Source organism: Falco cherrug, chromosome 1 (genome assembly GCF_023634085.1).
Source record: "Falco cherrug isolate bFalChe1 chromosome 1, bFalChe1.pri, whole genome shotgun sequence".
In the NCBI taxonomy this organism is placed as follows: Eukaryota; Metazoa; Chordata; class Aves; order Falconiformes; family Falconidae; genus Falco; species Falco cherrug.
The window spans coordinates 95,382,198-95,492,458 of NC_073697.1; the positions used below are offsets into that span (position 1 = coordinate 95,382,198).

The following is a 110,261-nucleotide window of genomic DNA, read 5'->3' on the forward strand; positions in this document are numbered from 1 at the left end:
CGAGTGTCCCCAGGGGCAGCCCCGGCTCAGAGCTTATCCCCGGCTGCCGCCATCCCCCTCTCCATGTCCTGGGCACACAGGTGACCCCCGAGGACACGCGGCAGAGGTGCAGACTCCCCATCCCCACGAGGTGCCGGTGGCTTTGCTGGGCCGGGCCCTGGGGGGGTTCAGCTGCCAGGGCTGCGGCGGTGCCCCAGCGCCAGCCCGGCACCTTCCCACTGGCCTCCATCCCGCATCCCGCTGCGCCTCGGGCGTGCTCCAGCTGCTGGCCAAGGAGGCTGGCCTCCCGCAAGCGGGGGGCTCTGGACACCCCTCTGCGGCACGCGGCTCTGGGGGGCCTCACTCTGCTCGAGACTGAGTGGCACAAGGGGCTCAAAGCTCAGGGGGTCAGAAATGCTGCGTCAGGGGGTATCGCAAAGAGCCAGCACAGAAACACAGCCCAGGGGGGTTTCAGGGTCACGGGGGGGGCCGCTGGCGTGGGGTGCTACTGGTATAGATCATAGGAGTGAAAACCTGTCGCATACTTGAACACCCTAAAAGTACCTGTATATATCGTGATCACTGCCTGTAGCCGCCTATGCCTATAGCCAGCTGTAACTATAACTGCCTATAAGGATCTGAATTTGTAGAAACTCAATGACATGGCAATAGAGGAATTCTCTTACGCTAAAATAAATAACTTATTTATTTGTAAATAAAAATACAGAAACTTAACGACATGACAATATAGGAATGTTCTTATGCTAAAAGAAATAACTTCTACTTCATGGAATTGGTCCACAGAGGGCCGAACATTGCTTATTGGTTGCTGGGTCTGTCCCCCTGTGGCTGTGAAGCTGCCTGGCTCCTGGTCATCAGCTAAAGGGAAAGGGAGAAAGAACAAGTGAAAATGCTGTTTGCAAAGAGTCCCTGAGCAGAAGCGACTGATAAGAGCCTCGCTGGTGCAGGAAGGGCTGTAACATCAGCTCATGCTCCTGGCCCAAGCACCAAGAGGAGCAGCAGGGCAGGCGCTGCCCTCTCTTCCCAGCCAGCCCCGCTCAGGATGAGCCCAGCGTGCAGCGAGCCCACAGTGTGTCAGCCCTCAGCGCTTCATGCCGCCCGTGCGCCGGCAGAGCCCAGCGCTGCCTGCCAAGCGCTCCGCAATGGAGGCGTCCCGTTGTGCACCCGATGCGGGAGCGACGCCACGCGCTCTGCTCTGCCTGGCTGCCTCACCTCTGGCTCCAGCGCCTCCAGCCATATGGAGCAGCCCGTGTTTTCTCCTTCGCTGCTGGTGCTGTCAAGGATGGAGAGGGATGCTTTCAGAGGAAGCCAGCCCACCCACGTCAGCGCTCTCACTGCTAACTGAGCACAGGTCCTTCACACCAGGGAGACTTTGCGGGGGCTGGGAGGAAGCTTCTCCTGAGCCCTGACCCACTTCTTTTGGAGCAGAACCACCAGATTGTACTCAAAGAGCAGAGAGGAAAGCTCAGGTGAGAGCGCTGCCTTGGACAGGGACCAAGGCGCTCTGCGACACTGTCTCCCAGGGACCCTTTTGCCCGTTCTACTTGGCTATAAAAGTCTATGTTTGCTGTTTGACACGCGGATAAGCACCAGCCACGTTACATGGAGTGACACCCTTTCAGCTGCAGGCACACATGAGGGCACCCAGGTTTGCAGCGCAAGGGGACAAGGCGGAGGACTGAAATGCATTTGTCACTGCCGCCGCTGCTGGGTCGCTGCCGCCTGAAGACGCGAGTGCGCCAGGCTGAGGCTGCGCCCCTGCTCCCAGCAGAGCAAAACTTGTTCCTGCAGCGCCGCCGGCCCCTCACCCTTCGGGGCAGCCCCGGCGCGGCTGCCTGGAACGGAAGGCAGAGGTGTTACCTTGGCTGGCTCGGAGAGTATCTCAACGGGCTGGATGTGAGGGGTTCTGAGCGGGAGCGCTTGGCAGGCCTCTGAGGGGATGGTGAGGCACCTTCACGTCCACACGCCCCTCTCTTCCTTGCTCTGCCCCTCTTGCCAGCCGCCTTCTTTCTGGCCTTGCCTCTGGAGGTGGGAGCGGGCAGCCGTCTCTTTGGCACCTGGGCCTCTTCAGCAGGAGGTCCAGGCTCCTGCTTCATGCAGCGACCTGTGCACCAAGGAGAAACATCTCCTGAGATGACACAAACACAGCGCTTCACAGGAACAGTCAATGCAGCCGGAGAGATTCAAGACCATTCAGGTAACAAAAGTAGAGCCAACTGCCATTCCAGCAGCGTACAGCTTTGTAACCAAGATCTTTGAGGATACTGAGTTCTAAGGATTTCATCTTTCTTGCATAAAACTAGACCAATGGTGGAGGATTGAAGATTTTAAAATTCTGGAGACAGAACAGGGTAACAACTTCTACTCAGCTTGGAACGCCCAGTGTTCCTGCAACGTAAAGGAAAACCGTGTGTGTGTCAGTCTGTGTTTTGCCCATACCTTGACACTTGCTTCGTGTCCAGGGCAGCTCTGGTGATTCTTCTCTCTGCCTTTTGGCTTCAGGAGGCATCGAGTCCCCAGCAGCAGGGTGCACCACACAGTCGAGCTAAAGCAAAACAGACGTTTGACTGTTTCCATGACAGTTCATTCAGACTTATTCCCATAAAAGCACTGCAGAGCGTCCCCCCTCAGCAAGGTGAAGGTTAGTAGGGAACTGTTTGTTCGGAAGAGGTAGGTATCGTTTGCTGACATGTGCATTTGCTCTTACCCAGAGCTTGGGAAGAATGACTGGCTATCACAGGACCTGAGCAAAACTGGACCTGAACCTGTCCTGCTGAACAGAACCACCCCGTAGCTGGGGCCTTGCCGCCAGCCAGCCAACAACCCTACCTGCTCCTGTTCATGCTTGTGCCTCTCACACCTACACATGACCCTGCAAAGCCAGTGCCAAGCATGGGGAAAGCAGCCCTAGAGTCCTGTCAGGGTAGTTCTGATCAGGTTCCTGCTAGCCGCCTGGTACAAGTGGCATCTTAAAAACCAAATCTAAAGAAAAAAATCAGGTTAAAAGTAATTTCCAAGTCATGCTGCCCACAGAAGTGCCCCTCTTGGCTATCCTTGTTGTAACGTCATGTTTTCCTGCCGGTTAATTATGTCGAGGAATAACAAGACGAGACAACAGAAACCCACAAAACAAAAATAGGAACCAGAAAGGAAAGCATCTGTTATCTTTGTGAGATAAAGTCGTCCTCCACCAGCCAGCTGTCATAGGAGGTGGATGGGACTTCTTCGTGACAGCACAACTATTTAACAGGTGATAAGCTATAAAATTTTATCAGATCTCATTTCTATTCATACTGACTTTACTATCACCTAGGACAGGAAAGGCCCAGAAGAACCAACCAGCAAAATACAACGTCACTAGTTAGGACTGTAAGAATGCAAAAGAGCCGTGAAAGAGAAAATGAGCGAGCGTAGCGTTTTCCTAGCTTCTCTGTCCTAGCAGCGAAGCCCAGAGGACTGCCTCTTCCGCGGGCACCCCCCTCCCCGACTCTGCTCTTTAGGTGTACGGAAGCATTAAAGCACCAAGCGGTCTAGTTGGTACCTGTCCAGTGTTCTTGAACAGCAGTAACAGCTTCAGCAGCACCAAGACCTGGTGTTCTTTCCATAGCAGAAATACCAGGCAGCAATATCGAGAAGCGTCTGAATCCCCTGCTGAGCGCTGTGCGGCACTCAGCACTTCATAAACCCACCGCTCCTCACTTAGGCTGAGCTCCCGATAGAGTCACGTCCTTAACCTTTCTCTCTCTCTCTTCACGTCTACCCTGCGAGACATTCCTCCATCTCCTAGATGGACAGCCTGCGTTGTCTCCTTCCCCTCTTACCTACACAGGTTACACGCCTCTGCTCCTCTCCCACCTGAGCTGTGAGCCATACATCCTGGTTTCAACATCACTCGGATGTGCAAGGCAAACATTTCTGTTGTGCAATTCCAGGGCCTTTTGTTTAGTTTGCATTACGAGAGCTTTCAAAATCATTACTTGTCAGTAGGTAATACAAGGAGATACTAAACCTCATGATCCATCCGCTCACAGATGGGGTACTGCAAGTCACAACATGGGCAGGGCAGGGTGACGGGCTCATCATCTGCAAAGCAAAGCAGAGTTACATCCCCTACCAGAGAGAAGTCTGGCGCAGTTGGATCCCTACGCAACAGGCTGCTGTTCTGTGTCACAGGACGGCAACCTGAGCTCACACTAAGGCAACAGTTACTCTAGTCACACTTGCTGAATTCATTCCACATCAGCAAATCCACGCCATCCAGCGTGAGAGCAGTGTTTTGGGATCCAAGTTAAAGGCAGTGGTCTGCTAAAAAAGCCCACGACTGCCTTCAATAAATCCTTTAGCACCATTTCTCCTTTCACAACCAGCTGACGCTTCATGTCTGCCCCACTGATAATAGTCTCAGCGATGTCCGGGACGTCACTGCAGAGATGCGCAGTGCTACAGACGTGACCCCACATCCAGATCTTACCTACCCTGCTGCTTAACCGAGGAGGAGCGCAGCTGCCGCACAACCCCAGGCAGAATGTGCCGCGAGCAAACAACTCCCGCTTTCATTGCGAAGCTCGATACTTTGAGACAAAAGAACCGGCAGTGGCCTGGGCTCTCACCCCAGGGACCTCAGCAGTCCTCTGTGTAGCTGGCTTATACCTTTGCAGTTCTGTTCCACGGGAAAATCAGCCCACTCCCAGTGGCTCTGGAGCTGTCATTACCCAGTGTTTTCCCAGAAAGAATTAAAAACCCTTGCGCTTGGATCGGCTGCCAAATGTCCAATATGAAGCTGGTTATTACTCATCTCTGCACCTCACCTCGCCTCTAATTTCTTTGTGCTGCTGAAACATTGCTTCTGCTAATGTCCTTAAGGGGTGTCCCCTACACAGCTGCTATAAATCTGCTTTTCTAGCCCCTTGGGCATTCCCCACAAAGGCCCAGCATAGTTACCTGTTCCTGATTCGCTTGCACTGTACCAAAGGTCTTGCCAATATGCATCCTCATCTTCATCCGTGAAGTCAGATGGTGCACTTCCTTGGGTTTGTATCCCTTCTAGCCCACAGACCTGAGGATGTTCTTTCAGGTCTCTCACCAATATGTAGCGGTGGCAGTTCTCACACTTCTCTGTCCGTGTTCCACAGTAAAGCTCATGGTTAACCATGGCTTTCAAAGGTAGTTGTATTTCACAATAAGGGCATAGGACGAGTCGGAGAAGGCACACGAACGCCTGGAAAAAGAACAAGGGATTATTCTTCACATATGGAAGGATGAGGCAAAGGTGGAGGGAGGTTCTCCATTTGCTGAAGAGCTGAGCGGTCCATTGTTTCTTTAGCCAGTTCCAAAGCTACGCTAAAGGATAGCCTGGAATAAGATAGTATGTGAGAAATGTGAAGACCAGCAGGCTATGTAACCTGTGTAGTCATAAACACGCCAGCTGAAGCACTCCGAAGACTCAGGACATTACTTTAATATCTGTCATACTTGGACAGCAGATTCCTTCCCACTGCGCTTCTTGAAGATAGCTTTCAGGGACAGTCTCAAAACCCAGTCCTGATCCCATTGCACTGAGCACTGCTAAAAAACATCTCCGTGTGTGTTCTGCGAGGGAACAGATTTACAGCTCACTTACTACTCGGCAAGAATTGCTTGCCTATGTCCTTCACCCGCGACTGCGCGACTGAATGACGGTAAGTTGCCCTTCCAGAGGGGTTACAGAGAGATGAAAGCCCTGTTAGAATAGCAGATGCTGCAAGAATATGTCATCATTTGCTTTACAGGCAAAACTAGAACCACTACACACAAACGTGCAGGATGAAGTGCTTCCAGGGTTTTGAACTGGTCATTTCTTCACCGTTTGAAAATCCTTTGTTTGTCAGCAATAAGCAGGCTTAGGTGGCACTTGCAGAGCTGTCTGCAAGGGGGGGCCATAGGAAGGGAAGGGGCTGACATTGATTACAAGATTGCCTGTGACGGCAGCCAACTGGAGTCAGAAATTAAAAAAATCCCCGTTGATTTTACAAACTATTTTCAAAGTCTGTTGGACATTATGACTTATTAAAACTCACATAACGACTGCAGCAGTCAGAAATGCATCATGTGAAAGGAATTGAAGAAGTGGAGTTCATCATATTCTGTGTTTCTGAAACAGTGCACCATTTTTCATCTTAATCACTAACAAGGACAAAATCATCAATTACTGCAGATAACCCTTGGATATGAAGACTTGAGCAGGCTCCACTGCTTGAAGGCAGTTTCCAACCCCCTTCTCTCAGAGGGTATGAATTTAGAGAGCACGGTTCAATAAAAAAGGTGCATCAATCACAGTTTGGAGTCCAGCTCCTGGCTGACAGAAAGGCTCTGGAATCAGTGCTTAGAAGTACCATAGTGTAGCTTCAAAACATCTAACATCAATTGATGTTCACCAACCTTGTGGTCCTCCAAGTGTCGGTTTTCCATCTTCATCTGACACTTGCAGGTAACCTACAATAAACAGACCTCATTAGATTAATTGCCACAGAGGACAGCAGTTTTAGAGGAGAAGTGCGTTTCTCACCTCCATGTGCTCAGATGCAAAATGGTTCTTCATTTCCGACTTCGGGATGTATTCCTTGCAGTACTGGCACGCTGCAAGAAACCTGCTGCAGTGGACTTCATGAATTGTGAAGTTAGAGGCAGGGATATCCTTGTTGCTATAAGAAACATCACAGAGGTTACTTTGCAGAAAATACACTGACCACAGTTGCAAGCAGTTTTTCACAACACAAAAATCCTAAGAAAGCTTTTGATGAATTCATGGTTTAGAGAACCGAGGAACTAAAGAGCAAGGCAAGCCCAGCCAGGCCTCCACATTCCTTCATAGGTGGGATATTAACGCCTATAGCATGCAAAGGTCACAATGTTCACACTACTTGGAGATAAAATCAAGGTGGATGGATTTCATTATGAGAAAAGCAAATTTTGCAGCATAAGTTATCACCAGGTTCAAGGTGATGAACTAATTAATAAACTCATCTGAGAAGATCACAGTTTCTTCCTGAAACTAACCGGGCTATGAGAGGTCGAACAGTGCTCTGCTCGGAAAAACTACAGAACAGACCCTCTTGGGCCAGATTTGCTCAGTGAATGATAGCAGTAGCCATCTTACTCTGGAGCCAAAACTTCTCCGTCCACCCCCTTCCCAAAAGACTCATTTTCCTATCTGGAGGACAAGGCAAGGCTTACAAACAGAGAAGATCCAAAAAGAACTGAGGCACTCTGAGCTTCGCCCTTGTTCCTGCCTCAGGCAGGTAGCATCCTTTCTAGACGATGCTCCCCAGACTAAAGCACAACTCAGAACACCAACATTAGTTCTATAACCTATTGTGCCTTCCCATGTCACCAAGGAGAAAACCAGCAGAGCCGTTCAGTTTTCTCCTTGGCCAGATCCCGAGCAGGCAACAGCCTGGCAAAGCAGCAAAGTCCAACAGCAGCATCTCAACTGCACGTACTCAGCTGCTTGCAAACCAGCCGGGCTGATGCTGCCAGAAACTGCTTGGAGTCCCACGTCCCTTTGGGAAAAAAAAGGGAATGTCTTTAGTTGCTTGTACTCAGGAGGTAACTTCTGAGCTGGCATCGCTGTCGGTGGATGTATTACCGACACCGGTGTGGCTGGGAAAAGGGAACTGTCATCAGAGAGAAACAGGAGGTGCCTCCTGGTTCTGTTTTCACATCCCGCCTTCTGCCACATGGCTGCTGAATGGGAACTTGGGACCACGGAGTTCACGTGTGCCTTGCTGAAAACCAAGTCTTTATTTCTACCAAATACTTTGGTTCCTGCCTACGTGCTCAAGTCAGAAACTTGAGTCAAGGGTGAGCAGGTTGTCAGGCCCTGACACGGCAGAACAACACGCCAACCGTTTGTAATGAAGGGGGCATGTTCGTTAGTGAGCTGTCCCTCCCAGCCCGTGGCACATGTCAAGGGGATACGTATGGATGTGTGTGCAGTGGTGGCTCCCGGAGACCCCTGGCAGCCTCCGCTGCGTCTCTTACCAGTGGCCGCACCGCAGCGTTGCCGCCTGGCTACCGGCAGCCGAGGGCATGGCTGTGTCCGGGGTCGGAGAGCCGGGTTCCTCCTGCTGCCTCGGCCCCGGGCCTCCCTGGCCGAGGGAGGGGGGGGATAGGGAGGAAGGTAGATGGGGAGGAAGGTAGATGGGGAGGGAGGGAGGGAGGTGGGGAGGGAGGAAGGAAGATGGGGAGGGAGGGAGGGAGGGAGGTGGGGAGGGAGGAAGGAAGATGGGGAGGGAGGAAGGTGGGGAAGGGTAAAGGAAGATGGGGAGAGAGGTGGGGGTGAGTGTGGGCAGGTGGCTAGGGACGTGGGTAGGTGAGCAGAGAGCTCAGGAGAGACGGCTGCGCTCTCAGCACTGCAGGGAAAGCGGCTGCGGCAGTGCGAGGGGCCCGGCGCGGCGCAGCGCGGGCAGAGCTGCTCCCCGCTCCCGGCTGCGGGCGCTCCCGGCTCTGCGGGGCTGGCGCCAGCCCAGCAACGCACCCGACAACGCACCCGCGCTCCCCGGCGCCGTGGCAACGGGACGCGGCGCGCGGCCAGGCCCCGCCCCTTTTCCCGACCGGGCTCCGCCCCCTTCCCTTCCCCGGCCAGGCCCCGCCCCGCCGCCGCGCTCGGCCCCGCCCCGCTGCTCCTGGCGGCCCTTCACCCCCGCCCCCGGGCCGGCCCGGCCGGCGGCTGCGCACTGCGGTTCTGCGCTCTCATCATGGCGGCGCGGGGCCATGTGCAGGACCCCAACGACCGCCGCCTGCGGCCCATTTACGGTACGGACCCCGCGGACCCCCGGCCGCGCTCCCCGGGCCCGGCGGGGTTGTTCCGGCCCGCCCGGCGGCGCCTGGGGCCGGCGCGGAGGGCCCCGCCGGGCGGCCCGGCCCGGCATAGCGCTGGGTAGCTCCTCCGGCGGGCCCCTCCGCCCGCCCGCCTCATCCCCGGCGGCGGGGGAGGCTCGGCTCGGCGGGCGGGCGCCGGGGTAGCCCGCGCTCTGCCGCCCCGGGACGGGCCCTCGGCCTCCCGCGATCCTGGCGGGCCCGTGGGGCACGCGTGCGTGTGTGCGCGGGGCTCTGCCGCGGGGGCTGGCGGAGCCCGGTCCCGGCTCCCGCCCGCGGCAGGAAGCGGGAGTGTTGCCGGGCCCGGGGGGGGCACCGCGCCCCGGCCCCCGCCGCGCGTCTCGCTGCCAGCAGCGCGGAGCCCCCCCCGTCCGGGCGCAGGCATGGGGCGGCGAGCGCAGCCGGCGGGGCTGCTGCGGCGGGGCCGGGAGCGAGGCCTGATCCGTGCCGGGGCGGGAGCGGTGGCGGGCACCGGGAAGGCGCTGTGCGGGAGCGGTGCGGCACGGGCTAAAGACGGCGTGAGGGAGATTAATTGGGAGGCGAGTGAAGTAGTGGGGGGACGGACTTGTTAAGAAACTCCTTGGATTAGGGTGCCCCCAGGTATTTCCCGGGGTGTTCGGTGCAGCTGGGGTTGCCCGAGAGAGCGCAGGCTTGGCTCTGCTTATGCAAATGCAGAGAAGGAGAAAAGAAAAACGCTTCCCCAGGCTACGGTGTCGCAGCTTCTCAAAAATGGAAGATGGGCCAGAGACTCTCAACTTCCAATGCCAGGAGAAAAATCTCTCTCCCCACAGCCGTGGGGAGCTGCTCTGGTTTGGGGCTGAGCACACTCCGGGAGCATCCTTTGCTGCCCAGGCAGTGAGGACGGTGGGATGCAGGCCTGCATCTACGATGGGCTCCACTGACATGGAGGAAGAGAGTTTCACTTGATTAAAAGTGTAAAGACACAGCTGGCTTGAAGTTGGTTGCATCATTATGAGCACTGCTGTGCAATTTGTCTTTATCTCACAATTTTGTAAATTTCTTCCTTAGTTTTCTGTCTGTGCTGTGATTGCCACTTGTATTAATGTGCAGTTATTTGTGTTATCACCTGGGCAGCACCTTAAATGTTCTTGAAAGAAAAAGCTCAGTAAATTCAACCGGCACGAAAGCAGCTGATGTTGAGATGGATTCATTTTGGTGAATAGCTGTTGGGGAGGGAGTGAATAGCGATATATTGGCTCTCTGGCTATTAGGGAGAGAGCTTTAAAATAGCTTTCTGCTAGTTCTAGAAAGGATTATCTGCAGCGTGAGATTTGAATTCTGGCTTTGGTGCTGCAGACCCAGAAATAAAGCGTACGTCCTGAAAGGGGTAAATACACGGCTTCACAAAAATCATAAACTGGAGACGTGCAGCATGAGGTCAAAGGGCTGATCTTGACTTAAACCAGTGCTTTCCACTTTGCACCACGTGCCTTGATTACTCAGGGTTCCTTGACAGCTATGTTTATCTTCCATCTGGGTTTATTCTCCCTTCACCTGAAGGTTCATGTGTTGCATTTCCAGCCACTGAACATCTCCACCTACAGCCCTTGCAAGCAGTGTAGGCTTCAGTTTATTTTCCTTGAGCTTGAATTCCTTTGGAAGTTGCCAGCTACTTTGGCTTCCAACACACTTATTTGTTGTTAGCAAAATACAGTCTTTTTATTCTGCTGCAGTTTAGAGAGGTTTGTGGTTTATTTGATTTACTTTAGGAGACCTAAAGCAGAGATCTTGTCAGCACAGCTGTTAAGCAATCCAAGACAGTGCAGCATGGCAGATAATTTGTGTGTAAGCAAACTATATTTAAGATCCTTAAATCAAGAAGTCTCTGCTGATATATGAAGAGTCCCTGGGATGTGCTGTTCCACAGTTTTGAAACCTCTTCACTGAGAAATCCCTGCTGAAGCTTTAATGTTAAAGGTGATGCACAGGTTATCACAAGTTAAAGCAGCCGTCTACCCCAAGTAAAGGCAATGTGTTACAGTTTCAAACTCTATTTCATGCAGTAACGTTTTGTTTTGGTTAGGTGGGCAGGCTGCTTCGTTTGAGGTTTTATCTGTACGGTCTCAGGAGCCCAATTAGCTCGACTTCAAATCTGCAGCACTTGGCCGTGGAAGCAAAAGTTAAAGCTGCCGAATAGAAATCTCATTAGTATAGGTGCATACTTCCTACCATATACCAAGGAATTACTAAAGGTCACCTCTCTACTGGGTAAAAGAGTTCTCTCTCGTAATGAGAATGACAGTCTTGACAAGAAAAAGATGTGTAATGTCCTGTCACTAAACTGGCATTAGTTCTGTTCACAGTTTGGTAGGGGAGAGGCCAGAACACAGTGAGCAGACCCTTCCCTCCTGGCACATCGGGTGCAGCTAAGTTTTTTTTCTGCTAGGTTTTGGTTCATATTAATTTTGGAGGGAGGGGAAGCATATAGGGGTCATGCTGTACAATTGGTTATATATAATTGTCTAGTAACATGGTGATGTGCTGTAAGTGAAGCTGCAAATCTTAATACTGAGCTGAAAAAAAGAAAATGGTCTGGAGACAGGGGTTTTCTACAGCTAAGTGTTACTAGATGGTGGGTTATCCCCCTAGGAGATAGTGAGGCGACCCCTGGGAGCTTCATTTTTTTTGTCTTTGAAACCCGTGTGGTGAAGGCATAGTGGTGCTCTATTATGGGACAGATTTGCTCTGTGTGAAGTATTGGTCATGCGGACAAGTAGGTCTTCTCGCTTAATGCTTTGGGAGAGTGTGGGTGCTTAGTTTCTACCCTGCTGCCTGTTCAAAGTCATTGAAAGTCTCCCAAAGGCACAGCAAATTAATTGCTCCTTTTACTGAAGCAAAGAGTCTTAAGCTCTGCTGCTAGCAGAGAGCTGTTGCTGCAGAACCCACTCTGTTCTGTGTCGCTTTTGTTGCTGTAATGATCTGTGTGGACTAATTACAAAAGCTTGTTTGTTTGAATGACTAAAACTAGTACAGTGAGGTGAATACTTTGTCTACGGAATGACTTGCTCCCTGAATGTTTGGGTTAATGTGAATTGTACAAGGAAAATGCTATTTGCGCTACTGGCCTAACAGCTCATACTTGACAGAAAATGTAGAGGTGGCTTTCCAGAGTGGATCTTGTGTTCTGGTGTAATGCTGTCCTTGTTGTTCTTATGCAGATTATCTTGATAATGGCAATAATAAAATGGCAATCCAACAAGCGGATAAACTGCTCAAAAAACACAAGGATCTTCACTGTGCAAAGGTAAGTGTGCGGTGCACTGAGTGTGTTTGGTGAGCGTCGCTCTGAGCCTGGGAGTGTGCCACTGTGCCTTTTGAGCTGTGTGCGTGATCTTTCAGAGACCACAGTGTCGGCTGAACCCCCTGGAACATCTTGGGCTGTTCTGATTTGCACAGTGCCTCGTTTGCCTGAAAAACTTGTGCAGATCCTCTTGGTGAGGTGCCTCTAATGACTAAAGTGTAACTGGTTGCACCCCAGCTAATTGTCTAGCTCCTTGTCAGAACCACTGCCAGCAGCCTTGGCACATGGCCAGTGCCTTCAAAATGCTTCTTTTAGACCTTAGCTTGGGATACCTATGTGTAGTAGTTTGGACCAAGACATTTCCTTGGGAGGTGTAGTCCTTAGTAAAACACCACAAGGTGATTTTGGAGGCATTTGCTCTTCTGCCTCTTGCTCGTTGCCCTCCCTGCTGAGCCTCTTGAAGGAAAGGGAGTTCCGTGCCTCAGTTTTCTGAACATGTTTCTGCTTTTCTCTTTTCCTTGTGGGTTTTCTTTTTTCACTTCCACATTTTTGAAAGCTTCCTAAGCTGGAGCGAGTGTCAATGACCTGAATCACATTTCTGTCACTTCTCTCTGGCCAGTTATTGAAAGAAAAAACTGACAATTGGCAGGACTGGTAGGGGTTCAGCCTGCAGCAGGGAAACTGAGTGGCAGCTGATGCCTTGGAGTGGCCTACATCTTTGTTAAGAATTGCAAAGCCATGCTATTTGGTGCAGCTTGCCTTTGGAGTGTTTCCTCTACAGCCATATGGATTAGAAGCTTAATCAAACCTGAAGATCTGTAGAAGTAATGAGGTGGCTGGGCAAAGCCTTTCCTCACCAGCAATGAGAGAGTTTTCACTGCCAACTGTATTTCTAACAGCTGCCTCTGTTGTGTCAATAGGTTCTAAAGGCAATTGGCTTGCAGAGAACTGGCAAACAAGATGAAGCGTATGCTCTGGCACAAGAAGTAGCAGCACTTGAACCCACAGATGATAATTCCTTGCAAGCACTAACTATTCTTTACCGGGAAATGCATAGACGTAAGCTTTTTCCTTTGCCTCTCTTAAAAATCCTAATTATTTATGTTCTTCAGAAGTATGTGAGACCCACAGTTCCAGGGGGAATAGTGCAAAGTCCAGGGTTTGTGTATAGGCGTGTTAAGAGACTCAGAGAATTTAAATGATGCCTGCTAAGATTGCCTCCAAGGCTCTAGTGATGCCCGTAAAGCCAAGAGCCTTGTTTAGGCTTCCCTTGTGAACGTTATTGTGTACACAGTTCCTAAACGAATGGCATGCTAATGATCATCCATCACAATCAAGCTTTGACTTCACTTTTTTTAATGAAAGCTACTGGAATTTGTTGTCAGTATATGTTGTAGAGATGACAAATCACCCGGTCTGTGGTTTGGAGAGTGTTTTCATGCTGTGAGACCCTAGATGAGGGGTTCAGGCCTCGGGAAGCTGTGTGACAAGCAGGAGGGAAATACTCACTTCTCAGTTTGACCACAGTAGCTTTTTCAGTATGGTTCCTTGCAGTGATACGGCATTACAAAAATACTAAATTTTGCATGTTTGATGGCGTCAGATTGCACATGCTGTTCTGAAAAAAGCCAGACCTTATATACTGCTTTTGTACAGCTCTAAGCAGTTGTTTCTGGCAGCTTCTTGTGGTTCTTGGTGGTGGTAGCAGTGTTTATTGTTGAATTGCTGGAGCAACGACAATGTGGTGAAACAACTTGTGTAGAAATGGGGTTTTGGTATCAGTCTGCAATGCAGTGATTGCTTGTGCTCTCCTAGTTTATTTCTTTCTACATGAGTGTGTATGTGGAGTTAAAGCATCATTTCTTGACTAACAAGCAATTTTTGTGTGTATGTGTGACTTCCGCATAAATGTCTGAAAATGTCAAAAGCCTTTCTGTGATTCCAAACAACTTGCATAAGCATTAAGCTCAGGATTCTAACTTTTAGGTCTCTTAAGTCAGAAACGAAATGGTGGGTGTTAGGCACTTCCACGTTTGGTCCTGCAAGAAAATGGTAATTGGTGGTTTTATGTATGTGTGTGTCGAGGATATGTAAACTATGTGAAAGGCAAATCAGTTTTCTAATATTACACTGAGGTATGATTTTATGTGTAAGGCAAAAAAATAATCTAGAAGGATGAAGATGTACAAAGTTCTGCGTATTGTAATATCCTAAGTATTTAGTCATAATAGGCCTATTAGTAAAAGGTATAGTGTGAAGGATTTTACTTGTTAAAAGTATTAAAATAGGTAATTGGGAAATAACAGGATATGACTAACCTAAGTAAACCTGTGATAAGAATAACTAATTTCACATGAGGCTCTAAAAATATTCTGTGTTTTGATCTATAATTCACATGGAGCAACCATTCTGCCAGGAATAGAAACCTTCATTCAGCTTAATGCTCCAAAATAAATAAACTTTCTTCAGAAAAACTGCTTCTGAGCAGTTCAGTTGTTGCTGTTCACTCTTATTTGGAAGTTGGTTTGTGTTTTTTAAGCCCTTTTTTGTCTTTTGCCTAATGTTTGCAGTGCTTGGGGTCTTTGGGGAGCAAGTACCATTTTTGTGGTTGATGAGTGTAATTAGATTACTGTTCAGAGTATCACTGATGCTGGCTTTAGGTAGCTGTGCTTTCAAATGATTCCCCAATTTGTCTTAACTGAAGCATCTGGTTTTGGTTTAGCGGAACTGGTAACTAAACTGTATGAGGCAGCTGTAAAGAAGGTTCCCAACAGTGAAGAGTATCACTCTCATCTCTTCATGGCCTATGCCAGGGTTGGAGAATACAAGAAGATGCAGCAGGTACGATCAACAAGTTTGTGTTCTGGTAGCTGTAAAGGCTTTTTTTTTCTGTCTATCTTGCTGTGAATGCCTTTTCATGTTATAAGTAATCTTCCAGAAAGCTAAGCCGGGTTAATGCAGAAGTTACGCTCTGTTAACAGAAAGGCTTGAAAGACCGTGATTTAGGGGGTGGGCTCTCTGAAGATAAATTCTTTTCCTTACATGGGATAGGACAACTGTGCCTTTTGTGTGCATATCTGGTCTGATAGAATATGTTGGTTATTTTGGGAGGGTTTTATCAATGTGTCTTGAACAGGATGGTGGTTACATGTGAGGCAGCGTATTATCGAAGAGTTCTGGAATAGACAGAAAAAGATGTAGCAAAATCTTGTGATCCATGTTTTCAGACTTAATTCGCTCCTTAGTTGGCTGCTATCTTTGGGAAGAGTAATCTTGCCCATGCTTTTACCTCTGGACTCTGACATATAGCTAGGCTTCTGTTGGTTGTAATTTGGTGAAGAAAAGCTAAAAAGCACTACCTTTAAGTACATCATCTCAGCTGGCAGAACAGTGTCATGCTGGTTAGTTTTGTTTTCATCCCTTCCAAATTAGGTGCCTGGAGAATGTCTATAAATGGAAGACTGTTTTCAAAGCATGCGTGCTCACTCTTCTGCGTAAAAAAGCACAGAGAGCCAAGTAAATAAGTCCTGAACTCCCTCTTGTTCCCACTGTCTTAAGGTGACTTGAATTTTTGTATAAGTTTAAATAACTAGAAGAATATATTGAGCAGAAGTGTTGTTCTCCATTGTAGCCCAAGTTGTATGCTGTTTGGGTTCAAGCTGTAGACAGGCTAAGTTATTAATGTACATGACATTACAATCTCATATGACATTCTGAACGTCAGAGATGTGGCTATGTGAATTGTACTCCTGTCTACAACTGTGAGTGGAAAAAATGAGGTCTTAGATAATATTATTTAACATTTGTGTGACCTTTTATATGTTTAAAGTGTCATACGAGCGTGTATCTGGTTAAGTTATCCAAACATTGTCAGATTCTTATATCGAGCATTGGCCTATGCGTTTGACCTAAGGACTTAGAGATGCAAAGAGTGCATGGATGCTGACTGGAGAGTGAAAATAAACCGCAGTGTCCTGTGTTCTGGAGTATTTCAGCTGAAAGTACTGGAAAATGCAAGCTGAGACTGAAGTTGGGAAATTGGCACAGAAGTCCATCTGTGGTAGTAGACTGTATTATGTGTAGCTTCTTAAAATTACAGATTTTGTATGGGTAAAAAGTGTTGTCCTTCGTTATATACAGGCACTGAAAATCTGTGAGAGAAATGTGTGAATAACTGTTTATGTGTTAGGCTAGAAAATCTTGAATACTTCAGCTCTGCTTTGATACAGCCAAGCTTTCAGCTCGACCGTTGCTTAACCACTGCTTTGCACGTATAGGTGACCTCATGTTTTGGGTATCTGAGTGTGTGTCTGTATGAAATAAGTGTTGAAGGGCAAATGCTTACATGAGGGAGGCGTGTGGTTTGATGTGCCTTTTACCGCTGAAAATCGGCACTGGAAATACCCCCTTCACTCCTAAAGAATAAGTCTTCTTCCTCATGGAGTTACCACTTCTAATTAAAGCTGTCATCTGTTTAGGCAATCATACATCCACATGCTCGTTGCTGTTCCTTGTCAGGCCTACACAAAGTACTTTGAAACATTTTCACCCTCTATTTTCTTCTTCTTTAGCGGTGTGTGTTGGGGTGGAAGGGCTCACAGGTTGATGGAAGTCCCATCTAGTTGCTAATTCTCCGTTTGCTGCCATTGTTGCTGCTTAGCTTGTGCTGTTTGTCATGAGACCTTATAAACAGATATGTTTCAGGAATGATGCAACTTTGTCTTATTTTTTTCAGGCTGGAATGGCACTTTATAAGATTGTACCCAAAAATCCTTACTATTTTTGGTCTGTGATGAGCCTGATTATGCAGGTGTGTACAGTGTTGCAAATGAGTTTGACTTTTGCTGCAGGAATAGTGCAAATATAGAAATGTTCTGAGTGAAAATGTTAAAGATTATTTTAAGTAAAATGTTTGAGCTGTTTACGTATGATTCTGGGAGAAGGACTGAGCCTCCCCTTAAGAAGCGCTGTTGCTGTGCTTCAAAATGAATGCTGTAGTGTTTTTATAATGCAGTGTAACTGGTCTGCCCTACCATGTTTATACAACTGAAATTATTCTCTCATCTGAACTAGTACCCTACTGTCTTTTTAGTTAGAGAGCTAATTAATAAAGCCTCGGATATCTGCAGCTCCTTGGTCAGAACTGTTCCTTTCTGTAACTAGGTTATAAAGGCTCAAGGAGGAAATAAAGGAGGGCTGTGGACTTGGCATGTCTTTAAGACTGCAGAAAGTCTGCAGGACTGGACGGCAGGTCAGCTGTGCTGCTGTTAGTTGAGATGGCAGATTCAGACACTAATCAGACAACCTGACAGAGTGTTGGCCAGACAAAAACTAAGCACAGGGGCGTTAATCACGTTTTGTTAAATACTGTGCCATGGAAAACACAAATGTGTTCTTGCTATGTGTTATTTGCCATTGGGTATTGCGTGCGTAGATGTGTGAGTCTGAACAGCGTAATCAAGAGTGAGCTTTTCTGTATATCGCTGGGTTTATTGCTGCCTTTTAACAGAGAGGTTGCTTTCTGTGTGTGACAGATGGAAGCTCTGAATGTGTGGTCTGGGGGGAGGAACTGAAGCACCTGGGGTTCTTCCCCCCCCCCTTCTAATGTGAAAAACGCAGTGGGTGGGACGACGCAAAAAGTTGATGAGCTGTTACGATAATTCTTCTCTTCCTTAGTCTATTTCAGCACAGGATGAAAACCTGTCAAAGACGATGTTTTTGCCACTAGCTGAGAGAATGGTGGAAAAAATGGTGAAAGAGGATAAGATTGAAGCTGAGGCTGAAGTAAGGCTTGCAGATACGTTCAGCTTGATTCGAACATTATTGAAACAAGGAATGCACTGTTAAAGGAAGTTGATTATTTTAACAGTTTTCCAAGATAATAATCAGTAGTGTTCTGGAAGTAAATGTGGATGTAGCAAGATAGAAGGAAAACTCAAGAGCAGTGTTGAGACTGATTTGGAATCGTGTGGGCAAGGAAATTTTTTTGCATTTGATTTGACTGATGAAGTACTTGGTTTTGCTCCCTGGGAGGCCCCAAGAGAAACTTCAGGACTGAGAATGGAAAAAAAGACCTAAATTCCTGAATGCTCCACCCTCTGGGATGCTAAAGATAGCTTTGCAGGCCTGGCTAGCTCCTATTTCTAATGACAGTGAAACAAGCCGCTTTATTTCTTGGCACACCTGTGAATTGTTTTACTAGCAAATTTCATTGCAGTTTAATCTTTCTTTTAAGGTCGAGCTGTACTACATGATTCTGGAACGTTTGGAGAAGTATAAGGAAGCCTTAGATGTTGTGAGAGGAAAACTAGGAGGTAACTTATTCAGTCAATTAATAATTACAGTTGTGTGGAGGACACAGCAGTTCTCCTTTGCTTCAGACTTGTCCACTAGTTAAAAAAAAAAAGGCTGTAAGAAGCCTGACTTAGCACCAGTTTCAAACGTTGGTGCAAACTCTGGAGGTGCTCTCTTGTGCAGGCTGTTTTTACCCACCTGTTTATGGTATTTAAAAGTACTCAATGATGAACTTCACAGCAGTATGCTTAGCAGTAGTAAATTGATAGCATGTTGGTTTGTTGTAGCTGCCATCTTAAAAGAAAAAAGCTCCTGATATCCTGCATTTTTGAGCAGTCTTTCTGGCGATTAAAATGCACTTGCAGTTTTAAGGCCTCCACAGGAAATCTGTCCCTTGAGGGCCACTCTTCTGTTCTCTTACATTTAGTGTTTTGCATCCTGGGATATAACAAGAAGCTTTATGCAGGAAGTAGAGAAGGAAATGCATTGATTAAATAAACTTGCCCTTCTGTTTTTAATTTAGAGAAGCTGACAAGTGAGCTCCAAAGCCGCGAGAACAAGTGTATGGCAATGTACAAGAAGCTGTGTAGGTGGCCAGAGTGCAATGCGCTGTCGAGAAGGCTGCTGCTGAAAAAGTGAGATTATATTTGTACAGTCCTACTAAAAAACTGAAGAAAAATTCCTGGCTGTTTGTGAATTGCCTTGTTTAGAGGCTTTTGTAAATGGTGGTTAAAATAGAAGAACATCAGAGGATCTCAAAGCATTTCCAAATGTTTGCGCTCCAAAGCCTGAGGAAAAGGGCAGCAGAATGGAATGTTAAAGGGACATGGTGAAGGTCACAGGGAAAGTCAGTGTCAGGACTGTAGTCACAGCTTTTTTGAAGGCTGATTTTAGCAACATGTTAATGCATTAAAATTGTGTTTACCTCCTTGTTCCTAAAGGCTGTGCTGATTGTCCAGCTCTAACCTTCATGTGGGAGAGGAGAACTGCATTTGCATATACTTTTCTGGAACTTCATTTCTCTCACTTGGCCAGACTTCACACTGGGAAATGCATGTAATGCTTTGAACAGATGCATCAGGAAAGAGCATACTAGTATGATCAAATCTGTCTCTTGGAACTGTCAGGAGAGATTTGTTGTTTGCTTTTTGTATTTAGCTCTGTGCCCTTATCTTAAAGATAGGTTAAATCAGAGGAGAAACTTCTGCCTTAGCATTTTCTGGGAATATTAATGAGCTCTGAGTGGAATGTAAATGTTAAGGGGAGAATCTGTAGCTTGCCTTGATTCTTTATTGAAATTGTTTCCTTTAACACGTTTCAAGAAATTCAGGATGATGGCATTCTTAAGATGTGAGACCTCAAGGAGAAATGATTCTTATTACAGTTGTTTTTTTTCTGTAATGTGCTATTCCTTAAATTCATCTTTTGCAAGGAATGCAGTTTTTGAAGTGAGTTACTGTTTTGGCAATTCCCTAAACTTTGTTCTGTGCCTGATTTTTGTTTCAGCTCAGATGATTGGCAGTTCTATATAACTTACTTTGATTCAGTCTTTAAACTCATTGATGAATCCTGGACACCTCCACCAGAAGAAGAGCAGTAAGTTAACAGTTTTGCTGTGGATTTATTTTTTCCTTTGTGCTGCAGTGAATTGTTTGTATTCAGTAGCTTAGCAGTAGTAAGCTCTTTGGGTGACCACTCTGTCTTTGGGTGACTTCTTGACATCAGACTGCAAATGATGTGTTCTCCCTGCTTTGTTTTGGAGGCTGACAATAGTTAATCGAAACAGCTGTTTAAATAGTGGTTTGTACACTATAGAACTCTTCCAGTTCATATTTTTCATGGTGACCGAGTTAAGAGAACCCATCATGCCAGATTCCTTTAAAAGTGTACTGGGAAGTAGGCTGAGCATGTGTTATCAGTGCCCTAGCAATGGGAAAAATCAAAGAACCTTTTGTCTCTTTAATTGCACAGCTCTTTGGAAGGAGAGGTACACTATTCTATAGAGCAAGCTGTGAAATTTATAGAAGAGAGGATAACAGAAGAATCTAAGAGCTCTCGGCCGCTTCGGGGACCATATTTAGCTAAACTGGAGCTGATTAGACGTTTGCGATACAGAGGTTGTAATGATGAATATAAACTGGGTAAGAGCCACTAACTGGATGATGAATTAATCTTGTGGAGAGAGAACACGAACTTGGAGCAAGCTCTTTGCTAAATCACTGTTTTGAAAATATACATGCTGTTATCTGTACATAAAGAATTTTGGAAGCATTAGAAGATGAGCCTTGAAGAAAGGCAGGTAGTTCCAGACTACTCCAGGGCTTGTAAAAGCAAGCAGAGAAACTTTCAAAAGCGCTTACAGGATCTAGGGGCATACAGTCGCTGACATAATGGAAAGTGCATTCCTGATGCACTGCTTTTGTAGAAAGTCCTGCTGTTATGCTGTAATCCCTGGGTGGTTTTTAATTTTAAGTTTTTTGGCAATAGTACCAGGTTTTGCCTTTTTAAAACTTGCATTTAAAAATCACATTTAGGGAATTGGTGAAGGAGAGAATGTGATTAGAGCAACATCTCTGCTACTTACTAGTTCCTTTTATGTTTCCATCCCAAAATAAGTTACTGTTAGATAAGCAGAGGTTGCATATGCATGCCTGTTATGCTGAGCTGTTATCTGCCAAAGTAGCTCAAATGAAGCTCTTGGGGTTTTTTTGTGTGTCCTTGGTTACCAAAGACATTGAGCCACTGCTAAAATCTGCAATAGTGCAGCTATCTGTTTTCTAAAACACTGTGTAATCTTGAAGGCAGCAGCAGTGGGGGGATGGAGGGGAGAGGAGCATCAACAAAGATTTCTCGTAGTGACTTTACAGGTTCATTTTTTAATGGAGCATATTAAAAAGATGAACTGGCCTTCTTCCTAGGTGATCCAGAAGAACTAATGTTCCAATACTTCAAAAAATTTGGGGACAAACCCTGCTGTTTTACTGATCTCAAAGTATTTGTAGATCTCCTCCCATCCAGCCAATACACAAAGGTAAGTAAGGGTAAAGAAACAGTGGCAGGAACTGCAGTGCTGGTTTGCACTCTGGTCCCTATACCTGTAGATCATATTAAAAGACTGCAAACGTCATCAGAAAACTGTTTGCACTGTAGAAAATACAATGAACATCTGAATACACTGAGCAATTCCTTTCAGAGGATCTTTACAGGAGACTAAAAACTTGTTTGGTCCTGCAGAGTCTCGTACCCAGATGTAGTATTCATTTGACTTTCACTGCTTCAAGGTCCTGGTTGAGTCTTTTATCAAAAATCTCATAATGTTGATAAGTTACAAGATACAAGCTTATATCTTGTAATGAAAAGCTCCCTAGAAATTGTAGTTTGATAAGCTGCCTGATTTGCTCATTTTTAAATGAGTAATCTCTCATTGCTTTTGGTTATAGATCGCAGTTTACAAAATGGAGTAATGTAATATTACAGACAGACCATGCTGTTCGTTCATTTACAGTTCTTATTGCTCTGTACTGTAACTTTTGTTTTGCAAAGACATCCTTCTCTTTCCTTTCCCACCCATCACTTGGTTTTCCCATTAAAGATGTATGCTTAATGAGAAATACCTGGTCCCTCATCTGATGCAGGTAGGGTGTCACACAGGCGTTGTGCTTGGCTCTGCTGCGGTATTAAAGAATTGACACACTGATACTGATCAAGGGGTGACCAAGAGACCTGTGGCAGCTTTTCCAGAATCCCTTTCTGAACCGAGCTCTCTTTAACTGAAAAGACTATTTGTGCAGAGTCATGAGCAGCTCGTTTAGTGACTTCAGCAGCTGGGAATCCTGTCACTCACCCCATTGTTTTTTCTAAGCCATTGTGTAAAATTACCAGAGCTGGGGAGGGCTAGACAGAGAATCCTGGATCAGCCAGGGGCTGTTGATAAAATGTTTATAAACAGAGCATAGATAGTGGTGGTGTTTTCTTTAGTTTATTAAAATATTTTTCGACTGCTAATGCAAGCTCTTCCCACAGCTTATCTACTAATGAGATTGATGGCCCTGGCACGTGTGGGTTGTTGCTGCTGTTGTTTTGTGTTAAAAGGTGTATTTTCACCCTGCTGGCAAGAGATGTGCTGAGAGTGGTATTTAATTTGTAGTTCTGGAAATGGCAATACCATTGCAAGGTAGCCCTGAAGTGCTGAACCGGTTTAATCCTAACTTTCCAGATTCTAAACCCAGAGTGGGAGGGAATGATCTTCAATAATAATCGTTCAGGCTGCATTTTTGTTGCAGTGCTTTTAAAACCATGACTTGGAATAAATTCTCTAAAAAATTCTGATTTAGTTTCTTAAAACTGCTGCTGATTTAGTGAATGTATTGTATTGTGTCATACTGACAGACTAGGTTTTACCCAGTGTATGACTGTCTTCTGGCTGCTGTGTCTCTGAAGCACGCATCTGCAGCAGTTTTAACTCTGTCAAGGACATATGTAGCTGAGGACGTTTAGTGGTGCTGAAGTGCTGACGAGTTTTTGAAATCTGAAAATTTTAAGTTACTTGAGATTTGTAGATTGTCTTAGATTTCTTCTTGTTTCACAGCAAAAGATGCTGAAGGTTGTTGCATCCTAGGTAAAGTAGCAGGGTCACAGTGAGGTTGGGGCAGGGGGAGCATCTTTTTTTTTTTAAATGTACAGTTCGGTAGCTGAGAATGTGGCAATCTTGCTGGGCCACTAGACACATGAAATATTCCAGAAATAATTATGGTGACATCAACCTTGACTTCTAGAGGCATAAATTGGAATATGCAGCCTGGTGATTTGGTTGACCTTGCTAAGCTTGGCAGAATCTCAAACTGAGAAGATCTGTCAACACAGTCTTCATCAAAGTCTGTGGGAAAAGTGTAATTTGTGTGCATGGTGCTGTGGTCCTCCTATCTAGCTGTCATGCCTTTTTCCTCAGGCATGCATTTGTTGCTGTCTGTGTTTCAAACCAAATGTAGTAAAGCTGAATTCATTGGCTTTAACTCAGTTTTAAGTTTGTAAACACTGTTGGATTTTAGGGCAACAAGAAACCACTGTTCAGGCCTGACTGTGTGTTGTGAGAAGTCTGCTGTCTCCCATTAAAACTGTAAACAATGAGAGGCTGCTTTTCTTACAACTTAATTCAAAAAATAAGTCATTAATCAAAGATGATGACCTTACTGAGTACAGCACATTACTTCAGAGTTGAGAGAAAATGTAATAGCTAGTACAAAACCACTATTTCCTGGAAGTGTGCTGTGAAGCCTTTCAGTAATTTTAATTGCATGTGTTATTACTGTGAGTGTTAACAGGTGCTTGAACTCCCTTGTGTGTCTGTGTATTGAACTTGCTTGTGATTTATTTTTTTTAATTTACTAAAAGCTATTGAGTGCAACCAGAATGGTGTGCTCGCCACCTTTTAAAAAAAAAATAATTTAAAAAATGTATTGAAGCCAGCTCTTTAACCACTGATTTCGGTGTAACATCATGTTGATACTGACTTTTCCACCTTGTGCTTTTTTCTTGATTTGAGGGAGGAAATGATGCTTTTCCATTTGTGCAGTCCCAGATGCCCTGCAGAATTTAACAGTAGTGTTTCTCTTTCAGTTCATCAGCCAATTGCTGGAAGTAATTCCTCTGTCAGCAACAGCAGAGAATGAAATTGCACTGCCAGCTGATATCAAAGCCCTGCAACAACACTTGTGTGTGGTGCAGCTCTCAAGATTGCTTGGTATCTATCACGCCATGGATAAGAAGCAAAAGCTGAGTGTGGTCAGGGAGTTGATGCTAAGATACCGCCATGGATTGGAGTTTGGTGAGAAAAATCTTGAAACTAACGTTGCGGTTCACTTGCATCTTTTTATGAGCAAAAGTTCAGAGCTTTTTCAGGGGATTGGAACAGCACAAATGCTGATGGCACCCATCACGCTGCTAGATAATACTTTTTCTTCTTTATGATTATATCCTTGGGCACACTTGATTTACCAGTTTCCTTTTAATTTTTTTGCCTTTCAGTTGTGTGTCTTTAAAGATAAATGAGACATTTGTGGGTACTTCAGGTGGTATATTTGTACCTTTGTGAAATTGCCTACGCCTTTCAGCAAAGCCAGGCTTTCACTGGTGTGCATAGGACAAATCCATAGGCAAGAATATTAATTTGTAGAGCTTGCAGTTGTAGGAGAGTGTTTTGTTCTTCCAGCAGATGTCAACGTATGAAGCAGCCTGAAGTCCACTCATGATGAGCAAATGCAGCATGTACACAGTTGTTACAGTTTTTAAGGCAACTCTGGATTTTATAAATTAAGCTGTGGTTATTGTCTGCTGGATAGCTGTGTGGTCTGACAATGCTGACAATGTCAGAAGCAGCTGACAGCACTGTTGGTACAAGAGTAACTTTTTTTTTCTTTTTTAGGGAAATCTTGTTTGAAAACTGAATTGCAGTTTTCAGATTATTACTGTCTGCTTGCGGTTCACCTGCTGCTTGATCTGTGGCTGGAAGGTATGTTCCTAAAATTGTCTTGCTTAATACTGCCCTGGATAATTGCAACAGGGAGACTGTGTCCCTGTGGCCAGTGTGTACCTGGCATGGCTTGTTAGGCCTGTAGCTTTCTGGTTGGGTTTTTTTTCCAATATGAGGTGTTTCAGGAGTCCCTCTGTTCAGTTGGTGTTTGATCTGAATCTCACTGACCTCTAAAGAGGTGTAATTTTTCTGATTAATTCTTGTAAGTCCTGCCAGAACTTTGCTAATGACTCTTGCAGCTCAATGCTGGCTGTCTTTAGAAGCTTGTTCTGAGTTTCCCATGTAGGTAATGTTTTCTCTCCCATCGCCTGAGTTCTGCTGACAATGCCTTTCTGATATCAGAGGTGGTTTTAAGCATTTCTTTCAGTCCCCGGCATACTCTTTTGTCTTTTGGATCCCTTGCTTCTAGAACATTCTTCTGAGGCCTGTTGCTCTTCTCAAGTAATTCTGTACTCCCCATCTGCTCTGCCTGTTAGTCTCCTAATTCCAGAGAGTCAGTCCCCAGTGGTGGCTGTCTGTGGGCGCTGTTTGTATTCCTGCCTTTCAGTGTAGTTAGTTATGCCTTTGTTTTTCCCGAGGAAGGTGTAGTTTTTAGCCTGAGTAAAATCAGTTGTCTGGTTCCTGGCAGGTCACTGGTGGAGCGTGGGCTCTTGAATTCCTGGCTCTGTGTTGCTGTCTTGCAGAATGCTTGGGAGTGCCTGTACGTATAAGCTAGAAACCCTGAACAGTCCAGGACTCAGCAGGGAAGGTTGCTTCTTCTGCAGTGGGTTAATGTGTGAGGGCTGTGCTCTGTACAGATGTGAGCTAGATATTCCCTGTGAAGAATTACTGCTTCACCTTGCACTCGGAGAGCAACTACAGTGCTGGCCTGGATGCTATAAGGGCAGCAGCATGGCTCACGATTGCCACCTGTGTGTTTAAATGCATGGAACCATTTTGAGAGGTGTGCAATGTGAGGAAGCTTAATGCCAAAGTAATTGTGCCTCTCTGTGATCACACCTGTCTGTCTTTTTGTCACCAGGTGAAGAGACAGCTGTGTGGCAGTGCCTAACTCTCTTAGAAGAAGGGTTATCTCATAGTCCTTCCAATGCTCAGTTTAAATTGCTGCTCATTCGAATCTACTGCAGGCTTGGTGCATTCGAACCTGTTGCAGAGCTCTATTCCAGCCTTGATGCGAAACACATACAGCACGACACCATCGGGTGGGTAGTATATACTGAGAATAATTGGTGATGGTGACCTTCCGGTAACCAGTCCTCAGATCTTCAGTTTCCTTTGCTAATGGAAGTTAGCAGATTGCCAGATTTTCGCATGGTGGTGTATTTCTCAAAATTCCAGATCACTTTTACACATCTACTGTAATATGCTCCCTTTGTGGAGTGTCTTTCCTGTGTGATTTTGATCTGGTTTGGGTTTTCAGAGTATTAACTAGGGGGAATCTGAAATAAATCTGTGAAACGTATCTTGATGCTAGTCATAGCTTGGTGTTCCAGCTCGGGTTATTGCTCAGCGAAGTTTGGGAGTACTAGTTGAAACAAACACAACAAGTGGCCTTGCCTTGGTTAGTGTGTTTGTGGGTATCTAAGTAAAGCTTAACAAAGTGGATAGAGGAACTCCAAGCTGCCACATACTGTTTTAAAAAAATTAAGAATTCCTTCCACTACTCTTAAAGCTTAAACTTTAATATGAATGCCCCCTGTTAAATCTCTAGGCTTCTCATTAAAGCTGGACTGTGCTGCAGCTCTCTGTTCAGCAGCTGCATTTGAAATTCAGGTTTCCCCGGAGTTCTGTGTTGATATTTGACTTGTGCCTTGTTATGTTGCAGCTATCTTCTGACACGCTATGCAGAGTCACTGGGCCATTATGCTGCTGCATCCCAATCCTGCAATTTTGCACTCAGGTTTTTCCACTCCAACCAGAAAGATGTAAGTTGAAAGAAACCTCTGTGTCCTTGTAACAGAGCAGTATGTCAAGGTGCCTTACAGGAGTCTGTACCCTACGTAAGGGCTTACGGAAGTGTAGTGGTTGATAAGATGGTAACAAAGAGGAATAGTACGTGCAACTGTGTGTATGTGGTAAAGGTTGCCTCAACCTGTGTTTCTCATTACAAGAATTTGTAACTTAACTGTTACATGGGATTTTGCTTTAGCTTTCTCTTCATAAAAGTCAGTTTTAATGCTCCTCAAGAAACAGGTATGATTACTTTTAAATTAATGGATTGTGATTTTATGAATAATTTAAGTGAAATGTCACGTGGCAACTAAGTCCTGGTGTCATATAACTTCTGGCATTTTGGAAAGTCATAGAGCAACCATGGATGGTGGGTCAAGGTGATGATGGCATACTTGGGAATCCTTTATATTAAAATCACTGAAGCAGCATGTTTTAGTGGTGGCAGTCCTGGGCATACAGGGATGGTGGGGAATGCACATCATTTTAAAAGGTAGGGAAAGCAGAAGGAACAAGGTGGGAAGATTTCAGAGGGGAGAAACTGAGTCTTGAAGTCTCAGCTTCACCAAAGGCAGAGCAGAGCCTGTGACTAACTACATTGTTTTGAAACGATAGGATCAAATTGTAAAACCTGGTGTTGTGCTAATAGGAACTACCTGTTTTATTCAGTTCACCCCTAAAAGCATTGTGAATGAACAGAAAGTTGTCTTGAATGAGATTCTTGGGACTGGAATGGAGGAGAAAGTGAGTGGAGAGTAACTAAGTCCTCCAAAGAGATGAGATGCTTCCTAAAATGCACGCCGTGCCCTAAGCATCTAGCCTGCTTGTAGCTTGCTGATTAGTAACTATACTTGTTAGTAATCTTACTTGGAAAGTGCTCTCTGGTGTAAATTCTGATACATTCATAGGGAAAAATACCAGTTCTTGTTTCAGAATTCCTACAGAATCCGTGAAAAACGAGCTAGGTAGAACAGTGGAACAACACATTTTTGAAGTCTTGGTGGAAATATATTGTGTAAATAGGAACAGAAATAGTCCAGAATTGTGACAGGGAAGTATATGCATGTCAGTCTGTCTCCCTAAAACCTGCAAGGCAGTCCTGTTCTGAGAAGTGAGGATATATCCTGTATATTTATATTTCACAGTTTGATCACTGTTGAGAGGTAGGGGAAGAAAATTACTTTTACTTTGCAAGAAACAAAGGTGCCATCCAGTTGTAACTCTTCCAGTCAGCCACTGGTTGGCTCTGAAGGCTCCACGGTCATACAGCTTGCTTTCCCACTATCCCAGCAATAGATAAAAACACAGGATTTGTCTGTACTGAATAGTGAAGATGCTCACACAGTAATCCCTTGGAAAAAAGTGTCCTTGCTCTGTTTGGCAGCCCAGGTTATTCCTATGTACAAGATACCAGTTACACTGCAACCTGTCTCTGACAGATTTTACAGTAGAGAGTGGGATGCACACAGGAGCACATGGATTGTATGATGGAAGCTTGTTCTGTCTGCTTCCCTCATTTGCTCATTGTTTGAGCACTGATTCTACTTGCTAAGAGTCTTTGGATTCTTGGGTGCAATGTTTTGTGCTTGAGTGAAGCCCTTGGTCCAGACAGCTTTCTCCTATGTGTCTATTGCTGGTAGTGACAGCTTGTTTTGTGTTTTTTTTAAACAATGAATAACTTGGTCAGTCTTGTTTAAAAGTCATTTGGTGGATGTTAATGGAAACCGTATCTGGATCCGATTATCTGAATAAAATGCATGATGCTAGGTGCCAGGTGAAAAAAGTGAACCGAAAAAACCTACCAGATGTGATTTGTCTGCTTGGGGACACTGCATTGTAAAGCATCAAGAAATCTCTTTCCCTGGAAAACGATCTGAAGTAACTGCAGGTGTGGTTATCTTGGAAGAAGGTTATTCTCTTCAGCATGAATGATAAAGGTGCTTGCCGTAGACAAGAGCTGATTGTCTCCAGTAGCTCAACAACTAATATGTGGATGAAGACAGCCACATTCCAAGTGCTGTTGCCAGGAAAACGCTACTCAGTTTGTGTTCCAGAAATCCTGAAAAGGTGGTGCCTGAATGGTTTGACCTGCCTTGCTACTACTACGCCTTAGAAGGTTGAAACTGCAAGAGGGACAAAAGTGGTGCAATGGTGTTATATAATTCTTCATGCTACAAGATAAGGATGTGACTCTGGAACCCACTCACATCATGTCTTGTCTTGGAGACAGAGTATTGCAACCAAAGGGCCGTGAGCCCTTGTTGATCTTGGGTAGCCACATCTCCTGCATGTTCTGGATGCTTCCAGTGGTTATCGCTTTAAAATCCTTTTAACTGGGAAATGCATCAAAAGCTGTGCGAATTTGCAAATAGCAAGCGTACTTTAAACCAACCGTAAGGTGCAAATTGCAGGAGATGAAGGCTCAATTCAACGTACTTCAGCCTAGGATGATGGCATGACAGAAGTGAAGACAAAAAAGGAATTCCTTACCATAAGACATATTTCAAGTATCACAAGGTCAGAATCTGGTACCAGTTTCTGTGCTGCTGGGATTGCCCCTTCATACTCGGGGTCCTGATACCAGCTCCCCTTTGAGTCCCGTAACAGTATCTAACTGCAGTGTTAAAGGAGGACTATCCTTCAAAAGTTACCTTTTTACATGATTTCAGACACTGCCTGCTCCTCTCTAGGTTGATGTTTAAGATAGCTGGAAAGTCTGTTACAGCACAGAGAACGTGTCCTATGGCACGTTGTGCGTGGGACTCTGCCTAGAACAGGAAGTGTGGGATATAAACCAAGTGGTCTGGCGTAAAAATACAGCTACTGATGGTTGCTTTGGATAAATACATTTTTCCTTCTGACTTGCTGAACTTAACAGCCTGAAGTGAATCCTGTTTAAGAGTGGGTCCCATGAGTAACAGCCATCTAGGATGCTGTACAGTCCTGACATAATATTTTCTGCTCTGGGAGAAGATGCCAAGGACAGGGAGGAGAGAGAAGGCAGTATTGCTATATTTGGCCAAAACTAAAAAGGCAACTTTATCCTTCTCAAGATAGTCCTCCTTTAAATATGCAGAATCACGAGTAATCTCTCTAATTTTCTTGTGTCCGTCCGTCTTTAATTTCTCCAGATACTGCAGGCAAACAGAACACCGTGTCCTATGGGGATTTAAAAACCACGTCGATGCAGTTGAATTAGCACCCATAGCGCAATCCCGCAGCCTGACAATGAACTCTGCAAGGCTGTTTATCAGAGGGTATGTTGTTGAATATTTGGCATATTTTTTTCATACAGTACAAATAACCAAATTTCTTAGGAAAAAAAAAAGGCACATCTACCTTGTGGACATTTCTTGCTTCAGAGGGGGAAAAAAAAAAAAAAGAGAGACTGTCATCTGTGCGTGCTAGCTTCTAGTCTCTTAGAGCCTTCCAGACAGGTTGAGTCTGTTACTACCATATAATGTTCAGTTAACCAGAGGCCTTTTTTGGTGTGTCTCATCTTCAGTGCATTTCATAATCTTGTTCAGAAGAAAATATTTGATTTGCCAGAATTCTCAATTGTAGGGTAATTCTGATGTAAAAAAATACAGCCATCTGTCTTGACTGGGAGCATAAATAGTTCACTCTGTCTCTACAGTTCGATATTTTCATTAAAATGTAGTGCTTGTTTGGGGCTCGTTCATCATATAAATCTCTTTCTGGAGATTGCTCGGACTGATGTGAAATATTAGTTGTGTGCCTTGTATTGCTGCATTTCATCAGAGGGGAAGCAAACTATACCGTGGACCCTGACAGTTTCCGTTGGTGTTTAGGTTGTATTGTAACGTGTATACACTGCGTGGTGCTATTTTGTGATACTGTATTCAAAAAATCTAATAAAAGAGAGAAACAAAAAAAAATGTGTGAGTAATTTTTTTTTTTTTAATTTATGTTGTGGTAACATGTGATGCATGTCCAAGTTAGTTCCAGAAGATCGGGGATATATTTATTTTGCCAGAAAGTACTTTTCACAATGAAACAATGATTTAATGATTTGAACAATGCATCTCAAAAAAAAAATTAAAAATAAGCTTTCAAAAATCATCTCTCCCCTCTAAGTATTTTTTGGTCTTAGTGGCAACAGCAATGTGATGTTTCTTAGTGTTAGTTTGGTTATTAGGTCATACTGCCCAGTGGAGCATCTGGGCATTTTCAAATTAAAGTAGCAAAATTGCTGGGGTGACTTGGACAAGCAAAAGTGCAGCTTTCTCCCAGGGATTATCTGCCAGATTCTGTACCTCTGGGTTAATGACAAGCACAGAAATGCAGTTTCTTGGCAGTGACCTTGTTAAACTGGTTATTCTGAATTTATGGAAGTAACTAATACAGAGAATGGTGTGTTTTCTTCCAGACCTCAGAATATATCATTCAAGCCTACAAGTATGGTGCATTTGAGAAGATCCCAGAATTCATTGCATTTAGAAACAGGCTGAACTCTTCCCTTCACTTTGCGCAAGTTCGGACAGAACGGATGTTGTTAGACCTCTTACTTGAAGCAAATATGTAAGTACAGCAGCAGTAATAAGTGCAGCACCTTGCACATGAAAAAAATGGAGATTTGTGCATAAGGCAGAACACTGGCCAAGTGAGACTGTGGTGAGTTGCACTTGGAGCTTTTCAGCAGAAACCTGTGAGCTGCGTGTCTCTGCTTCTGATTTGCTGTACCCTTCAACATCCTTGTCAGTACCTATGTGTAATGTTTCTGACATCAAAATAGTTGAATGGTGGAGAGAATGTGGTCTGCTAGTGAGCTGTGTTTTCAGTTTCCAGTTGATTTAATGTTGCTTGCTCTTACATACAGATCAACCAGTTTAGAAGAAAGTATAAAGTCCATGGGTCTGAGCCCAGAGGAGGATGACATTCCGTGGAAAGGTTTGCGTGACAACAGAGACCTGACAGTCTTATTTAACTGGGATCCAAAAGACAGGTGAGTAGAAATACTCTGAACTGTAGAGGCTCACCTTTTTCTTACAGCACACATGGCAAAGAAAATCCTTTCAGGGCAACTGCCAATTTTAAAGGTCCTCTAGGCTGGCTAACTGCAGGCTTAACAAGCATCATTCACCACTTCTAGCAGTGCTGTCTTTTTACATATTAATACAGTTTTCTGTATTTCTGAGCACTCCTCCTTCTTCATAGAGTATTCGGTAGCTTTGAGTAGGCTTTTGTACCCGAGTGAAGCTTGCTACTTTGCAAAATTGAAGCGTTTGCCTGAAAACATTTGGTGCCTTTCTCTAGGGACATTTCTGAAGAACACAGGAAACTCTCGCTGGAGGAAGAAACCATGTGGTTGCGAATCCGATCTTTAACTTTAAGGCTAGTAAGCGGACTCCCAACTCTTAGTCACACTATTCAACCAAAGAACTCTGAAAAGACTGCAGAGAACGGCGTCTCATCCAAGATTGATACAATTCGATCCCTGCTTCAGCATCTGGAAGCGGCAGTGGATTCAGGGAAGAAGTTTCTAGAACAAAAAATTCAGGTACCCGTTAAGGAAAAAGCTATCCCCAAATATTAAATGAACGTGAATGCAAGCAGAGAAACTGCATCTTGTAACGTCCAGCAGGCTGCAGAGTGCACTTAACTGACCCTGAGTTTGTAGTGTATGAATCTGACTGAGAGATGTGCCAGAGACAAACACTGTATTCTGGATAAGGAAAAGCTGCAACACCTTTTATCTTTTTCTTTGCTTCTTGCCTAGTATCCTGTCCTTGGCCCTCCTCCTACCCGAATGGCTGGCTTCTTCAGTAATGGCAGCTGTCAATGCCAGACTAGCTTGTTTTATCTTGTTAGTGATATTTATGAACTAGATACCAATGGCTTAGGTAAGTGTTCGAGGGGCAGGGGTTTAACCCGCTTGTCATGATGTGTGGTGGGAGGGAGTGAGATGTGCCTCCATATAGTTTGAAAACTGCTAGGCATTGGATGATGTTGACCCACACTGTTACTAGTGTGTTAACTTTGTGAATGACACTACGTTATCTGGGAGACGATGCTTTAATTTAATGTTTTACATGAGTCTTCATCTTTGTACAGTGTATGTTGATGCAATACTGGATCCTCTTTGAAAGCAGTTGCATTCACTTTTGACTGCTAAGTCTAAATTACATTTAAATGCCTCTTGGTTTTCTGGAAGCAGAAAATACAAAAACTTGTAGTTTATAACTTTTTTTTCTTTTTATTTCCAGAAGATTCAGCAGAAATCCAGGAGAGGATAGGGAATAGTTTCAAGTCTTTAGTAGAACGACTGACAGGTAAATGGTAACTCCAGAGTAAACACTGGTAGCTAGGGTAGTGCTTCATGGTGCTCTGAGGATGTGCTGCTGAGCATGCTGCCGTTATGGGGAATGTGTTAATGCATCTGCAGATTCCTTTGAAAGATACTTGAGAAAAAGGCTGAGATTCCCCTTGGCTTGTCTGATCATCAAGCTGTTGCATGCCACAGCATGTCTTTATGTCCTGTCCTTTTGCTACCTTGCACCTAGTTTTAGGAACTTGTCTCCCTGGTACTTGGTCCAGGTGTGCTAATAAATGGTGTGGAGATACTGTTCATAATGAAATACAATTCAGAGGAAAATTGAGAGCTGGACCTTCTCAAGAGGCTTTGGCCAGACTTACCATTAACTGTTTAGTGGTCAGTCCTCTGACAGCTTTGCACACTATGCTGAGACATATACTGTACAGAAAATATGCATTTAAGTTCATCTGTGTGTCTTGAATAAGGCTTTTATTTTTTCTTTTCAGAATTGTTCAGTAAATGTAAAGGTGATTTGATTGAAGTCAGAGATGGCACCTTGAAAACTCATCCAGACCTGTTAGAAAACCTAGTCTTCTTTGTTGAGGTATTTTTTTTTCTTTGGAAACTAGAATTTTTGGAGTACTTTAGGGTAGAAATGCTAGGACTAAAACACAATGGAAGTTCTTTGATCACAGTCGCTCGCAAAAGCAGAGATTTTTGTTGCATATTCTAACTAGTCTGAGTCTTATCAGTAGGAACACTGAAACAAGTTTAGAAGCCTCCTGTAAATGCAACTTGTAACGTACTTGTACCTTTTTTCCAGACGATCTCCATTGCCCTGTGGGTTTCAAGTTACTGTGACAGTGTCCTCCGACCTTTTAAATCCAACCTGCAAAAAAAGAAGAAGAAAAAAAAAGAAAGCAGTGTAGCTATGGTAGAGACAATATTCCTTTCTTTTCTCCCCCGCCCCCAATCCAATAGCATATTTATACTGAAAGAAAAATCAGAATAGGTAACATGTTTATAAACTGGTTTTGCATAAGCTTTGCCTTGTAGAGGCTGATACAGGGTAGAGATTACTCAGTGCTAATTTCTGAAACTCCTTTTCTGTTGAAAAATCAAATGATGTGCCACATTCTGATATCACATGACAGCTTTTTAATAGGAAACACAGTTTACAATATCACAGGCCTTCCTGCCTGGAACGCATTATGGTAAACTTGTTAACTGGTAGTGTTTATCTGGGTAGGTAGATTATAATGGTTTGAGGGGAAAGGACTAGAATGACAGTACAAAGTGAGTTGTCATATAGAATAGTCATCAATATGTGTTTATAAATTAAAGATATGTGTTTGTTTTTATAGCCGCCTGTATTTACACACTTTCTGGATTATGTTAATGAACTACAGACGTTAACTTCCAATGTAATAGATCACGTCAAAGGGCTTGAAATAATTCTGACTGCACTAAAACTTGAGGAGCTGTCCCTCAAGGACACTCTGCTTTTACAGGTAAGAGCTTGTGTTACTGCTTTTGTGCTCAGTACATTTCTGTGTGACCGATAACAACCTGTATGTACCTGCCTGTGGGATAATGTTGAAAGCTGCTTTTCACCAAAATGTTTTACTGGAAGCAAAAAAAAGACGAAAACAAACAAAAGCCACTGGTTATGATTGGCTTAATTGCTCTTAAGTAGAGGTTAGGGTCCAGACTGCTAGAAAGCTTAGTTTTGGAGTGGTGAGTTAGGTTGTGCTTTTTTTACGGTGACTTTGTCTCATCTGATCAGCTCCAGCTCACTATGCAAAATCTCAAAAAATGAGATCTAAACACGGGAATTTGAAAATATTTTCACTTTATGTAGTCTGTGATGTAACTTACTCTATTATCTGTTTTAGCATGATGGAGGCAAAATATGTATTTCAGAAAACATTTGAGATTCACCTACTGCTGCTTAGTCACTTCCCTGGAAACAGTTACTTGATCTTTATGGAAAAGCAAGTGGCAGCTCCCCCCTCCCCCCCAGCCCCTAACTATACAGGGAGAACTAAAGGGAGGAGTTATAGGTGCTATGCATGCCAAACCTCATGCCAGGTGTAGACATGTGAAGCATGGGTCTGCTGAGGAAAGTTAGCTTTCTAAGCCATGGCAATCAGTTAAGTTAAACTTTGAGATAGACAAGTTAACGATACTGTCCAAAGGGATCTTCTAACATTCAGTATGTATTCATTTAAAAACAGTGGTTGAGATCCTGAAAAATATCTTTAAAATAATGACAGTGTCTGGCTAAAAGCCTAGAAATGACTGAAAGCATAAAATTGGAACTTCCTTTATGGTGCTTCTGAAACACGGGGGGATAAAAGGTGCAAGGTACCAAAGGGCTGGAATAGGCATCATCTGATACACAGGGGAGAGGGTCTGGGGGAGTGGCGAGTCATTCTCCTTGTCAAAGGAAGACAGCAGATTCCAGGAGAAAGCTCTGAGAGGAGAGTTGTCTCCTCACCAGCATTAGGTTGCGGGGTGGGAGGAGGGAGTAGGAGAAAGGATGGGCAGATGTTCTGTTACCCAGGACCCACACAGATTCAACAAGGAATCAGCACTTAAGGCAAAAACAGGTCTCCAGGATATGTACCTAAAATGGGAAATTTGACCTACAGTGCATTTGCATTCAGAATTGTCAAGATGGGAGATCTGAAGGCTTTTGAATTGAGAAAGACTTAAAAGGTGCACCAGTCTTTCAGAGCTGCACTCCTGTCCACCTAAGCTGCTGTTAGCCAGCTTGTGTTGTTTTCAGTTACTGTCCTGTTTATTTCATAGCACATTATTTAAAATTACCCTTCTCTTGTTGCTGTTGTAGAAGTATCTCATATATACATATATATATATATAAAAAGAGAACTGCAAAAACTGATAGAAGGCAAGGAATTTCCTTAGACTGTTTTCAATTCAAATTTGAATAAAAACTAAAAAGTGTGTTTTCTTAATATCATCAAAGAATCTTCACTTTAAAGGGATAAGACACTTTCAGGTAATCATTGATCTCAATTTTTCTGGTTCCTCGCTGAGTCAGCAAATTCCTCTATGTTCCATTTGAAACAAGGCATCAAAATTACCACTGCACAAGGCAGATCTGGAAAAAATTACCATTAGCACACAGATTTGAGCAGAAGAGTCTATGGCAGTCAGCAGCTTTTCCTGTGTTCGCAATGTTTGCTATTCTGTTTGTTGTCTGCATTGTTGCAGTAAATCCAAATAAACGCAGACCATACAGCTTTACTCAGGGCTGTGTTTGCAGCTCTGTCTGTTTAGAGCTAAAAGGTGCTTTTGAAAAAGTCCTGGTGTTCGGGCATTAGTAAAAATTCCGGCGTGATTCAGGAATGGAGTGATACTGGTAATATATCGGCTGCACCTTGTCACTGATGTGAGATTTACCCACATCAGATTGGTTTACTCGGGCTGTGCCTCAGCCTTTTCTGCTCATTATCTGTGTTACATGATGCAAAAAGCATCCCAATAGCAAGTCACCTCTTGACAGAACAGTGGTTGTGGCTGCTGCTTTGGGTATCAGGATTTGCTCTTTCTGCGTACAGAAATACAGCATCAGTCAATGATTGGTCGGTGCTGATCTCGCTCTACCTGCAGGAGCAATGCCAACAATTCTGCATGATGCTGGTCCTCCTGAAAGCCTTTTAGCATGGGCATTTCTAAAAACTGTGCCTTAAAGGGCATCTAATCCCTTTGGGAAAGCTAGCTACCAGTGTTGCTGAATTAGTGACATCGGAACCTGTCCCCAGCACTGCGGCTCCCTGTGCTTTGGAATTTGCTCTAAGAGTCTCTTAGCTGGTCAGCATTCATTTGCTGTTTGACTTCACTTCTCTGTGTAAGAAATTGCCTACTTTAATAAATACTGACTAAAATAAAATGCTATATACCCTTGTGCAAAGTATTTGTGGCTGAGAGTACATTTCCAGAAGTTTTGAAGAAATGCTAACATGTTACCAGCCCTGTGTGGGCAGTACTGATATCTGCAGGTATTACTGCTGCTGAGCAGGTGCTGCTTGTTCTGTGCTGATGACATTTTCTTTGTAAACTTACACTGTGGTCCTCATGAGTTTATCAGTGTTTGAGATGGTGGGGGAAGTTTAAGGGGAGGATTTCAACTGTTGCTGTGGAGTGAATGATTTCTCTTTTGCATTTTGCAGGAAGAAACAAAGTTTACAAAGACTGTGCAAGGGAAGGTCCGGAGCAGTTACCATCACTCAATTCAGGAAATTGGAGAGCTGCTGAAAAAGAGACTTGATACCATTAAAAAACTAAAGATTTGAGGAATGCATCCTTGACAGACTCCACAAGGGAGTGACACCAGAGTCCCAGACAGAAGCAACATCCAATATACCATCACTTTAATCCAGAACTTCCTCATAATGCATGAAGGACTTAAATTCATAAAACGATTTTTTTAGGTATTACAGATGTATTGAGCGGATTTAAATTATTGTACATAAATGAGAAGCAGGGACCCTTATCGGGGTTTGACCACTTTTTATACATGTTCATAAGCATATTGCAACAGGAAAAAATAACTTTCTTCCCTTTTGATCTCTAGAAACAACTGGAGATGGTCTTTAGAAGCAGCAATAGAAATCCAGTGTAAAGCATATATCTCAAAGGAGTTGTATTTTCATCGCCATACAGTGTTTATAATTTTTGTATGGTCCTTGCCTTAGAAATGCAGAAGTTGTAGATGCCCACATTCAGCCACTTCCAATGAAGTGAGCCCATTTTGGAGCTGCCTATTTTGTCCACAAGCCACCGGATCCTGTCTAATCCAGTGTGTTGGTCCTTCAGGGAGAGGCGAGGCTGTGCTGGAGGAGCACCCTCTGCATACAGCCTTCCAGCAGAGCCCAGCCCTCCATCGAAGGGTGGGAGCAAGCCGTGCCTCGGGGTGAGGCAGGTTCCTCTGAGGACAGAACTGCTGGAGGGAGGAGGTGGTGTCACTGTATACACAGGTTGGTTTACATTCAGGAAAAATTGCAGACCTGCTGAGGAGCAGACTTGGACAAAGTTTTAGAGAGACAGAGAGACGGGAATCGGTGTTTCAGCAAAAAAGACAAAACCAGAAACCTTGTATATAATAGCTGCAGTGAAGTCTGACTCTGCGGGCTGATTTCATGTCAGTTTAACGTAAAGCAGCAATCATGACTTTTAAAAACTGTATTTAGATTACTGAAACTTGAAAGACTTAAATATTTTAATAGAAATTAAATCCTATTGGCTTTGGTTTTAAGTTGGCAGAGGTAACTTTTGCTTCCGCTGTGGTATGAGGCTGAGAATACTTTTTGTAACTGTATGCTTGCTTTTTGCAGTTGATCTTTGATTATTCGAGCACTAGCTCATTAGGCGTTCTGTTAGAAAGTGCAGTTGCATCATCTGTTCCCACTGAATCTGCATTTCTGCTCAGTTTTTTTGTTTGTTGTTGTTGGGTTTTTTTAAAGGAGTAATGCTACCTAAAATTGGTAGGCAGAAAAGTTACGTGTACCTGCAATACAAGGGACAGGTCAGACTTTACAGATTCCTCATCTTCGGATTTAAAGCAGCTAGTATCTGAAGTCTATATTTAAAGTTTTAAGAGAGTTGACAATCCTACCTCTGTCATCTCTTCTGAATATGTTTTGTTAGTAATGCTAGAATGTTGATGAGAGTATTTTTTTAAAATAAATCCCCTGTATATAAAAAAAAAATGTTACATAGCTGCTCTTGCTGGATTTAGTTTTGCTTTGCCCCATCCTGAAAGGGAAAGAATGTCTGCAGGTTGTCTAAATTATGGATGTCCTGATGGTTTAATTGCAATGTCTGGTAAGTGCTCTGGGCTGGAGGAATACCAAAATGTGTTAATTCTGTTTTATAGTAACAGTTTTCCTTGGGGGGAAGGAAAAAAAAAAACAAAAAAACAACTCTTTATGTTGTATACAAATACCTTTTTTGGAAAGAAGGATGTGCTTCTTAAATTAAAGCAAGACTGATGACTCAAGTTGATGCTTTCAAATGTGTAGGGTAAGTGAACAGTCCCATTGCTGAGATAATGCGATTTGTAGATAAGTACTGAGCCAGAAACCTACGCTGCCCCTTTTCATTCAAGGAGGCAGGTGGCTGTTGCTGATGTCCCTGTCCCCTCCCTCCCCTGTGGCAATGTGAACTGGAGAGGGCTTTGCACAAACACCAGCACTGAATGCAAAGTTGACACAGCACCCTCATCCAGAGGGGGACAGTCCAGGGGTGATTTATGCTGAAGTTTCTTTCCACTGCTGCTACAACAGGTTGAACTCAACCAGTCATATCAATAAGCAATGGTGAAAACTTAAGTGATGTGTAAGGTTTATATAACGAAGCTTTTAAAATCCACGTGCCTGAAAGCAGAACTTCCTTTATAAAAAGGTTTTCTACATCAGCTCCCTTAAAAGCAGAATTGAAACTGCTGGGGAGGGACGTGTGTCATCTGAAGCAAAGTCTGAGAAGAGATGGAACCATGGCTTGCTGTCGCTTCCAGTCACAGCATTTGGCATGTCACAGGTCCAGTGTCAGCTGGACACTCAAACCATCCCTGTGCCAGTACAGGGGGAGTACTGACTGTTTCTCAGTGTTAGCTGCTGTCCTGTTTCCAGTCTCGGCCACTGGCAAACAATAAGCTTGGCAAACAAATACAATTTTTTTGATTACTTGGTGTTTTGTCAAACCAGACACCATCTCTTCACAAGCTGTAGTTTCTTTATGGGAGGAAAATGTGTACAAGAATGACTGTGTACTGACTGGGGGCTTGGTTGAGGGAGAGTGCAAACTTCTCTCCCCCTATAAATTGTGTACAGTTAAATATATTATATATTTCTTACAAAAGAGCATTTCTCCCTCCAGAATATGTCCCACAAGGACCTGATAAGAAATTCAAGCTACAACTCATTGCTGCTGTTCCCCCTTTTCCACTCTTGGGATTTGGTTTTTTTTTTGTTTCAGATTTTTTTTTTTTTTTTTGGTGATTAATTGAAAAACACGGAGAGGGAGCTACCAAGACTACTGTTTACAGACTGAAAAAATACTGTTTTTGTACTACTGGGATCATGAGCCACGATCCTTTTACAGATTTCCTCGACTCTTCTCCTTGCTTAAAATTGGTGTCTGATGTAGATAAAGGTCAGAACTCTCCTACCCTGCTTTGTCTACATAAAGGACAAAATGTACAATGCCTGTTTTTGTTGCCCATCATTTTTGTACTCTTTAACTGTTCAAAAATTGCATTTATATTTTGCAATCATTGATAATCATGACTTTATTTTAACTGCTAGTAATCGTAGAAGGGATTTTGTTTTATCTGCAGCCTTATCTGAACTTTCTCTTGGTTATTCATTGTTAACTTATGACTGTAGAAGATATGTATGCCTCAACCTTCTACGGGCTCAAGCAACACAACTGCAACTGATCTGCTTTAAACTGGATGGGTTTATAATTTATATAAAAGTCAGTTTCGTTACAAATTAGTATTGCTGCCTCTTTCATTCTGTCTAGATGTGACTGGAGTCCTTACTTACACGGTCTGGCTTTGTCGGCCCATTGGTGAAGCCAGGCTGTCCTGGTGCAGAGCAAGCAGAATATCCAGTTACCTGCAAAGAGAAAGGGTGGAAAGGGGGGGAGGGGGGAGGAATGTTCATTGCTGTCCACCTCGTGCAAGGGTTCAGAATGATGGCTGCTGGGGCTGGGGGGCCGGAGCTTGGGTTATGTGTTGTTCTCTGACATGCTCATCTGTCAGTCTGCTGTTCAGGCTTTCTGCGTTGCTTGCTTGCACTTCATCCTGCTTTCAGTGATAAGTGAGGGCTGGCAGCGCGCGAGGTGTCTCCCCTAGTAGCACGAAAAAAATGTGCTTGAGAGGGCTGTGGCAACGCTAGGCAGCGCCTGGCCTGCTGCTGTATCTAAATAGACACGCCAACAGCTGGTCTCGCCTGTCCCCGCTGCTCTCGGCGTGGCCGTGGCGCGGCAGGCTGTCCCGCACGGCCCGGTCCTGCCGTCACCTGCTCTGCATCTGCTGCCGGCAGCTGCCCGCTCGGGGTTTAACCTGCCGGCAAGAGCAGCCCGCGTGCTGCCGGCCCAGGGGAGCGGCCGCCCGTGCGACCCGCCGGTTCCCCGCGCGGCGCAGCAGCGGGCCCGCCTCCCGCCCCGAGGCTCGCTGCCCCGGTGCCCCGGTTGGCCGGCGGGGCCGGCGGGGCGGGGCGAGCCCCCGGCGGCGGCCGGCGCTCCGCGCGGTCACGTGGCCCCAGCAGCCCCGCTCCCTCCGCGCTCCGACATGGCTGCGGCGGCCGCCGCCGGCTCCCTGCTCCTTTGCCTGCTCGGCCTGGCGCTGCCCGGCGGCAGCGCGCTGCACACCAAGGGCTCCGTGCCCCTCGACGCCATCACCTTCTACAAGGTACGGCTCCCTACGGCGGGCGCTGCCGGATCTGGCCGAGCGCTCGGGGCGGGGAGGCGGGCGGCCGCTTCGGCGGCCATGTGCACCGCCGCGAATGCCGTAGCAACAGGCGGAGAGGCGCGGGGGGACGGTGTGGGGTGCAGGGGGAGCGGAGCAGGCCGCGGGCGCGGGGCCGCCCCCCCCCACACGCTGCCGCCGCCGGTGCGGAGGGGCGCGGGGGCTCGCGGAATGGCCGAGGCGGCGGGCTGGCCGCGCCGCAGCCAATAGGAGAGCGGCAGCCGCGGCGGGCAGCCAATCGGCGCGGTCCAAGTGGAGCCGTGCCGCCGGGGCCGCCAGGGCAGCGCTGCGGCCGGGGGCGCGGGGCCGCGGGGCCGGCCCGGCGAGGCGAGGCCCGGCTGCCGCACGGCTCCCCGCCGCTCCGGGAGTGGGAGAGCCGCTGGTGGCTGGCTGGTGCGCTGCCCACGCCGGTGACCAGGGGCAGCACCGTGGAGGGGAGCGAGTGGCAGCCGCCAGCGCTCTCGGTTTGGGCCGGTGGCGCTTTTTTGTTCATAAAACAGACGGCAACAGGCTGCTGCCAGACTGAGGTTTGCACAGGTGTTTTTTTTCTCGGCTCAATCGCTTTCTTCCCAGAGGGTGGCAGGGCTTTGATAAGGCACCGATCCATCCTACGGTGGGATTAAAGCCAGTGCTGTAGCAGTACGAGCTGAAGAGACAACCGTCAGCAGAGCTGGTGGGAAAGCATCTGCCCTAAACAAACTGCTCGGGCCTGAGCAAATATTTCTTGCCACATGCCAGCCCCCCGCTTGATTTTTTTCTGCTGTGACGAACCATTTTTGGTATTGTAACGCTATGGCACTCCACAACCCTTAGGAGCTTCCAGCTCTTCTTCAACAAGAACAATTTGAAGTAATTGGCAGAGTGCTGCAAGGGGGACTTTAAAAGACCAGCAGAAACAGCACAGCTGTAACACCTGCCATGTCCGCTTCTTACCAGGACAGTCAATAAAGTCATCAGCAGGCCCAGGACTGAAGATTTTCGTTAACTGTTGCAACCAGCTGTTATGTCAGCTCCTGAACAGTGCTTGCCGTGTGCTTTGTAGGTGGGGACCCATGTTGCAATCTGGCCCTGTTTGCTAGAAAAACAATTTTGCAAGGTCTTCTCCTGGAGGGAGAAAAAAAATCCCAAACTGGGTGACAGCTCCCCTTTCCAAGCTCATTTGAAAGGGATCTGATGCAGAGCAGAATTCAAAAGCAATGGCACAGGTGAAGAGGAATCAATTAAAACACGAATTCTCCACACCTCCTGCATCTTTGCTTCCTCCTGTGCCACCCCTCTTTCTCATGCTGGGACACCAGAATGACGTTAGATTTGGCCTCTCTCCTCCTGATGTCCCACTGAAAGTCATTTAGCTGACTTCCCTCCAAGATGCTAATCAAATTTTCAAGAAGCAAATCATGTATAATTAAAGTCATCATCAGATCCCCCAAACCTACCACTTACCATCTTTATCATTTGGTGTAGGAATACATACACCCAAAGCTCAGTCTTTCCTCCATGCTGCAGTGAGTCATTTTTGAAAGGCCATAATTATAAAATTTCCATTTTCCCTCTGCATCTCCTCACTGCACAGGAAAAGAAGGACAAGCTAAAGGCACCTTAGGTGACTTGTAGGTTGCTCAAACCTGAAATGCTGAAGTTTTGTCTTTCTTTCTTTCTTTCTTGTTTTAGGTAATTCCAAAGCATAAATTTGTCCTTGTGAAATTCGATACGCAATATCCTTATGGTGAGAAACAAGATGAGTTTAAAAAGCTGGCAGAGAGCTCAGGTTCCAGCGAGGATCTTCTGGTGGCTGAAGTGGGAATATCAGGTGAGGAACTCTGGGCAGATTAGTGCAGTATGGGTTGGTGTGGAGGTAAAAATCACTGCGATTTCTGAGAAAAAAACAGCCTCTCAGGTAATTCTGATGGTGAGAAGTGAGGTGGGCCCAGCCCTGTCAGAGCGAAACACCTGCTCAGGCTGGCCGCTGAGCTCTGCGGCTGTGCCTCCTGCCAGGAGCGTAGGAGTGCTGCTTATCTCCTTTCAGCCAGTTAATGAAGCAAGTCAGCCTACGCTGCTAAACTGGATGCCACGCTCTGCAATTGTAGCACTTTTTGCCCCCCTTTTTTTTCTTGTTGTCCTTTTCTAGGGAAGAGACCTTACAAGAATCATGCTTTAGCCACAAGCCTGGTCAAACAAAACACATGTAATATGATTAATTCATTGTAGCAAATGCTCAGTTTATTGCTGGTGAAGCACAGAAAGCGGTTGTTGCGCGATGGCTGGTGTTACTTGATATTCTTGTAATGGGCTTTAGGAGAAGAGCAGTGAAGAATGGATCACTGTCACCTGAATTCACTCTCGCTTTGTAATTAGAATTAAGAATTTAAGCTTACAGGAATTGAATTGACAAATTGGGAAGTTTCACCCACACTGACATTTCTAAACACACATGGATTTAGCTAAGTAGCATAGTTGAAATCTCTTTAAGTTATATTTTCTGTCCTCAAGAATGAATGCGGTTTATGTAAGATGAGGAAACATCTTGTACCTTGGCACTCTGTCAGAACTAAAACATATAAGTGTACACTTTCTGCACATAGACCAGGAAAAAAAATCCGCTTCACTGTAAAATCAAACAAAATCAATAGATGGAGCAAAACATGGAAAAAAATGTCTATTAACTTCCCATAAGAATGGAGTTTGTACATAGAGGTTCTGTCAGTGTCTTAGGCTGCTGTGACAGTCACAGCAAGGCACCATTAGAATCTTGTATTTTTCTTTGGAAAACCTAACAACAGTTTGCCTTGCACAAATTATTTTCTGGAGTGTTTTTGTTTTAGTGCATGGCATTTCCTGGCAAAGAGGTTCCTGGGATGTGTTGAAACTCTGGAAACAAGTATTTATCAGTTTGTGTAGGAAAGAGTCCTAAATCACCTTTTCCTTTTAATTAACATACTGTGCTTTTCCATGTTTTTGTTTTCTTTTGACAGATTATGGTGATAAACTGAACACCGAGCTGGGAGAAAAGTACAAGCTGGATAAGGAAAAGTTCCCGATTTTTTACTTGTTCCAGGATGGTGACTTTGACAACCCCTTACCTTACAGTGGCCAAATCAAGGCCGGGGCTATTCAGCGCTGGCTGAAGAGTAATGGCATCTATCTGGGGATGCCAGGCTGCCTGAAAGAGTATGACGTGCTAGCCAGCAAGTTTATGAGCACCACTGAGAAATCGGAACGCCAGTCCCTTCTGAAAAAGGGGCAGGAACGTTTAGAAAAAACAAAAGAAACCGAGAAGAAGTCAGCTGAGCAATACTTGAAAATTATGACCAAGATACTGGAGCAGGGAGAAGAGTTTGCTGCTAATGAAGTGGTCCGAATCACAAAACTGATTGAGAAGAACAAAATGAGTGATGGAAAAAAGGAGGAGCTCCAGAAAAGCCTCAATATCCTTGCTTCTTTCCTGAAGAAGAATAGTGAAAAAGATGAGCTCTAATATGTTGGAGAACTTTGTACAAGCTGTGAAACACTGTCAAGAGTCCTAACCAGTTCTCCTTATGCAAGCAAACTTCCCGCTGACTTCAAGAGATCAGCAGATTTCCTTCTGGTATTCTCAGTTTAGAAGATCAAGAGGAAGACATTCCTTAAGAACACAGTATTCTAAATGTTGGGAAAATTACCTTAAAGCAAGACACCAGTATTGTGTAATACTATTCAATAACAGTGTTAAAGCAGACAAAAAAAAAAAAAAAAAGCACTAGATTGGTCTGAAGCACATTCCTGGTGGTTTTTACAGCTGTTCCCTGGCAACCAAATAACAAAATTCAGTCTCCATTCCATCTTACATGTTGTAAAAGGTACAGATTGGGTGACCTGTGCATCCCTACCTTTTCCTGTTCTTAGCGTCCTGGGATTTTATGCTCATTAATCTACCCCTCCTACCTTTTGTTTTCCCAGTAGAGCTCCCTCTCTGAGTCTTGTTCTCCTTACCTGTTGTTGACCAAGACACCCAGAATTTCCTTTTTCTGCCTTCTCCTTCAGTGGCTCCTGTCTCTGTTTGGCTTGGGTATTGGCCAAATGCTGGCAGGCATAGCGAAGAGAGGTCGTCCATGTATCAGAACTTGCCCCTCATCTTCTGGCCGGAGCAGCCATTTCAGCAGAAGTTCTCCTGAAATCCTTTGTGGTACCCTGACAGAGGGAGTGACTTGAGCTCTGAGCAAGGGCAGAGTCTCCTTGAGGTGCTATTACACTTAGTCTCACCAGTTTGTGCAAACCCATGTTTTTTCAGAGGTAAATTTGGTTGAGTTTCCTCACGGCTGAGGAGCACATGCAATGCCTGCACGTTTTGCTTGTCCTTCTCATCCAAGCTTCATTTCCCAGGTTCAAAATAAGAGGGGCAAGACCACCAAGGACAACTGAAAGTCTCAAGCGATAGTTGAGATGAACAAAATATTTTCTGCAGCCTCATCTTCAGAATGATTAACACTGTCAAAGCTACAGCCTCATCAGCATTTGGTAGTTTTAAGTATTTGAAAATGAGGTCTTGTAACAGGAAGCAGAAGTATTTGTGCCCTTAGAAGCCCCATCTATGTAATTTTAATGGAGATACCTTGCCCAGGGATCCTGGTCAGTCCTCAAAACTTGATGCTGCATGTGCTGTTCGCACTTGTGGAATTCAGATGGCCACTGGAAGATGCTGTACTCCTGAGGAGGGTTACAGAGTTGAAAAGAGAAACACCTGTGCATTTTACCTTAAGACTAAGCTGAGCAAAACTGATTTCTGTGGGAGCTTTGCTGCCTTTCGAATCCTGGGTGGGTACAAGGAGCAGATATTGCTGCAAGATAAAGTGTATTAATAATGCTATAATAAAAAGTTCCAATTAACAGCTGTTGCTTAAACTGCTTTCTGGAGAAACTGCTGCTGCTTTTGTGGTTAGAGCGGAAGGCAAAGGCTGATGAGGCAGCTGATGCCACCTGGAAGCAAAAGGAAAGCCCCGGAGATGGGGAGGTTCACACGAAGCGGTGGGAGGGCATCCCTCGGGTCCGGCGCCTTCTTCCCCCTTGGGAGGGAAGGAGAAAGGACCCCAGGGAGGGCGGGTTTCGGGGGGACAATCGTTCCCAGGCCTGTGCGAAGCCGTCTCCCGCCTGGCTCCTGAGGAGAGGCGCTGCCCGGCCCAGCCCCGGCAGTCTCCTCAGAGACGCCGCCGACGCCTGCCGCCCGTGACGTCTCCAAGAGGAGGCGCCAAAAACTGGTGGCGTGCGGTGCCAAGTTACTGGCGTGCGGAAGCTAAGCAGGGTTGCTTCGGGTCGGCCCCTGGAGGCGTGCCCGGGGACGCAGCACCTCGGGGGCGGTTGGCCCGGGGGTCCCCGCTGGGCCTTTCTGGCCGGGTTCTGCGCCCCGGTGGGGGTGCACGGCGGCGGTGCACGGCGGCGGAGACGCGGGACGCCGTTGCCCGGGACGCCAGCCCCTCTCCGACCGGGCGCGCTGCCCGCAGCCGGCCCCGACGGCGGAGGGCGGGCGGGGCGCGGGGTGGCCCCGGGGCGGAGCGCGGGCGGTGCCCGCAGCCCCAGGAGCGGTGCTGCGGCGGCGGCGGGTACCCATGGCCCTGCCGGCGGAGGCGGCCCGGCTGGATGGGGTCTGGCAGGAGGTGAGCGAGCCCCGAGGGCAGCGCTGGCCCCTCTCCCGGGAGCATGCCCGTTCCTGCCGGGAGCGCCCCTTCTCCCTCAGCCCTTCCCCAGCCCTACCCGCTGCTCCGGGGGCTGCGGCACGGACCTGCCCCTGGGCTGCGGCTGCCCGCTCGGTCCCGTCCCTCCCGTCCCCGCTCGGTGCGTGGGGCCGGTCCCGTCCCTCCCGTCCCCGCTCGGTGCGTGGGGCCGGTCCCGTCCCTCCCGTCCCCGCTCGGTGCGTGGGGCCGGTCCCGTCCCTCCCGTCCCCGCTCGGTGCCGGTCCCGTCCCCTGCTGAGCTCGCCCCCCTCCTTCTCCCCAGGTCTACTCGTCTCTGCAGTGGATCCAGTTCACCATGGCCATACTCAGGTACAGCGCTGCAACACCCGCGTCCCGGTGGTACCGGGATGAGTTACTACCGCAATGACGATTTTCTCCGGAAAAAGAGAAATCGCTTACCCCAGCGGGGCAGATGTGCTCCTGTTCCAACCTGTGCTTTGTTTTCTCAGCGTTACAGGTTCCAGCTCGATCATTGCCTATGCTGTCTTTCAAAATGTGGTGCGGTCCCCCGAGGTAAGGTCTGCACCTCCTTTTCCCTCCCTGCACCGAGGTGTAGATGGGTCATGTGCATAGCAAAGACCCGTGTGGGTCAGGTGCTCGTCTAGGAGCAACTGCAGGTGTTGGGCTTATGTGGTTAAACCTTGTTTATCCTTGTAAACAAGGTTAAACCTTGTTTAGCTGGAAGGCAAAGGGCTGGCCAAGAATTTGGCCCTTTGCGAGCGAAGGGACTAACCTTGAGCTGGACCCACGCAGGGACAAGTGTGTTCCTTAGCCCCACGCTTTCTGGGAACAGGGATTTGTGTGGAAAATGCCAGGAGGGCACCGCATACGAAGCTGCTGAAGTACAAATTAGAGATGGTGCTGTAGGAAATGCTTTTACAGGTGTTGGGGTTTTGCTATTTCTGAGTAGTTTTTCCAGGCAGGTGCGCTCCTAAAAACTGATACAACTCAAAGATGCTGCAAAGTTCAGACAAACGAGGCCAGGCTGAGAAGCAGTTTGTTGTGCTGGACTCTGCGGTGGGGCTTTGGAAGATGCACCCTGGCTGCAAACAGGAGCCACAAACATTTCAAATGCTAAGCAGTGGGACTCGGGTGCAAACTTCCCTCAGGGTGGGACTGCCCACGTGGGCGCTGCAGGTCTGATATGAATGCAGTGCCTGGCATGTCCCCAGTGCAGGGATGTGTGCAGGGAACCCAGTGTGCCTGCGATCCATTGGAGGCGCTGAGCAGCGGGCTGGCACATGCCTGGTAACCGTAGCCCTCCATCCCAAGCCTGCCAGGCTTTTGCTGCCCACACGCAATCCCTCTGTCCAGGACTTACCAGAGGCAATGCGCCGAGCTCGTCTGTGTGAAGCTGGGGAAATGAACCCAGGATTTTCAGGATTGACCACGCAGATAAACTGGTTGCTGCTAAGAGCAGCAGGAGAGTAGAGCTGGCAGCTATGTTGTAACAAAGCTGTATTTATACTTCCCTTGTCTTCAATGCCCTTGGTACATTGTGGGTTTGAGCTGCAGCCCAGAGAACAGGACTTCAAGGGAATGCAGCAAGTTATCCCCAGAGAAGGAAGGCAAGCAGTCAAGCTAACAACTGACAGGTCGTTGGATGAAGAAGGATGGGGAGGAGAGCATATGTCTGCGTGTGCAGGGCAGTCTTGCTCCCAGGCAGCCAGCCTCGTGGAAATGCTCTGCCCAGCACATGGAGAAGCGATAATCGCCGTGCGTTGCTGGGGAGGAATGAAGGCTGGGATCTCACCTTAGTGCTGCAATGGAAAACCTGCCTGAGCCTGTGCTGCACAAGTGCATGTCATAGGCTCCCTGTTCCTGCACCTGGAGAGCTCCAAACATGGGTCTCACCTGGGGTCCTCTGCTCTGGGATGATACGGAGCTGGGTTTGGCCAGTGTCCCAGTGTGACTCAGCAGCCTTGGCCCGTTTACTTCCATGGCTGGAAGTCCATGTTACTCAAGAGCCCTTGTGCTATTATAGTCATATGATGTGGCTGTGGCTTGGGAGCTGCACTCTAACTGCTTGTGAGCCACCCATGGCTCCAGGTCACAGATGGACCATTCCTGCTTGTGGGAGGCCAGATGTTCCTGCTCAGATTATTTCTGCAAAATCCAGCTACAAGCATGGATGCCAGCTGGAGTGACTTGTCTGCATCAGACGTCCAGGCTCTTGTTCTGCTGGCAAGGGAGATCCCTTGCTGGTGTTTCAAAAGTGGCAAAATCTGTAGCTCCCCCATCATCTTGTCCCCATGTTTCTCATCTTAAGTGGATATTTGTAAACAAAGGGGCTGGAACAGAACCATATCAAAGCTTGCCCCAAACAGCTTATTTCCTGAGTCATGAGGCTCCAGAGCAAAATGTTTAAAAATAAACAGCTCTGGAGGCTGGGAGAAGAACAATGTTATAAACACTTCCCCTCCTGCCCCCAGCCTAGGAAATCAAATATTGCATTCTTGAAGCTTGTTTTCTGTCTCTACGGGGTCAATAAAACTCTTCAGCTTTAGCTAAATCATTCAGAAGAGATGATGGCAAGCGATGCACAGAGAATTTCCTCTGTCATGTCAACAGGTTCTGTGCAGGCAGATGTCCCTGGGCAACGGCCAGATAGAGCTAAATCGACATGTGTGCTCCAGCCTGGCAGCTCATCTGAATCATTACGTCTTTACATTCCGTTCCTCTATTTTATAAATACCATTTGGTTTTGGTTGGGTTTTTTTTCCTTTTCCCTTCTGTAAGCAAGAACCATGCTGGCTTTCACTTAGCGCTATGTCACCTATTTCTTTATTTTGGTCTGTGCCAAAATAGCTCCTCAATCAAACAGTGGTGCCTCATTCCAAGGACACTTTTTGCTAGAGGAAAGGGGTCAGTTTGGTTGCAAAAGTTGCATTTTTTGAGAGCTGCTTGGTTTTAACCTGCGATGCTCACAAACTGGATGGTGTCCCCAGCCTGTTATGCCTATGACTGCCTGCCAAGGCTTCAATTCTGCACCAGCAACGGAAAGCCTGGTTAAAAAAAAAAATAATTCGTAAATGCAAAAAAACCCATTCGTAAATGCAATGGCATACAAACTAGCTCCAGATATTTAGTTAGCAACAGCAGTTTGATTTTTACCATGTTGCTGATACAAATACAGAACTGGAAGTACAAGAACGTTTGAGGAGACAAAGCCTGGTGAAGGCAGAGGACCTGCTGCTGCATGGCAGTGTGAGGACCGGGAAGGCACAAGGCGCATCTCCCTCCAACTATGCCATAAGGACAGATGTGGTTCAATCAAAGCTACCTTACAGCTTATCAGTCTCACTAAGCTCATTTTTTTGGCTCATGGGAACAAGGCAAGTATAACACAACGTGATGGGTGGCAAATATTTACTTAAAGGACAATATTGAAGCAAATCTTGCCAAAAACTCAGTTCTGCAAAAAAAAATCTTAAAGTCCAAGCCTCCTGAAATGTTTCCATGCTGTGTTTATCTTCATAATTTCCTGTAGGGGAAAACAAAAAATGCCATCATTTTCTTTCCAAGATTAGGTACTAAAGACTACAATTAAGAATTTAGATAATTAGGCTGCTTTTCCAGAGTGTCTGCTCAAACAACAAAAATGTTGGCCAGAATTGTGCACAAATGTTTTCCTACAGTGTTTACAGTCCTTTTGGCCAGTGCACACAAAGTGGAAATGGGCTGGAAACTGCCATTAGAGGAGACGCGACTGTTCCAGCAAGATGCGGTGTGCAGCAGAGAGACTAGCGGCTCTCATAGGGAAAATTAATCTGGCATGTAAAATAGATTCAGCCTTAGTCACCAACAGAAATTACGTGAAACACATTGGAAAAAAATCTGGTTTAAGTTATTTCAGACCTGAAGAAGGGTATGTGTTTACCAAAACTTTGATTTCTTCATCAGTTGATGTAACAATATCACTTCTCCCTGCCAGTTCTGCAAAACTGTAACATTCTGGGCCTTTGAGATATTTTCTGTAAGAGTTGATGCTGCTTTTGGATGCTGGGGCATTGCCAGTGACAGAAAGGGTGATTAGAGGAGGGTACCTGCATCGAGACAGCTCCTGAGAGCAAGGATCAGCATGGGTTTTGTGTGCAAGGAGAGCTGCCCTATCAGAAGAGCTGGGGGATGAACACGTGTTTAGATAACGGGGTGAAACTGCTGCTGTAGGTGGCCATGGGAGCGTTGTGACCATCACTCAGACATGCTAACCAATTTCACTTTTCCCAGGTTCGTCCACTTTTCTACCTGAGCCTCTCTGACCTCTTCCTGGGTATGTGCTGGCTCACCGGGGCTGTCCTCTACAGCACACCAACCTCCAAGCAGGATCTCATCTGCTATAACCTGCAAGTGACAGGACAGGTGAGTAGCATCACCGTTCACGCGGTGACTGTGCACCCTTTGCCATAATCCGCCTCGCCGGTGATCACAGCGTGGCCGGGGGGGACTGTTTCTAGACAGGCTTTGGCAGAGACTCCCCGTGTGAACTTGACTTATCAGATCTTTTTGTCTCGTGTGTAAAATGGAGATAAGGATGCTTGGGTTTGGGTACCTCTGGTGGGCGAGAGGCGATGAGGAAGGCAGAGAGAGCATGGGATTTTGTGGTTGCCGTGTTTGGGTTGCTTGTGTAAAGCGAGTAGATGGGTCTTAATTTGTTTCCTCTTGGACCCGTGCCAGCGATGATCTTTGTGCCTCTCCTGCAGCAGCTTTTTTTATTCCTCTTCATGTTTCCTCCATCCTGGACAGGAACAGACACATTCTACGACTCGCTTGAGCTCAAACTCACAACATTACTCATACAAACAGCCCCGCGGTGGCTGACCTGGCCCGATCCTCTCTCAAGCGATCCTAAGGGTGCTCAGGGGCTGCTCCATTGGTGTAAGCTCAGCCCTATGCCCCAGCGATTCAGCTGCTTTCCAGCTGATTTCGTGTGCTGGAGACTAATTGGAGTGGAGGGAGTGAAATACTGTTTTCCTGACCATTTGCTTTTGTCTCACTGAGTTCCCGTTTCAGCACTAGGAAACTAGTTGCAAAGCACTGCTTCCAGAAACCTCTGCAGGATATGGCCAAGCTTGGGACAGAGTGGGGGTTCACAAGCGGTGATCTCTGGGCTTAACAGTTTCCTTTGAAAGGACCCACAAAAATGTGGCTGAGAGGAGCAAGCGGCTGTTGGGAGCTTTGATATGTGTTGGGTGGGCTTGGGCAGCTCTCTGGGAGCGTGGTGGTACCCACAAATGGGAACGGAAATGTCCCTGCAGAGCACCTGGAGCTGGAGCAGCTCCCTGTGCCTGGGGGAGGGCAGGGAAGGAGCTGGGGGTGTGTGGAAGTGCTCACACTGGTGGTGAGTGTTTGTGTGCATGTGGATGTGCTCACACTGGTGAGTGTGTGTGCGCGTGGACGTGCTCACCCTGGGGAGTGTGTGTGCGCGTGGAAGTGCTCACACTGGTGCGTGCAGGGGTAGGTGCCTGCAGCCCAGGGTCATTTCCACAGCCACTCTCGCAGGTAGAACCGTTGCACTGATGGTGAGAGCAGCTGTTCCACTCCTGGCTTCTTTCTTGTTTCTGTGCTGCGGCAGCGCTGCAATATGTTCAGGTTGAGAAAGAAAACAGTGGCCTGTGGGCAACTTGGCCACTTGGGAATGATGCAGGGCAATACCAGAGGTGGGGTTTAGATGATGGTACAGGGAAAAGTGAGAAGAGCTTGGGAGAGGCTTTTCTGAGCTGGAAGGTGGAAGGAACATGTGGAACTGAGACTCTTTCTGAGCTGTTTCCCTTGCAGCTTTCCCTGGGGGACAGTTCTTAATGCTGGTGTGATCTTTCTATGGCCTGGAGAAGACAGGTTGCATTGCTAGAGGAGAAGTAGGTTGGATATGAAACATAGGACACTATGCCAACATTTCTCAGTGGAGACCCTGAGAGCATGCTATGCTCCCGTGCATTTCTGGCTCTTTTCTGCCCTTGCTTTTCCAGCCCCTGGCCATGCTGGTTAGGGGTCCCACCAGCAAGGGATGGGGGCAAGGTGGGAGCTTTACTTTCACGCTGGGAAAGGCAGCGTGGGCCGGCAGAGCTGGCCTTGGGCACATCTTTACAGGACTTGCCTCTGCCTCAGCCTCACGTGGGACAGCCAGGGTGCTGTGATGGGGTGTGCGGGGGGTCTGCCCCGTACCGACCAGGGCACAGGATTCCTGCAGGCCACCAGCAGACCACCCTCAGCAGGAGGACTGTCAGGGTGGCAGAGCTGGCTTGCATCTGGCAAGAGCTGTCGCTGCTGTTTGCTCTGGAAGAAATTAAAACAAGCAGAGCACTTGCCATAGCAACCGTGCCCGCCTGGTACACGTGACGAGGTGCAGGACACCTCCTTACCAAACACCCCAGCAATGCCCTTGTGTGGTGGGAACACCTTGTGCGTAAGTAGGAGCCAGTAACAGGTTTAACCAGCAGCTTCTGCAGAGCATTGAGTGATCTGTAACTGAATGAAATGAGTAAAATGTCTCCGGGCCCCATTCTGCTTGTGCCGAGCAGGAAAGTCTCACAAGGGTTACGTTCCTGGGTGTTTCATAAACGCCTGCGGCTTCTTTGCAAAGAAACACCTAGAAAATGGGAAATGCACTGAAGGACAAGGGTGAGGACAGGCTCAGGGCTGCTCCGCAGTGGTGGTTGCAGATAGCAGCCCTTGGAGAGGCTCACACCACACTCCATGTGATGTGGTTGTCTGAAGGGATTCTGCCTTAGGAGTGGGACAATATTTTGCCTTATTCAGCCCGTTTACCATCATTTTATCACCCAGGGCTGATGTTGCAGTGGCTGGAACTCCCCTAACATCCATACTGTGCCATAAAGGAGGAGATTGCTTTGTTTCTTGGACTTTCTCTGTTTCAGCCCCAAGCTGTTGGTTGATATTAAATGCAAATACCGCTCCCTTCTGCTGTCCCTTGACTTTGTTCTCTCCTCCTCCCTGCCTTGCCTTTGCGTTACAATAATAAAGTCCAGAATAGAGATTGTGGTTATAATTACACAATTCCCCCACATTCTTCCAGTTCAGTTCCAGTGGCCTAATAATGTCCTGGCAGGCTCTGCTCACGCTGGTGAGCACAATGGGGAGCCACAGAAGTGTTATAATGAGGGACTCTCGCGTCTCCCAGCCCCTGCTTTATCTCCTCGTGGTGAGCCCTGCAGGACTGTCCACAGCCCTAAGGCTGGGGCTCAGGAGGGCAGAACTCCCTTTGCTTTCTGCTGGCAACGTCGTAAGTGGCTTTTGGTTCCCTCTTCCAAAAAAGAAGGCAGTGCTGACATTTTGTGAGCCTCTAAGGCGTTCTGGAGTGCAAGGGAAGGATCTTTGTGGGCTGTTTTCATGACCTTCCCTGGAAGTAATTGAGGAAGGGCAACAAACCCTCATTAAACCTTGTCTAATGAGCTGGAAAGTCACTGTAATGTTCCTGCTGCAATGTAGCAGGCCCTTGGACTCAGCCTTTGGAGTAAGCCAAGAGCATTTGCAACCTCAGTGAAGGAGACCCAAGTTTATTTAGTCACTACTCTCCTGGACTGAGATGATATCAGGGTAGCAAACCTGTGCTCCGTGCCTCTTTGGCAAAGGATAGCAAATCCACAGAAAAATTCACTTGTCCAGCCCTTCCTCTTTGCCTCTGCCACTGAAGCATGTGTTTCCTGTAAACAAACACAGCACACACATATACAGAGTATGATTAGGCAGCACAGTTCATACTCGACTGCCTGGAGAAACCATGGATTCAGAAACAAATGCAGGAAAGATTTGCAAGTTTTTACAGCAGATTTTAGATATTTGGTCTCATCTCAAGCTGGAATCAAGGGCTGTGAAACTCTCTGTGGGAAACAGTGTTCTGTATATTTTCTTTCCTTCTTTTTCCCATGGAGAGAAAAGGGCTCTTGGGATGCTAACTCAGACTTAGTGCAGATATTCTCTGACCTCACTTTCCTCTTTAAATATACTATTGTTTTCTGTTTCCGTGAATTCACTGTGTAGTGAGTTCATTGTGCGAGAAGCAAATCTAAGTGTCGCATCTGTTTTGTGTTTCCTAATGGATGTAGCATAGAGAGGGTCCAAGTGCCTTTGAACCATTTGTTGTTAGGATTTGGGCCAAAAAAATGAGCCAAGTCAGAAAGATTTGTATTTTCAAGGCAGTGTGGTTGTCATTAGTTCTCCTGTCCCTCGTTTAAAGCCAAAGCAAAGCTGCCATTTTGCAGTCTAAGGCAGGAACCCCTCCTCTACCTGGCTCTTCCCAGTTGGTGTCCCACTGTGACCTAGTAGAGGTGAGCACGGGGGCTGCACAGGGACCCTCACCTTTGGTGGCCCACTATGCTGTTTAGCATCCTGCCTCTGTCCCATGGGCTTTGGGTTAATCAGTGATGAACTGAAAGTGCGACAGGAACTATTATGACAGGACTGAAATGCTGTCTGTATTTGTCAGATATTCTACGTGGCCTCTTTTCTATACACTGTCAACTACACCTGGCATCTGTACATGGACCTAAAGATGAAATACAATCAGAACCTTTTGAGGATGCCCCCCCAGGTGAGTAGGACTGATGTGCAACAGCTGTTGGGTACCAAGGTTGTAGTTGGGTACTGTGGGGTTATAGTGGAGTTTAGGATGTGCGTATGTAAAGTATATCTCACTGCAAGGACTCTGAAGGCCCTTCTGCCCCACAGCTGTGTGAATTGATGTATCTTGCCCATTGAGGTCAGCAGAATTACTGCTGGGTCTGCTGTAGCATCTCAGTGAAAGATTAGGCTTGCAAGACTAAAGCAGATAAAAGCCAGTGGCAGTGTAGATCTCAGAGCAGAGAAAGCTCAGGACCGCATATCGGTGAAGTTCTTCTGCAGTTAGAACAGCAGTTTGCACCAGCTGAGTAACTGGTTTGTTGCTGTCACTGCCTTCTGCCAGTGCACAGCCAGGGGCACAGGAAAGCAGGGGGTGCCTGGACAGCCCAGAACTGAGAATTGACAATTTCTGTCCTCCCCAGGGGTCATATGGCATTTGAGAGTGTCAGAATTGTATTGTATGTATAATACAGAAATATTGTAAATTGTAAAAATACAGAAAACATTGTAAATACAGAAAGATATTGTAAGAGTTTGAGATAGGAGATGTGACAGAAGTGAGCTAGTGATAAAAGGACCAGGTGGCTCTGGGAACAGTGGCCGGTCCTCACTTCATCATTACTGGCCTTTACAAAAGCCCTTTGGGAAACAGTGTAATCGCTGGGAACCGAGGAACAAGGACATAGTACTCAGAAAAATACTCTCTGCGTTGCAGGCTAAACAAACACTCCACCTACTGCATGACCAAAATCTCTCCTTGCAGTTGTTCCATTCCCCACACCTGGCTAAACAGTGAGGCACCACCATCGCTGTAACGGGTGGGTTGCTCCTGATGTATTGCCGCAAGGTGACACATTCCTTAGGCAGCTCTTCCCGTTAAATCCATCAGCCCCACTGACGTATATAACCTTTTTCTTCCCCAGACGTTGCTGTGCACAGCAGACTTTGTATCCCAGGTATTCCATCTGTCGGTTCGGAGCAGCAGGCTGGGCAGAGATTTCAAGGGCTCTTGTCTGTAGGGTTGGGATCTGCTTGTAGGACTGGTTTCCTTCTTGCTGGACTCCCGTTCAAAAGACAACACATACCATAATTCCCCACCACTACAGCTGTGCCCACATAGTATTTTCATAGCTGGTGTGTGTGTGCCAGGTGCCAAAGTACATCTCTTGGTGAGCAGTTACCAGGACACTCCAAAGTGCCTGCAATTCTACACCAGAACATGAAGTTTCTGAGGAACAGGGCCAGGTTAAGTGAGTAAGCAGTACAACAAATGAGCAAGTTACACCAGAGAGCTCATCAAGTGTCTACTCCTTGTCCTGTTTCAAGTTCCCTTCTCAAATCCTCTAGCCTTGAAGGAGAACAAGGCAGTAAGCGGGTGGAAGCACTGGCTGTTTCTGTGCACGGGCTGAACTCAGCGGTGTTGATTCTGTGCAAAGTGGAAACAAGCCTCGATCTGAGGATTAATCAGCATTTGAAGAACCCTCAGCTGCTGAAGTGCTCCTGGGAGTGGGTTCCTGTGAACCAGTGGCTGTACAGAAACAATCATTTAATTAAGCTCATTGGATTTTGCAGGTTGTAGATTATGCGGGTTGCATTGGCCGAATAGCAACGATCTCGTCTAGGTAAGGTTTAATTCCCTCTGGCTGAATTATGTGGTTTTGGTAAACTGTAATGTGCTGATTTCTGCTTCCCACTTATTTGGAAGCAAATTTTGCTAAAACCTGTAAAGCTCATCACTAATAGCAGAGTGACCTAACAGAGTAAAAGGTTTTGGAGGTAAGGACATTTCTCCAAGTTAGTTATGACTATATTAACTAAAGTAGTTTTTTAGAAAGTGCTCCCTTTACCAGGGTATTGCCTGCGTGAATGAAAGCACAGAAGTTAGTAAAGCTGGTAAAATACTCTTCCAGAGAGCAGTGTCAATAAAACCAATGTTTAAGTCCTCTGTAGTGACAGGAGAAAAACCAAGTGGTGTTTGGCTGGGATGGGAGCAGTGCAGTGCAGTAACTAATACCCGTGCCGTCATCCTTTCTCCTCTTAGCCTCATCCCTTTCCTTCTCATGGTGCCTGTGTTTTGCCTGGGTAACAGCAGTAATTGCTACCAGAACTTCAGTCAGAAGCATGGGTAAGCTTCACGCGCTGCTGAAACAGCCTCAGCGCTTCTGAGTCGGCAGAGGAGCTCAGGCTGTTCCCTTTCTCCCCACAGATGTCTCTTGATGCACACGGAGGTAGCTGTGCCCACCAACGAGCCGCAAACCTTGAGCAGCTCTGTTTGCCATGTGATGCATTTCTATGGCATTGGGCTCTTCCTCGTTTCCTTTCTGATCAGCTTTGTAGCCATTCTGGTAAGAAGCAGTCCTTGCACGCTAGCCGTTGCACCCAGATGATCAGTGTGAGAAGATTTTCCCCTTTTCATCTTGACATCTTTGCTTGGATGGTACCAGAGGCCAGGCAATGTCAGGGGAAGAACTGCGTGGTGCTGCTTCCCTTTCGGAAGGGGTCGTAGGGGAGAGAAAATATCATTGTGCCACCATATAAATCCACCTGGAGTCCTGCGTTCTGTCAACCCATCCCAAAATAGGATTTAGCTGGGAGAGAAGGCTCAGAGCGTGGCAGCAGGGATCACCTACTGCATGGGTCGACAAGACCCCAGATCAATTCGGAGTGTTCAGTTCAGAAAAAGTCATGTACAGAGCGAGGGCTGTCCCCCCGGGAGCACGCTGTTGCCTGACAAGGTTTGATAGATCAGAAGGGGATATTCTGTCGGCTACAGGGCGGATCGGAGCATGTGCACAAAGTGCAAACAACGATGTACGCTTTTTTCTTTTTTAGGTTATACTCGGTAAAGCCCGAGGTCTGTACAAAAGGTTTGTAAACTCCACAGGATTCCTGGGGGATCAGCAGTGGGCCATGATTAAGATGGTAGAACAACGAGTGGTTTTTTACCCCGTCGCATTCTTCTGCTGCTGGGCCCCAGGTTAGCAGAGAGCTGAGCTGCTCTCACAGTATTCTCCTGGGATATATGTGATATATAGGCTATATGGGATATAGTGCCTGACAATGAAACTCAGAAGAAGTGGGCTTAAAGCAATCCATCCCTTTTCACAGCTGTCCTCCTTGGAATACTGAAGCTGACTGTTTCAACAAACAGCAAAATCTACATGGCTTTTCTAATTCTACAGGTAATTTTTTTTTTTTTTTTTTTTTATTTTTTTTTTCTGGCTCCTATCTTTTGCCTTCTCTGCTTGAACAGGCATGTTAGTGTTTGCCGGCTCCTAGTCCATGCTGGACAAAGCATGCTTCCAGCCACGAAGATCACTGCTGTATGAGCCTAAGTCTGATTTAGGCTTTTGATTGGCAAAGATCTTTGCTTGTTTTATGTTCTTCACAGGCCTGAAAAGGTCTCAGTAACCAAAATCTCAGCATCGTGGACATTGTAGAAAATAGGACTAGAAAGGATCCCCAGAAATCAGGGCTTTTTTCCCCTTTCTGTGAAAGTCTCCAAATGTAATTCCTCCACAACACTTGTCCATCTCCTTGCTGTGCCTGAGGCAGCATTTAGCAAAAAATAAAATAACCGCGAGATTCCTGTATCATGTGGGATGCAGCTAGATAAAATCACCCTGGAAGCAGGAGGCTTGGCATACTGTACCAGCCTGGTAGGGAGCCTCGGAGTGCTGTGCGGTGCTGGCTGGCAGGAGAGCCTTGATCTCTCCTGTGATCTCTCCCAGGCTCTGACAGCAGCTTCCCAGGGGCTTCTGAACTGCATCGTGTACGGCTGGACGCAGCACGCCTTCCTCTCCCTCAAACGCAACGCCTGCCGGGACGTTGACACTCAGACTCCTCTCTTGCGCTCCCAGAAGAAGTTCTACACCAGCATGCTCCCCACCAGCCCACCGGATGCCGAGGGGTCCACGTCCACCCTGCTCTGATGAATCCTCGCCTCAAAGGAGAACAGGCAGCATCCTAACGAGGCCTCGTCAGGGTTTTAGCAACGTCAGCCAGACCCAGGCACGGGCTGTCGGCTGCGAACTGTCTTGCCAGCAGCAAAGTTAGCTGTAGTGCTGGAGGAGCCTGAGCAGGTCTGTCGGAGACAGGCGCTTCAGTAAAAATAGTTATTTATTTTACAGGTTTTTATGGACTGCCAATGGATTCTTTAAACATGTAAACCTTTAGTACAGACTTGCTCCTTATGGAAATATCTGTAGAAATGCAGCAAATCATATGTAACGGCTCAGAGATTCGGTACAGTTCCTTTAAGGTTAGATGGTCAAAGGATGTTTTACTGAAGTATTTACCATTACAAATTAACAGTAAAGCGAAGGTGAATATTTTTCAATCTCTGACTTTTAATTCACTGTAAAAAACCCGAACATGTACCATACTAACAGCCAACTGCAAGGAATGAAAAATTGCAAAGTAACATAAAAAAATCAGCTCTTACATCCGTGCCTCGACTTTTTGCACATTTCCCTTCTTCATGCCAACTCCTGCTCAGCTACAGCTCCCAGGAAAATAAGCTTCTTTGACCCAGTGGAGTATTTCTCATGAACCAGGTGAGCAGGACTTCGCATAAATCTGTCTATACTCTTCTAGATGCTCAAGTGAATTATTTACTAAGGTCCCACCCTTCTATAGAAAATAAAACAGATCTTTAGCTGCATTGATAACAACTCTTTAGCTTTTAGTCTTTATTTTCCAACAGCTTCACTTTTTGGGGCCCAACCCATATTTATTTACATAGTAGGCAATACAAGAAGAGGAAATACTCAAGTTTTGTGTAATCAACTTTTCTACAGTTTACAGAGTTACACTGTGTAAATCAATTTGTGGAAAATCTGCTGGGACTAGCAGTCCAGCTTCAGGGGCGTACCCACGGGGACCGTAGTCCTAGTGGCTTTCCCACTGCTTTCGTGTTTCTTTAAACATACTCTTCCATATTCTGCTCCTCATCTGCAGGAGTCTCACTTCTCTCCGTGGCTAAACCTGTACTGAAAAACACAGCTATTGCCTTTCTATATTTGGTTACAGCTGGAGCAAGCAGAATGAGGGCAATGGGAACTGTGATCCCAATTACTGTCCCAAACGCTTTACTTTGAACAACCTCCCCCATGGACATCATGAGAGGTGGTGGAACTGGCAGTCTGGAGGAGCCCAGGCAGCTTCACAGTGGCAGTGGTGGAGGTTGCTGCAAACCACTTTCCCTCCACATGAAACCTTCCCATCACACTTCATCCTGGCTGTGGCATCTGTGCATGTCTTGTTAATATAGATCTTTTTTTGGCCCACGTCTGGTGCCATCAAGCCCTCCTCCGATACCAGGTCTATTGATGCTGGCATGGTAGGCTGTGCCCCAGCACCAGTCCTCAGGCCCTGGCACCTGAATGGTGGTTTCAGACCCCTCCAGAACAGGTATCCTCTTCACATTGACACACTGCAACCTTCCACACAGAGCGTTTTGGGGTTTTCATGCCACAAAAGCAACTTTGGTCCCATCACCAAAACCGCACAAACTACACAGCTACAAAACTGATCCCCTTTCATGTTCTGCTTTTTGGAAGCATCTCTCTGGAGCATCCCAGGCTTCCTTCCCAAACGCTTTTCTGCACAGATTGTCATAGGCTGCACATTTCCCATGGTAGCAGTAGCCATTGTCGCTACATGATGTCCTGTCACGCACGTGCAAATCCTGTGGGCACCACTCAGAGGTCCCATTACAACGTTCAGGCAAGTCCCACTCATCTGCCCCTGACCTGCACTTGTGTCCTGCAGCACAAGAGTGGCACCTCTGACAGCTCTGCCCGGTGAGGCAGACGGCCCCTGCAGGTTTGGGGACAGCAGGGATTGCCTCGGCAGTCCTGCAGCCCCCCCAGTCACATTGCTCTCCCTCATCACCCCCCTGGCTGCCGCAGTGTTTGAAATGGAGGTGTCTGTGGGGCGCTGGGATGTTGCACAAGCAGTCGCCATCCCCTCTGCTGATCAGGTCTAAGTAGCTCTGCTTGCTGCACTTGCTGAAAGCCTTGGCACCGGCAGGAGAGTTGCCCATCCTCCACACACACAGACACACACACTCCTTTTTATTATCGTGCTCCATCCCCAGGTTACGACCCAGCTCATGAGTAAAAATAATTGAAAAAGTTATGAAATTTCACCATATATATGAGACAACACCCGATTGACAGCTAGGGTGGCAGGTGCTATGTACATAGGCAAACCCAAAAATTAGTCCAGAGTTCATGTAAGTAAATAAATGTGCAATGCCATATTCCATCCTCTGAGAAAGATCCCTATTTCCCCAGCTGTTAAAATTTTTAAGAATTTCTTCTGTATCCTGGCTGTACCTGATGAAGCTGCTGCATGTCCAGATCTCCAGCCCAATCAGGCAGATGCGAATCTTCAGAGGATAGCAGTATTTTTCGGATAAATTGATCGTATCTGTAACCAGAAGCATCACCAAGGTCTCATTGCTCCCCTGGAAAGAAAACAGATGGCGGTCCACCACGACAAATACCTCACTGTACTTGGTGTACTTCAGTTTCTGAGACAAGTCTTGCTTTCCTAAGGCTGTTTTAGCTCCCATCCCACCAAGTTGGTTTTAGATCACCTCATCCATCAATCCGCACATCAAGGGCTTGTTCTGGGTCTTCTCTCGGTGATAGAGGAGGTGCTGGGAGGTGAGGGACCCCGGCACAGGTCGGATGCCGTAGCTCAGGTTCCTGGTTTCCAGTTGCTCCCTCCAACCCCAGCAGGTGCTCAGCATGACGAGGCAGCCAGGGCTCCCCTCCACATAGCCACAGTTGCTCCACCACCTACAACCCCGGGGAGACAAGGGTGATGACCAGCAGGTTTTTTTACCAGAAGTCCTGTCTTCTGCATGAGGTGGACAGCATGGTTCTCCCACTCCACCCTGAGGGTGTAGGACACTTCTCCCGCTGTGGCTTTTCCCACCCTTGGGACCAGTTTCCTCGGCCAGGCTATCTCATGGACAGTGTAGCTCGGGGGTGGACAATGGCTGCCTGTCCCAGGGAAAAAAAGATGCCACCAACACAGCCCAGACCTCCAGGCTGAGGAGCAGGGTGTTCCCCTGGGCACCATGATGTGCCTGGAGCCATCTCATCGCTGGCACCTTCAAAATGGCGGTAGGGCACCTCAGGGAGGTCCTGCCCACCCTCACACCGACACCTTGACCCTCTTCCCCTTGAGGCACTCAGGGATGGCCGTGCTGGAGCTGTCCCCTCAGGGCTGGCACAGGACAAGGTGAAGGCACGTGGCACCACCACCCTGAGGGGCAGCCGGTCCCCTCAGAGCCCCTTGAGAAGGTTCTGGAAGCTCTGCTGCCTCTCCCAGCTGCCATGCTGCCAGGCACAGGTGCCGTGGATGCTCCTGTGGGGTGACAGGGATGAAGGGCTTCCCTCACCAGGGAACCGAGGGGTGGCCTTGGTGGCCAGGGAGCTGCGGGTGATCTCCATAGCTCCCTGCTGCTCAGCGAGGTTTGGGGAGCCATGCGTCCTCAGCACCACCTCCTCCTCCTCCTCCCCGAGGGGGAGCCCAGCCAAAGACTGCCTGTGGAGCGCAAAGTTGAGAATTAACCACAACAACACTCCTCACAGCAAATCAACATTACAAATGTTGATGCCCCTTGGCCACGGCCCCACCTCCTTTGCCAGTCTGTAAGCCAGGGGGCACCGGGCTTTTCCTTCATCACACCCCCCTAAGAGCAAAAATATTCTAAGCATGTACCCCCAGTATACAAATATTTAATTATTTATAAATCATATGCCCGTACTCCTGATGTTCTAACATTTCCTTTGGAGACCCCCTGCTGTAAACGCCACCCACAGGGCATCAGTCAGCGGGTACCCCACATGCCTGGCCTGTGCCTGTCAGGTGCAACATTTTATACACAGAAAACCGCATTTCATACAAACACACGCCAGTCACCAGCAGCACGCGAGCACGGGCAGGCAGCAGCGTCTGCAGCTCCGAATTTATCATTAACCAGGTCCTACCTGGAGGTGAGTGACAGCCCATTCCTGTGGGGTAAGTTCCCTCTTCTAGCACAAAATGCTCCTGCTCCCCAGCGTTCATCTGCTTCTTTGGGAAGCGCTGAAATTTTTTTTTTTTTTTTTTTTTAGTTTTATTTTTGCACCATCCCCGTTCTGATTCAGTGCTGCTCCTGCGCCCACTGCTCCCAGCTCGTGTGGCCACCTCCGCAGCAGCCTGGCTTTCATCAGCTCAGCCTGGCAGGGATCGAATGCTGCTGACAGGTTTTTTTTCATCTGCTCAAAGCCTGCCTTCCTGCAAGCTCCTGTCCAAATGATCCTGCCAGCTTTGTACTTTTCACAGAAGCCACTGATGTGAGCAGTAATGAATTTTGTTCCCCCCTCTTCTTTCCTTAGAGACACATTCCACATCTTTTTCTCCTGTAATCAAGCCTCAGATTCCTTTCTTCCCTTCTCCTGTCTCCCATTTAACATTGCCTGATGTTTTCAGCGGCTCACGTTTGTCCCCGAGCTGTGGTACCACAGAGTTGGTGCTCAGGTATACCAGGGATGGGCGCTCCGCTGGGACCCTGGCTCCGGAGGAGGTAGCTATAGGGTGTGGAGCCAGAGTCCTATACAGTGGTGCGGACAGTTTGAACCCCTTCCTCTGAGCTGTAGTGGAGGGTTTGTGCCCCAGAAGTTTTTTGGCTCAGAGGGAAGAGCAGGTGTCCTTTGGGGGCTGCATGGTTAGGGGGGAGGAAGGCTCGCTGCTGCAGAACCCCGTGCTCTGGGCTAAGGTAACTGCTGATGCTCCTGCCTTGCACAAGGCTCTGCCTCAGCCACCCCGGGATCCTCCTTGCTCAGCAGGTGGATTTTAAATTAACCTGAGTACCTCTGTCGGTTTTTATCAACAACTTCTTTTCTCCTACAGAGTGAGATCAAGCGAAAGAATTTCATTTTGCTATTCTACAGAATAAAAACTAGGTCCCCTAACTCTACACTTGCATCTAGATCAGTTTTAAATGACTCCACCACAGCTGGAGTCTGAGTCTAGTGACTGACTGAGTCCAGCTCTCCACTGCGGCCCCGTGAAGTCCTACACCTGGGAGCTTTGACTTTCAGCTGGCTTTGAGCCACCTTCTTCCACCTGGTCCTTCACATCCTCCTCAGGAGCCTGTTCTCCAGCCCAAAAGCATCCAATGAATCTGTTTAATGCTTGGGTTACTCTGAGCTTTCTCCCATGCACAATGACAAATGCTGCAAGCATCAGAACAGCAACGGTTATTGCAGTAAACTTGATGAGGAACCTAAAAAGCCCCTTTTTAGTGACCGGTGGCAGGCCCACCATCAATGCTTCCTCCAAAGCCACTAAACTGGCAGCAGGGAGGTGCCCAGCCGTTGTCCCAGCAGCAGTTTCCTTCAGCGTTGCAGACGCCCTTTCCTCTGCACACAATCTTGGCAGAACAGCGGGATGTCAAGTACTTCTCCTCAGGGACACACATCTGATTAATGCAGATCATCTTCTCAGCGCACTGCATGCCATCCTTAATGACTCCAGCAGCCAGAACACCCGCTCCCAAGTGGTACTCTGTGCCCCACCACCAGGTATCACCCACCAGGGTCTGAACGATGGTTGTGTGATCTTCCAGCTGAGGTAGACGCCTAACGTTCGTACACTGCACCCTCCCACACACGACATTTTCTAGCTTACATTTCTGAAAGTTGACATCTGCCCCATCTCCCCAGCACCTGCCAAACCGATCCCCTTCCACATTCACCTCCTGGAAACACAGTAGCGGAGCAGGCTTTGCTTCCTTGCCAAAGATACTCATATGCTGCAACGTGCAAGACTGGCATTTGCCTGAATAACAGCACCCAGCCTCAGTGCACACAGTCCCGTCTTGCTTGGCCACCTCGGCTGGGCAATGCTCAGATGTCCCATTGCAATACTCTGGCAAGTGACACAGACCAGCACTCTCCCTACACACCTCTCCTTTTGGAAGAAGTTGGCAACTCTTACAGCAGCCTCCAAGAAGTGCAAATGGCTCCTTCCAGTTTTTTGACAGGTATTGTCACAACAACAGTCCAATTTACACTGTGTTTCCGAGCCACAGTTGCACCTCTCCCTAACCTCCAGGACACCATTCCCACAGTGCTGCAGTGCAAATGTCGTCACCAATTCTGGGACATTATTAAGGCAGAATCCTTGCCCTGATGCTAAAAAATCAGAATAGTGCTTTTTGCTACAGTTGCTGAACCGATAGTTCACTGCGCTGTGTGCGCTCGTGATGCATTTAGAGGTGTTTCCACAACTGCAGCATCTGTCATCAAGCTCCATGCCAAGGACATACCCTAACGCACGAGTGACATGGACAACAGTGTCCATGTAATGCTGTTTTACAAATAAGAGGACAGCAGAGGCATATTTTCTATCACATGCAGTGGCAAAGTTGGATTTGCCACCCATGTGCAATGCTTTCATACCATGATTAAAGTCCAACGAGGTATGAAAGACACCTCACATCATGCACAGTACGTAAGGCTTTGCTGCTTCCACCAAAGATTAAAATTATGAAGGACCTCGGTTGTGTTTTTGGTAACACTGATCGGGTTCTTCTTCACCCAAACCTCTAGTGCAGTTATCAAAACACGAAGGTGGAAAGAATAAAATAGCCCATCCACCAGACTATTTCAAGAACTTGCAGCGTTACATTAGTTATACTTCTGCCAAAAGCATCAAAACCTTCCTTGTCCACCACGACAAGGAGCTCCAAATGCCACGTGTGTCCCCAGGGCTGGAACTGCCCTGTGTCTGTACCAGGACCTGGGAATTATCCACCTTCATTAGGCATTTTGTACATCACCATTCCAGGAACCGCCTCCTCCCTCTGCAGCAGAAGATGCTCAGCCATGGTGGAAGCTGCCAGGAGCTTGATGCTGTAGCTTGAGTTTCCAACCTGCAGCAGTAGTCAGAGTCACCACAGAGTCCAGGATGCCTTCCACATAGCCACAGTAATGGCAACCTGCTGGCATGTGGGGCTGTTCAGCCACGATTTCCCCCCAGGACCCACAAGTGAACATGGGGAGGCTTTTTCTTACAAAGTCTTTCTGCCTGTGGTGAATTCGTGTGATTTACCCCCTGAATGCCAATGATATGGGACACTTCATCCTGGCTGGCTTTCCCTGCCCTTGGGCCAAGTTTCCTTGGAATGACTACCTCATAGGCTGCGTAGCCCCAGGAGGGCTGGGGTCCGCAGCCGGCACAGGGCAGCAGGAGCAGGAGGGACAGGCTCAGCCCAAGGAAGAAAATCCCTCTGCCCGTTGGGGCACCCCTGGGCTGTGTCCGGCACGGAGCCACGGTCACTGCCTCCTGGGCTGGAGGAAAGAGAGGAAAGTGTGGATGATAAGACATCAGAAAAAAATTCAGGAGCAAAGATCCCTGCTCACCGCTCAGACACCTTCCCTTAGGGTCTGTTGTCTTCTCCCTGTTCAGCCCACAACCAGGTTCAAGCCACCTGCTCCTGCCATCCAGTGTGCCTTTTTGGAGCTCTTCCTCAGCCGCCTGCCCACCATGGAGGTAGGACACGCCGGGAACCATCCATGCATCCATTCATCCAACTGCAACAGAGTAAAGCAGCGCAGGGAAAGACCTGCCATGGGGTGGGAAGCCGGGGGAGAGCTCCTTTTGGCACCCGAGGGGTGACCGTTTCTCCAGCCCCACTTCAAACACAAACATTCCGTGGGGAGGATGGGACCCACGCCCCAGGCACATTAAACATGCCCCATCTCATCGCTCAGAGCCTGCTGCACCCTGCTTGGGCTGACCCGGTTTGCCGAGAGCATGACAAGCCAGCGCTGCTGCAGCAATTTGTTTAAAAGGGGATTAAGCACTCGTAAGTGGAAGGCAACAGAAGATTACCAGGGAAACAATCACTGGGTTGGACCTTCAGCTGCAGCAGCAAGAGCCTTCGGTGTCTGCTCACAGATAACCTCGCTCAGCTTCAGCACATCACTGAATCTTTTAAAGATCTGAGGGGAGTTTTCTTGCTGGAAAGGGAGAGACGTTCTTTGGGCACACATCCTTCCGTGAGTAGGGGAGAGTCTTTTCCTTGTGCCACTTCTACAGAGCAGCTGCAGCTGGTTTGGCTGCTTTAAATACTCCCAGGATGCTTGGAAACTGTCCTCTCACTGCCCTTCCCAAAGCTATGGATGCTCTGATGACCACTCACTACCCAACACACCCCTAACCCCTCAAAGGTACCAAGCAGATGGATGTCAACTCTTCCAAAGAAGGTGCCCAGAGGCACACAGGCACTCACAGCAGTCCCACTGCTTCTTTTCAGTGCCACTTTTGCTCTGAAATGCTCATGTGACACGGGTCTATCTGGCTGCAGGCAACAAGCCAGACAAACCATGCTGGAGGGTAAGAAAAATATTTCCAGACCCAGGAAGCGTACAAGTGCCATGGGCTGGCTGGCTGAGAGGGGAGGAGAACACTCCAGTGCTCCTGGGCAAAGGGCACGGCCAGCCTGAGCAAAGACCGACCCATTGCTCGTCTAGCTGTGTCTCCCAAGTTGCCAGTCCTGCCACGTGTCCCCGCAGGGCTCCCGTTCCAGCCACCTTCAGAGAAGCACAGCACCCTGCGAGGACTGTCATCCTAAAGAAAGCGGTTCCTAGCTCCTGCCCCAAAGAACGTGCCCAGTGGAACGGAGGAGCTGTTAGAGCTGACAGAAGAAATGTCACAACACAGAACAACTCCCCCCTCCCTTCCCTGACCACCCAAAGTCATGGTTACAAGAAAAATCCTCTAGACCTTGGAGGATTAACTGGTAGCACTGGGCAGGTACTGCTGCCATCTAATGGAAAGCAGCATTTCAAAAGAAGCAATTTCAGGTAATGTTGCCAGGCAGAACATGCGATTTTCTAGGGCTTTAAGCAGCCTACCCTGTCGTTCGTTCTTTCAACTGAAAGTCTCAGGGCACTCCTAAGAAAATATAAAGCAAAAGTTCCCATTTGTAAGGCAAATGGGACAGAGGACCAAGCATGGCAGGACGGGTCTGGGGGTGGCAGAAGCGGGGTGCTGTTCCCTCTGGAACGCAGCCATCCTTCCTCCCTTCTGTACTGCCGGGATTGGGGAGCCAAACAAAAGCAGCCAGTAACTTTTTAAGTTTAGTAAAATCATTTATATACACCAATGCGTAATATTTACAAGATAATACTGATCCAAAATAAACTAATGTATTACAGATAACACTGTAAAGGAGAAATGAAAACATTTTAATACACAGAAGTTAAACATGGCATATGAGGACAGACTCGGATTTCCAAAAGAAAAACCTGAAGTAATGACAGCAAAACTTTGACATGTTGCTATTTCCAATCAAAAACTCTTTCACCTAGTCAAGTTCTTCTAACCTTTATATATATATATAAAATATATTATATATATATATATTAAAATAATCAAGTCACAGGAGAAGTCAGATATACATAAAATTTTGCAAAGGTCAAATGATTTCAGAGATTTTTCAATTAAATAAAATTCTAAACCCTATAGAACTTTCCCATATCCTTTTAGTGTTTGCACAAAGAACGTCTTCTTTGATCCCACACAACCCTTCCATCTCAAGATATTTACAATATTCACAGTCTGCTATAAACAATCAGTAGATTTATTACCAAGTAAAACCTTACGTAATCAAGACAAGTATCTTGCATTTATGTCAACTGAACAAGAAAAAAAACACAGGAAGGAGAAAGTAAAATACTACATTAAAATACATAAATGAAGCTGTTAAAGTGTATTTAATTTTGAAACCTAGAATGTAACTTTTTAAAGAGTAAAAAAAATATCAACTTTCTCATAGAAATAAAACCATTTGACCTTGAATCTTCAAATTGTGTTTTCTTAATCTGTCCCTCCCTCTGTTTTAGATGAGGCCATTCGTATTTATCACTGACAATAACATCTACGGTAAATCCATAAAAAGCAGTTCCTTATCACAAAAGCCCTTTGAAATGTAACTTCCCTCCAGACACCAAAACACTTTATGGTCAGTCGGAAAAGTACCCACCTCACCACCAGCAGCAGCTTGAAATTACTGTTGTGTAAATTAAGGAGGAAAGGATGGACCCTCCAAGGCACGGTCAGATCCCATCCTCTCAGCTCATTTCTGAGCTGCCTCGGATGTCAGCAAGCAGTAGTTGCTCTCCCATCCCCAGTGCTCCCCACTATACCAAACACACACGGGCACTGCAGAAACAGGCTGAAGCAGTTTCCTCCGGAGCCTTACAAAACGGCACACAAGGCTTGCTGCCGTCGTCTTTAATGCAACAGAACCCGACAGAAAAACCAGGTCCCCGTGTGTTAGAGCCCACGGGGCTCACATGGTGCTCGGATCGTACCAGGCTGTGGCACGGCAGCAGTCTTTGCTGACTGAGAGCCACTACAATCTGATTCGGTTTTCTGCTCAAAAGCTCTGGCTTCCAAGAAACTGTCCGAGTATTTTCCTCTTTGGAGGGCAAAGGGATTTTTTTTACACTCCCATTCAAACAAATGTGATTTCTTTGTTTCTTTCTCTATTTGCCACGCTTAAAAGTTCCAATACAGTAAGATTTCCCAGAAAAAAGCCCATGGATTTCACGTTACAAAGGAAATGATCTACTACCTTTAAAGATCATGCGGATGTTGACAAGACCTAAAACTTAGGGCAAGGACAGAAATGAATATAATAGGGCCTGCAAACTTGCTGGTACTTCCAAGAAATTACAAATACTCTTGCCTCTTGCCAACTCTCTACAGTTGTCATTGATACATGTCAGTGCACAAACATTCCATGTAGTGTCAGAGGTACAATTCTGGCTTACACAAAAATTCCCTATTTCCATCAGAGAACATGATGGTCAAGTAGGGACTGTGGTTCTTACTCTGTGATAAATCAGGCATTGGAAAACTGTCAACAGGATTAAAAGAAAGCTGACAAGTTGCTGACAAAGAATGGGAAATGAAGTATCTCCTTCATGTAGAAAAACTAAGTCACTGTTTACAAAATTGTATAGAAAGAGTCAGACACTGGTTTGCCATCCAAGCTAAAGGTTGCCAGGAAGTCCGGTATAGAAAAAAGACAAAAAAGAACAAGGCTGGACTGCCGTAAGAGTAAATTGGGAGATTCATGGCTCAGGTTTGTAAATGTAAACCCAAAATTAATGAGCTATGAAATATAACAATAATGTTCAAGAGTCATTACTAATAGTCCTGAATTGGCACTTCAGTCTGCAGACCAAACTCATTCAACGTCTGCACAGGTATAGTACCAAAATATCTCTATAAAAAGCCTTCAACCGGTCTCAAAAGAAAGAAAAGCATCAGAAGGTAGAAAACTAGAAATATGTACAGATTCTTTTCATTTGTTTGTTTAATTAAGATTAAAAAAGCAGCTTTTGGAGCCAATGTTCCAGACTAGTGTAAGAATCTGCCCTGGGCAGCCTCATGGTCCAGGCAGCGAAAGGACATGTGTCAAGGAGCAGCCCTGGATCTGTTGCTCCCCCAGGAAGAGCTCAAAGGCATCAAAGGGATGGGGAGCCTGGACTCCAGAAGGTGACACAAGAGAAGGATCACCGGTGGATCCACACAGCAGCACTACGACCCTTGCCAGGATGATCTCTTTCAAACAAGAGGACAAGTTTGAAACCAAGTGTTGGATCTTCTAAAAAGGAAAGAATGGAGGACACGGGTAAAACACGCACAACTTCTGGTCTGGGGGTGAAGCAAATTAACCCCATGCTTATTTTTGTCCATAGAAGATCCCATCATGAAAATAAAAACAACTTGTACGTAAGTAAGTAGAACATTCTTCTATCCTGCTGCTGAACAACATGATAAAAAGAGGAATCTTATGCTGAATGGCCAATTCAGCCTTAAAAAAGGTCTGAGGAAGATGGGGAAGAAAGAAAGAAAGAGGGCTACTGATCAGAACTGAAAAATACAGCAAGCGTGTGGCCTCAGGTGCCCTTGGTGAGGCCCAGTGTGGCTCTCGGGTCGTCTAGCAAAACCAGAAGGCTATTTAGTTGCCTCTACATAAAGACGCAGAATTTAGGCGCAAAGGGTAGCTATGAAGTTTTCACAGCACTTGCTTCAAGTACTTACTCAGCAGGGTGTTGAAAAACTGTGGCTGTCTTGTTCACATAAATAGTCATTGCAGCTGGCTGTATGTATAGCAGATGGAAGGCAGCTTCTGCAACTGGTTATTAAGAAAAAGAATGGTCTTTAACAATATAATTTGCCCCGTCTGGGGGACTCATGATTAACAGTACATAAGTGATCATATATACCTCAAGGAACTGAGTTTTAAAAAAATATTACAGTACCAATGATTTTTTTGTATCTACAACTGTACAGCATTTTCAAGCAGTATGGAAATTTAATGAAATAATTATGATTTATTAATTTACATAAAAATACTTTTTACAGTTAAAGAATAAATCTTAAATGGTAAAAAAAATAAGATTAAGAAGCTCCAGCTATTGAGAGTCATGGGAGTTTGTCTGCTCTTCGATAACTTGTTTTACTATTTCTGCCAGTTTTAGTCGATCCACTTTATCTGTGAATCCTCTGCCTGCAAGGAAAAGAACAGGTAGTCATCTGGTGCTGGGCACAAGGAGGAAAGCAACTGTGGCTGGAGTTACACACTGAACACCAAACAATGATTCACACTGAAACTTAGGACAACATGTGCAAGGGAATCAAAACGAGCTACAACTTCTAGTTCCACTGAAAAAACTGAGGACTCAAAAACCTAAATTAAAACCAATCAAACCAAACAAAGAGAGAAGAGGCATGACCAAGCCCTGTGAACCTGGCCAATGCCCCTGGTCCCCTTATATTTATCAGCATCGGCTCCTGGGGGCTGACACCTCTGCCACCCTGTTTTGTCAAGGAGCCATCTGAACGCTCCCCAGGCAGCTGGCCTCGTTCAATTCTGTTATCCAAAGCAAGTGGAAGAGATTCTGTGATTGCATAGATGAGGGCAGCAGCCTTCAGCAGAGGGAGGGTAATGAAGAGCTGGAAGGAAACCAGACCAAAACAGCTGAAGTGATTTCTAAAGCGATGATCCACTTGTGCCATTATGTTCCTACCTGACTCAGCGCCTTCGAAAACTCTAACCTGAACCCCAGAGAGAAATTTTAAGGCAGAACTGTCAACCTAATTTCTAGTACACTCATGCTGGCAGAAGGGTTGAAACAGTAGCAAAACCTAAATCAGTTTGGTACAAATTCAAGAATTTTTTTTTTTTTTTACTTCCATACAAGAAGAAGGTCACTGCTTCCCCTCTTTCACCCGGCATTAGCGCTTCTCTGTGGAAGAGAAGGAGTTCCTCACCATTCCAGCTGAAGCTCTGAAGGGTGTCTCGCAGCAACTTACACTCTCGATTATACTTCCATGCCTCCTGCATCACTTCATTCAGCTTCTCATCTTCATTCTCTCCTATTTAGGAGAACAAAGATAAACAGGAGGTTTGTCATTCTGCCTCGCAGCAACATTCAGAGCTTCAGTAAACAGTATGTGCTGCAGTCATTCCTCCTCGCCTCGCACAAACTAGGGAATCTGTTTGAAAGCGCACTCCTGTTTGAAAGTTATTTTAATAGCTCTGCATGTCACTGTTGACTCTAATATTATGCATGCACCAAAATTACAGTCCACAGACAACACTTTCCTCTTGAGACTGGCTAGGACAACAGGAGTTTCATTTATCCTTCCTCACCACTGACACAGACTGATCTTGAGGCACAGTAAAAAGTCAGTGTCTTGCATGTTTAGGAATGTAACTTTCTTAAAAGTGGCAACCTTTACCAGCCTGTGGTAGAATGCACTGAGCAATCACATCTCTGAGCTTTTCCAGAGCCACGTTGGAATCATTGCTTCCATTCTCAGGGTCGTGGATATAAACACCATCCTTTGGCTTAGTGCTGCAAAAGAACAAGGAGGAAACAATTAGAATTTGAATGCAACTCAAGTTCGTTACTTGTTGCATAACTGCACCAGTATAACACACTCTTTCACTCTCTGGAAGGCTGGGACTGGGAGGTGGATTAGCATTAATTATAACAACGTCCTATATTATGAGAACACTTTAAATATGAAGAAAAATAAATATTCCTTTAAATTAATTCAAATAAGGATAATCCTAAAATGCATTATCCTATTGTTCAGACAGGTAACTCAAACAAAGAGAGATTACCTGACTCTTTCAGTAAAGAAATGTCAGGATCAGAAAAAGAGTATCTTGGAATTGTTTCTCCCAGTCTGCCTTACCTTCCTCAACATGTGACCCATCTTCTCAGAAGGGGTCTGTTCCAGTACCTGTACAATACAATAACACTGTCCCACCTCCTTCCTGCCCTCACTGGCGTATCTTGGAAGAACCATATTGTGCATAACGACGCCCAACAACACACTTCAGCACGAAGAGCATGTCAAGCAAATCAGAAATTCAGGAGCACGGTTATACTTGAAGGAACCTGTAACATGCTTGAAGTCATTCTCCAGGCATCACAGCTGCCTGTACATTGATCTTTCAAAAGGAGCTTTAGAGAATTACCCCAGTAATTTCCTTTTGCGCAGGATTGGGTTGTTGACGGAGTGCAGGGGTTTGAGACTGACTTTGAGGTCTTGGATTCTCATGTTTGCAAGCTGTTCTGCATGAGCCTGTTGTATGCCTGCAACCATTGCCTGGAATGAAAAAACAAGAGTTGCACTTGATTTAATTAGCTTCTTTGTGAATTGAAGAACAACATATGGACAATGTTAGCCATGGACAAAAAAAAAAAAAAAAAAAAAGAAAAAAGATAAAAAGATATGCGCCAAAATCCTATTTATTTCAGAAATGCATAACAAAAATCAGGTTTGAATTATGCATGACGTGATTGGAACTATAGTAATTGACTGTGGGACAATATATCCTGACCCCACAGGGGCTAAACAGGACAAAGCATCATCTCTACTTCTCATGTTCACAAGCTTAAGAGTGCTGACTGAACTCCTCTTTGAGCAGAGTTTAAAGCAAGCAAGAAGGGCTATTCATTTACTGCAAATAATGAGGTCAGAGCTGTGGTCAGATATAAAACATGGGAAAAAAAGAGAAAAGACCTACAGGGGAGAGTCCTCAGGCATGTTTACCACCACACTCTGTTTTCTACTTGTTAGCACACGGCTGCTCTTTACCACCAATCTTGGAGCACCTCCTCCTAACCCAAATTTCAAATGGAACCGTCTCCATTTTCTTACAAAGATCTCAGGCTCTCATTAAGGCAGAAGGGGAGCTCTTTATCTGCATAACACCACGTGAAGGAAAACACTCAAACCATCCAAGAGCTATCCAGCTCTCCTATGCAACATTCTTGATAAAATAAGGTGTTGTTTAGACCTTGTCCATCATCAGCTGGGCAGAGGGTAGGATGTTATCAAGTGCCTCGGTGGAGTTGAGCCAGGGATGGTCCAGCACACCTTCAATGGTCAGCCGTTCCTCAGGTTTGACCTTCAGCAGCCTGGGAGAGGAATCAATCAGTCTGTAAAGAGGTCTTTGTTGATTTACAATGTCCTGCTCTGTCTGGGATCAGAGCACTTAGCAATCTCTAAGCATTAGAGGGGCCAAAAAAGAAACTCCTCCTAACAACTCAAAACTAAGCTGATCCAAAAGCGCTTTCTGCCAGCTTCACTGCCTCTCGCTGTGGTGATTTTAACGTTATCACAGTTCATCCAGTTATACTCAGCAACTTGGTGTAAGAGAAAGGCACTGAGTAATACCTGTGTACTGCTGAACTCTGTATTCACATCCTCCCAGATGGGAAATGATCTTCCAGATTAACTGGAAATGATCCAGACCGACACTCTCTGGAAATGCATGTCTAGAGCTCGTCCACGTGACAGGCTATACTCAAACCAAGGACTCTGGGCACAGTGAAGAAAGGCAGTTTCAAACCTGGAAACCTGTTTGCTGAATTAAGTGCTTTCACCATGCAACTCCTTAGCTTTTCTCCCCCTGCAAAAGCCTCAAGTAACGGACACTTCAGCATGCTATCCCACCACAAAATAAGAAGGAACTTTATTCTGAGATCTCTGAAAACCCCATGGCATTACATTTCACTAGAATGAAAACCTAGAAAGAGATAAACTCATGTTCTCAGGATAATCACAACTGTTTAATAAGAAAGTAAAATTTCACGCAGAGTGCTGACAAGTTATCCCAAGAGTCTGAATTAGAAACAGAATGACTTGATGAGTTTGTCATACTTTCTTAGACAATACTCTAAATCAGCTTCCCGGCTGCAAAGCAGAATTGCTTAATGTACCAAGAAAGTGGAAATAACTTTTACAAAATGTCAGCAGGACCACAGGCTAGCTCCTAAGTTTCACTTGCAAGGCCATGCTGCCAAACAGGTCGCAAGTTCAGTTTTGATACAAGACCCAAGACACATGCATTCCTTTTCTGTAGCTTTCCAAAGTCCTAACCTATTATCAAGCACTCCAGCTCATAAAGCTTGAGGTCAGAAATCAGCTCGACATGCTTGAAAGGAAGCAGCTGCTTGAATGCAAAATATGACCTCCAGAAGCAAGACTCCTTACAAATAGCAGTTTACATAAATAAAATGTAAACTTATCCAGAATTATATAGTGTCTAAATGTATTCCTGCACCATAAACACAGATCCAGACTCTCTGGCTGGAAAAGACAAGCAGGAAAGGGAGTCCTGATAACGTTAGTAAGAGAATTAAGTGAACTGAATCCAAGTAACATTCTGTGAGCTGAGTTTCATGGTCATTTTAAAAGACAATGAAATCTATCGACTGTGGAGCTTCTGAGTGACAATAAAGAGTTGACCTTGGTATAAACAGAAGTTTCATTGCAACATCATCTACAAGTTGTGTGGTGAAAGGTTGTGGGCTCTCCTGCGCTGCTATGAACAGGTCCCGGCACCCTTTCCAAACAATGTTAAAGTCCTTGGAGATTTTACAGTAAATTAGTGGAGACAGTTTAAAATTATTAAAGGGATCTATTTTTTCTATTTTATGTTGCTTTTATCCTTCCAGTCCCTCTGGCGATACAAGCAAAGGCAGCAAGTCCCTCTCACATTTTAAAAAACAAGTGAGGTCAAGACCTAATCAGTGCCACATTGTGCTTCCAAACAGGTCCATGGGATCACTGTCTTTGAAACATTTGCAACTGAGAGATGTGCACTGCATGAAAAACAGCTTCCATTAGCATTTAGAATAAAACATCAGTGCAAAACCCCATAGACCTTGTGACGGATCTTCACCTCCCTTTCCCTGCCTCTCTCTTGACTCCTTTTACACTGCGTATTATGTGCACAAAGGGTTTAAGGGACAGATCTACAAGACCGTATTACGCCACCTAAATGCCCTCCAATTATAACAGGGGTTTAAACAAAATCATAGGAGATACGTCCCTGGAGAGCACTTGCAGATGTGACAGCCACTGGTCTATACTGTTCTGAAGCAAGGTAACGCACCCATTCCCCTTAAAGACTAAATGCACAATGCTCTCTAGCAACTTCAGAGAGGTATCAAGATTAGAACACAACAGTTGGGGAGGAAAAAGAGAGGGAAAGAGAAATATTTACCAGACTTCATTTGTGCTGAATATGGTAGAAAATTTTTCAGCTGTACGTGCTGCAGACAATTCCCCCCATCTTTGGAAAAATAAGCCCTTTGTGATAACGCACTTTCAAGTGATTTTCCAATTTCTTAATATAAGCAAAGAGCAATACAACATTTTCCTCAACTGACTCACTTTCGCACAATGTCTTTCGCCATTTCTGAGATCTGGCTCCACTCTTCCTCTGGAAATTCAAAACTTCCTGTCATGATCTTTTTCCGCATGTCCTTTGGAATTGTCCGACTGTGGTGTTTGGAGTAAAACGGAGGGTATCCACACAGCATCACGTAAATAATGACACCCAGGGACCACAAGTCACAGCTCTGAAAGCAAGGAAATGATCACTTTGGGGCGCAATTTGCAGCAAGCAGTGGTGTAGCTATGTTAAAAGCTCTATGTGAGTCCCTAAAACAGAAACACAGCTCAGCCTCCTCCTGAAGGTCCATCTGAAGACCTTCACGGATAAACACGGCAAATACATAAGCACAAGGTAACTCCATGTTGCCAAGCTAAACTACTTTCAGTACCCAAAAGTAACTTGTTTACAGAAAGCACTCCTGGAACTCTGTGCTATGCAATGGTACGTTGTATGGAAGCAGCTGGCGCATCAGAGGTGTGAGCAAGCTGCGCATTTATTACATCTCTCAGGATACTTGAATCCTATCTCTCAGTATCAGAACATAAAACAATACAGTCATTGTTTAGAAGGGGGGGGGCGGGGAAGAGAAACACCATCAAATAAATGAGCTAGCAGAGATACTTAATCAGAGATGTCTGTAATGGAAAAAAAAAACAACAACCAAACAAAAAACCCAAAAATAAACCCACACTTCCTGAAAGCCATGGAGATGAAGAAGCTTCAGCAAGCCAGGAGCAGTATTTCACGGCTGCTTAGGCTGTGCTCCCTCCTGCCCTCCCATCCCAGCCTGGAGCTCCCTCCCCTGCCCTTGCACTACTGTTACTGCTGATATGATACAGAACAAATTCATCCAGGAGGTAGATCAGCCAAAATCCAGCTCAGTTAAGAAGCCAAAAGCCAGATCTATTCCCCATCTGCCTCACTGCGTGTTCACGCAACACAGACACTACTCGAGAAGAAGGAATAGGACCATAAAAGCCCAGACTTCAATTCAAGCTTCTGTTGGACCGAATCCTTAATATTGCAGCTCTGTCGTTACTTGGTTATGGCATGGTGCAGGCTAGGGCTGGTAGGACCTGCTCAGACCCTGGCCACCCATTCCCAGTATTTCTTTTGTGCCAACGCTAGGATTTGTACAGCTAATTATTTATTTTTACTAGCTCAGCTTCCAGCCCTATCAGTCTTCCAGGGGGCTCCCAAGGGTTTATGCCAGCCCAAGGATGGACAGGACCACAAAGCCAAGTGTAAGCAGAAGCCTGAACTCCAGTCAGGTTCAGGTGACTCTGGAAAGACAAGGGCAGATTTGGGAAACTGGAGAGGTTCTGCAATTGTTTTACACAGGCAGAAGCCTGCACAGCTGCCACCTGAAGCAACGCCAGCACCACCACCCCCTGCCCCAGACTGTATGTTCCACCATCTACTAGGCCAGCACCGGCGTTGGTGAAGCTGCACAGATGAACTCAGCAAACACAAAATCCCTGACTCCAATAACTGGGTTTTTGACTGGATCCACACCAACCCAGGAAGGGGCCCTCAAAGGTGAGACTGTTTCCTTCTGGAGGGCATACACTCAGACCAGCTCATACTGATCATTATATCAAAAAGCTTTTGGCTTTTACAAAAAACATGGATGCTGATAACAGAAGAAACATCAATGAGTTGCCCCACATACATATGCTTTGGAGCAAGCTGTTCAAGCCAAACTCAGACAGCTCTAGAAGTCTGAATTTCTATTTAGGTACCAAAATTCTCAACATTTTTTAATTGACCGGAGACAATTTCTAATGAAATCAACGGGACTTTAGGCACGTAAGTGGGAAAAAGGTGTCTAAATTCCTTGTGGGTATGGTTCTCAGATTCCATTTCTCAAGAGGCAACCTTCTCCAGCTATGACATACACAGTCATACTTGATCCAATACACACACATTTTAATAAGAATACTCAGGAATCAAAGATGTGGTTTTTTCCTCCAGTTTACATCTGTGGGAGAGCACTGCTGATCGTGAAGGTGGATCACAGGCATTTCCCCTCAGGTTCTGAATCACTGTGGAAGGACAGTGTACCTGGGAGTACATCACAGTCTATTTCAGGGAACTAGGCATATGCCAGATGCTGCTTTTGCAGTGAGTCACACTTGGCAAGGTAAGGATGAGGCCACTTCTTTCAGTGGCCTTTCCAGGGAGTGCCACCGTGGCTGAAAGCAGTTCAGAGTGACCGATCAAGTCTTTAACATGAAAAGAAAACCACTGTATCATATTATAAACCCCAGAAGATCAAGGCAGCTGAACGTTCTCAGGACCATTTGGTATCTGTTTTCAAGGTTCATCTGTTCTGTACAAGAATATGACCCATATTTTGCTTCAGGTGCAATGGCCAGGGCTCTCTGGTTCATTAAAAGAACAAAACAGCTTTCAAACTGTTACAAACATGAACAGTGAGCAACCACTTCTAGGTGTCTCTGGACCTGCATCTCCTCCCTTGGAGAGGGCTGTTATTGGAGAGCAAATATGCTTCAATCCACAGAAGTGGAATTCTTGACCCTGCCTTGTGAGCCTTTCAAAACGTATAATAAACAACTTTCCCTGTGACTGGTGTTCACATGAGAGGGCAGAAGAAACTCTGTATTGAAAAGACTATTGGCACCTGTCTGAAAACTCTTTATATAAGAAGTGTCTGGCTTCAGTCATCCATCTATTTCTCCAGGATGGGGAAGAGATAACCATAACCCTGAAGAAGGCAGGTTCATGATTAGGAAACCCGTGTGGACTAATTGAGTGAGAGTTATCTTTTCCCATCTTTGCTTTAGCTCTCTATAGGTTACTAACATAGCATTATGTATCAAACCACCTCTCCTGCATGTGGTGGGTTAAACAACCATCCTTGAAGCTGGAATCAGTGAGATATTTAGCATTGCAATCAGAAACCAGCTGACTTTAATCAACATTGACATTGTGAAAGAACACTCGGTGGTTCAAACACTGCTAAGATGGCAGGAGACAGTGACGGTAACATGGAGGAAAATATCTTGGAATGACCAAAAAGGAGTACAACCTTTCCAGACACTTTCTGTCATAACTTTGCCAAGACTCTAGCAGTAGTTGCTATTGCCCACGGCTGCTGCTACATACAACACAATACACTGTTGGCCATTTTGCAGAAGATCCCAGATACAGACAAGGTACCACCACAGCTGCCTGAAGAAGACAGCCTAAATAGTGCTTTGCTCATCCAGGAACTCTGGCTGACAGCAGGAAAAGAAGTTCCCTTTGAACCAGCCTCTTGTGGAGGTGAAAGAACTTCCCACGTGGTCACACTCCAGCACAATCATCCCACTCTCTCCACAATCTTGTTAATATTTAGTGCTCCTATGATAGTGTTTGTATACTTTTCCTTTAATCAGAGGATCATCAATTAGGCTTGGACCAAGTGTGCATTTCATTATCCACTCTATCAGCGAGAATGCAGAGCCAGCACCGCCATTCAGCGCGTCACGCCCAAACTGAGAAAGACAGCTACCTGCACAGATCATTATCTTCTAGTTTGCCAGTTCAACCAAATAAAACCTGGTCTGAAACTAATACATATAAGGGGAGAAATACCACGATATACCTGGCCACTCCCTTTAGAAAAGCCAAAGGAACCACACTTTCAAGAAATAAAGCCCTAAAGATACCACTGCCTTCGAGCTGAGCATACATGTGTACACAAAATAGCAAGCAACGTGACTCTTCCCTGCTGTTTCCTACAGATCCTGCTTTTTACTCGTGTGAGATATTTGGCTAGTTAAAAGTATTCCTGTCACAGAGATCAGAACACCTTTACTGCTCCTGGGCATAAGTGTATAATTTCAGGGCAATAAAATTTATTGCCTTAAGTGATAAACCATGTCTATAGACTACTTCTGCGGTACACCGACGGGGTGGGGAAGACACCGTGCTTTAAAGATACTGACTTGTGGACTGTTTCATAGCTTACCTTGTTATAAGTGTAAGGTGTTGGAGAGGTGGGGATAATACCAGATTTTTCTTTCTGATGCCGTCTTTGTGCCTCCAATACCTGTTGCCATGAGAGGAAAAAAATAAAAATAAAAACACAAAATACATCTCATCTACAAAGGCACCACAAACAGCAATGCCTATGCCAAAGATGTCTGACGTTTTTCTATTCAGTGGACTTTTTCCAGCTACTGAAGACTGCCACATTCAAACTGTTCTTCCTAAGAAAGACTGGAAGCTTTCTACAAGGGGAAAATTTCAGCTAAAATATTTTGCTGCTTTGGATGAAAATTCCGGTTTTGCCTGAATTAAAGCAATTGCTCACACCTCTTCAAAACCTCTAAGACTTCCATGCTTTGGAACTAGAACCTTAAGTGTGCTTGGGGGGTAACCCTTGCCCCAGAGATGTCCCTTTTTGCCTCTCCCATGAACAAATCACATCAAATTTGTCCTTTGCTGATCAAACCTGTGTTTCTGGGTTTCTACAAAAATCTCATTTTAAATATGCTCAAGAAAAGCCTCCTATGGGTTTGGTAGTTCACTTGGTTTATAAACTTTTTGTAATGTACAAGGGTCTTCAAAAGCAGGCTCCAGTTGAGGAGGCATTTTCAGGGCACTCGGCTGTAGCCTCATGGTCTGCTCTCTGCAATTGCTCTTCCTAGTCATTAAAGGCTGCCGACCCCCGTGCTGCAATTAACTATCTGCAATTCTCTTGCAATTTTCTTCAGGACTCCAACACAACACACAAAAGACAGCGGGGAAAGCAGCACTTCAAAAACCAGCCTGTCTAATTATAGATTCTGCCTTCATGCATACCGACAAGGGGGCCAAGCAAGGTGAACAGGTAACCCTGTGCCACTGCCCTCTTTCTGAGCAACTGCCTTTACAGAAGCTTTTTGTTTCAGCGTAGTCCTTGAATAGTAACCTTGAATGAGCCTGAGCTGGAAGAAGGATTGCGAAGCACGGGGTTTTTCCAAACCAACTGCTTTAATGCTGTTAAAGGCCAAATGTCAAAATCCTGGAGTAGTCTCTCTGGTGGGAGCTGGGCCTGGGAGAGTCAGGAGGCATCAGCAATCAGTGAGGGCTAAGAACACAGTCGGGGAAATTTGCCTCATGATCTCCTGCTGTGATCAATAGATCACTATGACACTCCACCTTGAAAGGCAGCTACTATACTATCCTGCACCCAGAAGCCCTTAATAGGACAGCAAAGGCTTGTAAAAATGATGTGGTTATGGAGGCACAGGCAATTAAGATCATGATTCCCCCCTAACCTAGAACTGTAATCATTTGTTACCTGAGGTGCTACGTAATACGGAGTGAACTGTGGTGTCATCAAGTCACCTTGGTCTACTTTGGCAAATCCAAAGTCACACAATTTAACAGGTGCATCCTAAAACAAGGAAAAGAGGTTTCATTACAAAATCTGATTGTATCAGCTTTTCTAATACACATTTCTCACCTTATACTCACCTTTGCCACATGCACTCTTTTGTTTTTATACCGTTACCATTCCACAAAGAAGCTAAAAGGTCATAAACTGATCTTTGATACAATCATTTTTGTTCTCCTGGGTGCTCTGGATTAAAAGCAGCCCCCCCTCTGAGGTTTGGGAAGCATAAAGCACATTGTAGGGGGCCCACTGCATATGCAGGGTGGTTATGAGTAAGAGAAGAAATATGCAGGTGCTTGGACACGTTAAAGAACCTATAATGCATGTTAGAACATCCTGATGACACCTAGGGAGGAAATGCGGCAGAGCGATCATCCCCTCAGCAAAGCAGGATTGTATGTTGAGGTGGAGAACCTGACCCGTATTTAACAACAGCAGTACAGACAGCCTGTACTCCAAGCAGATCAGAGTATGGAAAAGCATGAAGCCAAGAAAAGTCATTTATTTGTCACCAAAACATCGCATCCATGTCATTTTACAACTATCCTGAACACAACTATTGAGCCATTTCACAGAATTCAGCAGTAAACAAATACCAAGTCTTCACCTTACCAGAGAGTTATCCTTGAAGAGGAGGTTCTCAGGCTTGAGGTCTCTATGTGCAATGTTTAGTGAGTGGCAATGCTGCAAAGCCAAAGCTATCTGAAAAAGGGCACAATAAATCAACTACAATTACAGAACTCCTCCTTTAGCCTGGATGGTTATTTTAGCTTTAAAAAGGACATTGCAAACGTAGCTTAGACCCCAAACATTTTCACTTCACTTGGGTACAATTCCAAGTTAAGACAAGCCTGGCCATAATGCACAATACTGCAGTCAAGCAACGACTGGGAAACGAAATCCACCAAGCTATTCAGTTTGCATTTCACTTAAAGTAAACAGAAAATAAAAGCTAAGTTGTACTGGGCTTCCCAACCATCTTAGTTTGATTAACACGGGGCATTATTAGCCCCCCAGAAGCGGAACAGATCACAACAGCGCCCTTTGATATGCTGGGCTAGGTCTACAAGGTCACTACACTTGCTTGCATACTCTCTGGCAATTACATTCTGTTTAACAGTCAACAGCAAGTTCTTGCTTCAACATTTCAGTGCATATTTTATTGCATTTGTTACTGACTTCAGAGTCAACATTCAGGCAGTTTTATTCTTCGACTCTTGATGGTACTGCCTGCAATTTATTCATTTAACGGGATTTAACACAAAAATGCATGACTTAACTCTTTCAGAGGCAGCTTCTTATGCTGCCGTGGATTAGAAACCTGTAACCCAGTCATGAAAGCTCTACAGACCATACATTTGAAAGTGCAATTCACTTAAAGGAAACCAGAGCATAAATACTTAAACAGCATCACTGAAACAAAAGTAAGGCAAAGCCACATGACCCTTTATTGGAAAGTATTCCTACGGGCTGCTGTAGGATCCTACCCAAACACAGTACCCCGGGTAAAGCATTGAGATGAGTCTTAGAAGACTGCAACTTACTGTGACAAGAGAACTTTAGGGTTAACTGAGCTCAGAAAAAAATACAAACACGTTCCCAGAGAAAATAAGGCAGCTTTGTGACAAGTTTTTAACTACTACTGAGTATAAGGAACTAAGACCCGTCGTTCAAGACAACAATGAAGAACCACTAGATGAAAGAAAAAGATTTCAACATTGCTTTCAAACTCCATTTGTATAAACATTAAAGAGAAGAGTTACTTGGGACATGGATAACCCAAGCATACACACAGTTGGAATTCAAGTCAAAGTCTTGTCTTTTGGTACAGTTGTAAAAGATTTCCCCAACATGTTAATCCTGAAGACCGCCTTGCATTGTCAAAATCGAACAGCCCAAAGGACATGAAAATGAACTGTCAAGAATAATTCTGTACGTCTACCTAATTTCTTTTGTCAGATGAAACCAAAAAGATAACAGCACAATTAGCATTTTATTAGAAACAAGTCAAAGCACGAGACAGAAAAGTAAGATGAAATGATGTGGCCCTCTTTTTGGCCTCAGTACCAAATATTATTTCCCCAGCTTAAGGGGAAGCAAGTGACTGGGATACAGATATATTCATAAACAGCCATGCCAATTTACAACAAATGCTGTAATATCGTGTCTCATGTTTTCTTTCCTTTGTTCACTGCAGTTATCACTGGTGTGGGAGCAGGACATTTACTGATTAGTATCTCCAGTATAGCCTCTCACCTACAGTTTGTATCTCTCTTGTTTCAAAGCCAATATAACCTCTGCAAGAAGCAAACGATGGCAACCTCAGCGCTCAGCTTCATGCTGTGGTGCCAATTCCCATGCAGAAGAGCTCAGCCATTTTGCCAGCAAGGTCCTTCTGCCTTGTGGTTCCTCACAGCAACCTGCTGGTTCTCTGCTGTGGCTCCCTGGAAAGGCTATCACAACATACAGCCATACCATCTTTCCTGCAATGCTCCCGTTAATCCAAGCTTTCTGACTGGGCATCACAAGTCATCAAACAGCTTGGAAGTGAAAGGGAACAAGTTCACCCCAGAACTGAGAGGAACTGATGCTGGGAATCCCTGCACTGAATCTATCTCATGGAGCTCCTTCTGCTTCATCACCCTGCCTACTCTAGCAGGATATAAGCTAATCACACCAGATGCACTGCTAAGCAACAAAGAGCCTGATGGACACCAAAACCTCTAGTAATAAATACCGTGGAGGCTATAAACCACAACATTCAAGAGTGAGTTGCGTAGAGAAATGGAGAGGGAAAAATAACATCAGAACAAAGAGCACAGAAAACATGCACTATAGTGCCACATTCCTCCTGTTATCTTCCACGATAGACAGGACTTCCATAAAACCAAATACAAAACCCAGCTTGAAAACCACTGGCCCAGGATACTCGTACATTATCGTCTGCCACCCCATCCAAGAGGTGAGAGAAACACCAAGTCTGTGTCACGGCCAAGAGCGATTCTCAAACTGGAGCTCAGGAGCCACTCGGGGTCTGGTGAAAGCCTGTGGACTGTTGGAGGTAACACTTTCAGAACAACAGCGAGCGATACAGCAGGAAGATTGTGCAAGAAAAGAGCTCTCTTTGATGAAGTGTTTTGTAGACCAGGTTAGGAAAACCACTGCTAAGGACAGCAGAGACAGCAAGGTCCCAACCCAGAAGAACTAACCCACACCTTCAAATTCTTTGCTTCTATTAAAACTTTGGCATTGTCAGGTTATAACAAAGCAGGCAATGATCATTGGATCAGAACTGAGGATTATTTTAGCTTCCTTTTTTCCCACCCCCCCACCCCAAGAAATTGTTAAATACTTTAGCCATTATCATTCACGGATTTGCTTATACATGGGTGTTAACTTGCCTGCTTTGTTACTTGGCTTGCTTGCTTCTCAGTAAAGTGCCGGTGCTGGCTGATTCTGTGAAATAGCTCTCCCCCTTCCATCATCTCCATTACAATTAGGAGCCGAGCCCTGTTCAAAAGCATTTCATTTTGTTATATTAAAAATAATCAGAAAATAACAGAATTGCTAAGCTAATAATGCATACTTCACATCTACTGACGCAGGCCAAAAGAGAGACATATGGGACATGCTTCTCCTACAGTTGTTAAAGAGTTATTTTGGTTCCATAATTTTGCCTTTAAGCATATAAGCTGCTGGATTTTCTGGCTCCCAGCACAATCTGACTCGCTGATTGTCAGCCAGGAATTCACAGTTCGCTCTTCATGTTGGGCTCCCACATCCAGCTGGAACAAACGCCGTGGAGATGCCTACATGGATGTATTCAGACAAGATACATGCCAGTTCCACCCATGCTTTCCACCAGCGAGCCAGTTCGGACCTGGAAGCCATTTAGACACATCAGTGCCTAACTCTGCCCTCAAGGAATAATACAGCAGGCAGAGTCTTGCATTAAACAGGCTAAACAGCTTCCAGGCTGGAGGTGGCTTAGAGCGCTGCGTAAACCCGTCTGCACCCATCCTTGCAAATGTGCCGATCTGCCTAGGGGCTAAAGATGTTAACGGCAACTTGGAAGCAGAAGGCTGAGTAACTATCTCGAATGCTTTTGAGTCGGGATACTCTACTGTACCTCATTATTTTAATTTACAGTTTTATTGCCATAATTCTGAAGGACAACAAATAGGAAGTGTGGAGATCAGGACTGCTAGATACTCCAGAAACTAACTTCTAGTTGTTCTCACCACACAGCAAAGTCAGATACAACAGACTAAGACAGGAGGTCTCAGGTCTTTAATTCTCCCAGCTCTGATTTTTTTTTTCCTCAACTAATATCCAACTAGAAGACATTTTTATCCCAAACAACAGTAATATATGAAAAAAGAGCCTGCTTCATTTTTTGCTGTGTTCATTGGAAGCAGGACAACGTATCAACAGTTTACAGGGCAGAACCTAATATTTTTAGAAACAATTCTTTCTTCTTCTTTTTTTTTAAAATGAAGACTGGCACTCTGAGTTTCCCAGTGGCTCACAGGCATCACCATCATGGAAAAGAATCTCTTTAGGATTCTAGGTAGCAACAAAAGTCGCAGCTCCAATCCTGCTTTAACAGTGCGTTGAAAGCAGAAGGAGGCTCAAAGGTTACAATTCAATTCCAGCTACTACAGCAGTATCAAAGCAGGACAGGAACTAGAAGCTAATATACGCTCTCAGACAATGCAGGTATCACAGACTGAATCAATGAAAAACCTAAGAAACGAAGATGTATTCAAAACCAGCAGTGAAGGATACAAATTCATTTAAATATGCAAAGGTCTGGGCATTGACACTGAAAAAGCAACCATTGCTTAGCCTGAAGTATAAATAACATACCTGGAACACTCTATAAATATTCATTTTGGTCACATTGTGATTTTTTAAAAAAAAAAAAAAAAACAACCAAACTTCACTATACCTTGGCCTAAACATGGAAAGCAAGCTGTGGGAATGAATCACCCTATGTAATCTTACCTTGGGCTGGATTCATGTGGGAACTGCACACTGTTAGCATAAACTTCAATAATTTGAACAATATTTGGATGTGTTGCACACATCATGTGCAGACGTACCTTGAAGAGAAGGGAAGAAACGTTACTGTACACAGTGACACGCACTTGACCAGTTCTGCTCCTCCCTCTGCCCCCAAGACCACGGCACATGCGAGCCCATGTGCTGCCAGCTGTGCTCAGCACCAGTCACACCCAATTTCTAATTATTCAAAAAATAAGAAATGCCTACAAGTGTTTATATGAGTGACCAACCACTACACTGCTTAGACCAAGTGAGACAAAAAGATCATACGTTGCCAACCTATTTGTTACAGTCTATGGAATTAACCCAGCAGAGTTCCAGAAAAAGCCCAACCTTAGCTTTCTCGGGGGTTTTAAAATAAATTTAAACCTAGAACTACCTTTAAAGTAGCAAGAGAGATGTGATTGAAACTGAAAATCCATTAATAAAACCTGAAATTCCATAATCCAGTTTCTTTTATGGCCCAGTGGTCTAACACACACATGGAACATCATCTCCTGTTCTGACTTTCTGTAACAGGCACCTAAGGTATTTTCCCCATACCTGGACTTCTAAATCAAGCTGAGGCTTGATGCTCTTTGTAAACAGCTTATTTTCCCCTGAGAATTTTAAATGAGAATTTGCTCAGTAACAACAAATGGAAGTTGCCTAAACCTTGAGGACAATTAACACTTCTTTCACGACAGCTTGAATGACTGCCCATCATTTTCAAAGGACTGGCAGTCTGGTACCTTGGCATGCTCTTGCCAGCCACAGTAAGTCACAAACAGTACGAATGAGCTTATTTAGTTACACGGATAAACCCATACCATTTAGAGTGCGACTTGAAGCATTCTTGCCAATTCTTAGGGTAGTGACATCCAAGAGCAAGATGTATGGAAACAAAATTCATTCTAAACTAGTCATGTTACCTGACACGGGATGTAGGGAGAACACCAGCTTTAAAATGCAGTTTTATACATTGCACTTGTACATATAACATATACTAACACCTAAAGCAAACTCAAGAGTTAGAAAGCCCCTGTTTCACCCACCACCTCACCCTATAGGAACTGAGCACAGCAAGGCCAGAGGATCAAACACAAGGAATCTTGCACAGCAAGATCTGCAGAACACACAAGGTTGGGTTGGGTTGTTTTGTTTTGTTTTTTAAAACCATTGCAACAATTCACCAAAAGGGCAAACTTTGCAGCATGTCAGAAGGCAGACAGTATAAACAGAAACTATACCTCATTTCTAGCTTTTGGACGATCAAGAAGAATTTTCAGTGCAAAGCGTTCTTGAGAGGACTTTTTCATGCAGACTCTGGTATTACAGCAATAAAATTATTCAGTCAGCAAGAATGTTAAAGAGACACTTCAAGCAATTGATCTGTAGTTATGAGTTTGCTCTCCGCATGGGAAATAACAGGAATGCCCGCAATCTGGAATATACAGGGCACCTGTCACCACGTCCCAGCTTGAAAGCCTCAGTGTTCAGCCTTCCACAACAATCAAACACGTTATGCAGAAACACCTCACACAAAGTTATGTATTCAACAATGCAGAAAAAGTACATCAGAGCAATGGGTAACTGCAGACAAGCAGAATGCACTCTATACGTTCAGCCTGAAGAGACACATTTGATGAAAAAAACCAAACCACACAGCAGCAGCCTGAACATCTCCAATGAAGGGTGTAGTCTGCAACAAATAAAGTGTTTCTGAATGGAAATCCTTGTTTTGGCAAGGCCACCAACTGTGCCACAAACGTTTTTCTCTCTCTTTCCCCCATTTAACATAAACAATTGAACTGCGTCAGAGGGAAGGACCCACATATTAACAGGCAGCTAAAAGAATAAAGCACAAAGGGATATTTTAACAAAGATCAGAGGCAACACAGCAACACAAAATGGATGAGGAGAAACCAGCTGCCTGGACAGGAAGATAAATGGTGGCAGAAGACAATCACCCTGTCAAGCGCCCAGAAACAGAAAGGCGCAGACATTTGTTTTCCAGCGCTTGTGCACAAATCCCTGCTCCCGAAAGGGAGAGTGCTTGTTGAAAAGGGAACATATGTTTTGCTTTACAGAAAGCATCCAGTTCTTTGCAAGGGTTAGAAATTCATGACAGGCAAGTCTGGTTTGAGATGCAGAGCTCACGGCACTATCTGCTTTGGCCTCACATGATGATCTGAAAAAAATAGCTGGTAAAAATAGCTAACGGGCACGCAGTGCTGATGCCCCAAGTGATGATACCATAGATGGGAGCAGCGACCTTTGCACTGCGCTGACACTTGTATCAAAAGGACAAAGGTGTCTGAGCAGAATTTTCTGCTGCCACCGTTTCAAAACCAACTCCTGTTCTCACTTTACTTCAGGAATACAGCAGCGAGACAGGGGAAGGCAGAGGGGTGAGGAGAGTTTGTACTTCAAACACACCCTGTATAAGACAATAGCTCATTTGCATATCAGCTACGACCCACATAGAGGCCTATGTTTGTTTATAAAGAGAGTATATATCACACGGCTTTGCTGTTAGCACACTTAAAATACATACTCACTTCTCCACAGCTAACGAAAGGGGCTGAGATTACACACAAATCCGCAGGTGTATTGTCTTACCTAACAGGACCACTGATCCCAGCTCCCAGCTTCTGAGTCCAGTTAATGTTGTACTCCTCTAAAATGGAGGTTTCCTATTCAAGAAAGCAGGGGGAGGGGAAAGAGTTAAAAAAAAAAAAATGTATTACTACATCCATTCCAAAAAACAACAGCTCAGCAGTCCTGATTTGCAAGATATGTGAGCAGAGAAAGAGCCTGCTTTGGAGTTTTGCTTCACCTAGGAAAATAAACATAAACACAAATGCTCACATAATGATATATCTCCATTTAAAATTCATTTGTGCTGCTGAGACTGCTCACCCTGGCATTTGGAAACATGGTTATTGAGAACAGTAAATGGGATCTTGTGCCTTTAATACAGAAAGCGTATCAGGGGCACTCTCCCCCCGCCCTGACTCCTCAATCCAGCTTCCTACCTATAAATGATCAATCACAACCAAACACAAAGGCCCAATTTCAGCATTGTTATGTGGGTTTTGGCCACACAGTACAGTGGAAAATTATTTCGCTGCTTTCTCAGGGTTTTCAAACCTTTAGAATCATTATACTGTAAATTAAACCCTGCATGACTAGTTTTAGCTTGCCTGGTAATGAACCAGGCGCATGTTTATAATTCTTTTGTCCAAATCCATATAAACAGGGTTTGGGTTTGTTATGACACAGCTCGGGTGCTATCATGCTTAAACATGTCACAAGGCGGGATGTAAATGCAGCTTCGGCGCGCAGCGTTTTGATTAACACCGCTGCCATGTGCTGTGACACAGATGGTGATCTAACAACAGAGACGGCTGAACGGTGGGAATGTCTGCAAACTCAAGTCACCAAGTCATACACACCATCAGACCCTGCCTTTGTTCTTTTATGAACATTGCTGCCTATGTTCAGGATCATTTTTCCAAAAGCCAGGCTTTCTGATAAATTGCAAGAAAAGGAGCTGGTAACAAAAGCCAGCATAAGCAAGCAGGTAAAAATACTTCCCAAATACAAGAAAAACGAATGGAAGAGTCCACTGCTTGCAAAGCAACTTTATTCTGATCAGATTTTCCCCTTCTGTTAACTTCGGTTCAAAGCATGCAGCATTTCAGGAATCGCTCATGCTGCAAACTACAAGAAAAGAGAGAACACTTGTGCCTGATTTCAGCTAAGGTGTGGAAAATGGCAGTTCGTAACCTGGGATCGCTGGTCTCCGCTAACAGTCGTGGATTAATACTATTGCCAGTAATACTGGATACTCCAGTATTAATACTGGAGCCAGACCTCAAGCCACACAAACTGAAAACAAAGCAAAAGAGGAAAGGTGGTATCTGAGGCAAGATTTGAAGGGATTAGAAAGTGCAAAAGGCAGCTATGAAAGGAAAAATTGCCTTTTAACACAGCCTGGAATGGGTATTACATAAATCATAAATGACTAGAATGAACGGTGTAAAGGAAAAAGTTAAAGTTTACTGGAGGCTTTATGAAGGGGTCTAAAAGCAAGGGGAAGAAAAGCATAGTGGATTGCACATGGTTTGTTTTCAAGTAGAAGCACAAATAAACTTTCTTAGCAATTCAACTAAAAAATTTCACTCGTGAGATGCATATTAGGGAAAAGCTGATTTCATTTTCCTGATATTCAGATACAGAGAATTGAAGGCATCACAGGCGCAGCGAAAACACAATTTCAGAAGAGCATTAATGAGCAGGGAAAGGGTTTCTCTGGACTGGGGAGTATCTCCTCGGTATATGCTTTCAAGACCCTACCTAGCATTTCAGTTTTGAAGAAAGTCAAGCCACTGAACTGGAGAAGCAAATGCCCAACTACGCTGCAGCAACATCACAATGAAGTGGTAAAATTTCTTCATTCTTTTTTTATAGAGCTTTAAAGCCTGCTGCTCCTGTTCCAAAACCAAAGGGCCTGCCTGCCCCAAAACTTACCCAACCCTTTCAAACTGCACAGGTTGGTCTAAAAAGAGATCCTGTCTCCACATACAAGCCCAGTCTTGACTGAACAGTTTCTGCTGCCTCACGCCACTTCAGAGATGGCACAGAGACGACTCGCTTCATTCCAGCTGAATATGTGGAACAGAAAAGCCAACTGGGAATTGGAAAGTCTGTGGTCTACGAAACAAATGGAGCGAGAGTAAGATCTGATAGTTCCCAACTCCTGAAGTGCAGCAACTCACAGATAAGTCCATTTTTAATAAAATTAATTTCCTCTTTCCTATTCTGTACATATGCCATTATTGTAAATAAAAAAACTCAACATTTTTCGCTTCTGCCTTTTTATTTGGATTCTAATCTTCATGCCAAAGCAGCTTTACAACTTAGAAGTCAAAATGAACCACATAGTGACCAAGAAACACTATTCACCTTTTCCTAACGATATGAAATAAAGTATTTGAGAACTTTGACATCCACTGATGTACAGAATTGCTTAAATCTCCTGGTTCAGAAACAGGAGCTCCAAACCTAGCACCAAGACTATATAGCTGCAAATCGGCATGAGTTTGTAACACTCAAACACCATGAAAAATGTACAAATATAAAAAAAGCCTTTTACAAAGATCGAAAGCTGTTTCAACTGGTAAGCTTAAATGCCCTGCCTCCTTATTTAGATTAATGTACAGTGGATGCAGACAGCCAAGGGTACAGTATCCCATACTTAGCTCCACATCTGGAGAATAAATCCCCTTCCAGTAGCACTGCTGCACAGCACTGAACTTGTAGACTGGCTGACGGGTCAGCTGGAACTAATCTGCTGCGGCTGGGAACAGAAGGCAGAAGAGTGCTGGAGAGAGCGCTTTCAAAAAAAATCTGCAGTGGTGCAATTTCTTACAGTAATCCTTTTTGTTCCAACTGTTAAAGGAACTTTAAACTTCTGATCACTCCTTACATTAATTTCCAGTGAGCAAAAGGAATAAACTAATTTGAAATGTATTCAATTACAAAAAAAGTTTCACACCAACTTTGAGAGTTGAGTTCTCTTCAATGGCACAATACCCTTTCAGCAAGCTCTGGGTACCTAAAACAACGGTTTGAGCATCCTCCCATGCAGAGTCAGCAGTCTGGGATGCTAACAGCCTGGAAAAGCAGGACTCTCTGATTTCTCTTAGCCTGATCTCCAGCAAGCTGCTTTCAGACAGGGTTAGGCATGCAACAGGACTGCTGGGAGGAAAGCTCAGGTCCTTCTCAGTTTCCACTCAATACCAATGGGAAAAGGTTTGAAATAAGGTACTTTAAGAATAATGCGTACTCACTATAGTCAATTAAAAGCATACAGACTGCTGCTTGCACAAACTCCACAAATTCAACAAGTGAAATGCCAACACCTCCACCTCCACCACGCAGCCTTTTGGCTAGTTTACCTTGAACAGCAATCGCTATCTTGAATCACAGATCTTAAACTTGCAGACGCGGGTGAAAACCAATCAAACTTGGAACAATAACCAAGTACATGAGAAGCAGAGAAAGCAGCATAATATATAAAAGCACTACATGATGTTTTAGATTCAGACAATACCTACAACCCAGAAGATTTGCCCCGAGTCTGTTCTCAGTCAGAACTCCTCCAAACTAAGAGGAACAGGAGGCAGATACAGGACTGTCCCTACACAACTGCTCCGGCTTTTTTGTTTTGTTTTTAACTGCCGAGAGCTCCGATGCAGATCTTCAGCCTTCACATGAAATACCACAGAAATAATTGAAAAACCTTCTAGACAGCCACTTCACCTGCACTATGCCAAGACTGATAATGAAGCAGGAACAGACAGTATACAATTTCGATACTCGATCTTATAGTTTAATTACAACCTGGGTTGTTTGAACACAGTGCTTCAGCTTTCTTCTACTTTGGGCTTTTTTAGTTCAAAAGGTAAGAGGCATATATTTTAAATCAATCCAGTTTTCAACAACACAAGACTGCGTTGCTACTTCTCTTGTGTTGATTTTTGCCCCCAATGAGCTTTGTAAAGACAAATCCCACCATGGTAGAACACAGGGCTAACGAAAGTGGCAAATGTCAAGATACAGGGTCTTTTTACCTAGATCCCTAAGGAAGTCATTCATCTTATTTTAGTAAGTTTTATGAAGGGATCCAGAATCCATGACAGTGAATGCTTTGTGCTGGGTAAAGAACCTACAGTACGTCTTTAAAACACTGTTTTATTGTCACTTTATCTCCAAAGGGTTTTCGCAGCTTCTTCAGGAAATCCGCTCAGCTGGGTCACCAGGGGACTCATGGGGAAGCACTAAGCTCACACACTGATTCCCGCTGTAAAAAAAGAAATCCTGAATCTGTTCAGCTGCTCTACCGCCACTCAAAACACAAACATCCCACACGCCAGATTTGTTTTCATCACAGCATCCCAAAGGGAACTTGGAGATGGTTCAGCTGCCGGGGACTGCTGTGAGGCAGAGACCCCAGCTCCCTGCCGCCCCGCTTCTGCTCCCCACATGCCAGCATCGACCCCCGCCAAGGCCAGATCCCCTGGGAGCCGTTTGCCGGCAGTTCCGGCTCCCGTGTCCGGTGCCTGGCACTCCACACCGGAGCGCTGCAGGTGGCGACCCCCAGGGCAGCCGGGCCCGGTGGTGGGGCAGCGAAGGGCAACGCCGCAGCCCTAAGAGAAGGGGGCACCGGGACCCGCCGGGCCCTGCCCGGGCTGCCCACACACTCCTCGCAGGGCAGGGGACGAGCAGGGCCGGTGGCGGGGAGCCCCCCAAGGCCGCTGCCCCCTGCCTACCTTGATCATCTTGTCCATCTCGTGATTCTCCGACATCCTCCCGGGGGGCTACGGGCGGCCGGGGAGGGTGGGGGTCGGCAGCCACCGGCCCGGCCCCAGCGAGGGACAGCGGGGGCCGAGGCAGGAGGGAGGGAAGAAGGGAGGCGGCGAGCGGGGGCCGGCGGCGACAGCGGGGCCGGCCCGGGGGCGCTGGGCCGCGCTAGGGAACGGGCAGCCCCGGCGGAGCCTTTGTGCCGCCGCCACACCGCCTCATCCCCGGCCGGGCGGGCCAGGGGGGTACGGGGGTGGGGGGCCGGGACCCCGCGCGGAGGCGGGCGAGCGCGGCGGGGAGGGCGCGGGCGGGCCCAGAGCCGCCGCTCAGCCCGGGAGACGCCGCCGCCGAGGCGCCGCCGCCGCCCGCGCCGCCCGGGAGCCAGGCATTGCCGGCACCCTGAGCCGGGCACACCCGCCGGGCGGCGCGCCCCGCCGCGGCGCTCCCGCCCCCGCCACGCCCCCCGCGGGAGGTCAGTCCGCGCCCCCCGCCTGCCCCCCGCTCCCACCGGGGAATTCTAGGAGCCTCTGCCACCGCGCTGGCGCGGTTTACAGGCGGCCGCCGCCACCCCTAAAAGCGCGACGTCATCTTCAAGGCCCCCCAGGGGCCTTCGAGCCGCCGGGCACCTTTTAGTGACGTAGACGACGGGGGCAGTCACTCCCCGAGGGGTGGGGCGAAGCGGGGCTCTCCAGCCACGCCCCCAGCGGGACGGCGGGCGAAGCCTCGCGAGATTTGGGGGTGAGGAGACGTGGGGCGCTGGCGTCTGTGGCCGCCGGAGGGTAGAGCAGGCGGAGGGGGTCGAGCATGGAGGGCCCTCCTTCAGCCTCGTACCCTCCACTCGCGAAGGGGAGCGTCTCCCCCGCACTGCACGAGCGACCGTAGTGACTACAGGCTTGGGGCGCCCCCCGCCGCAGCCCCACAGGCCCCTGAGGCGCAGGTCACCCTCATCCCCAGCCCCGAGGCCTTGTTGCTGTGGTACGGTACAGCTTTTCTGCCACCTAAGCTCCTGAGTGACTGAACTCTGGGTTTATGCGAGAATATGGGCGAAGTTTAGGTCAGGCTGACCCACCCTCTCAAGTTGTTCAGTGACTCACTGACCCTCCTCAGTACCCACCATCTCAAGTCCTCAAAACTGATGAAAGGACTCCTAATCAAGGGAATCAGCCTTGGGGAAACACAGAGTAAGAACACAATTATGTAAACAGTGCAGAGAGAAGCCTCAAAGTGAGAAAAGTTCTGGCTGCAAGAGACAAGCCGCTAAGGAGTTACAACCCACAGAAAATTCGTTGAAGGCAGGCCAAAGATAATTGTGGTAATGGCAAATCGTGACACACACACACACACACCCAGGTTTGCCCAAAGAGGGCAAACCCCTGCAGGGGAGCAGGTAGGGTTAGTAAAAACCTTCAGTAGTGCTGTCTGAGAGTGCACACTAAAAGCAAAAAACTTGTAACCCGTCCTATACATGAACAAAAACGAGAATGTAATGTACCATGAATGTGCAAGTACCCTATATATTATGTACCCTCAAGTAGCTTGGGGTGTGTGTGTGATGAGGGAAGATCCCCCACGCACCCAGCACTGCAATAAAGCTTGGCTGGCTTTCTAAACCACCATTTGGTTTGGAGTCTTCCTGGTTACAATTTTCAGTAACGCTTCTGCCTGCTTTGCTGGGGACAGTTATCAGATGTTCTTTTAATGTTAAGGCAATACACAGAAAGCAGGCAGCAGAGAAACTCGGCGAACAACTTAAAAATTGCTTGAGGCAGGGGGTAACAGATGTGTGGGAGAAAATACAAACTATACATGCACTTGAGCTCCTGCATAGCTCACTGACACAAACTGCTCCAACAAAGACAGGGTTAACTTCACTAAAAGAGAATGTTTATTGTGAGTAGATACAGTGAGAGCATATGGGAGCAGCTGAGAGCAAACTTTTACCTCACAGATTCATGCTGAGAGGTGGCTTCTGCTCTGCTACACAGCTGAGTCTGCTTATGGAACAGGAATGTATATGTTAGGTGTATAGGACAAGGAGTATAGAGCTAGCTGTGTAAGCCAAGAAAGAATTATAAAACCTACTTCAGACAGGCATTTAAATGATTTGCTGAAAAAAAAGCACATCTGTCAAATACAGATACGACAAGAGTACACCTGTGTACTCATGGCATTAGTATTCAACTGACAGTATTTGCTATTTCGAAAAGATAAATCCAAGTTGCATTTTTTAACAAAAGCTCCTTCAAGTACCTTCTATAGAAACATTTTTTAATGCAAAGCTACACATTTTCCACCTAAGTCTCACAGGTGTTAAGAACAGGATTCCTTGCTTTGTATCTCATGAAGCTGCATAGGTGTCTCCAAACACATGGAGAGGCTGCTGTCCATTAAGAGTTTTTCTGTGGAACTTTGATTGTCACCTAGCAGGGGAAAAAAAAAAATAATGTTACAAGTTATTATTTTCCTGGAGACAGCGTTCAGTTATATTCACTTGAAGGCTGGGAGGTAGCAGCATCCTGCAGAAGAGACCAGAACTAGATGACAGTATATCCCGGTCAGTGACTGGGATCACCTTGGCCATCTGGAAGGCTCGAAGAGAGGGGGAAGCTAAAAGGTTGGGTGACAGCATCTCCCCAGAGATGCTACTGCTCTTTGAGAGGTGGGAGCAGGCACACTTGTTTGTCTCATCTGGAGCTCATGTACCATATCAGCCCCTGCTAGTCAAAAGCCGGGGGCCCTCAGCCATTACACACTTCACTGCATTGTAACCCTGAGGCCGTGGGCTAACCTCTGTCCAACAGCTCCATCACGCTTTAGACACTGCAGCTGCAAGCAGACAGCGTGACAGCCTTTCTGCCTTCTCTTCCAGGAAATTAGTCAGCCTGCTGGGATGGGATTGCCTAACACCAGGAACCTTGGTCTCACACCTGGACTCAAGGGCGTATGACTCAAGAGAGCGGCATTAATTACTGGTGACCCCTGCCCACATTCCCCCTTTTAAGTGATGAGTGCCCAGTGTTCATCTGCCAGTGCCTGCAGCACCTTCCACCCATCAGGCATGCACCCCCAGCACATGCTCTTCCTTTCCTCCCCAGAATAAACTCACGGAGAAGTCCAGACACTTGCGTTCTTTACAGTGAGAAAGGGCTAAGCAGTGCCAAGTGGTGCAGGTAATCTATCAAGTCACATATCCTTGTTTTCCTCGGCAGTATAAAGTGAAGCTAGCTTTCTGTTTTAAATACAGCTACATGGAGCTGTGTTTGCAGATACTTCAGAAGTGCAGCTTCCTTCAAGCGTTAGAAGGAAGAACTACAACTCTTAGGCCAGGCTATACCAACAAGCACAAATACAATTTGGAGCTACAGCAGAGGGTTGGGAAGGCCTTGGATACAGAGATACTCACGTTTTTCACCTCTACATATGCCTCCAGACCATATTCTCCCAGCTCTCGCCCATTCCCAGAAGCTTTGTAGCCACCAAATGGGGCTTGGGCACCAAACACATCATAGCAGTTTATCCTGAAATGGAACCAAAAAATTAAGCACCTGTGGTTTCAGAATTGCTTAGTGCAAGAGCCTTTTTGCAACAAAGGGCCATCTCGGCTCTCTACAGCAGAGGGACAACTGAGTTTCTAGGCAGGATTTCCGTATTTGACAGTTCTCTCAGCCAACAGAACTAATGAATAGTGAAACCTCATCTTCAGCAACCAGGAAACAGAACATCAGGAAATCAATTTATGTCTCTCATTATCACCGGACCAAGTGTCCAGGCTGCCACCCCACACTTCCTTCAGAGGACAAGTATCAAAAGCACCTACTTGTTTACTCGGTACCATTAAAAAAAAAAAAAAAAAAAAAAAAGTAGTGAGATACTGGCTCTCCAAAACCTCATGCTAGAACAGTAAACTGGTGCTGAAGGACTGACCTTGGTATAGTCTTCAGCACGGCCACAGAACACGGAGGAACCTCACGGCAGCAACCAGGACTGCACAGACGTGCCCAGTGATCTACTCACTGCTGGCACTCAGAGCCCTGCAGCAGCTGCTGTCATTGCTGACTGCAGTACTGGATTTCTCTTCCCTCATTCCATTCACTAATTCACAGGGGGAGCACGGAAGCTTAAAATACCCGAATTTTACAGTTAGCATTACAACCGAAGGTCTGATGTTACATTCAGCGAGGGACACATAAAACTGGATCCAAAGTAGAGACAGGCTATCAAAGAGCAAGCATAGTGACTAACGGTGGCACACAAGGAAGCTTCCAGCAATTTAGGAAGTGTCAAGGCTTACCAAACTGTTCCAGCTCGCAGGCCCTGTGACACATAGTTTGCTTTGTCAAGATCCTTTGTAAAGACTGCTGCTGCTAGGCCATACTTGGAGTCATTTGCTCTCTCAATGACTTCCTCAATTGTTTTGAATTTCAGAATCTGCATGACCGGCCCAAATATCTGCAAAATCCAAAACAGAGCATGTGAAAATCTGTGTAGATTGATCACAAGGGAGGCTGTGTTGATGCTGTTCTGTACATACACTAGAAGTCACATGGGACATCACATTCACAGTACCGCTTCCCATATTATGAAGAGCCCAGAATGTGATCTGAAGGGAAGTTTAATGTGGTAACTTTCTAAGAAGTGTCAAGTTCTGCAGTTCATGAATACCCAGTGCTCGCAGACCCGTGGGTATTTTGCATCAAAAGGGACAAAACAATGAAGTGAGAAGCTGACAGACAGAAAGGTGCTGCAGATCTCACCTCCTCTCTGGCAATCGTCATGTTGTCCTGCACATCACCAAAGACAGTTGGCTGGATGAAATAGCCTCTGTCTGCAGCGGGGTTGCCGCCACACAGGAGTTTGGCTCCTTCACGCTTCCCGGCACTAATGTAACCGAGGATCTTCTTAAACTGCTCCTCATCTACCTAAAAGCCATGAGGACAGACAGATCAGCTTTGCCTTTACTGGGGGTAAAAAAAGATTCAACTACAACTTGCTGTGCACGTGACTGTCCTTTAGCAATTCCTCATTTAAACAGACTGCCAAGCCAGCTTCAAAGGGAGATGATAATTTTTAAATGCCAGTGTCAAGCTGAGGTTTTGGAACCATCAGAACGGTTAATTAACTTCTACCTCCATGCACAAGCAAGGAGATAATGGGCACAGTTCAAAGGAGGTGAATCACGAGACAGAAGGATACCTTTCGTTCTAATCTACTCAATATCTGGACTATTTAATGAGATAAAAGCTCAGGACATTTCCTGGTCTTACCTGAGGCCCCTGTTCAGTTTTAAAGTCAAATGGGTTTCCAACCACCCTGGCCTTGGCCTTCTCAACACTCCTCTCCACAAACTCATGATATATATCTTCCTGGACATATGTTCGGGAGCCAGCACAGCAGCATTGCCCTTGGTTGAAGAAGAGGGCAAAATGGGCTTGATCCACAGCCCAGTCCACTAAGGTTGGGGAGAGGAGGGAAAACAAATAAGCAAACAAAAGCAACCAGAGTCAGTAAGTGACTTCTTTTGAACAACTGTCACGCAGACTGCTGGAGTATCAGCGATACAAAGTCTTTTCAGCTGACAAGCATTTTCTGTGCTTTGGTAGGGTGGAAGTTACATACAGACTTAATTAGTAGCAGGGTCTATTAAAGCACCCCATACTAGAGAAAAAAAATCTGATCTGAGGCAGATTATAGTTCTCATTTGAAATTATCAGGTATTAAGGACAAGTTATTTTAGACCTAGAAGAACTTCCTTCCTGCCTGCCATATAAAAGTACGTGTGTTGGCTCATCAAGACCAAAAATCTAGACCATATGCAAGAGATGAGGGAACAAGAACTTCCTAAGAATAGAATAATGGTACACACAAAGAGAAAGGGAAAGAAATGAAAACAAAAATGAAACTAAAAACTGGAGGGAAGATACTGAAATGATTCTCATTTGTTGAGAACTGAAGTTCACAGCACTGGGAAAGAAGTGGGAGCGATGACGTGCTGATACACAAACACGGCAGCTACAGCAGGAGGCATGGAGCCTTCACTGGGTGAGAACAGCTGGGTGGTGTCAGAGCTGGAGACTCACACAGTGCAGTAGAGGTTTCCTTTCCCCTGCAGCTCTGCTTGCAGAAAGGCAACATAAAAGGTCAGATCAAATATTACACTAGCAGGTGCTTACTGTCTGCATCAGACATGATTATATTTGGACTCTTTCCTCCAAGCTCCAGTGTCACCCTCTTTAAGTTACTCTCTGCTGCAGCCTTCTGGATCAAATGCCCAACCTGCATCATGAGAAGAACAGGTTATTAGGAATTAACTCCTACATACAGCAACACCTGGCAGGGTGGCTGGGTTTAGATTGCAGTCAGCAGTTTAATAATAATCCCTTCACTGTCAGGGCTTTAAGGGAACAACTGAAGCCTGCCCAGAGTTTCACCTCTAGCAAGAAGCAGCACAAGGGCAACAATGGGAAGCATTCAAAAGAAGGCACCTGTCCTGGTTTCAGCTGGGATAGAGTTAATTTTCTTCTTAGTACCTGCTGCAGTAACGTGTTTTGGTGTGAGAACAGTGCTGACAGAACACTGATGGGTTTGGTTGCGTTTATATTATAAAGTCAAGGACTTTTCAATTTTTCAGGCCCTGCCAGCGAGAGGGCTGGAGGGGCACGGTAAACTGGGAGGGGACACATCCAGGACAGCTGACCCCAACTAGCCAAAGGGATATTCCACACCATATGACATCATGCTGACTACATAAGCTGGGGGAAGAAGGAGGAAGGGGGGACGTTCAGGAGTGATGGTGTTTGTCTTCCCAAGTAACAGTTACAGGCCCTGCTTTCCTGGAGATGGCTGAACATCTGCCTGCCCACCCATGGCAAGTAGTGAATGAATTCTTTGTTTTGCTTTGCTTGCTTGCATGCATGGCTTTTGCTTTATCTGTTACTGTCTTTATCTCAACCCATGAGTTTTCTAACTTCCACTCTCCTCCATTCCGCTATGAGGGGAGTGAGTGAGCAGCTGTGTGTTTAGTCGCCAGCTGAAGTTCAACCATGACAGTCCCTTTTGGCACCCAACGTGGGACACGAAGGGTTTGAGAAAACGACAGATTTGATTGGAATGTGCTACTTCGAATTTATACCTGTACTGCTGATTAGCTATTAACTGGCAGGTTTCTGTGCTTGCCATGGGGCTTGCTTGCCTTACTGTATATTAGAGTCTAGTGCTCGTTAGTGGCTGCTTTTTGCTTTCACTGCTTGCTGTACTGCTTATCATCTCACTGTGCTGTGCCTGGGAACATTTTGATAACAGCAATGGTGATGTGCCGGGGCTGGCAGGTTGCCAGGGCATAGCTGCTGTTCCTGTGCTGCTGTACTGGACAGACTGGAACTCCAGTATGAACTCAGGTCAAAGGGGCTGTGACCTGTGGATGAGTCCATGTGGGAGCCAGACACCCCAAAGTGCCTGTGGCCATAAATAAGTCCATGCCAGAGCAGGCACATCTCAAACTGTCTGTGGCCATGGTTATGTCTGTGCCGCAGCAGGTCTATCCCTGAAGGAACTGTGGCCCAAGGACAAGTCCACACTGGAGAAGGTACACCTCGAAGCATCTGTGGCTGTGGGTAAGCCCATGCTGCAGCAGGTACAGCCTGAACCATCAGTGGCTGCGCATGAAGCCGTGCTGGAGCAGATTTAATTCTGAAGGGACTGTGGCTGTGGGTAAGGCCACGCTGGAGCAGGTCAGTGTCACAGCCCGTGGATAAGGCCATGTTGGAACAGATGCACCTTGAAGCGACTGTGGCTGTGGGTAAGGCTAAGCCGCAGCAGGTGCACCCCTCGAGGGACTGTGGCTCGTAGCTGAGGCTCCACTTGGAGCAGGTATCACTCTAAAGGGCTGCAGCCTGTGGATAAGTCCAAGCTGGAGCAGAAGCAAAGGGAGGAGTTCACTGCAACGTTAAACCCTACAGGCTGGTCCAAAGGGACCAGGAGAGGAAACTGTAATGGATATACCTTTAAATTGTCGTAACCCATGATTTGAGTTGCATGTTATAAGAGTTACTATAACAGGAACCATCTGAACTAATGGAGGACAAGCCTTACAAGAAGCAGTACAAGTGCAGCAGCAACCTGACCTGAGCTGGCTTTGGTGCCCTGTAACCTCAAACACCACACAACCTCTCCTCTCAAGTGATCGCCTGTCCTGGTTTCGGCTGGGATAGGGTTAATTTTCTTCTGGGTAGCTAGTGCAGTGCTGTTTTGGATTTGGTGTGGGAACACAGAGGGTCAGGGACTTTTTGCCAGGCTCGCCAGCGAGAGGGCTGGAGTGGCCCACTGCTGATTGTTGCTCGGGGACTGGCTGGGCACGGGTCAGCAGGTGGTGAGCAGCTGTCTTGTGCATCACCCTCCCTTCCCTTTGGATTTCATTCCTCTTGCCTTCTCCCTCTTTCTCATTATAACTGTTATTGTTATTATTGTTCTTTTGTTTTTATTTTATCTCAATTGTGAAACTGTTACATTCTTTTCCAATTCTCCTCCCCCTCCCCCTGGGTGAGGAGGGAGTGAGCAAGCGGCTGCGTGGCAGTTAATTGCTGGCTGGGGTTAAACCACGACACCACAATAACAGACGGAGCCCAAAGTCACAGACTAAATTAACTGAATGTACATTTTGTGGACATTTGGTAGATATTTTTACAGGGGCGGCCCACAGACAAGGGGAATGATATCTGTGTATTACACCAAAGGATGAGAAGAGTGGTGGTGGTTAATGAGGTTGTATTGGAAAGTGTGGCACGACGTAAATGGTATGGAGTAAGGGGTGGATGCTGTCCTGGTTTCAGCTGAGACAGAGTTAATTTTCTTCTTAGTAGCTAGTACAGTGACATGTTTTGGATTTGGCATGAGAACAGTGTTGACAGAACACTGATATTTTTGGTTGTTGCTCGGTAGTGTTTATATTAAATCAATGCCTTTTCAGCTTCTCAGGCCCTGCCTGTGAGAGGGCTGGAGAGGCATGGGCAACTGGGAGGGGACACAGCCAGGACAGGTGACCCCAGCTAGCCAAAGGGATATTCCATACCATATGACATCGTGCTGAGTATATAAGCTGGGGGAAGAAGAACGAAGGGGGGAAGGTTCAGAGTGATGGCGTTTGTCTTCCTGAGTAACCATTATGCATGATGGAGCCCTGCCTGCCCATGGAAAGCAGTGACTGAATTCCTTGGTTTGCTTTACCTATACCTCAACTCAGGAGTTTTCTAACTTTTACTCATCCAGTCCTCTCCCCCACCCCACTGTGGGGAGAGTGAGTGAGCAGCTGTATGATGCTTAGTCACTGGCCAGGGTTAAACCATGACAGCACCTAAAGAGTCTTACATAAAGTAAAAATAAATGTCACACCCTGAAGTCAGCTGTATTTTTTTAAGTGTAGAAGGCAAGGCACCTCCAGTATTTTACACAGAAAAGGTACTAGAGCAATGCGATATTCTCTATATCCCCAAGGGCTTAGAGGTTAAGGTAGTCCCTTACCTCCGTGGAGCCGGTGAATGCCACTTTATCTACGTCCATGTGGGAAGAGATGGCAGCCCCTGCAGTGGGCCCGTAGCCAGGGATGATGTTTACCACACCTGGTGGGAATCCAGCCTGCCGGTTCACAGGAGGAGAGAGCAACATCACTCCTTTTGCAAATCAAGGGTTTCACCTACCCTCATCTGTTAGTAACGCTTCAGTAGGCCTCTTCACGTTAGTTTTAACGTTCAGTTTGCAGTAACTGGGACAACTCCTTTCCCCACCCCACATCCTAAGCACAGTTTGGAGCTCTCTCTGTCAGCTTTCTGAAGTTTGTTACTTAACTGAACCTCAAAGCGTCCTCTAATCAATGTTTATGTCCTCTGCATATGCCCTTCTAAGGACAACGGGGTTTTTTTTGCTAAATCAAACGCTAAGATACCCAAGACAATCCAGCCTTTCTTCAGATCAGCCAGCCCTTTTCTGTTCCCATCATGTGCCCTCCACAGCTCACCAGTTTGGCTGTATCACACTGCACTCCAGCAGCGACAGCAAGGCAGCAGATGGAAACCCAGCCTTCTTGCTCACCTCTTTGATCAAACTAGCTACGTAGAGAGCACTCAGCGGGGTTTGCTCTGCCACTTTCATCACAATCACATTCCCAGTAGCCAGGGCAGGCCCAAGTTTCCATGCTTGCATCAACAGCGGGAAGTTCCACTGAAAAACAAGGAATTACTTGCTTGTCTGAACTTGAAAGTTTCTGATTAATCAGCACGTAACCAGTGAGCTTTATTCTAATCAGCTGCAGCACCTCTGAAAGCAGACTTTGATCTTTCCCTAGCTGCTCTTCAGTGTTTGGCTCCTCACGCACTGCATTCTGCTCGTCCAGGAAAACTGTACTCTGAAGTCTGAGGTCTCTCAGTACCACTGCAAAAATCCAGCTGTTTTTGGAATTAATCTTTACTGTAAGTTTAGCCATTAAGTGCTCTTTTGAAGCATTTTGAAAGAAAGCCCGTTTGTAATGAATGACAGGGCACTGCACACAAGACTGGTGAGGCGTTTACGTTCAGTTCTTGCTCAATGCAAATACAAAAACCATGCAAATAGAGTATGCAACAACCAGAACCTGGCTACTCCTATAAAGAGGAGCTTTGCTGTAGACAAACCACCTTGCTACACTTGCTACCAGTTACCAAAACAAGAACACTTACATAAAGCTGAATTTTGCATGCTGGCTATTTCTTCATCACACAGAATTTGATTGTAATGCAAGGCTGTAGTTTAAACCTAACTGTGGTTCTGAGCCAGATAAAAAAATTAACCCCCTTAGTAGGACTTTTTTTTTTTTTTTAATCAGCAGATACAAAGCAAATCTTACTCAGAGCCCATGAACTCAATAGGTTGTTCTATGCCGCCAGAGCACACTAACAGCCCTCCCAGCGGATGAAAGCATAACTTTCTTTACCACTGGAAGGAAACAGCGGTTAGCAACAGACAGTAACTCTCATTTTAAGACAACTGTTCATTGTAACACTTAATTCTTAAAATGCTGCAGAACTACTGGTAAGTTTTACTCACCGGAATTATCTGACCACAGACTCCCACTGGCTCATGTCTTGTATAACAGAAGAAGTCTCCATCTATCGGGATGGTTTTGCCATGGAATTTATCTGACCAGCCTGCATAGTATCTAGCAACAGTAAGATTTTGGTTACTGAATTTAAAATAACAACTCTCCTGCTGACAGAAAATAAGAGAGACTTCCTCCAGCTATTTGCTTTCCTCCCTTCTTCACTCACTTCATAAAACACATACCAACACAAGTATTTCCCAAACAGGTCATTTTAAGAATGGACAGAAAATATAAACATCTCTCTCTCTCACCTTTGCCAGCACTTTGCATAACATAAATTCTGTCATGCTTGTGCTGTAACACAAGATTACCTCCACCAGTGCAAGTCCCATATATAGCAACAGAGAAACATCTATGTAACAAAAATCCTTTGGAAAGTCACAGGAATTACAGCCTTATTCCTAGCAAAAAATAAAATAGAGGAAAACAGGGTGTCTGATACTGGTTTAATTTGGCCCATAAGCAGGGTAAGTCAGATCCAGCCCTGTCACCCACTGCATCTGAAGCGGGAGGCATCTGGTCTCTGCATGTGCAGAGGTTCAGCTACCACGGGCCAGCTGAGCACAAGCATGGAGCATGAACGATCACTGCACTGTCGCTATAGCCTCCACACCTACCTCAGACATTTGATGACCATGTCCAAATCCACCAGGTAGGCGACTGAGTAGGGTTTGCCATTATCCAGAGTTTCCAGTGCCTACAAAAGACAATGAGACTGCCTGAAGAGCCAGGTGGGGAACGTCCCCTGTATAAATTTAGATTAGATTCTTGGTTTGCAGGTTGGATCTATTCTGCCTGGTGGCCTTTTTGCTTTCAGCTGCCCAGAACTGTTTTTCCATCCTTGTGGCTCTCTCACAGTTTTAGCTGTGGCTAAAGCCCCCATCGCACCCGATGGGCACAAACCACCCGTCTCTGCCTCTCTCCCCATGCTTAGGGGTCGCAGCAGAGAGCTCAGCCACCAAGCATGATACGCACCGCCAGGTAAGCCCGGTCCCTCTCGATCAGGTCAGCAAGACGATTCAGCAGCTTTCCCCGATGAGAAGCATCCATCCTCCTCCAAGGCGAGCCCAGCTGGAAAGCTGCTTTGGCTGCCTTAATGGCCTTGTCCACATCTGCCTGCGGAGGAGCACAGGCAAGAAGGTGAGAAAGGAGTAACCAGCCCTGACTCGCTTGCTCAAAATACACCTGAAGCCCTGCTTCATCTCCAGGAGAAAACAGCCTCCAGCCAGATGACAAGCGCCAGCTTTTTTGGAGGCAAGAAGGTGCAACCTTGACAGCTGCCTCACTACGAGACACTCATCGGTCCTGGAGCAGGGGAGCGCATGGGCTGCAGCCCCTGAGCCACTTGCCCCATGAGCAGCAACCGGAGCAGCACTGCACAGCAGAAGCAGCAGTGAAACAGCCGGGCACAACAGCTGTGCCGTCCCCACCTCTGCCTGCACTTACATTCTTCTGTTATGTTAGCTACGCGCAGCGCAAGTGTTGCCAACTCATTTCCAGAAAGTCACATGCTGCTTTAATATTTTCATCCTAAAACAAGGCACGGAAAAAGCTCTAGAAGTGTGCTTTTGACACTCATTCAGGGTTTTATTTCACCAGCATAGTCTAAAGGAGTTTTTACCTTGATAAGAGATCTCTAATCCATCATTTTCCCTGTCAGGGCATTAAGTGGTTTCTAGTTGTTCTGTGTCCTGGCTTGCTGGGAAGGGCCTTACCAGAACAAGCCAGTCTCCCGTGAACAAGCAAACACTCATCCCTCCTTTGGGGAACAGAAACAAGTTTCCAGATTGTAGAAAGAGCTCAAAATTGCTCTGCCACAGACTCCTAGCAGGGCCTTGCAGAAAGCACGAGATGATTGCGTGACACTGCTCCCCACCATCACCTTTCCTCTCCTCTGCTACCATGACTGGGTCACACTGCCAGCACAGCAGCCACGAGACCACAAAGCCGTCCGCCTTCATCGCTGCCTGCCCCAGCAAACTGCACCCCAGCTGCTCCCCAGCCTCCCAGTTTGGGCTCCCTTGCACACCACAACTATTCCTCTCTGCCCTTCCCAGTGCCAGCCTGCACCACTAAGAGGTAAAGCCAGAGGTTTTTGTTAAATGCAGTAGCCAAGTAAGAACACAAGCAGCACTCGACATGGTGTTTGCATATGTCAGGCACTTACTACTGCCAACACGGCGCTCGGCTGAGCAGCCTAGGTGAGAGATGACTATGCCTTCCTCTTGCAACCCCTACGTACCCGGTCACCAAGAGAACTTTTACCTTATCGCCCTCAGCAACCTGGCAGATAACTTCTCCCGTTGCTGGATTGATGGAAGGGAAGGTTTTCTTACTGACTGCATCGTGCCATTCGTTATTTATGAAAATCTGCAATGAAAGGAGCAGAGCAGGGTTCGGCCTTAGAGCCTCATCAAGGTGACAACGGTAAGAGCATTAGTAGTTTTCACGGCGCCTTAGCAGGCTGGGATTACCAGGGACTCAGCTTGGGCAGGCTCCAAAACTACACCCATACAAAAGGGCGTATTTTAGCCTAAATGCAACAAAACAAACACAACCAAAATCACAGCCTTCAGGTAATAAAAAAAAAACAACCCACAGCTCAGCAAACCGCACGAGGGCTCCCACTTCGGTGGGTCCCTGGAAGCCTGGCTGGAGCGGGTCAGGGAACCCAACAGTGGGGAAACACTGCGGGAACAGCCCACCCAGCCCACCCCGGCCAGGGCTGCGCCAGCACTTCCCGGCTTGACCCGTTTCAGGCTCCCCACGGCCCCTCCCGGCACGGCACGGCACGGCACGGCACGGCGGCAGCGGCGTCCCACCGGCTCCTTTCGGTGCCAGCGAGGGAGCGTTTGTCTTTCCAGCGCGGCGGTGCCGCCGCAGTGACATGGCCGCGGGGGGGAGGGGGAGCCGCCACCGGGGCCTCGCAACCTGCCCCGGGGCTTCCCAGCGCGCCAGCCCCAGCGCGGCGTGTCACCCGCCAGGGCCCCTGCCCCCCCCTCCCCCCTCGCCTCGTCCCCCCCGCTCCGCTGCAACAACGGCGGGACGAAGCCCGACCGCCAGCTGCGGCGCCCGCGGGGACCGTTTCCCGCAAGGATCCCTCCACGCAAGGCCCGCGGCCCCAGCGCCCCCCGGCCCGGCCCGGCCCGGCCCCACCTTGTTGCAGGCGATGTCGGGCGCCGTGTTGGGCGCCGGGATGGGGGAGGCGGCGGCCGAGAACGGCGCACCGAGCCGAACCGGGCCGCGCCAGAGCCGGGAGCAGCGAACGGCCGTCCGCAACATGGTGCGCTGCTGCGGGGCGGCGGGGCAGGGGGGCGGCCCTACCCGGCTAGGCACCGCCCCGCTCCGCACCGCACCGCCTGGCCTCGGTCCGGCTCGGCCGGGCTCGGCTCGGTCTGGCACGGCACGACTCGGCTCACCTCAGCTCGGTCCGGCACAGCTAGGCTCGTCTTGGCTCGATCTGGCACAGCTGGGCTCAGCTTGGTCCAGCACAGCTAGGCTCAGCTGGGCTTGGTCCTGCACAGCTCAGCTCAGCTTGGTCTGGCACAGCTGGGCTCAGCTTGGTCCGGCACAGCTCAGCTG

The 110,261-nt window shown here is 46.3% G+C and overlaps 7 protein-coding genes and 1 pseudogene across 13 annotated transcripts; 3 read left to right on the top strand and 5 right to left on the bottom strand.

The window, feature by feature from the left end:
- Window positions 1-1,856: 1,856 nt before the first annotated feature.
- LOC129735268 (TRAF-type zinc finger domain-containing protein 1-like) lies at window positions 1,857-6,507 on the bottom strand. Of its 2 annotated transcripts, XM_055700947.1 has the most exons (3): window positions 6,418-6,507; window positions 4,942-5,218; window positions 1,857-4,083 (listed from the first exon to the last, which is right to left on the bottom strand). In XM_055700947.1, the coding sequence occupies exons 1-3, from the start codon at window positions 6,451-6,453 to the stop codon at window positions 4,004-4,006; spliced, it is 393 nt and encodes a 130-aa protein (XP_055556922.1). In that variant the 5' UTR covers window positions 6,454-6,507; the 3' UTR covers window positions 1,857-4,003. The 2 variants fall into 2 exon arrangements, with proteins under 2 accessions (XP_055556922.1, XP_055556921.1); XM_055700946.1 differs by lacking the exon at window positions 1,857-4,083 and having other exon boundaries at window positions 4,697-5,218.
- Window positions 6,508-8,662: 2,155 nt separating this feature from the next.
- NAA25 (N-alpha-acetyltransferase 25, NatB auxiliary subunit) lies at window positions 8,663-39,199 on the top strand. 2 transcript variants are annotated; one of them, XM_055709011.1, is made up of 24 exons: window positions 8,663-8,793; window positions 12,036-12,121; window positions 13,039-13,177; window positions 14,841-14,959; window positions 16,854-16,928; window positions 17,795-17,902; window positions 18,354-18,432; window positions 18,936-19,047; window positions 19,919-20,008; window positions 20,384-20,553; window positions 21,331-21,443; window positions 24,029-24,236; window positions 24,834-24,920; window positions 25,963-26,143; window positions 26,767-26,866; window positions 31,282-31,433; window positions 31,732-31,857; window positions 32,169-32,412; window positions 32,632-32,755; window positions 33,119-33,184; window positions 33,675-33,772; window positions 33,992-34,102; window positions 34,533-34,679; window positions 37,368-39,199. In XM_055709011.1, the coding sequence occupies exons 1-24, from the start codon at window positions 8,736-8,738 to the stop codon at window positions 37,488-37,490; spliced, it is 2,916 nt and encodes a 971-aa protein (XP_055564986.1). In that variant the 5' UTR covers window positions 8,663-8,735; the 3' UTR covers window positions 37,491-39,199. The 2 variants fall into 2 exon arrangements, with proteins under 2 accessions (XP_055564986.1, XP_055564996.1); XM_055709021.1 differs by lacking the exons at window positions 8,663-8,793; window positions 12,036-12,121; window positions 13,039-13,177; window positions 14,841-14,959 and adding an exon at window positions 15,018-15,676.
- A 2,257-nt stretch (window positions 39,200-41,456) lies between these two features.
- ERP29 (endoplasmic reticulum protein 29) lies at window positions 41,457-46,536 on the top strand. The gene is made up of 3 exons (XM_055698606.1): window positions 41,457-41,614; window positions 43,343-43,481; window positions 44,644-46,536. Exons 1-3 carry the CDS (start codon window positions 41,495-41,497, stop codon window positions 45,144-45,146), a joined length of 762 nt encoding a protein of 253 aa, XP_055554581.1. The 5' UTR covers window positions 41,457-41,494; the 3' UTR covers window positions 45,147-46,536.
- A 548-nt stretch (window positions 46,537-47,084) lies between these two features.
- TMEM116 (transmembrane protein 116) lies at window positions 47,085-60,294 on the top strand. Of its 2 annotated transcripts, XM_055709069.1 has the most exons (11): window positions 47,085-47,298; window positions 47,638-47,684; window positions 47,825-47,888; window positions 51,606-51,737; window positions 55,822-55,926; window positions 57,528-57,577; window positions 57,997-58,080; window positions 58,162-58,300; window positions 58,788-58,932; window positions 59,064-59,137; window positions 59,687-60,294. In XM_055709069.1, the coding sequence occupies exons 1-11, from the start codon at window positions 47,251-47,253 to the stop codon at window positions 59,885-59,887; spliced, it is 1,089 nt and encodes a 362-aa protein (XP_055565044.1). In that variant the 5' UTR covers window positions 47,085-47,250; the 3' UTR covers window positions 59,888-60,294. The 2 variants fall into 2 exon arrangements, with proteins under 2 accessions (XP_055565044.1, XP_055565035.1); XM_055709060.1 differs by lacking the exon at window positions 55,822-55,926 and having other exon boundaries at window positions 47,143-47,298.
- A 241-nt stretch (window positions 60,295-60,535) lies between these two features.
- On the bottom strand, window positions 60,536-64,894 carry LOC102048650 (disintegrin and metalloproteinase domain-containing protein 20-like; annotated as a pseudogene).
- LOC129735354 (disintegrin and metalloproteinase domain-containing protein 21-like) lies at window positions 62,931-65,991 on the bottom strand (the record flags this gene model as incomplete). The annotated part of the gene is made up of 1 exon (XM_055702040.1): window positions 62,931-65,991. A coding segment is annotated over one exon (732 nt), but the record flags the coding sequence as incomplete, so codon positions are not given.
- A 6,190-nt stretch (window positions 65,992-72,181) lies between these two features.
- MAPKAPK5 (MAPK activated protein kinase 5) lies at window positions 72,182-96,049 on the bottom strand. 4 transcript variants are annotated; one of them, XM_055709045.1, is made up of 15 exons: window positions 95,524-96,047; window positions 92,720-92,902; window positions 90,806-90,879; window positions 89,434-89,509; window positions 88,145-88,242; window positions 86,539-86,647; window positions 83,750-83,839; window positions 83,042-83,137; window positions 81,725-81,805; window positions 77,745-77,932; window positions 75,361-75,481; window positions 74,536-74,666; window positions 73,782-73,903; window positions 73,317-73,421; window positions 72,182-72,552 (listed from the first exon to the last, which is right to left on the bottom strand). In XM_055709045.1, exons 4-15 carry the CDS (start codon window positions 89,500-89,502, stop codon window positions 72,458-72,460), a joined length of 1,305 nt encoding a protein of 434 aa, XP_055565020.1. In that variant the 5' UTR covers window positions 89,503-89,509; window positions 90,806-90,879; window positions 92,720-92,902; window positions 95,524-96,047; the 3' UTR covers window positions 72,182-72,457. The 4 variants fall into 4 exon arrangements, with proteins under 4 accessions (XP_055565020.1, XP_005436783.2, XP_055565030.1 ...); XM_005436726.3 differs by lacking the exon at window positions 92,720-92,902 and having other exon boundaries at window positions 95,524-96,049; XM_055709055.1 differs by lacking the exon at window positions 89,434-89,509.
- A 1,367-nt stretch (window positions 96,050-97,416) lies between these two features.
- On the bottom strand, window positions 97,417-109,999 carry ALDH2 (aldehyde dehydrogenase 2 family member). The gene is made up of 13 exons (XM_055709102.1): window positions 109,836-109,999; window positions 108,945-109,049; window positions 107,655-107,795; window positions 107,297-107,376; window positions 106,625-106,736; window positions 105,635-105,763; window positions 105,068-105,181; window positions 101,725-101,827; window positions 100,819-101,003; window positions 100,309-100,473; window positions 99,846-100,003; window positions 98,958-99,072; window positions 97,417-97,974 (listed from the first exon to the last, which is right to left on the bottom strand). Exons 1-13 carry the CDS (start codon window positions 109,959-109,961, stop codon window positions 97,942-97,944), a joined length of 1,566 nt encoding a protein of 521 aa, XP_055565077.1. The 5' UTR covers window positions 109,962-109,999; the 3' UTR covers window positions 97,417-97,941.
- Window positions 110,000-110,261: the final 262 nt, after the last annotated feature.

Bases quoted from the DNA above. Each gene is read 5' to 3' on its own strand.
- MAPKAPK5 (XM_005436726.3), bottom strand. From the start codon at position 95,559: ATGTCGGAGAATCACGAGATGGACAAGATGATCAAG. The intron at 83,840-86,538 runs GCAAGTTAACAC...GCCCTTTTTCAG, and splicing joins CAAGCCAAGTAACAAAGCAG to ATAGCTTTGGCTTTGCAGCA. The intron at 74,667-75,360 runs GTCTAAACAACA...TTTTCATTCCAG, and splicing joins CCCAGCTGATGATGGACAAG to GCAATGGTTGCAGGCATACA.
- NAA25 (XM_055709011.1), top strand. From the start codon at position 8,736: ATGGCGGCGCGGGGCCATGTGCAGGACCCCAACGACCGCCGCCTGCGG. The intron at 19,048-19,918 runs GTGAGATTATAT...TTTTTGTTTCAG, and splicing joins AGAAGGCTGCTGCTGAAAAA to CTCAGATGATTGGCAGTTCT. The intron at 34,680-37,367 runs GTAAGAGCTTGT...TGCATTTTGCAG, and splicing joins AGGACACTCTGCTTTTACAG to GAAGAAACAAAGTTTACAAA.
- LOC129735268 (XM_055700946.1), bottom strand. From the start codon at position 6,453: ATGAAGATGGAAAACCGACACTTGGAGGACCACAAG. The intron at 5,219-6,417 runs GTTGGTGAACAT...TTCTTTTTCCAG, and splicing joins GACACTTGGAGGACCACAAG to GCGTTCGTGTGCCTTCTCCG.
- TMEM116 (XM_055709069.1), top strand. From the start codon at position 47,251: ATGGCCCTGCCGGCGGAGGCGGCCCGGCTGGATGGGGTCTGGCAGGAG. The intron at 47,889-51,605 runs GTAAGGTCTGCA...CACTTTTCCCAG, and splicing joins ATGTGGTGCGGTCCCCCGAG to GTTCGTCCACTTTTCTACCT. The intron at 57,578-57,996 runs GTAAGGTTTAAT...TTCTCCTCTTAG, and splicing joins ATAGCAACGATCTCGTCTAG to CCTCATCCCTTTCCTTCTCA.
- ERP29 (XM_055698606.1), top strand. From the start codon at position 41,495: ATGGCTGCGGCGGCCGCCGCCGGCTCCCTGCTCCTTTGCCTGCTCGGC. The intron at 41,615-43,342 runs GTACGGCTCCCT...TTCTTGTTTTAG, and splicing joins ACGCCATCACCTTCTACAAG to GTAATTCCAAAGCATAAATT. The intron at 43,482-44,643 runs GTGAGGAACTCT...TTCTTTTGACAG, and splicing joins GGCTGAAGTGGGAATATCAG to ATTATGGTGATAAACTGAAC.
- ALDH2 (XM_055709102.1), bottom strand. From the start codon at position 109,961: ATGTTGCGGACGGCCGTTCGCTGCTCCCGGCTCTGGCGCGGCCCGGTT. The intron at 109,050-109,835 runs GTGGGGCCGGGC...CTTTCATTGCAG, and splicing joins CCGACATCGCCTGCAACAAG to ATTTTCATAAATAACGAATG. The intron at 106,737-107,296 runs GTAGGTGTGGAG...TACTGTTGCTAG, and splicing joins ATGGTCATCAAATGTCTGAG to ATACTATGCAGGCTGGTCAG.